Source organism: Rhinolophus sinicus, chromosome 17 (genome assembly GCF_057876585.1).
Source record: "Rhinolophus sinicus isolate RSI-liver-muscle chromosome 17, RSI-T2T, whole genome shotgun sequence".
NCBI classification, from domain to species: Eukaryota; Metazoa; Chordata; class Mammalia; order Chiroptera; family Rhinolophidae; genus Rhinolophus; species Rhinolophus sinicus.
The window spans coordinates 187,510,654-187,654,832 of NC_142517.1; the positions used below are offsets into that span (position 1 = coordinate 187,510,654).

At 38.7% G+C, this 144,179-nt stretch overlaps 3 protein-coding genes, 2 non-coding genes and 2 pseudogenes across 17 annotated transcripts; 5 read left to right on the forward strand and 2 right to left on the reverse strand.

The window, feature by feature from the left end:
- Positions 1-24,380: 24,380 nt before the first annotated feature.
- Positions 24,381-50,472, reverse strand: NDUFS1 (NADH:ubiquinone oxidoreductase core subunit S1). Its single transcript, XM_019726894.3, has 19 exons — positions 50,390-50,472; positions 46,497-46,561; positions 45,883-45,974; positions 43,757-43,864; positions 43,006-43,082; positions 42,331-42,412; positions 42,118-42,248; positions 41,328-41,513; positions 38,759-38,893; positions 37,767-37,881; positions 36,873-37,018; positions 36,390-36,518; positions 34,725-34,854; positions 32,213-32,373; positions 28,355-28,509; positions 26,698-26,873; positions 26,013-26,147; positions 25,838-25,910; positions 24,381-24,696 (listed from the first exon to the last, which is right to left on the reverse strand). The coding sequence occupies exons 2-19, from the start codon at positions 46,555-46,557 to the stop codon at positions 24,605-24,607; spliced, it is 2,184 nt and encodes a 727-aa protein (XP_019582453.2). The 5' UTR covers positions 46,558-46,561; positions 50,390-50,472; the 3' UTR covers positions 24,381-24,604.
- LOC141573214 (protein CEBPZOS pseudogene) lies at positions 48,583-48,788 on the forward strand (annotated as a pseudogene).
- Positions 50,473-50,679: 207 nt separating the features above from the next.
- EEF1B2 (eukaryotic translation elongation factor 1 beta 2) lies at positions 50,680-53,566 on the forward strand. Its single transcript, XM_019726895.3, has 6 exons — positions 50,680-51,134; positions 51,593-51,715; positions 52,312-52,438; positions 52,696-52,762; positions 53,129-53,254; positions 53,367-53,566. The coding sequence occupies exons 1-6, from the start codon at positions 51,055-51,057 to the stop codon at positions 53,519-53,521; spliced, it is 678 nt and encodes a 225-aa protein (XP_019582454.1). The 5' UTR covers positions 50,680-51,054; the 3' UTR covers positions 53,522-53,566.
- Positions 52,537-52,615, forward strand: LOC141568082 (small nucleolar RNA SNORD51). The gene has a single exon (XR_012491089.1). It is a non-coding gene; the product is annotated as a small nucleolar RNA SNORD51 (small nucleolar RNA).
- On the forward strand, positions 52,900-53,033 carry LOC141568095 (small nucleolar RNA SNORA41). The gene has a single exon (XR_012491104.1). It is a non-coding gene; the product is annotated as a small nucleolar RNA SNORA41 (small nucleolar RNA).
- Positions 53,567-56,329: 2,763 nt separating the features above from the next.
- Positions 56,330-102,420, reverse strand: CMKLR2 (chemerin chemokine-like receptor 2). 13 transcript variants are annotated; one of them, XM_019727072.3, is made up of 9 exons: positions 102,260-102,419; positions 100,911-101,106; positions 98,581-98,733; positions 97,048-97,088; positions 89,671-89,721; positions 86,079-86,234; positions 77,231-77,414; positions 71,951-72,021; positions 56,330-63,254 (listed from the first exon to the last, which is right to left on the reverse strand). In XM_019727072.3, the coding sequence occupies exon 9, from the start codon at positions 63,224-63,226 to the stop codon at positions 62,159-62,161; it is 1,068 nt and encodes a 355-aa protein (XP_019582631.2). In that variant the 5' UTR covers positions 63,227-63,254; positions 71,951-72,021; positions 77,231-77,414; positions 86,079-86,234; positions 89,671-89,721; positions 97,048-97,088; positions 98,581-98,733; positions 100,911-101,106; positions 102,260-102,419; the 3' UTR covers positions 56,330-62,158. The 13 variants fall into 13 exon arrangements, with proteins under 13 accessions (XP_019582631.2, XP_074196986.1, XP_074196991.1 ...); XM_074340885.2 differs by having other exon boundaries at positions 86,079-86,279; XM_074340890.2 differs by lacking the exon at positions 97,048-97,088.
- On the forward strand, positions 78,298-82,932 carry LOC109445089 (phosphatidylinositol N-acetylglucosaminyltransferase subunit P pseudogene; annotated as a pseudogene).
- Positions 102,421-144,179: the final 41,759 nt, after the last annotated feature.

Sequence of the window (144,179 nt, forward strand, 5' to 3'; positions counted from 1 at the left end):
GAACTGATTATTTTTCACAGTACAAATAAAGACAGAGATCAGTGGGGGTTAAATACAATTTAAGTATAACTAACCATGTTTCTGGAAATAATCCTAAATTCTGTTATGGTCGGCCCATGAAGAAAGGTTACTGTAGAACTGGAATTAGATTTTAAGTAGAATGGCTTATTAAGAATTCATTATATCCAGGCATTTAAATTTTATTTTTTTTTAAGATTTTTTTAAGGTTTAGATTTTTGGTGCATTACCCGTGTTGCTGTCCACTTTCTGCTGTGTCACAGAATTGAGAAATGTGGCTTTTTGTTAGAGTTGAAATGTTGTTGGTTCCAAACTTCCAGTGTGCTGCCAGCCTGTATAAATAACTTTTAATATATTGCAGTGGATGTCATCAGTCTTTTTTTTTTTTTTTTAATGAGGAAAGCTTAGATAAATGGAATCAAAGTTACACAGTGCTGAGGTAGGACAGAGGTGAGAGGAAGGTGCTGCCCATTTGCAACAATTCCCATGGAACTCTTACTGAAGGGGAATAAATTGCAGAGATATTTTCCTATTTTGTGATAAAGAGAACACTAGAACATGACCAGAGGATCTTTTTGTGTGTTCTCCAGGGAATGATGAGTTGAATCTTACAAAATTATTTTTCTAACACATGTTGGCTAACCTAGTGGGAATTAATTTGTAATATTGGTTCCTTGAATAAATAGAATATTTCATTTCTTTCATTTAAAATGTATTACAAAGCATCTTGAAAATAGCTGATGACTCTACTTCAAAATATTTATTTTTGAACTTCCAAATTTAGAAATTCCCATTAATTTAAAGTGAGTTCAGATATTATTTTCATGCTGACTCCCATTTTTTTTCTTTTAGATTTTTATTAAAAAATATAGCTAACAGACAACATATCAGTTTCAGGGTACAACATGGCTGTTCAACATCTCTATATCTAGAGAAGTAATTACCCTATGTCCAGCAACCATCTGACACTATACCATGCTATCACAATATTATTGAGTATATTCCCAATGTTGTACATTATATCCCCAAGACTTACTAGTGTTTTTATTTGAAGTTGGTTTTTTTAAAGATTTTTAATTAAAATACAGCTCACATACAATATTTTATTAGTTTCAGGTGTACATCATATTTATTCATCAGTACCCACCTAGCACTATACAATGTTATTACCATATTATTGATTTTATTCCCTATGCTGAAGAAGTGATCGTCTTAAGTCCATCAACCATCTGACACTACCATCTGACACAATGCTGACACATGCTATCACAATACTATTTTTCCCTCCTTTTTAAATTTTTCAATTAGAGTTGACATTCAATATTATTTTATATTAGTTTCAAATGTATAGTATAGTCTGACCCCATTTTTTTATCATCTAAATTTGAATACAGTACCTGAATAATCTAGGTTCTCTTTTTTTTTTTCTCTTTGGTAGAAAAATCTAAAGCAACTAAAGTAAAATTAATTGATTCTTACCATCTTGGAAATTTTACTTGTGAATTTGTGTTATATTTACAATTTTTTTAAAAACACTTGGAGGTCAAACACGTCATAACAAAGAAATTACTTCCCTCAAAGTAGTGGACTTGAAAAACGTGTTTTTGAACAACTGGCTCCTTAAATGACATTATACTATAAAGTATGACATTACTTTATAGATATGCTTTCAATTTTTCAAGAAATTAAGATGTGCTTCCTCACTGAACTCTTATGCAGCCCTCTTTTGTAACCAACAAACTTGTTTGCATGATGTGTATCTGGGCGGGAGGATATGGTGCATAATCTTAGCATTTGAATGTCTTTCTCTTTATAAAGCTTGACTTGTACATGGCTATAACCATGATGTTTATCCACCAGCTGAGCTAAATAGCCCAAACTCAGTGAGTTATAGCCTAACCAAGAAAGAAATTCCACTGTATTTGCAATGCTGGTGAATTTGATTGGTCAGTGTTTATTTCAGTTGATAATTGAATTTATTTCAGCTGCTATGTCTCTATAATTCCTTGAAGCTGCAAGTGCTAACAAAACTATTGGCATAACCTCAAATAATCCTACATGTTCCCATTAAAATTCCCAGTACTCAAATCTGGCTAACATTATTGAGTACCTAATGCATCTTGGTAACCAAACTGGACACTTATGTATGTGCTTTCATTTAATTCCCCCAAGAGCTCTAAAAAGTATTATTGTTCTTTCTTTTCTTTCCTCCTACTCCTCCTTTCTCTTTCTTTCTCCTTCTTTTAAACAGTTGGGATAACTGTCTTCACTTTCAAGGAGTGTAGGGCCACTACTCGGCCCTACAGCTTTCCAATAAGATTCCAAATTTTCCTGCTGTAGATTTTCTGAGGTACCTACCACAGCTCGATTCTCTGTATCTGGAAATGCTAAGTTCCTGCCATATGCTCTTTGCCAAAAACAAACTGAGTAGCCAGCAGTTTGGAGCCCTCTTCATTCAGTAGTGGTTATGTCACCTTTGTGAAGTCTACTGCCTAAGTCTATCCGTTGTTTTGAATACAAAAATAGAAATTATTTGTCAACTGAAATGCGCTGAGATTAAGAGAGACGTCCTGATCCTGAAAAGGAACAGTGTATGTTGGTAAGCACTAGAATAATTAGAAATGTTACCTACAATTATAAACTTATGCTGTTTTTTAAAAGATCTAGTCAGTGGTGACCTATAGCCATGAATGCCAAAGTTTTCCCTAGGTGATACTTGAAGCAATAGTGTCTTTCATCTATTGTTATTATGCCTTACTTTCACGAGTAGCTGGTTTGGCCTTTAGTTGAAATAGGAAACTCTTGCCTTAATATTTTTACTATTAGAATATTTAATTGATCTGCCTCTTGGTATTAATGCTTTTAATTTTGTAAAAATTAACTACCGTATTGTGAGTACTATAGTGAAGTTATTAAGAAAATATCACCTATATCCTTAAAAGGCCCCATTCTAGATTGTGTGGTCTTAAAGGGAAAGATTTATGCATGTCTTTAAGCAATAAAGCCATGCCTTTATTAGCAAATGTGTGCTGACAGAATCACCAAGTGTTTAAAAAGACACTGACAGCAGACATGGTTATACAAATTAATGGGTTGTTTGTTTTTTTGTTTGTTTGTTTGGAGGGATAGGAGTGTGAATATAAACCTTCCCTAATCTTACAGATGTTTTCTCTAACATTTCTAAAGTCATACCAAGAATCCTTAGCTGGTGTAAAAACTCCCAAGGAGGTGAAAAGGTAGAAGTGAGATGTGCGTGGCGGGCCAGATGGGTCAGTTAGTTACAGTGTGAGCTCTGGGCAGCAGGGTTGCCGGTTCGATTCCCACATGGGCCAGTGAGCTGTGCCCTCCCCAACTAGATTGAAGGACAACGACTTGCAGCTGATGATGGGCCCTGGACAAACACACTGTTCCCCAATATTGCCCAATAAAGTTTTTTGTTTTTTTTTAAAGTGAGGTGTGTACACAGCCTAAAAGTTTTTAAAACCATGCTATTATGATGGCCATAGACACAAATTTTTTTCACTTTAAGCATTTCTGTTTTGGAAACATTTATTGGTAATGTTTCTATCTAAAGCAAAGATTTTGGTTTTATTGTGGTTACTGGGCCCTGCAAGGAAATGTTTCTGAGACAAGTGTTGTCTTTGGCAGACATCCAAATCGTAGCTTTAGATTATTTAAGTATGAAATTTCTGTAATATAGATTCAACGGTAGTCAAAACACACGATCAGGTAAATCTCCCAAGTTCTAACACCTAACCGAGGGGCATTGAGATCTGGGAACTTCTCCCTGATGTCAAGCCAGAAACCACAGAAGTCTTTTTGTTTTGTTTTGTTTTGTTTTTTGTTTAATCCCCACAAGGGCCAAAAGATATCCTCTGGGAACCAGATGGTCACTGGCAACAGCAGGAGCAAGACGTGTCCCTCGTGCCATTTCACTGCCTTCTCATCATGCTACAGGCAGAGAATTGTGATGTCATAGCCTAGGCTATAAGCATTCTTGGGCCATTCTACAGACTCCCTTACCTTAGGCTAAGGAAAACCACTCTGCCACTGAAGTCATAGTTTAAGTAATGATTAGAAGAAAGAAACAGCCTAAAACAGTATTAAAGATTGGACTTGGGGGCTGGCCCGGTGGCTCAGGCGGTTGGAGCTCTGTGCTCCTAACTCCGAAGGCTGCCGGTTTGATTCCCACATGCGCCAGTGGGCTCTCAACCACAAGGTTGCCGGTTCAATTCCTTGAGTCCCGCAAGGGAGGGTGGGCTTCGCCCCCTGCAACTGGCAGTGGCGACTAGACCTGGAGCTGAGCTGCGCCCTCCACAACTAAGACTGAAAGGACAACAACTTGACTTGGAAAACAGTCCTGGAAGTACACACTGTTAAAAAAAAAAAAAAAAAAGATTGGACTTGGGTAGAATTATAAGTGATAGCCTTTTCTATAATTTATAATGAAAAAACTATGTCCCAAAAGTGGTGGTTACCTAAAACATTGTAGTAAGAAGAGAAATCCATAGAGTCCTCAGAGTAATAGGCAGAGGTCCACACAAAGGTGACTACTATTCAGTTCTGGAATACAGCCCATTGATAAGTTTGGACTTCCTGTACTATAACATCTTTGCCATATATCTGTTCTAGATTTTCAGGATTCAGTAGTAAGATTGGGAAATAGGGAGAAAATCTCTCATTTTTTAAATAAGGAGTAACTATTAACACAATTCAAACAGCTTGATTTAAATTCAGGTAAAGAAGGTTATCAGATATAATATGATGAGGCCAGTTGTACACAAGGAAGGAAAAAAAGACCTCAATAACTAAATATTGTACTATTTACCTTACCTGTATACATTGGTATTTCTGTTTTATGCATATCTGGGTGCTATATGCTCTTACAGTAGGTATTTGCATTTTGTTTTATTCTTAAGGAAAACCAGAAAAAAAGAACTGAGGGGATTGGAGTAGATAAGATTCTACTACAAGTTACCCAACCTCATCCTTCTTTTAGGCTGATTCTGTTTTTTTCCCCCCACAGCAAGCCATGGCCATTCTTGTCTTGATGCCTCCATTTTTCTCAGATCTACCAGATAAATCTCACAATGCTTTGATGCCTTATTCAAAGTCTTGTCTCTGAAACCTTCTGCTGCCAACCTGATTCTACAGTGACAGTATTTTAATGCCTTGAGTTGTTTTCTAGGTTTGGTTTGGTCTGGTTTCGTTTTTCCACATGTGTACCTCTTGTGCATGAGGGGCCATAGTGGTTAAGAGCTCAATCTCCAGTCAAGGTCATCTGGCTTAGAAACTTGGCTCCACCATTTTCCTTGGTAACACTACCCTGGGAAAGCTACTTACCCTCTCAGTTTCCTCATTTGTGAAAATAGGGATAATAATGGTATCTACATCACTGTGTTGTTGTGACATTTAAATGGCATAGTGCATGTAAGGCACAAGGCAGGGTCTCCAGCACATAGTATGTGCTACATAAAGGTCAGCTGCTCTTTTGGTTGCTTGCCAATAAACACCTTACAGGCAGTACGGCTCAAGGTCAGGGAGTATTTTGTTTTGTTTTTAAACACTACAAAGTCAGTGGATTTAGCACTAGTCACAAGTTGAATTCAACACAGAAAAAAGATGAAAGAAGGCTATGATTACAGCACACCAAATATCTGCATTAAAACAGAAACAGCCCATTGATTTTTTTTCCCCCATATATTTTTCAATATCCAGATAGCTGATAGTCTGCAACAAAGAATTGTGAGTTGAATTGAGCTTTTGGTGTACTTCACACTGAATCAAGGTCTTAAAAATTTTTAAATGGAGGCACAGGAAGAGTACATATAGAATACACAACAGGAAAATATTGTGACCAGTTCATGCCTCTTTCATTAGCCGTTCTAAAGAAAGAGAATTGCATTTAAATTCAATATGAGTTATTGATGAAAAAGACTTTTCTGAGACATAAAAAAGATTATTAAGCATCTCCAAAAAGAGTCATCACACAAAAGGAGTAGTAGATGTTTGACACATGTAGTATTTCCAACTAACGTTATATAGAACATTGTAACACAGGTACTAGTTTTTTGTTTTAAAATGCACATACAGTGTTAGGTAGCAGGCAAAGTGTGGGGTTTAGATCAGGAAACCATATGTATCTCCCAGAGCTAATATTTATTTACTAGCTGTACAAACTGGTGCAAGTTCCCTAGCTTGTCAAACTTCAGTGTCCTCATTCTTAACACATTGCTTGAATAACATGATTTATAGGACCATATGTAGTGCAATATCTGACACATAACAGCTACTCCATAACTATTAATTTCTATTTTCTTTCCTCTTCAGTGAATTCATAGAAAGTTAGACTTTAATTAGAAAACTGAAAAGAGGTCTTGCTCTAGAATCAATTTCTAAAGTATTAAAGAATATCAAATTAATTAGAACCCTATTTACATATTTACTATATTTTCTTGCATGATTTATGTGAGATTTCTTTTTTTGATTAAAGTTGTTAGTATTCTTGAGTACCGTTAAGTTTAATTTTAAAAAGCATGATTGAACTATATATTTTGACAGTAAAAACAGGATCAGCCAACACAAAACCACAAGCATTTATTCCCTCATCCATGTGCCAGATTGCTAGGCATTTCCCTAGCACTTGGCTCTTAACAGGAAATGATTACAGGGGTCTTCTTATTAGCACTAGTGATACCGTGGCAAGAAACCTCACCACAACTCTGGCATAGTGTATTTGAAACGGAACTTAAATCCATTTAGCAGATTCTGACCTACTACAAAGAATAGGATGATAGAAGATATCCCGTCATTTTGGTCACAGTATTATTTCATGAAATTGTTCTCTTCAGTTACATATGTATGTAGTATATTTTTTATGGTGGGTTGGGACAAAAAGTTGAAGAGCTACTGCTGTACATTAGAAGGCTGAAATCTGTAGCGTCCTGCAGTGGGTACGTAGTGAACAAGACAATCCTTGTGCTCACTGGCTTTACAGTCCAGGCATAGGATAAAGGTCTAACCTGGCCTGCTCGGCGGTGGGGACTGAGAGGAACTTGAGCCCACTGGACTTAAAAATGTTTTGTTTCGTTTTTTTCCAACTGCTGGCCAAGCTAAACCTGTCTGTGGCAAATTAGATAGGTTATCTCATCAAAAAGCAACTTGTCCATGCAATTCACCTCAAAGACAGGAAGGAGCCATTGTGTGATCAAAAAAATAAAAGAAAACCCAACAATGCTAGGGCTTCTGTGCTTGGAAAAATAAAATGAACAGAGTTGTAATTAAAGGCAGTGAAGGTAGTAGACCGACTGAACTTTACATTGTTTACCTGTAAATCAAAGATAATTTGAATCTCAAGTTACATATTTAAGACTAATAGGAATCATTTTTTCACATAGCAGGTTCTGACCTTATAGAACTTAATTCAAAAGACAGAACTTGTTGCAAAAGTTAACTTTGTAACAGTTGAAAATACGAGGAAATTCAGCCCAATGTGGTTAGCCTTCTCTTAGTGAGTGCTCGCTGGGCACAGTACTGAGTTAGGCTGTGGGGTAAGGAAGTGAAATAAAATATAATACCCAGTGACAGAGAGCTTACCATCTAGTTGCAAAGATAACATCCCGGAAGTCCTTGGAGAACAGGCAGGGGCTCAGCTCCCGGCGAGAGAGGAGAGAAGGCTGTTCAGGGTTGTCGCAGGAGGAGATGCAGGAACCCAACTCAGTAGCTGAGTGACCCTGGGCCGCTCTCTGAACTTGGAGCCTCTTTCACTCCTAAAAACCAAAAAAGAGTGCTTGTGTAGATTCGAGAAAAGGCGTGGAAATCTCTAGCACAGTCCTGGCACATAAAAGATACTCTATCACTGTTTGTTGAATCTAAACGGAGAGAATTTTTATTTCTCTGGGGCAGAGAAAATAACATAAGGTAAAGCAGGAGTGACTGACTTCTCTACAATATAACAGGAGTTACATGCTGAGAAATGGTAGAAAATGAGGAAACAGGGTAGGGCCCAATTAAGAGGATTTTGAAAGCTAAGCCGAAAAGTTCAAACAGCTATAACAGGCAATAAAAAACCATTATTTGTGCTTAAGCAAAAAGGATCTGCTATTTAATGATTCAAGGAGTACCTATGAATCATTTATAGTGTGCTAGGTAGGTACTATGGTCAGGATGTCGAGGAAATAATAGACCCTGCCCTCAAGTGGCTTACATCTGGCAAGAGAGAAGAATTATTGTTTGGGGGATGTTTTATTTTTATACAGATCCTACCTTTAAAAATATAAGCTCCATAAAGGCTAGGTAGGGTTTTTTCCCTTTTTTTTCTTAATCTGTTTTGTTCACTTAACATCTAGAACAGTGTGCCTGCCACAAAATATGCACCATAAATGTTGGTTGAATTAATATTTGAGATTTTGAATTCCTAAGAATGCAATCTCTTTGAGACTACTAGATAATTAAGATATGGCTTTTAAATAGGTTAAATGAGAAGGGTTCTGAGGAAGCAAGTATGGACTTTCTGTCAATTTCACTAATAGTCTAAGATGGTTAGTAAAATATCTGCACAGTTCTAATTATGTCAATAACTGGAGCGTTCTATTCCAATTACCCATATTATAGTCTAGCTTAAAAAAAATCTTGAAGTAGTGCTAAGTATCCTACTTTTTTCTATTACCATGTTTCTGTTATACATTCTTTAGTGCTAAAAACACTTACATGTATGCATACTCTATTTTTAAATGACTGTCACTTAATATTGAAAACTCTATAGGTTAAAAAATAAAAAACAGATATAAGAGAATCACCTGAAGTAAAAAGCAAACATACAAAAGGAAAAAAATATGGTTTTCATTATAGCCTTTTGTGTGGAAACTCTAGAAAATTTGAGCAAATATCTTTGAGGATTCCCTACCCCCCATTTTGTAAGACATGATCGATTATACCATCTGCTCCCTGGGTAATTTGGCAGCTGGTAATTGACTAACATGGTTCATGAGTTTTGTTGTCACCATAGATGGTTCTAGAACATAAGAACAAAAGATTTGTAAGAATAGCTTTCATAATAAAATGTTTCCTTTAAATTATAGAGGGGGGGAAGAACATTGAATTATTGGAAAGAACTAAATAAATATTTATATAGTCATAAATCATTTCAGTTTTCTCAGAGGTTACCACCATGATATTTCATATCATCTAAATGTTTAAGCGTTTAATCCCAACAAAATTTATACTTCAAATGGGGAACGAATGGATCATCTCAGCTTGTGGTAAAACACACAGATGCTTCCTGTTGCTCTGTCCAGAACGATGTTAACATTAACCTCAGAGGTGGCCGTTAAGCCATCCCTGGGCTGGATGGTAAGTACTATGTTTCTCTCCATGGAGGAAGGAGGGAAGAATGATCTTCCCTAAAATGTATGAGCAGCACAGTTAGAGTACTCCATACACTAATTGCTGATGATGTGATCAATTATTCTTCAGCCCCTACGGTATATATCCATCTCTCTGGAATGAAGCTAAGAAAAAAAATTACAGGGAAGGAGACTTATGATACCATTCTTAGAAAGCTGTTCTAAATACTCCTAGTATGCCATTTGTCCTTTTTTTTTTTTTCTATTAGAAGGGGGGAATTTCTATCTTGTCTGTATCAAATTGTTCAAATAGTGTATACTGAGTTCTTTCTTGCTTTCCCTCTCTTTAGTTCAGAAAACTTCTGAAATGTTCTTTCAAGCTGTTGAAAGATTTTGTGTATTTATGGTTTTACATGCTAACTCCTTAATTCGAAATAAAAGTAAAGAGCAAACATCAAAGCAACAACCACAGAAAGCCTCCCTAATGTACTAAGTTGTCCAAATTTTTGTTTTTGGATTCCATCCATTAATAGTATTTGTTTTCATTAATTTATAGTATTGCGTCAAAAGTATTACAATTTTGAAACCTAATTTTTCAAAAACACACCAACTCTTCCAAAATTAAGCTATCTTGACAAAAAAATAAAATTAGTTCTTAAAAGACAAACAGTAGCAACATAACTTACTATTTCAGCTAAGAATCTTAAAGCACATTACAAACATTTTTCATGTTGCCTAACAATTGGACAAACAAGTTCTAGCAAGTGAATTGCTTAAGATTACATAGACTAGCCCAATTTTAGAGAGAAGTAACTTTAAGTGTGTTTTGTTGTAATTTGTTGCTGATAACTAAACTACAGACTCTTGCAGATTTCACCAGTTTACCACTGCCGTCCTTTTTCTGCTCCACTCAGTCTTTCCCGTCTTTTGTGACCTTGGCCCTTTTGCAGATAACTGGTCAGTTATTGTGTAGAATGTCTCTCAATTTGGGTTTGGCTGATGTTTTCTCATGATTAGAATGAGGTAATGTATTTTGGGCAAGAAAATCTCAGAAGTGATGTGGGCATTTCAGAGCATCCTATCATGGAGGAGGACGTGATGTTGATGAGTTATGACGAATAATTTTCTACTGCTGCCTTAAGAAATCACCACAGACTAACAGTTTCTGGAGGTCAGAAGTGCAGACAAAGTATATGGCTGGGCTGTCTGCGCAGCGTCTCACAAGGCCAAAATCAAGGTCAACTGGGCTGCATTCCCATTTGGAGCTTGTGGTCCTCTTGGAGGTTGTTGGCAGAATTCAGTTTCTTGGCTGTAGGACCGAGCATTTTTCTTGCTGGCTGGCAGCTGGGCATCACTCCCAGTTCCTAGAGGCCACTCTCAAGTTCTTGCCTTGTGGCCCCTCCATCTATAAGGGCAGCAGGAGAATTTCCCTTCTGTACAATCCCTCTCACATGTTTAATCTCACTTCGAGACCCAGATTTAAAAGGCTCATATGATTAGGTCAGGCCCAAACTGATCATCTCCCTTTCTTAGTCAACTGGGTCACATAATATAACCTAAGAACAGGATTGAAATCCATCATATTCACTGGATGATTATGCAAGGTGCACACACACACACACACAGAGTGCCAAAAAAATGTGTACACATTTTAAGAAAGGAAAAAATTGTATTAAAATTATGCTGATAACCACTTTGAGCACCTCTTGTAATTGCAGAAGTCAAAACGTGACTTGTATTCTTATATTCATCCTTTGTTTTCTGTATATATTTAGTACAATTTTAATACAGTTTTTACCTTTCTTAAAATGTGTATACATTTTTTTGGCACCCGCTGTATATATTTCAAAGGTGGGGAGGACAGGGAGAGGGAGCATCTTAGAATTCTGCATACCGCACTAGTGATATTAACCTTTATTACTCGATTCTAGATGGTGTCTTCTGGGTTTATCCACTGTAAAGTTATCTGTTTTTCTATTTGCAATTAAAAATATATTTGGGGGAGACACTTTGAACTGTGCAAATATTCTGTTTCTCCTCAAATCTTCCTTCATTAATTTTAACATTCATCAATGGAACTGTCCATTCTCCATTTATTTACTCCTTTGTTTAATTCATTACAGACTCATGGATATATATTTTATTTAAGGAGTTATAATCCAATACTATCATTATTTTGTTGCTCAAATTGTTGCAGCTTTGGCCATTGGGAGCTCTTTCAGGTTAGCTTCTATACCCTTCGACACACCCCACAATTTTCTGAGCAATTCTTCACTTTCTGACACCATAAGAAGCTCTAGACTCATCTTGTATTTTCTTTTGCCTCAACCCCAGGATAAATCACTTTCCGAAGGATAATCCCATTTTAATCCAAGATAATTGTATTTCCGTTTCTATTGGGTACAAATTAGTGTCTCTCTAGGTTAGGTGGAGATTAATGAATGTTACTAGTTCCCCCTTGCTGTGCTAACAAAGTACCACAAATTCTGTGGCTTAAAACAACACAGATTTATTATTTCACAGTTCTGCAGGTCAGAAGTCTGAAATGGGTTTTGCTGAGCTAAAATTAAGGTATCAGCAGGACTGTATTCCTTCTGAAAGCTCCCAGGAACAATGTGTTTCCTTGCCTTTTCCAGATTCTAGAAGCTACCTGCATTTCTTGACCAACACCCCTTCCCACTCTACTGTCTCTAAAGCCAGCAGCATAGTGTCATCTAACCTCCTGACTTGTCCTCCTGCCTTGCTCTTATTAGGATCCTCTGATTACACTGTGCTACACAGATAATCCAGAATAATCTCCCTATCTCAAGATTATTAATTTAAGCATATCTACAAAATCCCTTTTGCTGTGTAAGGTAACATATTCATAGGTTTGGCGGATTAGGACATGGCTATATTTGGGGGCCATTATTCTGCCTACCATATGAATATATTTGGACTAATGGGACAACCAGTCCACATAAATCAGACAAAGGGAAAAATATTCCTTTAACAACAGGTCGCTTTTTACTTTTTCTGTTTAACCCAGTAAGTCACTTTTAAAAAAATTGCAGTGTATTTGCACATTTGTCTAAATCCTTCATAAAAGTAAATGTCATTAATTCTCCATTGGTAGGACATTCATTTTGATTTGTCCTTTAGCAGCAGTGAAAACCTTCTGTGGATCCGTCTGTCCTCCTCCTTCATTTGTTTGTCACCAACAGCACAGATTTTGTACAGGATCGTACCAAGTTGTAAAACCAATGATTATAATTTCCCATGATGCATTACTCTGTTGTCCACAGAGCTCAGTTCATATACCCTACATGCACATTGTTGGCTGGGAATTATATTGCCAGCGCTAAATGAAAAAAATTAAATGTTCTCTTCATACTCTTGGCTATAACTGTGCATTTACTTTGTATTCATTTATTTATTGAGCAAATGTTTATTGAATATCTGATTGTGTAAGACACTGCAATAGATATTGGTGATGACCAGTAAGATGTAATAAATCATGATTTAAATTACAGGGATATTGCTTTTAGTAGCTTAGCCTCGGGGAGTAATTCAAGTATCTGATATACTTATTTTCTGTCTGGAGGTTATTTCTAAAACCAACATTTTCCCATTCTTATTACTTTCAACTAACTAGAAATAAAATTTTTGATGTAAAATGTTATGTGTAAAAAAATTTAATGCTTTCTATTCTAGTACTAAACTATAGATTGGTTGCATACTAAATCACAGATTCCTGGGTATACCTTTTCATTCTTTCTTTTTGAAAGATGAAATATGAACAACTAACACTTAGTAAGCACTTACACCTGCCCAGTGCTTTACACAGATTATTTAGTCAACTCTATGATACAGGTATTATTATCATTATTAATAGCAGGTAACAGTAATAGCGATGACATTATTAAGGGTACAGCCAGGATTTAAATCTGGGGAACTGATTTCAGAGCTTTCTCACGTAACACACAAATCAGTGTGTACAAAGTCACGTGGTGTTGCCACTCAGTAAATAGTGTTAGATATAATGATTGCTCCAAATCCTGTTCATAATTTGATTACTTGTCCCAATTTTGGAATATAGCTAAAAAAGTATAATCTCAATGGATTGTGATACATACATACAGTGAAAAGAAATTTTAGAAATAGGCTAAATGCCGCACAGACCTAGTAAATCAAAGTCCTGTAAAATGCACATACAATAAATAGAGCCCAGGACATTGCAGACTCAAGTTTCTCATTGCTGCTGTTGAAATCATCTCTTTAATTTGATGGCATCACTAAAGGAGAATACAGCTACCAACAGCAATTCAGAACAAAGTAGAACTGTATACTAGTATATGTTTTGCCTCTGGCCATTATTTTCCCTTAATTGAGGACTGCCATCAATTTAAGTATTTGCTATGATTTGAATGTTTGTGTCCCATCAAAATTCATTATGTTGAAATCCTAATATCCAATGCAATTGTTATAGGAGGTGGGACTTTGGGAGATGCTTAAATCATGAGGGTGGAGCTGTCGTGAATGGGACTAGTGTTTTTCTGAAAGAGACCCTACAGAGCTCCCTAGTCCCGCCTACCAGGTGAAGACAGCAAGAGATGGCAGTTTTCGATCCAGAAGAGGGCCTTCACCAGAACCGGACTATGCTGGCACCCTATCTTGAACTTCCAGCCTCCAGAATTGTGAAAAATAAATTTATATTGTTTGTAGGGCACCCAGTCTGTGATATTCTGTTAGACTGTGTTTCCCCGAAAATAAGACCTAGCTGGACAATCAGCTCTAATTTGGAGCAAAAAAATATTATATTATAAAGATCCGGTATTATATTATACCTGGTATTATACATTATATTATATTATATTACATTATATTATATTATATTATATTATATTTATTATATTGTAAAATAAGACTGGGTTTTATATTAATTTTTGCTCCAAAATACGCATTAGAGCTGATTGCCCGGCTAGGTCTTATTTTCGGGGAAACACAGTAGCAGCCCAAACAAGACTATAACAGTATTATTTTCCCAGTTCTTTCTTGGAAAAATTTTGAAAGAAATTTTCAGAATTCAGAATTCAAAATACATTTTAGCTGCCTAGTGATAGATTCTTAAAAATATATTCTATTCATACCTAATCATAAAAAATGTTTTTCATGTTTGCTTTATTTCTACATTTGAGTACTTACACATTTCATTCATAGAAATGTGTAAGTTTTTCTATTCCTGGACACCCATATCTAAATCATTTTCACATTGAAGTTCATAGATACTTTCAAACCTAGTTTAAAAATATATATAGGGCCGGCCCAGTGGCTCAGGCAGTTAGAGCTCCATGCTCCTAACTCCGAAGGCTGCTGGTTCGATTCCCACATGGGCCAGTGGGCTCTCAACCACAAGGTTGCCAGTTCAATTCGAGTCCTGCAAGGGACGGTGGGCTCCACCCCCTGCAACTAAGATTGAACATGGCATCTTGAGCTGAGCTGCCTCCCGGATGGCTCAGTTGGTTGGAGCGCATCCTCTCAACCACAAGGTTAAGTTCAACTCCCGCAAGGGATGGTGGGCTGCGCCCCCTGCAACTAGAAATGGCAATTGGACCTGGAGCTGAGCTGCACCCTCCACAACTAAGACTGAAAGGACAACAACTTGACTTGGAAAAAAATCCTGGAAGTACACACCATTCCCAATAAAGTCCTGTTCCCCTTCCCCAATAAAATCTTTAAAAAAAAAAAAAAAATAAATAAATATATATATATATATATATATATATATATATATATGTATATGTATATGTATATATATAAATCTAGATAAGTTGGAAAGAGGAAAAATGAATTCAATTTATATCACCATTTGTACAAGTATTTGAAATATGGATGCACTCAACAAGAAGGAACATTATTCAAGATAATTGAAAGTTTGGGAATAAAATAGAAGATGAAATGTGTGAAATGTGGTTTATATAGTCCAATAAAATACACATAATTCAAAATAAGTTTATATTATAGTTAGAAAATAAGTTTTGTTGGCATATATATAACTACGAGTGACTAATTTCTACTAAATTGCTAATCACTTAGAAATGATTTTCATAAATAAGGTTATCAATAACTTTAAAGAAATTTAAATTATACAGCACAAGGAAAGGGTTACTAGTCAATAAAGAGCTTACTTTTCTACATTTCTGTATTTCCCAAATTTATAGAAGACAGTTACTCAACATTTAACAAACTAGATAACCTTAGACGCTTTGCTGTGGATGATTTGGTTATTAACTTATCCGAGATCAAATTTTAAGACCCTTAAAATATATTATGGGGGCGGCTGGATGGCTCAGTTGGTTAGAGTGCAAGCTCTTAACAAGGTTGCCGGTTCAATTCCCACGTGGGATGGTCGGCTGTGCCTCCTGCAACTAAGATTGAAAACGACTAGACTTGGATGAGCTGCACCCTCCACAACTAGATTGAAGGACAACGACTTGGAGCTGATGGGCCCTGCAGAAACACACTGTTCCTCAATATTCCCCAATCAAAAAAAAAAAAATCAAAAAAAAAACAAAAACATATATATAATGAACATGGTTCTCCTTAAGAAGATACAAGTATTTCTTATTTAGGAGGTAAGAAACAATGCTAAAAATTATTAGGTTTTATTTTAGAGGACATTCGTCTTAGCTTTGGAAAACTGATGAGTGGCCTTGAAAACTTTATTTGTTAATTTATTCATAAAGCATTTATACTGAGCCTTCCTGCTAAAAGTGTACTAAAAGTTATACTAAGGTCACAAAGAATAAGTGGTTAAGAAATTAAGTCTCTGCTAGAGTTTCTGATACAGTAAAGAACATATATGCCTTTAGTGACCAAAAAGGTACAAGATCTCAGTTTCCTGTTGGGCTCATAGTTCTTTCCCTGGTCTCTGGATGGGTATCCCTCCATTATAAGTGTTCTTAATGATACATATGAACAATGTATACACATTCATATTTGTGCTTCTAAAGCCATAGATGGTAGATAAAGTAGTAGTTAATATCCCCATTTTACAGATTAAAAAAATCTAAGTCCCAGTCGTTTAAATCAATCACTGAACACTCATGACCCAGGCGCTTTTGCTGTAGTTTACCTGTCTCTGTTCCTAATCAAATAACAGAAATAACATGAGAAAAGGACCACTTGGATAATTACTTCATCTGGTAAAGGACTAAAATGACTTTCTAGTACTCTTGCTAGTCAAATTTTAAATATATCAAGAGGACAATTTGTTGCCTCTGGTAAAATGCTCCCTCCTCAAAACAAAAGATGAACTTGTAGAACCTTTTTCTAGTCAAATAAAAATGTGCTGCTCTTTGACCTCATAATGTCATTTCAAGGAACCTGTCCTTACAGATATACTTAGAAAAGTATGCAAATATTTATTTACGAGATATCTATTACTGTATGATCTGTAATAGTAAAACAAACAAAAAATCCAGAGAGAGCCCTAAATAGCCCATTAATTGTGAAGCAGCCTAACAGAGTGGCTAAGAATTGCCTGAATTCAAATCCGATCGCCACAATTTTCTAGTGATCATGTACAAGTTATCTCACTGTGCTTTTAGTTTACCCATCTGTAAAATGGAGCCAATAACAGGGTCTACTTCATTGCACTGTGATGATATTTAGAATGGTGTCTAATCCAGAGTATAGACTCAATACATTTTAGTTACCATTATTGATAGGGAACTGGGTCACATTTTGGTAGTGGCACACAATGGAACAGTAGGCAACTATTTTAAAAAGAGAGCTGTGTACTCTATATAACCAGAAGGCAAGTCTTTGCCGACTCAGTTTGTCTCCCTTCCTCCAACGCCCAAGAAAAAGTTAGCTAGAGAGGATTAAATTTGGGACATATATATTGAAGAACAAAGAACAAATTTTTTGAGCTCTGGTGGAAAAAGCATTTTTGGTTTGTGGAGGGCAAGAAAGGTGAGAGGCTTTGGAGCAACATGGAGTGTCAGGAGAGAAAAGAGTAACCAACACTTGATGTATTAGTTTGGTGGGTGGGTTCAGGGGAGAAAAGGGACCAGGCAAAGAATTATGGATCCTATAGGGAGATCTGACATCTTTTTGGTCTCTAAATACGCTTTACTGCTTCAAAAACTCTAGCAGCTGGGGACAATAATTTCTCAATCGTTTATTGTGGGTAATCACACTGAGTCAGAGAGGGTGAGTCAACCCCGTTCTCTGGGAGGGAGGTGCTCACAAGGGAAAAAGAATGACCTCTTCTGGGCAGCAGGGCCATTTAGGAAAATTCCTTACCCAGTGCTCTAATCAGTATCTTGGTGCCTCAGAAAAATTAACTGTTATTCCCAGGGGTGATCAGTTGACTTGCTCTACTCAACCTTGAGGGTCAGGCATAATTTGAGTTAACATCAGAATGTTCAAATTCAAGAGAACGCTGGGTACTGCCCAAGTAATAAAATTGAGTAGGCACAGTCCTTGCCTGGTAGCCTTAATTGTATAACATTAAGGATAATAACAGGTCGCTGTATTAGAAGCATAGATATTCCTAATGGTCTCTGTGGTGGTTTGTTTAGCAGAAAGGTTATTGCTACCCTTTAGGGTGTTTTTCATTTTCCTTCTGAAAATTGCTTTTCTTGTACAGGGACTTGATGAATTAAACTACAAAATATGAATGAAGAACCAGTTGCCATCAAAATGTTCACAGTGGAATAAGATGTGGACTCTCAAGACTCAAACATATTATTATATTAAAAATGATTAGGTATCTCTTTTCTGGCAATCAATAGATTTAGGAAAGCGTACCACACTTTCCTAAAAACCATTCCCTTACAAGAAATTTGTCCCAAAATTCCAGTTTGGGATGAGAATCATTCCAGGTTTACCAAAGGGCAATATATTTTATATGCCGAGTCACAATGCAGAAAAGCTACAGAATAAATTAGGTGACAATGACAAATTTGAACCCGTTGAAAATGTACCTCATGTATAAGTGGGAATGATATGAAAGGAAAATATTAGGTAAGAACGTTATAGGCAAACCACTAGAGATACAGAGTGAAAGGAGTAAGGAACACATCCCATCTCTTAGGGAACAAAAGGTTTGAAGAAGGATGGACACACACAGGTGGCCAGTAAAGTGAAAGATAAATAAGGAGAGAGCATAGGTCACAGAGTGACGATACAGCCAGGAGTTCCTGCAGAATAACCCCAATTTCTTAAAGGAATACCACTGCCCAAGTATGATACACCTCATTCCCTCCAGGTTTGCAGGTGTAAAACAAGCCCCATTCCACGAAAGGGTGTGGCTGTTTATTTCCTGCTACTAAACAAACAATAAATTTCTACTTTATACTTTATAAAAATTGCAGTTTGGGTTTTGGGAGCTAGAGGAAGGCACATGTTCTATTACTATTTAACTTTATCCACGTAACACTATACCTCAGATAAAGACCAGGTTGCTTCCAGTCTTAAAAGAAACAGGCAAAAAGAATTTGGCCTTTATTCTTTTTGGCAGGGGAAATTGAGATTAATGAAATTTAGTCATGCTTTACTGCTCCTTTAGGCTTCCAACATTACCCTAGGACTTCCCAGTAACAAAGTAGATGCTTCTGTTCTAGAACAAAGGGCAAAGTCACCCTACCACTAGGTACGTGAGGAAAATCCCAAAGTCTTCAAGAGTTTAAAGATCTCAATAGGTTCAGTTTTCCCTCATGACTTGCCACTTAATTCAGAAAATAATTTATATTAATAATGTACAGTATATTATCTGGCAGGGAAGTTACTTGTCCTGCTGAAGAATATGGTAAATCCTGTAAAGTGGAATTGGAATAGAAGACACTGGCAAACTAGTTTGGGTTCCACTGTTGTACTCATACTGTGATACTAAATGTTACATGAAGACTGCTTCTTTTGGACCTGGTACTATCCAGTCTATAGCAACCCAGGCTAGACAATCTATCTGTAAGCAACCTAACAAACACAAAATTCCTCCTATATATCGCCTCAATTCCACAAAGAGCATTTCAGGTATATGTGCCAAGTTTCTTGAGCTATATTTAAAAGCTTAAAAGAATTTGAACCAATGGGAAGGACCTCATTTCTATCCTGTATGTGATAGGGGACTTATCAACTCTATAATAGATACAAAACCTGTAGAATTGGGTTATGTGGTAAGTAATCAGAAAATGTAGATTAATTGGTATATTATAGAAACTTCATTTCGTAGTTATTATGGTCTTTTTTTTATCTGTATCTCCTTCATTATTTCTGTACATATCACAGGGCCTATGGCAGGAACTAATTGTGGTGGTTTTAATTCTTTGACCCTCCTCCCATCAAGAGGTGGGATGTCTATTTCCTCCCCTTGAATATGGGTGGGCTCTGAGATTGGCTTGACCAATTAAGTACAGGAGGTGATGCTAATTAATTTCTGAGGTTAAGTCATAAAAAGCCTTTTGGCTTCCTCGTTTTCTAAGAATGCTCTTGCTCTTGAAGCCCTAAACCACCCTGTAAGGACAACTAACCTGACACTGTCATGCTGAATAGGCCACAAGGAGATGCTCTGGAAGACAATCCCATCTGAACCGTTCTTCACCATTCCAGCCCCGGAGCCAAACATGAATGAAGATGCTCTCTGGGCACTGAGTCCTCCAGCCAGAGCTGCTTCAGTACCTGCTACCTGAGTCATCCCCAAATATCTCTGCCCTTTCTGTATTTTGGACCCATGGACTCTCATGAGCGTAATAAAATGGCTGCTGTTTTATACCACCAGGTTTTGGGGTGGTTTGTTACATAGCAAAAGATAACCAACACACCTTCTCTTAGAATCTGTGTGGTTTAGTTGGGTATAAGGCTGTTCAGTTAGAGACTATATTTCCTCACCTCCTCTCTGCACGGGTATGTGGCTATAAGTCTTGCCTGTGGTATGTGAGTGGAAATGATGCAATTTCCAAGTCATGTCAATAAAGCATTAAGCGCTTTTTTTCCACTTCCTCTCCCTCACCCACTTCTTGCTGACTCAGTGATAATTAAAGCATCACCTAGGATCCATACATGTGCCAGTTGGCTGTCACACATTCGATTCCCCAGGTAGCAGACTCTGAGCAGAGTTTAGTGTGCAGAGTACTCGTTAAGGAGTTCCCTAGAGGTCAACACCTAAACAGAGGGGAAGAAAGCAGGAGAGGGAAAAGTTGAGCTGCAATGCAGACCCAATCCCAGTGACAGCCTCAGCTAACTCCAGAGAGCTCAGGTGCTAGAATAGCCCTTCAGAATCGTTCCCCCATTGGTTCTAGGTGGCCTTTATATTCCCACATGGATCAGTCATTAGATGTGGGTCACCTTGCCAGATGCTTTCACTAGGTTATAACACATTAGTTATCTATTATTGCATAACAAAATAATCCAAAACTTAGTGGCTAAAACCAACAAATATTCATTATCTTACAGTTTCTATGTATCAGGAGTTCAGAAATGTATGGGGTTGAAGTTAAGCTGTTGGCTGAGGCTGCAGTCATCTCGACTCAACTGGGGGCCAAAGGACTCAGTTCACTCACATGGTCATTGTTAGGGCTCTTCCTTACCACATGGAGCCTTCTCCATATGCTGCCTAAGCGTTCTTACATGGCAGGTGGCGATCTAAGAGGGAGAGAATCAGAGAGAGGCCAAGACAGAAGCTAGTCTTTTAAAAATCTAATCTCAGCAGAGACATCCCTAAATGAATCAGTCAAACCAGCCCGCTCTCAGAGAAGGGATTACAGAGGGTGTGAATCTCAGCCAGCAGGGATCACTGGGCCATCTTAGAGGCTGCCTACCATACACAGAATGCACAGCTTTGTATCCTTCTATTTAGTTTTCATCAGCTTAAGTGTTTTGCCACATTCTTCATTTAAACAAAGTTTTTAAAAATTATAACCACAATATATTCTTGTAAAAACTTTCAAATGTTCAAATGATACAGGTGTAAAATCCTTTTCATGCTGTGATTCATACTGGTTGAAGTACCCAAAGGTATCCACAATTAAACTTTTTTTTTAATCTGACAAGATACTTTTCACACATACATAAACATATATATAGATATTACCGTATACTTAATGTTCATAATGTATCTTGGAGCTCTTTCCACGTCAGCATGTAGAAATCTAGGTCATTCTTTTAAACATCTGCATCTATTTCATTTTATGATTATACTAAAAATATTTTAAGTAGTCCCCTACAGATAGACATTTAAATTTTTTATGTATCTGACCAAAGATACAAATGTACATTCTTACCAATTCCTACAAATGCAAATTAATGCTGGTATATCTTTAGGATAAATTACTGAGACATAGAGTTGCCGGGCCTGAAAAATGAGCATTTAAAATTGCAATGGATATTGTAGTGTATGAATATGTCAGTTTCCCTAGATAATGGCTAACACTGAGTATTAGTAAATTTTAAAATTTAGGTCAAGTCCAGCCATGGCCACCACTGTACTATGTATGTATCTGTATTAGAATGTTATAACATTACTGTAATTGATGTTTACATACCTTTTATTACACAGTTAGCTTCTTGAGGACACAAATTTAACTGCATTTCTCTTTGTAGTCTTAGTACTTAATATCGTACTTAACACACAGTAGATACTCTGCAAACATTTAATAAATGTCAGAGTTGAATTTAAGGCTTTGAGATGTCACTGAATCGTAAGTTAGAAAAGCTGGTTCAAACCACAAAACCTGCCCCTTATTTGTCCCTTATTCTCTCTGGCTTCCATTTCAACTCTTATAAAATGCATGTGTAATAATACTATTTTCTACAGTCCTTTTCAGATCCAAAATTATATGCTTCTAAAAAGGAAATTAATAAGTTAGTCATCTCAAGATCTCTTTATATACCAATTCAAATTAAATATTATAAACTGATCACTAGTCCTACACCATGCATTTGCCGTATTTTTCAATATCAATGTATTGCTTTTCAGTGTAAGTTATTTAAAAAAATATTAAGATGTCAAAGATTTTGAAAACCAGCCATAGGTAAGTCAGTCTTTAATTTAATCTAAAAATTTTCAGTGGTCAAAACTGCAAAAAAAACACACCCTGTAAGCAAAGGGTATTTGGCCCTGAGATCTTTGTTCTCTTAAAATCTAGACTTGAGGTTTAGTCATAGTTTTCTCATTAACATTCTTATCTCTTGGGCTAAATTAAATAAGCAAACTAATTAGAGTACTATGCAATTAAGATATTTAAAACTATTGGTTATTAAAAATTATTAGGGAATTATCAGCTATCTTTTTATAAAAGGTGATCATATATGTGTATACACAAATTTTTTTGTTCCAAAAGACCTTTATCAGATTTTTTTCATGTCTACTTGTTTCTAAAAGTTGAGTCAATCACAAACATAAGGTCTAGCTATGCTAAGACAGGTTCAGCCTTACAAAATGTCCTAAAAAGTAGCTTGCCATACTCGTGTATATCATTAATTTCTGCTTGAACCATAATTTTCTTAACCACACCCAGCCTTTGGTAAAAGAAGTTTGTAATGACTTTGCTAATGACATTTGAACAGCGGTTATGAATGACAATGTTAACATTTTAAAAAACCACCTTTACCACTGCTTTGGTTGCTAAGCTACTTTAGTTCCTCTCTTCTTGGGAGCTTGAATAGTGGTAGTGGAGTAATTTGTTTCGGCAGCAGGAAGGCTGACAGTTTATATTAGCCAAAGATTTATGTTTGCAAAAGACTCCATCTGTCCCCTTCTATGCACATCAACAGCTCTAACCCTCCCCTTCACTATCCTTTCTATCACTAGCATATAGTTTTTGATAGCACGGTTTTGTTTTTGCTATTAGAGGTAATCTTTTTTAAGGGTGAGAATCCAAAAGACTCAGTAAATCTTACTATAACCTGTACAAATTCCCTCAAAATAAGCAGACTTCTGCATCATAAAGTAATTTTCACAACCCTGGTAGATGGTCTGTAATAGCAGTTATTTTATTGATTGGGTTGACCTTGGACAAGTTATTTAATTACTTTGAGCCTTAGTGAAGGAATTCATTTCTTGGGGGGAAAAAAAAAAAGCTGGAGGTCTTATTAGGCATGCCTTTCCTTCACAATCGATGGAATTGAGTTTCTATCACGAAAGCAGAAAGGAAAAGCATTATACAACAAAAGGATTCTGACCATAGATTTTGAAGAAAATTTAATACAGCTTTAGATTATCTCTTAGATTAACTGTAAAATTTTCACTTCCTTTTTGTTTTAACAATAAAAATTGTGAAAGCTGTTAGTTTTGTCGTTACTGGAATAATTTACTTGACTTAATACTACAGATGGTGCTAATATAATGAATACGGAACCTCAACGAGGACCTCGATTATATCTCTTGAGACCTCACTCATTCCAAGGGTGTGTGTGTGTGTGTAATCTATTATAAAAAGAAAAATGTCACATTAATCACCATGACTTTATAGAAACAGGTTCAAGAGAAGAGAAAAATGTGTTATCCATTAAGCTTTTCAATAATGAGTCTTAGAAGTAACAACCTATAGAATACGTATTAATGGCAGGGAAGTATGTGGAGCAGGTAAGAACAATGGATTTTGGAGTCAGAGAGAACTTAGGCTTGAATCTGACTTTTTTGCTGTGTCCTTGGGCATGCTACCTAATATCCCTGGTCTTCAGTTTCATCTGTAAAATGAGATATTAGCTCATAGGGTTAGAGCAAGGACAAAACAAGATCATGCATGTAAAACCAGAGTGCTTAGCACATGGAAAAAGCTGCATAATCATTAGCTATCATTATTATAGTTGTTCAAGATACTTATCTGATATACGATTATATTTTCTATATACCCAGCCTGACAAAATGCTTAAATCTTTACTTTAGCACTAGAAATAAAGAGGGTCCAAATGGAAGCTCTTCTTATTTCATCCATTTACAAACATGAATGAGCTATAAAGATAAAAACTAATATTTTAAGGATTTTCTTTATATTTGTCACAAAATTATCAATGCTTTTACATGACAGAACACTCTGTATACATGTTTATTAAACTATTTAATGTTTACACAGAATACGTAAGTGTTTTTGCAGCCTCGAAGTTCTTTGATGATTCCAGTATCATTTTCAAATAAGCGTGGTAGAACCTTAAATATTACATCTTTCAGATTACTTGTTAAAAAGATAAACCTCTGAACAATCACTCCAACATAATTGTCCATTAACTGGAGCAAAACTTGGTTCCTAGTAGATGTTTCAGCATATGGATGGTTCCTCTACTGCCTGGGCACCCTCTGTGACAGCTTTGACACATTTGGCCATTGTCTGTGAAGCTCTGCTAATTGAATCTGAAAGATATTAAGAAAATGTGCATTTCGATAATTTTATAAAATACATAGTAAAACTTCACATATTCAGGAACAAAAAAAGGCTATAAAACTCTATGTAACTATATGTAAATTTTATGTAACCATATGTAAATTTTGTGAGATCAACCAACAAATTCAGAAGATAAGCCCCTTATTAGCTAGATGCTTTTAATTAAGTACGTGTTGGTATGATTAAATAATTAAATACAGCCATACAATGTGCCAGTATGCAACCACTAAAAATATTATGGAAAAGTATTAAAGACAGGAAAAAATGTGAATGTATACTGTTATTGAAAAAAGGTTGCAAAACAGTATGGGTACTAAAATAGATTGACTTGCATGTATACTTTATGAATGAATTTTATGGTATGTGAATTATATTTCAATAAGGCTGTCAAAAAAAAAACCCCACAGTAAATGAATAATTTCATTATGTGTATATCCCTGGATGATTAACCAAACTGTTGAAAATAAATATAATTACTTCTGGGTAGTGTGATCAGAGTGAGTTTTCTTTACTATTTTGTCTTAGGTATGTATTATACAATGAACATACCTTTTATAACATAACTAAAAAGCCTATTAAAAATAATCTTAGATATAAACTGCACCAAAAATATAAAAATATACTCTTACCCACTTTTAGATAGAAAAATTTTAAATCATCTATCAACTACCTCATAACCTAGATGTTATATCAAGAGTTGTAAGATCTGCAGTAAACAAGTTTCAGTTAGTCTGCATTCCTTAAAAACATTCCTAACAATTTACACCAGAAGCACCATTTAACATGCTTTACCATTGAAGTGTTTTGATTCTTCTACTATAATTCTCAAGAAAACCTTCACAGAGTATTTTCCCTAAAATACTACACAGTGACTTTTCATGTAATAGTAAAACACTACATTTAAAAATCTGTTAACTTTTCTTGGATTTTCAAACTCTACTTACATTTCAGAAACCAAAATTACAGTAAAATCAGAAAATATGAATTATATTAGCTTTGATGTTTTGAAAATCTTCAAAGATTAAAAATATCATATACTTCCACCAATAGGTTGGAATCATAATGAAATTAGGTGATCTTATTCCTTACCACCTTTCATGATTGGCATACCTGTCATGTAGAAATCTTTTATTGTTAGCTGAGGTGGAACAAGGGGATCAGCAAGAAGTTGCTGGTTCACTAGCTGCAAAAAAGGAGCAAGAGATGAAAAATAGTATTAAAAACTTGTAGTGTTACACCAGAGGATACACTATTACAAAAACTGCATATATAGGCAAGTTTTTACCTTGGAGAGCTCACTTGCTTGCTGGAAATAATTAGCTACTTCAACATCATCATATCGAACAAGATTAGGAGAGACTTCCTCCAGTCTGTTCCTTACTTGATCCAGAGTATCATATGGAAGAGTTATACCTGCTATCTAAACATAACAGGTCCCAAAAATTGACATGAATCTTTAATACTTAAACTTTAAAATTTCAAATAATATAACTGTGACTATGGTGAAATAATGCAGTACTACTGAAAAATCTAATGTCCATTAGTGTGTATATTAAACAAGTAGTTAAGCAGGGAACACAATTGTCAAAACTTCTAATTCATAAATAGCTGTCAGTACATTGGTAAAATTTGTATTTAGAAAACAGACTGATTATAAAATAAAGATTAAAGACACAATGCTATGCTAAATGCGAATGCTTCTGCTAACCTGTTATTGATCGTAGACAGTTTACAGACAACTGTCTATTATTTTAAATCTCATGATGCTTCTTTTTACAGTAAAAAGAGTTAAAAGAAGTACCAAAAGACAAGTCAAAAATAAAAATGCCAATTTCAAATCCCCATTTTTTGAACACATTTTTTCCTGCAGTGATTATTCAATCATCTCTGCATTTCAGACTTTCACCTTCCTTGACCTTGACAAGCTAAATGTCAAACCTCCCATTAGCAGTATCACCAAGAACAAATACCTCTGAGAGTGCTCTTATAATTTTCCAGTCTTCTCTTGCCAAACCAGGAGGTGTCACTGCTACTTTAGTCTGCTGAGCTCGGCCTTCAGTATTGACATAAGTAGCAGACTTTTCTGTGTAAGCAGCGCCTGGGAGAATAACATCAGCTATAGGAGCTCCAACGTCACCATGATGTCCTGTGAAAAGACGGCAAACGGCAAACCACAGTTTAGTAAAAAATTGATTAGGTACTATATATGTGAACATAAGTATCTATCTTTTTAAAATCCCATTTTAAAAATTACAAGTAGTTTAAGAATTAAAACAATGTAGTACTTAAGTATTTGGAATAAAAATTGAAGCCCACCTTGCCCACAATGTAACTCCCTTCCCAAAGAAAATTACTATTATTTGGTATGTATCTCCCAGATTATTATTTGCAAATACACAAATTTGTATATCATACACACATATATAATGGGCAACTACCGGTAGGTATATTATTTTTTCTTTTTTTTCTTTTTACTAAGGATGGTGCAGCTCACAGTGGCCCATGCAGGGATCGAACCCACAACCTTGGTGTTATTAGCATCACGCTCTAACCAACTGAGCTAACCAGTCACCCAATATGTTATTTTTCCTGATGTTTACAAAATAGAAATGCTCAGATGAACATTAGTGAAATTTGGTAAAGTAGACTAAAATGGTGGAGGTACGGAAAGTGTAGAACAGGAATAAGACAGTAATAATACTAAAAAGGGCACAAACAAAATTATAGAAAATAGTATACTGAAAGACTATCATTGGTTAATAGTTTAACAAAACTGTTTGAAGAAAAAAGAAACTTGAGTTAAATGAAAAAGTTACAGAACAATACATAAAGTTTGATCTCATTTGTGTACATGTTTGTATACATACAGGAAAATGTATGAAGCATGCACATCAAAAACACCACCAATGATTATCTCTGGATAGGACTAGGAACAGGATTTTAGTTTATGCATTTTGGTTTAACTTTAGCAAACTAAAGATGCAAAATATTACATAATGCTTTTTATGTGCCATGAAAAGCCTATTACAAATTTATGGTGTCTATGTATAAAATGAAGTGAAAAGTTATGTAACGTATTTTTTTCTCTGTAAAATATGCAGGGGTACTCTGGACTCCAATTATTCCAGGGAAACTTGATTACATTTGCAATGAAGAAGAGTTCAAGAAAATGAGTCAAACATAAAAAGTCCAAGGAGTATTGTTAAATATAATTCATTAATGTCCTGTAACAGGACTCACGATTTTTTAACTTTTATACACTTTTTATATAAAAGTGCTTTCTCCTGGTTACATAATGCTAAACATTCTCTGAAAAGCTGAATTTTAATGTTATATAATATTTCATTGTATAAATAAACCATAATTTAACAATTCCTGTTACTGGGAGCATTTAGGTCTCTTCTAATTCTGTTATTAAATCACATCAGGTAAAAATTCTTAATAGCAATATCAACTATGTACCTAATAAAACCAATGATACGATTATGTTTTAAAAAAATATTGGGGTACATGTGTGGGAAACTCCTGGATGGAAAATATTCAATCCACTAAATATATTGCTGTACAGTTTCTAATACACACAGTGGATTATTCTCTTGTTTCTGGTGTCACAGATGCTAAGTATACCTTGATAAATAATGAAACAATCCTTTGGCAAATCCTGTCGAGTGATACAACCTCCATCTGCTCCTAGGAGAAACAGCACTTTGGGAGGGTTCTTCCGAATTGCTTCTACCCCAGGTTTATAGCCAAGGTCTAAGGCAGCTACTTGGCTTGCAATCCTGTAAAACAATTAGGGATTTTTGAGCATTCTTGCAGTGTTTTCATTATAAAAAATTAAATGTGATATTTAGTTTATTTTCTACTCAAGGCTGTCAAAAACCTTCTCTCACCTTTTTCACCCATTTAAAACAGATGTCAAAATCAGAAACAGCAGTCTTTTACTGTTTTAAGAATGGTAAACAAAGAAACAAGGTGCTAAGGACAGTGTTTCTTCATTAGATAATATTTAATGGAATAATCCTGGAAAACATTCTGCCAACTGCAAATGTCTTACGTGGATTCTTATTCAATATGGTTAAGTCATCATACACATCATAGGCCAAATACAGTCATTACAGAAAAATCAGGTAAGTCTGAAAACCAAAGGGGAGAAATTGCAACACCACTCATAAAACTGTAATTCAGAGAAAACTATAATTAGCACATTGGTGTATGTCCTTATGGAAGTTTTTCTGTGAACATATATTAGTCGTATAAGCAGAAAATAATCTTTTAAATAGGTCAGAAATATCTACACTTTGAACAATTGGGAGTCTTTGGTCTAGTTTGCTATTGTTAACTTTCATTCTAGAAATAGTAGCCATTCTGAGGACTTACTGTGTATAAAGCTAGCTGGTCTTTTGCCTATTTGTTAAGTTAGGAGTGCAGGTCAAACCGACTCCCACTAGATGCTGCTGCTCTGTCCAACTCTCTGACGGAACAACATCAAAAGAATATGTAGGAAAAAATTTAACAAAAGCAATGTAAGATTTGTGTAACAAAAACTACAAAACAGTTTTGAAAAAAATTAAAGACATTAATAAACGACATCTTATGTTCATGGATTAGAAGATTAAATATTGTTAAGATGGCAATCCTCCCTAAACTGATCTCTAGATTCAATACAATTCCTATTAAAAATCATAGCTGAATCCTTTGCAAAAACTGACCAGCTGATCCTAAAATTCGTATGGAATGCTAAGGACACAGAATAGCCAAACTTACCTTAAAAATGAACAAAACTGAAAGACACATACTTCCCAATTTCAAAATTTAGCTCCTTCCCCCATCCCTGCTATATACACAGTATTTCTTATGTAATTTCCCTCATTCTAAGCCTTGAGGTCTCTCTCTCTCAAAGATCCATCCGGGCAGACACTCACACTAAATTAGGACAGAGCCCACCTCACCTTAGAAAATAAACTGAATAAGCCTAAATTTGCCTTTGCAATAATGATTAGTGATAAAACCTACAGGGCCAATTAAAAAGTCCTCCAAGAACTAGACATTGTGTTTTACCCTGAAATAGACTTACTATAAGAAATAAAAAGGTTTAAAATATGTTTCATGTTTTCAACAAACATTAAAAGATATGTCTCAATAAACTGGAGTAAACTTTCATAAAAAAGGGTATCTTGTGGTAAGAATGAAACAAAATTTTAAAAAGGTTAGTAAATTAAAAATTACAACAGTGTCAGTGCTCTCCAGAATGAAAATTCAAAAAATAATGGAATTTTTAAAATTATATCTAAACACAGAGAAAAAAGAAGTGAGAAAAATTATGAGAGAAAAGAGTCAAAAGTCTGAAGGGCCAACCAATGCATAACAAAATAGAAACTTCTGCGTGAGAGCAAATAACAATGTAAACCAATAAGCTTTTTTGAACTTAAAAGAAAAAAACAAATAAAAAAATGCTAATTTGAAAAAAGAGAGTGTCTATGATATTCCCAGGCAAAGGTAATGACACATGAGTATCACCCAGTTATATTCTGGTAGAATTTTTTAACATCAAAAATAAGAAACCCACGGGTGGACAGGAAGAGACACACACATATATATATAAAATCAGGTTATTATCAGAGACAAAACTCAGATTAGATGAGATCCTCTCTAAAATATTAAATGGAAGAACAGGTGAAAAAATTCTAGTCAAGTGGTCATTTGTGACACGGAACCAGAAACACACAGTTAGAAATTCGGGAATTAAAAAAAAAAATTATTAATTTAGTATTCATTCAGAAAAAAAAAACCAACTATGAATAAAGACATGGATGCAAAAGTAAATAAAAAATAAAGTAAAAATTGTGGCTAAAAACGATCTAGAGGTGGTCAATGTAAATAAACTCTTTTTAAAAATACAGTTTTAGAAAATGTTTATATGATGACTGACAATACCAAATTAGACCAATAAGGGAAATACAACATTGAAATGAATGTTTAAGAATGCATTTGAGGGGCCGGCCTGGTGGCTCAGGCGGTTAGAGCTCTGTGCTGCCAGTTCGATTCCCACATGGGCCAGTGGGCTCTCAACCACAAGGTTTGCCAGTTCAATTCCTCGAGTCCCGCAAGGGATGGTGGGCAGCGCCCCCTGCAACTAAGATTGAACAAGGCACCTTGAGCTGAGCTGCCACTGAGCTCCCGGATGGCTCAGTTGGTTGGAGCACGTCCTCTCAACCACAAGGTTGTCGGTTCGACTCCCACAAGGGATGGTGGGCTGTGCCCCCTGCAACTAGAAAACGGCAACTGGACCTGGAGCTGAGCTGCGCCCTCCACAACTAAGACTGAAAGGACAACAACTTGAAGCTGAACGGCACCCTCCACAACTAAGATGGAAAGGACAACAACTTGACTTGGAAAAAAGTCCTGGAAATACACACTGTTCCCCAATAAAGTCCTATTCCCCTTCCCCAATAAAATCTTTAAAAAAAAAAAAAGAATGCATTTGAACACTTTTAAATTTAAAAAATTTGCCTATCATACTTATTAGCCCCAATCTTTAAACAAATTTGAAGAATCTGAGAAATAATACTTAAGGATTAAGTAAAATGGGAACTCATTCACTGGTGTAAACATGTTAATAACAATGAAATGGCTAAAAATAATATTTATGATATTAAATAGCCATTAAAGTTTATATTTATGGAGAATTTCTAATCACGGGAGGAAATTCTTATTAGGGTAACGAATATCGATCAAAGTCAGGACACAAAATTGTATTTCAACTATATAACTAAAAAAAATTACAAAAGAAATAAAAGACCAAAAGAAAGTGCACCAAAATAGCAATAGTAATTATCTACAGATTGTGAAATAAGGATGATTTCTATTCTTTCTTCTCTTTCCAACTTTCTTAAAATAAATTTGCATTATCAATATAGCCAGCAAAAACTTTTACTTCAGATAAATTCTCATGTTAGCTTACATTTTTATCATTTACTCAAAGACTTGTTGCTATTTTTATTTTTTATTTTTCCCCCCTTTCTTCCGCTTCCCCGACCCCCACCTTCCTGTTCAAGCAGTTGTTTTGGTGGCCCTCAGCAGCACTCTGGCAGCCCAGCTCCAGGGAGAGCTGTTGTTCACAATCTTAGCTGTAGAGGGCGCAGCTCATTGGCCCATGTGGGAACCGAACTGGTGACCTTGGCGTTGGGAACACGGAGCTCTAACCTCCTGAACCACCCGGCCGGCCCCACCTGTTGCTATTTTTGAACCAACGTATACTGATACAGATTTTCAAGATTTTTTCAGCACTTACTGCTGAGGTAATTTTAATATTGTTTATTATCTTGGGTTCTTCTCACATAGAAAATAAAGGTTTCTATTTCACATCTGTCTACTGATATAATGCTGTTATACATTAAGTTGTTTGTAGATCTAAATGTGACAGCGTAATAGGAACACATATACACAGCATTACTTGAATTTTATAGTACATAAACCAATTACCTATGAAGGATATTCATAACTTTCCAGTCACCAGTAACACCACTACTCATCCGGATCTTTTGAGCAATGTTGGAAACAGCTGCAAGAATTGCTGCCCCATCATTTCTTTGGAGTGCAGAACTGCCTAAAACCACCATTGGTTTTTTAGCTTCCTTTAGGACCTATTAAAAAAAAAGTTGATTAAAAAATCATTTAAAAAAATCTAAACCTAACCAAAAACAGAGACATCTACACTATGCTATCCCCATGTTTTAGTTGTAACATGAAATGTCTCTGAATTGCTAGTCAACATACAACCAGATTTAATCAAAACATCTTTTCAATGTTACTGTAAAACGGTCAAACAAGTATCAAATAAAATAGATTTTCTAAAAGCAAGCACGGGTCATCAAAGACCTAGCCAAATATCCTTTGGTTAGAATGACTATGGGTAAGTCCCAGAAAAACGGGGGAATGTTCCCTATAGAGATTCTGGTAGTACTGTGTAAGAGGAGGGACCACGCTTAAGTACCACGTCTGCTGTCTTCCCTCTACTCATTATGTCCCAGACAGGGCAGAAGTGGTGAGGAAAGCAATGATCACTAGATCGCAATGTGGTTTGCTTTCAACCATAGTAACTTTCCAAATGCCAAAAGCTAAGGGGAGAGCGCATCCCAAGAGCAAAGAAAACTAGCGATTTGGTGGAGGACCAAAAAAAAAAAAAAAAAAAAAATCAGAAGCTGTAGACTGTACAGCTCACTCTCCTGCCCATCCTCTGTATCATTTTTCAATAAACAGCTGGCCTGAATCAAAGAATCAGCATGGAATTATGCCTAGAGAGGAGGACATTCATTGTAAGAGGAATATCCCAAGGAAATGTGAAAAGTTCAGAGAAATTGTTTTTCAATAGCTTCAAAGAAAATAAAAAACAACACACTTTTCTCTCACTTAAAAAAAGCTCAAATAAGTGACATAATAGAGAATATAACACAATAGATTTTCATCACAGAACTCAGGAAAGAACTGGAAGAGAAACAAATTAGAGATGAACACCATTCCAGAAACAATAAGACTGTTACAAGAACAAGAAAAGGCTGTATGAAATTATATAAAACAAACTGAAAAATAAAGGAAAAATGACAAAAGATAGAAAAGGGGATCTAATATCTTCAGCATTAAGAGGTCTTGATGAAGAGACTAGAATTAATCATGTAATTTAAATATACTATTACAGAAGCAAACTTTCCTAAAGAACACTAACCACTTTCTCGGGCACGGGGATGAAAACTAGAGATAAAAGAAGATCAACAAGTATTTTTAATCATTGTAATCACGATGTTTTTCCTATTCAAAACAAACAAAGGAGTTGGGCTTAGCTTTGCCCCTTTACACTTCACTTTCTTCTTTTCTACACCTGAGGTTATAAACAAAGCAACCATCTTGGAGCCAGGAGGAGAAGCTCACACACAAACACATGGGAGCGAGCAAATGTAGTGAAGACAACAAAGGAAGAAGGCAGGCTCCTTCCTTGATGACATCCTTGTAAACCCACATCATCTGTCAAACTGTTTATCTCCAGAACCGTTGTTATGTGAGAAACAGAAACCCCTTACTTTTCTAACAATTGCCACCCCCAGCACACACATGCGTGCACGTGTGCACACACACACATATACACACCCTAAAATAAAGAGAAACTTTAATCTTCAGACTGAAAGGCACACCATATCCAATAAAAAAGTGATAAGAACCACCACCATTAAGATATATTCTGGTGAAGTTATTAAATTTCAAGGATGGAGAATCAAATATAAAGTATCAAGGAAAAACTATCTAAATAGGAAAATAAAATTAGGACAGGGTTGGAGGAGAATACAGTTGATGTCAGGCTTCTCCACAGTAACAAAAGGGTATCTATAAAGTTTAGAGAAGAAAAAAAGTGTGACCCTAGAACTTCATATTCTGTCAAAGCTCTCTTAAGGATAATATACTAGATATTCTCAAGCAAGAACTCAAGGAATAGTGCACCTATAAGCCATTCTTGAAAAAATAAAAAACTATAATCTACAGACAGCAATGAAATGACTGTAAATAAAGAACTCAGTAATGAAAAAGTCATGTAATAACGTAGGACTGGTGAAATTTCTTTTAGGAAAAATAACTACTGTAGTAAAGAAAGATTTCACTGAAGGTTAAAGTTTAATCCTTTCAGTTTCACTTCAATTTATTTTCTGATAATTTCAAGTAAAATTAAACTTTGGTAAATAAAAATAGCATGTATAATATGATCTCATTTTTGTTTGTTTGCCCATCTATTCATCCATTTTACTCTATACAAGAGAGATAATTATGATAGCTCATCAGTATTTGTTCAGGTTGGTGGGATTTGGGATGTTTTACTTCCGTCCATGTTCTTGTCTATATTGCTATAATTTTTAATAGTAGGAACATATTGTTATTATAAAAACAAGAAATTTAAAAAATAGTTAATATTAAAAAATCAACAAGAGCAGATAATGTAATTTGAGAGCACCTGGCTGAATGGATGGCTGCCTGAAGCAATGTCTTGAAGAACTTTGGGGGACTCTCCCAGATGGTCGTATCTGTAAGTGAGATCCACTGCGCTGCCTATAAGGGCCACTTTTAAGTCATTATGAAGCCAGCTGAAATAAAAACAACGAAGTTTGCAGAGCTAAATTACTAAGTTGACACAGTAACTGGACTCATCAATGCTAAATAATTACATCTATTTACATTACAAAATGTTAAAAGCACAAAAACACTAAGAAAATTTAACCTTAACAGAGATAATTTATTCTGTACCTTTCAAAATAAAGTGTTGCAAAAATACACACAAAGGTAATCAATGATTTAATTTTCTGTGTAAGAATACTAACTCTACAAACTAGCTATAAATAAAGGCTTCTGCTTATTTATTTATTTTTTCAGGAGGGAGCAGCTCACAGTGTCCCATGCAAGGATCAAACTGGCAACCTTGGTGCTACCAGCACCACGCTCTAACCAACTGAGAAAAATAAAGTCTTTCACTTTAGAATAAATAATTCGTAGTTTTTATTTTGCCGTATTCACACAGCAGTTATTTATTTCCTAATTACTCACTAAAACCATTTAAATATACTGCATGAAAATAAACTGTATCATTCATATTTATTCTCTATGACAGGAAAGTATGGATCCAGCTCCTCCAAAGGTAATTATAAAATGCGGTGACAGTTCTGAGACAGTACTGCTTTTTACCTGTTATCCTGGAGTCATTAGCAACTCCCCGTCTCACTCTCAATAGTGTCCCAGTTTAGATAATAAATTATATGGTCAACCTAGTCATAAGTTTCTAAGATATAAAAAGATGGAGAGGCATTCTACAAAATAACTGGCCTGCGTTCTTCAAAAAAAAAGCCAATAAAAGGGACTGAGGAGTCATGACAGTATTTACAATGTATGACTCCAGACTAGATCCTGCAGGAAAAAAATTATTCTAAAAGAAATGAAAAAATTGGTAAATCTGAATATAAACTGTGCTTTAGATAATATTGTATGAATACTAAATTCTTTATTATTTAAGATAATGTCCCTTGTTTGAAGGAAATCCACGAAGGAGTATTTACAGATAAAAGGGCATCACATTTACAACTTACTTTCAAATAATTCAGAAAATTACATTCACACATACTGGGGTGCCAAAAAAAGTACACAGTTTAAGAGATGTTATCTATGTATTACTTTTCGATGTTGAATTGAATTACAACAGCAATGTGTAGTATGACATTCGCTCAAAAGATGGAATTGATCGACTGAACACTAACGTCATTCATTGTATTACAACTTCAAAATAATTTTTTCCTTTCTTAAAACGTGTACACATTTTTTTGGCACCCTCTGTATATATATGAACAAGAATAATAAAACAAATATGACACAATGTTAACACTGGTTCATCTGAGTGAACAGTGTTACAAAAAATGAGTATACAGAGACCATCTCAAGCACCTTGAATTATTTCAAAATAAGAAGATATAAAAATCAATAGGAGGTGAAGGGGGAATGGACCTGTTAGAAACTGCCCTCCAACTATCATTTGAAGTCTTACTCCCACTATTAGAAATCAGCTAAAATAATATTTTTTCATATATAAAAGTATTATATAAATGTTTTTAAAATCCTGAATATTATTACTAACCTCTTTCGAATTCTAGCATTAAAAAGTGGTGCCTCAAAACGTGGATTTGTACCAACCAGAAGGACGACATCTGCCTCTTCCACACCAGCGATTGTAGTATTAAGAAGATAATTAGAACGTAAATCTGTGCTAGAAATACAAAGTTTAAAAATATGTAAGTTTACTTTAAGACTAACATGCACTGACAATCCATGGAATAGTCTCATAGTCAACAAACCCATGGCACTCCTAGACCAAAAATTTTTATGAAGTATTCCTAAATTACATCACAGTGTCTTGATACTTACTCATAATTGGATTCTCCAATAGCTCCTGGTTTGACTTTGGTCTACATATGAAAATAAATTGGTGGGCATGTTGGAGAATCCAAGTTGTCACATTTCAGTCATTGATGCCACAGATGTTTTGGCTTATACATAACTTACAGGCAAAAAAAGAAAGAAAGCCAGCCAGCCAGCCTAGCCCCCGCCTCACACTTCTCACCCAGCTCCTGCGCTCGGGAAGACCTCCTCAGTGCACAGGACGTCCGAGTCCACTCTATTCAGCAAGTCCTTGAGTGCTACCAGGGCTTCAGCGTCCACCAGACCACCTGCAACTGCGGCCACATCTTTGCCTTGAAAACTCTGCAACTAGAAATGGATGCAAAGGATGTCACTAAGAAGCCTTTATTCAGCAAAGACCACAATGAACTGTTCAGAAAGCAAAACAATAAAGCAATCATTTTCAAGCAGAAAAAAGGCAAGGAACTTCTAATAAAGTTTTACATCAATTACTAAATAATCTAAAAATGAGAAGCAGAGGAGTATGTGGAGCCAAAGCTAGTAACACCAGCTTGGAGAGAAGCTGTTTTAAATTAGGAACAAAGGGGCCTCAAAATTAGGTCTGGAGGGTAAAGAATGCGGCGTTACAGTGAAATACAACTTCTTCTGAAGCTTAGCCATTCCCCCAAGCCCATTATACATGCTGCATTTCTCTGACCAGAAAGCCATTCCCTCCATTGTCGCTCTGGCAAGCTAGTATTCATTCTTAAAAGTTTGCTTCAGGAAAGCACCCTTGATATGGTAGCCCTGGTTAGGCACCCCTCCTATCTGCTCTCATATGTCATTTCCTGCACAAGTACCCATAGCAGCATATAATAATTGCCTAATTATGCATCTTTTCCTACCACAAGACTGTGGGAGGTAGGGACCATGTGTTGATGGCCCTCATATCCTTACATCTAGCCTGATATCGGGCATATGGTTCTCAATAAAAGTTTGTTAAATGAAAGATAATCTTGGTAAGAGTAAAGAGTGAACAGATACACATCCCCTCACCACTACAAAGATGTCCCTTGAAAATCACAAATACTATTTATTCTATATTTCAATGTTTTACCATTCCAGCTACACGAGAGAGTGCATCCTCCCAGGAGGTATAGGTTAAAAGCCCCTTTTCGTTTCTGACCATCGGTTCGGTAAGTCTTTGACGTTTTAGCCCATCATAGGCAAATCTAGGTAACAGAAATTACACCGTTTGTGGAATCTTGCTAAAGAGGCAACAACAATTTTCAAGTTTAAAATCTAAAAGAACTGTTATTTAAATAACAGTCTTGGTTAAAGTGTCAAATAAAATAATAACTATCTGGATAGAAATAATCATTACAGGTTTTTTGGTGATGAACTAATAAATATTTTATGAATATCAATTAAAAACTAAAACACCATCTAAAAAGCTTGAATTCTTATAATTTATTTTCAGCTACCTGAACAATCTTAAAATTACAACACAAACACATCTGATAGCTGGAAAAGCCAAATCATTTTTATTTATAAAACTTGAATACCTCTATTTTATCAAAATTATGTTGTGCAAACTCTAACTTACATTTAGCTTCTTTTCTCCATTTTTTTCTGTGTAAGAATGCAAACTCTACAAACTACCTATAAATAAAGGCTTTAGTTTATTTATTTATTTATTTATTTTATTTTTTCAGGAGGGAGCAGCTCAGTGTCCCATGCAGGGATCGAACCGGCAACCTTGGTGCTACCAGCACCATGCTCTAACCAACTGAGAAAAATAAAGTCTTTCACTTTAGACTAAATAATTTGTAATTTTTATTTTGCTTCAATTGACATATTTACTTCACTGACATATTTACTTCAATATCTCCATTTAGGAGGAAAAGAGATATTTTTCAAAGTTAATATGAAAACCGGTGATATACCTAGGACTTTTAATGTCAGTTTTGTCCAATTCTCTATATAAACTAAATCCAGATTATAATACACTATATTAACTAATTTTCAACTATAAAAGATAGTTCTTTAAAATTAAATTATAAAATGTTCTTTCAATCTACCGCAAAAGGAAAACAGTATAGCATATACCTGGTTTTATCAGAGATCCACTCTTCATTGATGTCCTCATGCATCCTTGGCAAAATCCTCATCACCTCTCCAGTTCTTGTGCTTACCACAATATTACTTCCAACTGCATCCATTACATCAATGGATTCTGTCTTTCTGAGAATAAACATATATTTCCTATGTTGATTTTGAGAATAAAGACAAAGTTTCTGCTACCTGGTTTACCAAAAACAAAAAACTTTACATCTCCTTTCTAAATTTCTAAAAATAACGGAACTCAGAGGAAATACTAAAAAAACAAAACAAAAAACAAAACAAAAAAAAAACCTCATTATTTGAACACATCACATAAACTCCTAATGCAAAAATGATGCCTTTAAAACTGTTATCTAATATAGAAGCCAACTGTAAGAGCTCCAAAGGACCAAATCTGGGACAATTTGAGTATCAAAATAAGTAACAAGAAGTGAGAGAGTTCTGAGTATCATTGATTAAGGATCTCGACAAATCCTTCCCTTCAAAAGCAAAAATAAACCTGAGCAAAATTAACAAAAACAACCAATTCAGCACAGTGGAAATCTACCAAAAGCACACATCATCGTGAGAAACTTTTATGCCTGGAAAACCAGCTGAACTTTGAGTAGGAACAATAGAAATCAGTGTTCTGGCTTGGGGCTGTTCTCATCCCCTATTCCACCACCCTGAACTGGAGGTTTTGCAAGTTAAGGCAGGCTGTAAAGATAGGAACCTACTTCCTGCAGATGAAGACTCACTCAATTTGGAGCTTTGGGCAAAGATGTCCTGGAGACCGTAGCAGAACAGAGCCCAAGGCACTAGCCTGAAGGTGTAGTCATTGCTGGGGGCAAGCATCCCAGTGGAGGCGTGCATATATGTGCAGCTGAGACCAGAGAGGGCCCAAGCTATTCACACCCTCTTGAACAACACTGAGATTCAAAGTGCCCAGTGGAATGCACTAGCCGGGCCAACTTGCAAACAGCTTGAACTTTGAATGCGCTCCTCTATCCACACACAGATCCGCTGGTATAGTATGGAAGCCTTATTGGCTCCAATTATTTGAACACAATCATTGTCGGACTACTAAGCTCTGCAGACACAGGGTCAACTCCTAATAAACTCTGCTTAAAAACAAAAACAAGAATACTAAAATATGTTCAAAGAACTAAGAAAAATCATGTTTAAAGAATTAAAGGGAACTAAGACAACCATGAATCAACAAGTAGAGTCTCAGCAAAGATACAGAAATTATAAAAAAAAAAACAAATTGAAATTCTGGAGTTGAAACCTGCAACTAATAAAAAATGTACTACAGGGGCTCAACAGCAGATTTGAGCGGGCAAAAGAATGAATGAACTTGATAATAGGTCAATAGAAATGATCTAATCTGAAGAACAAAGAGAAAAAAGATTTAAGAAAATAGTCTCAGAAACCTGTGAAACAACATCAAGCATAGCAACATATGTATTATTGGAATCTCAGAAGTTGAAGGGAACAAATTCTACTTTAACGTCTCAGTGATGTACTGTTGCCCCCACATCCCCAATACTTTTGTATAAGTACATGGTTTAACACCTAGAATTTTAAGATACTCTGGTAGAAGTTTGAAACTGAAGGGTAATTTGATGATATGTTTCTAGATCCTTAAAAGAATTCCAACTTGTTGTACCCACCTACTCTATTTCTTGGTTTAATCAGAAGAATCAGAGATATACAAGAACATTTATGAATAACAATGTTTACCATATATTTGCAACTTCAGAGAAGTAAAAACAAACTAAATGTCTAATAATAGGAATTGGTTAAATAAAGTATGATACATACACATAGTCAAAAACTTAATATACAATGAAAAGAAACTATAAATTTTTTTTTAAATGAAGACAATTTTACTCCTTGGAAGAACAAGTGAATAAAATAATTTTGTGGTTAAGGACTCTGGAATTAATTCCAAGAAAACTGCAATTAATTTGCAAAGGTTCATCCTACCCTTCAATCTAATTACCTATTGTCGTGAGGGGCGGCCTGCAGGGTCTCAGCTCCAGCTCCCCACATAAGAACGCAGGACATGGTGAGGCCAAAAAGGAACACCCACGGAGTCATAGATGGGGGAGTCATACCACTATACTCTCGCTGGCGGCTGGGTTGGAGACACAGGAAGCAGGAGCAACACTGTTCGCAACCCTCACTGCGCCGCCTGCAGGCTCAGCCACCATCTTCTTGCTAGCCCCCATTTTCTGCTAGCGTAGCCACAGCAGTTATATTAGTGGCCAATGGCTCACTGGTTACAGCTGACGGCCAGCTAGCCACAGCTGATGGCCATCCAATCACAGTTGATGGCCATTTACTACCTGAACCAGCACCTTTCCACGTGAGGCTGAGAGCCTGTAAACTGCACTCCTGGCTCTGTCCCCACACGTATCTTCCATTAAAAAGGTTTTACTTAAAGTAAACAAATAAAAACTTAGCAGACCAGAACAATTAGGACTCAGGAAGAAAAATGAATCTTAAAATAAATTTTTAATACTAACAAATTAAAGGACAAAAAAATTGTCAAAAATACAGTGATGAGTACCTTGTTTCCCAAGGCCGGGCAGTGAAGGCGTAGGGCTTAGAGGTCAGGGCACCGACAGGGCAGATATCAATGACATTCCCAGACAGTTCAGACATGAACATCTTTTCAATGTATGTGCCAACTTGCATATCATTTCCTCTGCCTGTTGTTCCCAAATCATCTACTCCTGCAATCTCACTTGCAAACCTTCAAGATAAAAATGTGGTCAAACAGAGCAGAATTACCTCGTTTCCTACTCATGATCATAAAGAGATAATGATTTTCAAAGCATTAAAACAAGATATGAGCAGAATTGTAACGGCTATATACAATGTCATGGGGGTAGTAGATTGGGGGGCGGGGGCTATCACTTTGTGAGGAGTGTAAATGTCTAACTATTACATTGCTTTGTACACCTGAAACTAAAAACAAAAAAGATATGAGTATATTTTCAATGGTGAGCATAGTCTCTGAATAAAAAAAATATTCAATAAATGCTTATATTTAATTTAATTGAGGTATCACAAATATACAGAAAACTGCACAAATCATATGTATATAGCTCAGCAAGTTATCACAGAGTTAATGCTTACAGATTTTGATTTTTAAATCCAATTGACTTTGACATTAACTGAAAATGATCAACTTATTCATTTTATTGGCCTATGCAAAAAACATTAAAAACAACATCAGTCTTCTCCCATCAAATAAAAGTTGCCATCCTTTCCAGTGTTGTTATTTCACCAAATTTCATGAATATTAAATAAGTATACAAGTGATACTACAGAAGAGAGAGGGGAAAGAGAATTACCTGATGCAGCGAGTGCACTGTATACATCTAGTCATGATGGTCTTTACCAGCGGCCCAATGTTCTTGTCCTCCACGGCACGTTTGCCCTCTAAAAATCGGCTCCTGTCACTTCCAAACATCATGGACTGGTCCTTAAATAGATTACAATAATCTAATGCTACTAACAAAATTAAAACTTGAAACCAAAAAGATTTACGAAATTAGACTACTTACCTGCAGATCACATTCACCTCCCTGGTCACAAATAGGACAGTCCAGCGGGTGATTTGCTAATAAGAACTCCATCACACCTTCTCTGTGTGGAGAAATGCAATATATAAAATGGTTTACATATACGGTATTTAAATAACCTTCACAGATGTATGTTATCATATATTCAGTATTAATTTTACATTTATTATCAGAAATTCCAACATAATTATCATCTGAGTACTACTGAACACATAATCTAAAAAAATGCTTATAGGAGCCTAGAATAAAATATCATTAGAGAACCTAGAAAACTATGACTTTTAATAATACAACATTACCAAAAGTTGCTGAATGGTCCTCAGAAATACTCATTAATGCAAAACAAAAACAAACATTCAGTGCTAGGACAATACAGTAATATGTCATGGCAATAATCTCAGTTCAATAAGCCCCAAACTCACTGTTTATCATAAACTGAGCAAGTGGCTAAACAAGAGTTTTAAATGTGGATCCCACATTAGGCTCAAAACCATGCACACCTGACTGATTTCATCTACTCTACAGCTTCTAGAAGCCAAACAGGCTAACTTCTTCAGAGTTTGATACTGAATTTATCCTTTATAGGAAGGTCTAAATACTGACATGTGCAATTTTCTGCACTAAGAAAAGTTGCTAAGCCAAGTAACAATACAGTACCTGGCTTTCTTAGATTTCTCTGAGTTTGTCAGGATATTCCAACCTTTCATTACTGGCATGGCACAAGCAGCTACAACCTGGAATTTCAATGAAAAAAATCTGTAAGTATTTGTATTTGTTTGTAATTATAATTAACCTGATTTATAAAAATATTAAATTATACATTTGAAAACAAGCAAAGAAAGGAGTATTCTTGAAGGCAGAATTTTTATAGTTTTCATATTCCATCATATGATAATCTGATACTTTACATTTCTCTTAGAAATAAGTAAGACATCCTACTTCTTAATTTTTTATGAGGCTCTGCAACAGAACATCAAATAACCATGTTTTGATCAGTAGGCACTACTCAATTAAAATGGTATAAGCCAAAATAAAATTAAACCTCTTCTCTGCAACCCTCTCCTCTAGTGAAAATGGCACAGCATGAGCACTTCCAATGTGCTGCTGGGCAACCCCACATCCTAGCTGTGTGTCATGTAGCCATTTGGAAATATGAACAGCTGTAAGAAGTCACCTTTAATTTTTAAATGTTACAATTATACAGCCTTTGTGTTTACAAAGCACTTTCATCAACGTGTTTCCAGCTTTGAAATGACGAGAATCAACCGCACAAAAAATAAACTTATAGATAGAAATAAACAGGGCTAGCTTCTCCACTATAATTATATTGATTCTAAATAAAGTTTGCTGCAAGATTTCAAGTTTTCTACCTTCTACAGCCTAGTGTGGAATTTTAGGTATCAAGTACCTTAGGAGCTTTCTCAATTTCAACAAGGCACATCCTGCAGTTTCCAGCAACAGACAACCTTTCATGGTAACAGAATCGAGGGATCTGCATGCCAACCTTCTCGCAAGCCTAGAAGACAAAGGAAAAAACTTTTGCCATTAGAATAAACTGACCTCATCCTTGTCTTGTCCAAAACACACACACACACACAAAATGAGGCCACCCCCTACCTATCTTATTAATCCTATTTATAAATATCTGTATCTTCATTCTTCATCCCTGAAGAGAGTTTCCTCCTTTGCTCTTGATTCCAACCCATCTGCTTTGAAGCTGCCTCTTTAAGGATCCTCAGCATGCCTATACCTCATGTGGAAGAAACTGGATAAAGTATCCTCAGGTATGCTAAAAGCTTGACTCCCATTTCCACTCTGCACCACTGTTCACAAAGATTCTCCCTTCAAACTCCGTCCCAGTGCTTTCACATCTGGACTTCTTTGTCTAGTTCTCCTCTTTTGGATTAGACTCCACTTCATACTGTCTAGCGGACTATGATCTGGTTCTATCTTTGGATCCATACACCCACCCAGGATTCATACTCCCACTGTGGCTCCTCCCAGTTCCCATCTGCCTAGTAAGGGGGACTATCGGTCTTGCTCTACCAATTACTACTCCTCCTTCTCTGAGCCTATAAATGTATTCAAATTTCCTCTAGTTAGTTCTTTCATCCTTAGCCCTCACTCTAAAGCAATCTCATCAATGTCCAATGTTTTAACTACCTAGCAAAAATGTATCAAGTCTTCCTGTATGCTAGATGCAGTGGATATAGTAGACAGATATTGTCCCAGCTTTCATACTAGCTCATATTTCATATTACATGCAAACCTTCATCTGCACCCAGATAGTCCTCCACTTCTCCAAGATTTAGACTTAAACAGGCATTTGCTCGCGTATGCTCCATAGTTAAAATTCAACCTATTTCTGCCCCCTACTACCGTATACATCCCCCAAATAAGCTAACAAGGCCAGAAACTACAAAAATCCGCCTGCCCTTCATTCCTAAAAGCCTATCTACATCTCAGTCTCCTTTGAATCTACCCTCATTTTCATTCCCACAGCCACCATCTATTTTAGGCCTCTTCATTTCCTGCTCCACTGATGCAAGATACTCTTTCCTTATCTCTCATTCCAGTCTTGTTATTCTCCAAACCATTACCCTGCTGTCACTGTCATACTGCTAACAGCCACGAAAATTTTTAATGGATCAAACTACAAGCTCTTTAGTATGGCATATATCTTCTTTCATGATTGGACTTCACCTTCCGGAATAACTTTTCTGTTATATCATCTTCTACATACCTTATGTTCCATCAATACCAAACTATTTGAAACTTCCTTGTCTACTTATAAACATCTATTGATCCTTTAAAATCTCAGGCATCACATGAGACGTCCCTAACTTCTCTTTCTACCACCTTCTATACCTGCCAAAATACTCTGCATAGTACTTTGAATACACTTTTATCATATATTTATTGTTTACAGCTCCATGCCTGGCAGATAGTATAGAAATGGAGGCTAAAACGAATAAAGAGCATTTAGCTCTGTGATAACTTGCAGATGGTATGAAGCATCACTTCTTCATGACCAACTTTGTTAATTCTGAAGGAATTTGGATAAATTAAAAATTTAGGGCATAAACTCAAGAACACACTACCCTTCATTCACCTGCTTTGTAGGATATATTCCTAGAAATATTACTGAAAATAGAAAGGTTACATAAAAGTGAAAAGCATCAAACAGGCTCACAACAAAGGTTACTTTTCTCCCAAACTTACATACAGTAACTAATAATTTATTTTAGGTAACTTCAAATTTCTTAATGAGTTATGTTTGGAAAGCAAAAGTGAAACAAAAGAATTGCCGTAGTTCACAAAGAAAGTCAGAAACAGATAAATGACAGCTAATTTTGAAATGCGAAGATTTCAAGTCAAACTTATTTTCATATAATTTTACTTCCTATAGTTCTTTTATGAGCATTTATTAAGGAATCTTGAAAATTTTAGAAGTAAACAGTATAAAGGAAATAAACTGGTATTCTTTCAATAGCAGAATATATACAGAAATAAAGAATTAGAACGTATGCCTACTTGGAGGACGGTAGTTCCCGGTTCCACCATGACAGACTGACCATCAACAAATACTTCAATCAAGTTGCGTGCTGCTGTGGCAGTTGTTCGAACTGACCATCAAAAATATTGAGGTGAAAAATAAATTAACAGAGTTGAATTTACTATAGCAGAGGATAATGGATTAACTTATAAGCCTAAAAATTTTCCTCATTTTATACCATTTCCCTCTATTTCCTTCGACTCAAATTTTTAAAATATTGAATTAGAAAAAAGCTTTTTCAATCCTGAATACCAAACAGAATATAGCAGTCTATTTTTAATAGAAGTTTAAGTTGAAACTTAATACCACTGAAAATGTGTTCATGGGAAGACCACATTTCAAAAGTAGTCTTTTTCTATTTTGGCAACAATAGATGGGCAGTTCCCATTACTTTCTATTCCATGATAATTTCTGTAACTGGTTAAGGTAAAGTTGTATTTTGAAAATTATTCCATTTGACTTGGGTCATTTGTTTCTATTTTTATTCAAAACAAATTAAGAGTTTAGAGTCTTTCAAGAAATCTTCCATAGACCTATGAATTTACAAAGATAAAGTATAGTACCCACAAATGTAAATTTAAAAACTACTCACCACATCCTGTTGGAGACTTAGAAAGGCCTACTAAGGCCCTTCTTACAGGTATCCTTAACATATTGCTAAGAATAAAACAAAGAAGAGTTATATTATTGTAGGACGAAAACCATATTTACAAACTTTTTGGTAATATTTCATGGTTTTAAAAGTACTCCACATACATCATTTCAGTGAGCATTGACAAGTCCTGATATTTTCCCTCAAATCCTACAGAAGCGAATACTCAGTCTCAGTGAGATCAGTGACTTGTACAATGTCAAGGAGCTAAGGAGCAGCTAGTGTATACCATATTTTGCCGTGTATAATGTGCACTTTTTTGCCAAATTTGTGAGGGAAAATAAGGATGCACATTATATATGGGTAGTGCTAATTTTATTTCCCTGAAAGTTTGGGCCAAAAACGTGGGTGCATATAATACACGGGAGCACATTACACAGCAAAATATGGTAAATTTGGGCCTTCTAATTCTATATAAATGGCAGTTTTTTAAACTATCAACAAATGATCAAACATAAAACATAAAACACTACTATGTAATACAATAAATTTCAAAAATAAGTTAGCTTATCATTAACAGATGTAAAATAAAGCCTATCTTTCTGCCTTCATTTCTTACCAATGCCTTCTAACATTCTGTTTTGAACAGTTATCTATTAAATGCTCCTGAGATATTCTGAGCTCTCTCACAAGCCCCAACCTTGGAGTGTCATTTTCAGCACTGAGTAGTTACATTTATCTTACACATTTGCAACTACCTGTTCATATGCCTGTTTTACTCCCATTGTATTATGAACTTCTTGAATCAATCTTCAGTGCCTACACCCAAGGCTGGCACACAGTAAGCTCTAAAATAGTGGTTCTCAACCAGAGACAATTTTGCTTTCTAGGAAACATTTGCCAATGTCTGGACACATTTCTTGTTACAACTGGAGGAAAGCTACTGGTGTCTAGTGGGCAGAGGCCAGGGTGCTGCTAAACATCCTACAACGCATAGGCCAGTCCCCCATAATAAAGAATTATCAAAAGTGTCAACGGTGCTGGAAGTTGAGAAACCCTGCTATAAAAGGTTTGCTGAATAATCACTGAAAAACATGGGAGTGGAGTACATAAACAACACCGATTAAAGATATATATAAGCAAACAGAAAGAAAAGTTATCTAAACTTTCAGTTTTTTGTTCATTCATTTGATCATATGGGCTAAGATCTAAATTATAATATTTTCATTTGTAACTTTTAAAAATGCAAGTTATGTGATCAGAATGTATCAACATAAAGAATTTCAAAGGTAAGAGGGAAAATAATACATATACATGTTTTAAGCATAAAGTTTTACATACCTATTATAAATGATGTATAAAAATTTTATGAATTCAGATTTCAATAATTCATAAAATTCATTAATTTTGAATTTGTGATATTGAATTTACAGACATCAGGTCTGTCACCTACTAGTGAGTGATTTTTAGTAAATAAGAGTTTCTGCTTCTTTATCTATAAAGCAGGAAGAAAGCAATACTTCCTAGGCTATGTGTTGTTATTAGTAGGAGCTCAATAAATGTCAGTTGAAGCTGAACTCAATTTGGGCAGCATTAGCCACTTAAGATCAGCTTTAAGGTGCTCTTCCTTTGTGCTCCTTCTCATTACTATCTGCACACACTGTGTATATATCTTCATTACTCCACCCGATAAACTGTTAGTAATCAATCTTAGTACCTACTAAACTGTAAGCTCCTTAACAAGGACTAATGCACTTTGGTCATTTCCCTTTTCTGAAGACCAGCACCACATATGCCTTTGGGAAAATAATCATCAAATAGTCTTATCACCAATTTCCAAGGTGAGTCACATCAGTCCTATTAAAATCTATTGATATAAAAGTCAACCTGAATTCACTGAATTAATGACAGATTCAAAATCAAGCAATATTTCACACAATGTAAAAACTTCACTACTATTATTCGTCTCAATACAATTTAAAGTAGTGCCCACTTTAGTTAGGAAATCAACCAGAACTAGGCTATCTGTTGAAAATCCATCATCAGGCGCAGCCCCGCACGAACAGGACTCAGGAAGGCGGGTACTATGGAACCACCGGCAAAGATCTTCAAAGGAGTTTTAGTAGCTGAATTTGTGGGCATTTTTTGGAGCATATGGTTTGTTCAATAAGATGAACACAATGAGCATGAAATTTCTTTACCTTGGAAGTTTATTACAAATCCACTGAATATTCTGGAATGTATGGAATCAGAGAGAAAGATCAAGAAAAATAGTTGAACAGCAGAAGTTAGGAATTTGGCCACTGATCAAGGTTTACCATATTTGATAGTACCAGGCAAGGTCAAAATTCCAAAGTTGACGTGAATAGATTTGGGATATCCATCAATATTCCTCAGCGTAAAAATCGGGGCAAAATATAAACTCTAATTAAGCCAGAGGTTCTGTTCTTTGGACTGTGAAGAAATTCATGGAAGGTATGTTTATTGTTAAAATAAAGTTTTGTTTGTGTACACTACTCAAAATGGTTCTCCTAAAAAGGAAAATCCAGCATTAAAGGAATACTGCGTAGCCCCCACATTAAGAAACACATATTTGCAAAACGTTGATGATATGTACTTCACACATATTAAGCCATCATGTGGGAACCACACTTTGTGGTTCAGGGACAATATTACTCCACCTCCTCCACGTGCCCTGCACCCATCCACTTCTATCCCTCCAAGGCGCTCAATTCCAAGCCACCATCATCCCTTGCCTGAACTATCCCACTAGGCTCCTAGCAAGTCTCTGGCTTCCACACTATTCTCAGTGTCTCCCTTCTTTCCACTAGGTGCAGCCTCAGGCTGAAATGCTCCTCCCTCACATCTTTCTGGCTCCTCCCCATCCTTCCAATTTTGGCTTAAAAGCCATTCCTCGGGGAGACTTTGCTTGACTAGCCTACCTAAAATTTCCTAACTACTCCCCGGTCCCATCACCCGTTTAATTCTTCTTCATGGACTCTGTTCTAGCTCAGAGTAGACGTTCAATAACTATTTGTTAAATGAATTCTATCTCCAATGTCCGAAAATAACCTAACTTCTACTTTCCTGAAATTAAAACAGCGCAGGTCCTTTGGCAGCCGTATAATAATACCCTGCTTAATGGTGCACACACAATTTGGTGGAAAACAAGGACATTCGGCAATTTAAAAAACACCTCGTTTATTCATGAGAACAGTTCACGTTACATTTTATACACCCTCAATACACTTTTGCGTAGAGTTGTGTCTGATCCACGTTACAATACTGTACATGCACTAGAGCCCAAGAACTTTTAGGTGTAGCTTTGTTATTCGTAGTGCGACCTTCGGCTACATTTTTAAATGTCTTTTCCTTCAGTTTCCCGACCAAGTGAAAGGAATAAAAAGTGCTACGCAACGCAGTCAATGGACAAAACAAAGAAACAAAAAAACCAATCAGAGGCGTGGACGGTTGCTAAGGCAATAGCAGCCAAACAATGATGCACTGTACCGGGTATGCGCTAATTTGGGGGGAAATAGTCTTTGGGCCTAAGTCACTTGACATAGGTCCTCTCCCAAGGAACAAAACGGCCTCCTCTCCAGAAAGGGGAAGGTCCTGCATTTCCCTTGCAGAGGGAAGGTCACCCACAAGCCCGCACTGGGGCCAGCGCTCCTCAGGGCTTCCTCCTCCTTTCTGCTCCAGCAGACCAGAAACCATGGCTAACAGGCCTCACCGGCCGGTTCTCGGGGGTTCCTGGGGAAGCCGGGTGGGAAGCGGCGCCCAGTCAAGGACAAGAGGAGAATGAGTCTCCTGGGCAAAAGTAAACACTCTTATCAAGAAATAAACTGCTGTGGCCAAAGAACCTCAGCCTTTTCACCCAAACACAACCTCACCTTCTCCCTGGAGCCGCCGAGGCTGCTGTGCAGAACAGCCAGCACCACACCGACCCCCTTAGAAGCCGGGACTCTTACTCAATATGGCGGCCTCGGCTCACTCCGTCACCCCGGCCTGGTAAACGGAAAGCCAGGAGGGACTAGCAACCTCGGATTCGACAATTTCCCTCCCAGATTGAGTTCGGCAATTTCCGTCAGTTCGACAGAAGGCGGGGCTGAGGGCGTAGCAGCCGGGAGGAGGAGGAGACTCGCGGAGAAGGGACGATCCGGACCAGCAGTTCCGCCGGAAGTGGCCGGGAGGCTACGGCCGATCTACTTCGGTCATCTCCGGACCTTCAAGGGGCGGTTCCTGTAATTTTCGGAAGCCGTGGAGGTACTTCTATAAGAAATGCCCCTTTTATTATTGTTTTTTTCAAACACAAAGAAAAGCCTAGGGATAATTTGTGGGCCGTTTAATTCAGAGACCCGATTTTTATGGTGAGGTATGAGATCGACGTACTTTGACCTTTAACCTTCGGCCGGGTGCGACGGAGGGAAACGCCTCCGTCTCTATATAAGGAATTTCGCGGCGTTTTGCGGCCTTTTTTTTCCCCTCAGTGCTCGGCGCCTACCGCTTGAGCTTCTTTTTCACCCGCTGCCGCCCAGCTTCAGGGTCAGCCGACGTCATGGGTTTCGGAGACCTGAAAAGCCCTGCCGGACTCCAGGTGCTCAACGACTACCTGGCGGACAAGAGCTACATCGAGGGGTGAGCGCGCAGTCTCGGGCTGGGGTCGGCGGGGTGCCGCCGATAGCACGTGGCGCGGCCTCCGCCGCCGCTGGAGGAGAGGAAGCCGGGCTCCAGGCCCCTCCTAGTGGAGGGGGCTGCGAAGAAAAAAGGATCAAAAATGTGCCTTCTTCTTCATTACTTCCTTGAACCAGGTTTTTCCTGGTCTTTACTCAGTTAATGAATGTAATCCTGTGTATCTACGTTAGAGATTGCAATCTTTGAGGTCTACTAAGTAACAGGCATTTCTCAGGTAGAACAGATGGTGTCTGACCTTAAAACAAAACTAAAGCAGCCTAGGTAGCCCGGTAACAAATGGGTGAGATCTCACTAAGTAATTTGACAGATGTAGCTTTTGTTACTTATTTGATGGTGTTTGTGGCTTTTAAAGGCGCGTGTGCTTTTTTTTTTTTTTTTTTTTTTTTTGGTATCAATTGCAGGTATGTGCCATCACAAGCAGACGTGGCAGTATTTGAAGCAGTCTCCGGCCCACCACCTGCCAACTTATATCATGCCCTGCGTTGGTATAATCACATCAAGTCTTTTGAAAAGGAAAAGGCCAGGTAAAACTACCTTTGTAGTTATCTGAAGAATAGACTGCTTTCTAAGCTTTAAGTCAGGGCTTTCACATGACAGAAGTAGACCCAGGCAGCATTAGCTTTGTTGGGATATTGTGAGATAAATTTCTGTCTGACTTTAGAAGGCCAAGAGACTGAAGTCCTCCATTTTTTCACAGAACAGGTAGAACATGGACAACAGCAATTCAACCTTTCCCCACACTGCCCTGCCAATGTGCCTGTTCCTGACCTGGGGGGCCCACCTCTGGGGTGAGAGGGTGGCTCATTCATTCAGTTCTTGGCCATTCTTCTGAAACTACCAACAAGGGTGGAAGTTTGGGGAGTGGACTCCAATTCACTAAGAATGGAATTGAGCATACTTAATGAGATCTCAAATATTCATTCTGAAAGAGTAAATCATAGTGAGTATTGAATACAATGTCACATACTACTACTATTTCTGGGGTGAGGAGTGAAAACGTAAAAGTGCTTATCTGGGAGTGTTAAAGGGGGTCTATTGATAGTAATGAAAATAAGTTCTCACATTTTCTAAAAAAGGACACTGTACCCGCCTAATAGTTAAATTTAAACTTTCTTTCAAGCCTGCCTGGAGTGAAGAAAGCTTTGGGCAAGTATGGTCCCGCTAATGTGGAAGACACCACAGGAAGTGGAGCTACAGATAATAAAGATGATGATGACATTGATCTCTTTGGATCTGATGATGAGGAGGTATGTAATAAGTGTATTGTGCTTACGCACCAACTAGAGTCAGATTACCTGGATTTGAATCCTGGCTTCATTTTATTTCCTACCTTTAAAAATTCTCACTGGTTACATGATGAGTAAAATCAAATCACCATCTTTCGGCTGAGCTCGTGATGGATTTGCTTTTTTCTGATAAAGCTGGTCTTTGTTGTGATGACCCCATGATCTTGAAGCTGAGGAGCAACCAGCTTTGTGAAATGTATTAAATTGTTTCTTTATAGGAAAGTGAAGAAGCGAAGAAGCTAAGAGAAGAGCGCCTTGCACAGTATGAGTCAAAGAAAGCCAAAAGTAAGTCAGTTTATGATTTGTGTTTATTTTCATTTCATAATGTGAGTAATCTTTTTCAAAGAATGATCCCCAAAGTGACTTCTCACGTTCTCTGACTAGGTCAGGATTTCAAAACCTATAGAAGTTGTTCTTAAAACTTCCACAGCTACTGGTCTGCAGCTGTTTTTAATGGTGGCAGTTGTGGCATTCCTCTGTGGGAAAGAAACTGTTACACCACTAAACACCTCTTTCTTAGCAAAACAGAAAGTGGGCATGTGTGTGACAAACAAGATGTATCCTATAGTTTTGTGTGGCTAAGGAGATAATCCATTTTGAAACAAATTAATTTTGAGTATTTGAATAATGCTGTTACTTGTACTTTTTTAGAACCTGCACTTGTTGCCAAGTCTTCCATCTTATTAGATGTCAAACCTTGGGATGACGAGACAGATATGGCAAAATTAGAGGAGTGCGTCAGGAGCATTCAAGCAGACGGCTTGGTCTGGGGCTCTTGTGAGTTCAGTCTTTGCTTTTCTTGAAATTGGCATCTGGAATTTGCATAGTTTCAACCTTCGCCAATCAATAGGACTTTTCTAACTAAGATTTTTGTTAATGTTCTTTTCAGCTAAACTAGTTCCTGTGGGGTATGGAATTAAAAAACTTCAAATACAGTGTGTAGTAGAAGACGATAAAGTTGGAACAGACATGCTGGAGGAGCAGATCACTGCTTTTGAGGACTATGTGCAGTCCATGGACGTGGCTGCTTTCAACAAGATCTAAAATCCATCACGGATCATTACCCTTAAATAAAAACTTGAATGACAACTCTTGGCTCTTCAGTCTTTTAATAGGAGGGTAGTATAGCTGGCCCTTGAACAACATGGGGGGTAGGGGGCTCAACCCTCCCACGTAGTCAGAAATCCACACTTACTGATTTCCCAGAAACAAGTCCCTAGGTATCCACAGGAGATTGGTCCCAGGACTCCATGGATGCTCAAGTTCCTTACATAAAATGGCATGAAACAATGCGTGCATTGAGCCCTCTACATCCACAGATGCAAAACCTGGGGATACAGAGGGCCAGCTATACATTTTTTAAAACCTGCGTATAAGTGGACCCACACAGTTGAAACCTATGTTCAAGGGTCAACTATATTCCTTCAATTTTGAGAAATTCGGTGAATATGTAATTCGTAATATAAATTTGGGTCAGCATTCTTAGTTACACGTTTAGCCAAAAAAAAAGGGAAAACTTAAAAACTATAGATCTCAAATAGATTTTATAAACTAATAGAAATGGACTTTGGTATAATTCTTGTATGTATTCCTCAGGAATGTATGGTGATACCACTTTTACCACAATATGTCAAATTTTCATATTTGTCCTGTATTTAAATCAAGGAGCTAAAGTTGGGAAGATTTTGGGTGAAGAAATTAGCCCTACAGGTTTATAATGGTTCAGACCTTGGGCTTTGCAAGGAAGTAACAGGGAGCTGATTTTCTTCAATGGGAATGTTGGAGTACTGTAAAGAGTCATGAGTACCTTAAAGTACCACTTTGAGCACCTCTTGTAATTGTAGAAGTCAAATGTGACTTGTATTCATCTTTTGTTACTGGTATATATTGAGTATTACAACTTTTATAGTTATTTCCTTAAAATGTGTACATTCTTTTTGGCACCCTCTGTATTTACCTTTGCAGAGATTCATCCCATTCCATTTCAGTGTCCAGCTGTCCTGGGAGTGAGCTTGTCACTGCAATTGTCTTAAAGGCTGAAGGTTTTCTTGCCAGCATTGTGCCTCTGTGTAGGGAAGGGAGAAATAACCTGTTTCCCATAATCTGTGAATACTTACATATACTTATAAATCAAGTATTTTGAGTTAACTTTTAACTTGAATTCCTCTCTGTAAAAAGATAACCTGTTTCTTGTGCTTTTTCTATATTTTATTTTCCCAGTCTATAGTTTTCCATTTATGTCTGTTGCTGAGGAAAACTGTTGCTGAGGAAAACTTTTCCTCTACCCTCTTAGATTCTGTACTTGGGGAGTGCAAATTAAATTGACAAGAGCTTAGCAAAAGAAAAGTCACATTTAATCATTTATGTAGGAGAGTTCACAGAAAAATGTGACAAAGATGAGGTTAGATTTTGGGGAGTACATACTACCTTAGTGGAAGGGGAGGACAACAGGGCACTTAGAGGAAAACGAAATGGCTTTTTGGAAAGATAATGAATGGTCCTGTAGGAGAAATGATAGGTGATAATACTTTTGTGATAATGTCTATTTAGGTGTGGGTGATGTGGAGACTTAATTTCCAGTGATAAAAGATTAAGAGTCAACCTCTGCTTCTGGGGAGGGGATTTATGGCAATTGAGTTATTTTGAGTTCCTTTAGGAGTTTACCTGCTTTTAGGCAGGTAAGAAAATTCTGGAACTCAAATGCCTCTGCTCAAAATAATTTGTATGCCATAATAGCATATTCTGGACCCTTTCACTTCTCTAGATTTCATGAAAAAAAACAAAACGAGTCAATACAGTGCTTAGGATACAGTGCCAAGCACATACTGAATAATATCAATTACAGTATTTGCTGGATAAACCAAATATTTGGAGATAAAAGGAATTAAAGTCTGCAAATGTTAAAATAATGCCTATTGTATGTAGGCTGTTAAGGGAAAACATTAGGAATGTGTTTTGAGTAGCATTATGTCCTGAAAGGAAGATTACATAGGTAATTGATTCCCAGGCTGTGTGGTTCACAAGCCTAACTTGGGTGTAGAGGTGGGTGGACGTAGGTGAGACATTGTACGCTTTAGGAAATCTGATTGAACATATCGCGGTAGGAGAACAGTAGGATTTCAATACTGAGGTAGTGCTACAGGTAAATGTACTCAGGTGAAGGCAGTATGTTAAATGATAAGTCCTGTTAACAGTTGCATATTAATTTGAGATATACATGTAACATTTGATTTTTTTAAACAGTTTTTATAAAAGCTTGGAAATTGTTGACCTCTAAAGTTCTCATTTTGTAGTCTCTAGACCAGAGGTTAAATGATTTAAGGTCAAAATTTTCCTAGCAGAACCAGACAGTTCTTTTTTCTCTCTCTCAATCTGATTTTCTTTATATGTGACTACCTTGAATGTGGGATATTGTTTAAATTCTAAAGAAAAATTATTCAATCGGGTATGTATGTATTGATGAATAAAATCATCCTCGCTAAGCAATTCAGTCCCACAGACCCCATTGGAAAAATCACTGGAGAAATTTTCAGGTTGTCATCATAAAAGCCAGCAGAGGGCAGCACTTCATTTTCTGGAGAACCAGAGAGCCTGTGGATTCTGGAAATGCTGCTAAGGAAAAAACTAGTGTGAATAGTAGCCCAAAATAATTCACAATCATTGACATGTTAAAGTGACTGCGTACTAAATCGTTTGACCAAAATGTTAAATATTAAATATTAATGACAAAGTAATTATTAAAAATTTAGTTAAAGAGTTGAAATATTGGAATAGTCAGTTCAAACCACAACTGTCTTGTAAATCTTAAAAAGATAAATGATGAAACATAACTTTAAAAATCTTGACTCCACGTCCTTGAATAAACGATATATTTAATGGTATCTTAATTTTATATTTTAAAAAATAGATATTACATTAACATAGTTCAAAATTCAAGAGGTTATACAGCGAAATCCCCTGTCCCCTAGGCCTCCCGTTCACCTCCATAAAAGCAACCAATATCATCAGATTCTTAGGTCTTTTCAGAGCTAGTCTAAGCATGTGCACAGACTAAGTGCAGCATGCAACACAAACTGAGCACCTTGCATTTTGTTCATAGAAATAAACTTGGATATCTTGAAGATGATCTATATTTTAGATGTTCCATATCAGTACATAAAAAAGCTTTCTCTTTTAGCAGTTACATAACCCATTGTCTCATATCTTATTTAACCAGGCTATTGGATTTTTAGGTTGCTTTCAATTTTTTGCTATTATGAGCAGTACTCATATCTGCGTGTGAGCCAGTATACTCAATGAACTGCTTTTGAGCCAGCAGACTAGGAAGGCATAGGTATACATAGAGAAAGACATTTTTTTCCCCCGTTTCTGGCTTTGGAGTGGAAAACAAATTCAGAGGCCACCTCTTTTTGCAAGCCCCCTAAGTGATTATAATCACTGAAACCTTGTTTTATTTTTCATATTCAGCATCCCCAGCAAAGGGCAGAGCACAGTGAGGGAATTCAAAATGATTCATTTTGTATCACTATGTTAGATGCTATAAAAATAGTTATGAAAATTACTATAGGGAGGTGGTTCAAACACACAAAACTGTGAAGTATGAGTCATTTTGTGATTGAGCAAGCGATCCAAATGTTCAGCGGGTCGGGAAGGCTAGAATTGAAGAAACATTTTTGAGAGAAATCGGGGCTTAAGCTGGATGGACCTTGGTCAGTTTGTTAAAAAAAAAAAATGTTCCAGAGAGAGAATGTTCCAGGACGGTGTTAAAGGCAGAATGATAAAGGCAAGAATGAGAATAGATATTTGGGAGGCAATTCAACCAGTTTGGCTGGATTCTGCAGTATCTGTGATTCGGTAGGATGGGGCCAGGGTGAATTTAATAGGCTGGCTTGTTCTGTGAGGGCAGTGTGGAACCTTGATGGTTTCCAAGCCAGAGATAAAGGCAGAGCTCTGATCTGGAGACAGTGTGGTTGGAAGCAGGTAAATAAAAGGATTTATAATCCTAACATAAATGGGAATGACTAAATTATGGTATATATACTCAATGAATATTTTATAAGCTTAATATAATCACTGAAAAAAATAATGGAAACGAGCAACATTGAACAATGCTTGATGTTTTCATTGACTATTACTATCAAAAGATAAGCTTATAAACAAAGACAAAAATACAAAAAGTTGTATTAGTGTTTTGGAACATATGTATAATTTTCTTTTTCCAAACAAATATAATTTGGTAATGGCAATTATTGCCCTTAGGATAAAAAAGTAAATAAAAAAAATACATACCTCACATACATTGTCTAATTTAAACTCCACTGTAAGTCTAGGAGATAAGGCAGACACTGTTATCACCATTTATAGATAAGGCAACCCTGAAAGATGACATGCCCGAGTATTCACCTAGTGAGATAGGAGGAACTCAAACCCAGGGGTTCGTGGGCCAGATGATGTGTTGGTAATAGAATGGGAAAAGTTCTTCATCCCTGAATTTAGACAGTCCTATTACATCAGGGTAACCCTCGCTTCATAGCTTCAGTTAGGAAGAGTGAGCAGATAATATCACATAAGGGTAAACTTAAAATGGAAATTTGAGACTGAGAAGCAGACATTCATTCATGACATACTCTCTGTATGATGATAATAGTTGTGTTCAGGAAATGTGCCAAATGAGAGTGTCGTTTGGAATGTCATTGGCCTGAAGAGCTTTCAGGAAAGTAAAATCAAAGGAAAGTATCCATAGACTTCTGAATACTCATCGTCTAAAGAACTACCATCCGTATGGAAGAATAGTGAAGAACTATGGATAACTCTTCAAGCCTGGCACACACTGAATCTTCTGTCCTCACTTTGTCCTTAAAAAATGGGATTATTCTCTTTTCTGTGCACAGCCCATGTTTTCCAACCTCTGTTCATTCGCTCTTGTTGCACCATCTACCTAAAGCAGCCTCTTTTCTCGCCTGCACTTTGTTAAAGTTGTAGTCTTTCTTCAAGATGCACTTCAAACACCTCTTTCAGGAAGTCTTTTATTCTACTCCTTCCTGTCCCTTGCAGCCTCCCAGCACATAACACTCTTATAGCACTTATAAACTATCTTGCTTTAAATTCTGTGTAGTTCCCTTATGCTTCCTATGAAATTTTTATGTTCATTTGAGGAGGAAGGGCTCTAACATTCACTAAGCAGTTGCTATGTCAGAACATGCCAGGAGTTTCATTAAGTATAACACCAGCTAATTTTGATCAGGTATTATGTGTAGGGCTAAGCACTGCTTTTTTAAGTGCCTTAGGTAAAACCCTATGAATACCTGCATCAACTTGTTTAATTTTCACAAGAGCCCCATGTGGCAGGTGCTACTATTGTAGATTATCCCCATTTTGCAGATGGGGAAAACTGAGGTCTTGACATTTGAATTAATTTAGCCAAGGTCACAGAACTATGATGTGTTGGAGTCATAATTTAAATCCAGGTATCCCGCCTCCAGAGGCCCTGGGTCCTAGTCCTAAGAGCTTCTTTTCATTGAGAAAGAGGCAAGTCAGTCTCACAAGGTTGATGCCCTCCTCCCTGAGCATCCTAGGATTCTTTCCTGCCAACTAGGAACTGAGCCCCCTCGCTTCCTCCCCAAATTGCTATACTGCCTGTCCTGCCTCCAGCCCCTCTTTTCAGTCATTCATCCTGCTTTTGGTCATTAGACCCCTGGAGAGCCCCACTACCCAGATTCCAACTGCCAGGGGAGGAGGCTTGGAGTCCCCAATCCTGGGTTCAAGTGTGTGTCCTATTTTACTGCTTGGATCTTCCCTCAAACCGAGAATAAAAAATTAACTCGTTTCTGCTGGGAGGTGCCTCTACTGGTTGCTACTACTATCTACTAGTGGATTCCTGTCACATCCCCACTATCAGCTATTTTAAAAGCCACTAAAACTGGAGTTCTTAGCCTGGGGGTCTAAGGACTCCCTGATATTTTATGTAAAAGCATTTTTCTGTAGAAAGGACCCATGACTTTCCTTAGATTCTCAAATGAATTCAAAGTTCCTCTAAGACCTTTGCAGACATTCCTCAAAGCATTTTTCTTTTTGGAAGATCCACGCCTCATATCAAACATAGGAACATAGTGAAAGCCCATATTAAATACGTTTCTATATAATTATTAAGTACTTCACTTGACTAATCGACATAAAAGCATATATTTTATAGACATGTAATTAAGTACTTATTCATTTTGACTTTTCAAGTTTCCTTTTTGTATTCTAGAGTCAATAATATTTTTTGAGATCTCAAATATTTTTATGGGCCCTTGGAAAGCTCACAGGCCCTAGATACTGTGCCCACTGAGCCTAATGGGATAAATGGCTCTGCATGGATTCTCAACTCACAAGGTTAGGAAGCACCACCCAGAAATGTAACTTCCAGAATACCACCTGCTCCTTTCATTTCCTTCTGCCCTTGGCTGTTTAATCTCCTTCCTGCTCCTCAGCTTTCCTCTTTCTCCCAGAGTCTTGAGAGTCTCCATTTGCTCAAACTAAGGTAAGCCTATGAAGTTCTCTTCTTTCTTGGATCCTTCAGCTTTTCTCCTGATTCTGGAAACCCAGGGCCTTTCCTCAAGGGTCAATGGGAACTCAGAGTAAAATATCTGAAAATCTGGTGGTGGAGGGGGCAAGGTGAAAGGCTGCACAAAGGGCCAAGCACTCACAATGAGCCTTCCTCACCCTGCCTTCCCTTAACCCACACTGGATATGGCAGAAACCTGGGAATCGAAGAACTCGGGATATGCTTAGCCGTGCCATCCATTGTTTTGGAATAATTGCCAAAACCAGATTTGATTGTTTGAGGGGGTTAACAGGAAAGGACATAGGCAATAAATGATCTGGTATTTATTGAGATGAACGAAGAGATGAACTAAAAAAGGGTACTAGTTCAAGAAATAACACATTACCCCTCACAACTTTCAAAATAAAATTGAGAAATTATGAAAAATTAAATGTTTTTAAAATTACCGCGAGTAGCAGTTCGTAGTCACAAAAGCTGGAGATGTCAGCAGAGACAAGGGATAGGGACAGGAACTCTAGGGAACCCCAAAGACAAGGACATAGATTTCCAGTGTTCCTTCTCTTCGACAGTGGATGCCATCTTGTTCCTCTCTGAACAATCGACACTTCTCTTGCCTCTTACGGCACTTATTACTGTCTGCCTTGTTTTAGGATTGTTTTGATGCAAGTTTAACCTCGTTTTCTAAACTGTAAGTAGAGGGATGCATTTTGGCATCCCTCACAGTATCTATCTACCTTGATTCGGAATGCCTCTTAGATACTCATCGATTTGCTAAAGGGATAAATGAATAGAGGTCAAAATATCATTACAGTCTAAAATGCAACACATTTGCCTTGACTTAAAGGTAGGCTTTATTTGGCCTTATTCTGGTGTCTATATATAGTTATAGGAATAAAAGGTGGAAATACATTAATATGTCATACATGCTTTCTTTTCCTGAAATCATTCTGAAATTGGGCTGGCCTATCTACTACTACTACCTGAATGTCAGTGTTTATATTTATAGCGATCTTATACATATTTGCACATGCCCAGAATTTTCCAAAAACTTTCATATTTCACTTGATATCATGAAGGAATAAAGATGAGAGCATATCCCCATTGAGAGGGAGGGTCTATGCCCTCTCCTCTTGAATCTGAACTGGCCTGTGACGGCTTTGACCAACAGACTACAATAGAAGTGATACTGAGTCAGTGTTGTGCATAGTTTTTAAGAGGACTAGAAATGTCCACCTTGGTCCCTTAGAGCCCTAAATTGCCCTATAAGAAGTCTCACTACCCTAAGACGACACGTTGCAACAGATATATGAAGAAAGGAGAAAAGAAGGGAGGAGAAGAAAGGACAAGAGGGGAGTGGGGGGAAGGGAACAGAGGAGAGAAGAAGGAAGGGGAGGGGCGGGGTAGGGAGAAGAAAGGAGGGAAGGGAAGGGAGTGGTCAGCCAGCCATCAGCTGTTGGAAACCTCAGCCGTTTGGGTCATCCCAGTCCACTGAGACTCTAGATATTGTGAAGCAGAGAGAGGAATCTCCCTTCTGTGCCTTGTTTGAATTCCTGACTCTCTGAATTATGAGCTATAATAGTAATAAATGGTTTTAAGCAACTAGATTTTGGGGCAGGTTACTAAGTATTAAAAACCACCGGAACAATGTTTTAAACTACTACAAGCAACTATTAGTTTAATTCGTAAATGTATATACAAAGATTACATGAAATAAAGAAATGAAGTGCACGTGTTGCATTTTAGACTTTGTCTAACAGGTGACTTGTGCAAAATTAAAGTGAGCTTACGCAAACATTTTACCATTTTTTGAAAGGAGTGAATCATATATTTAATATAAAGATTTAGGACTTTAAAAAGTTATTACAATTTTTAAAATATAAATGATATTGCCTCAATAGCGGTGATTAATTCACTATGGTGTAACTAGCAAGAATGACACAATTTAAGTTGCCGGGGGGAAAAATGAAGATCTTTCCTAACTTTTACATCCACACAAAAATGTGATGCCAATAAAACTGACCAAAAACAACAACAAAAAGATATGGTCAGCTCTGTATCTTGGAACCAATAATTTGAAAGCATCTGTCAGGGGACCCACACAAAAGCCTTATACTGATTTGTGGACAAGTAGTAATTCACTGGGCTGTTTCCAGGAGACACGGGTTCTTGGTTTCAGAGTTCCTGAGCTGTTCACTCACCGTGCCAGAACAGCTGACTTCCCACAATGTGTACTTAAGTATCTCAGCAACCGAGGCCTGAAAGCGTGCCTGGAACTTCTTACTAATTAGGACATAAAGGATGGGGTTCAAGCAACTATTGAGGAATGCTAAGGCAGTAGAGAGGGGGATTCCGGCCTCCAGTACCTGGTTGAAATGGCTACTGTGGTGAATCGTGAGCTCCCAAATGCTAAACAGGTGATAAGGAGTCCAGCAAATCAAAAAGGCCATGACTACAGCCAGGATGGTCCAAGAATACTTACTGGAGACCAGGATGCTTCGCTTCTTCACCTTGAAGATGAGACACAAATAGCAAATGCTCATTGTTAGTAAAGGGAAGAGATACCCAAAAATAAATTTCACCCAGGTCAGAACATGGTGCCTCATCAATGCGAGGTCACGGTCATGCTTATGGAAATTGTTATAGCAAACAGTGTGGTTATTGAACTCCAGAGTGTCCCGGAAGTATAGGGCAGGACCACCCAGGAGAGAAGCCAAGAGCCAAACAAGTATAATAACTATCCGGGAGCTCCTTAGGATTCGGTGCCGATGAGATACGACAGGATGGATCAATTGGATATAGCGGTCCAGGCTGATAACCATCAGGAAAAAAACACTGGCAAACATGTTCAACTGGGCAATGAAGGAATTGGCCTTGCACAACCAGAGGCCAAAGGACCAGTGGAAATTCATGGCCACATAGGAGATATGCAGGGGCAGGAAGAGGAGAAAAATGAAATCCGCAACAGCTAGATTTAGGAACCAGAGAGTGGTAACTGTCTTCTTCCACTTGAAACCCGTGAACCAAATGACAATGGCATTTCCAGGAATACCCAGAACAAATACCAAACAGTATAACACCAGGGAAATCCAGTGGACAGCTTCCAGGGGGACCTTCTCCTCCAAATCAGGCTCTGGGGAGTAATATTCCAGGGAATAGGAGTAGTTCTCAAAGTCTTCAAATAATGTTTCCTCTAGATCTTCCATGACCTTGCAAAGTGGAGAATGAGGAAATCTACAGAAGCAAATTTAAAAAGAAAACGTTTAAAAGAACAAAAAGTGTGCAGTGAATAAGAAACATAAAGATGAAAATATTGCATCTTATAAACTGAAAGAAGTATATTTCTTAGTAGCACGTGTGATTACTCTCTAGATGTCTGGGTCTTGGTGGACCTCATTTTGCACTGACTATTCTCAAAGCAGTGAGAGTTCATTTTTGTAAAGTACGTATTCAGTAAGTGCTAAATTAACATGATTGACTCTACAGGTGCATTTCCTCTGTCCCTAATGCTTGTAGGGCTGACCAGAGAGAATCTAACATTCAAACGGCATTAACTAGGTTCTTCCTATGCATTATTTTATGGAAGATGCAAAACAAAACAAAACATGAATGCTTATGTCACCACATGACTTCAAAATCCTTATTTGTATCCTGACTTCTTAAGCTCCAGACATAGATTTCCAACTGCTTTCTCAACCCATCCACCTGGATGACACAGGCAAGCACTGGAGATTTTTACCCACTATATTGGTCCCACAGGCATTTTTATTCTATGTTTACAAAGGCAAACACATTCACCAGTATTATACCAATATGGAAGGCTTTTCAACGAAACGGTATCTTTTGAAGTAAACTTGACTATGGCCTTTTAATCTCTCCATTAATTGCATATTGAGTGCAGTTAAGCTTTATTTAGACATTTATTTTACTGAAATTCCTTTGTTTTGAATTGATTTGAATTAATTCTTTTCTACATTGACAACAAAGAACTGACTTACTAATCAGTCTTATTTTATTTTTGTCCATACCAAATTTTATCTACTACAATTTCACCCAAAGTAAGTTTTCTTTTGTTGTCTTCTTCCCCCTTCTTTTGTCTTATCAAGGCCAGTTTTCCTGGGTTAAGACTTAAATGTCAATATTTCCATCAAAATAAAGTTTCCTGGGTGCAATGTTAGCTTTAGCAATTTTATTTTGTATTTCTTTTTGTTAGTATTCAAAATCAAGTAGAAAAAAAGATTAATAGTTGCATTCATTTCATGGAGCTACAATCATCAGTGGGGCAAATATGTAAGATTTGGGATTATAGTAGGGTCAGAATAAAGAGGTGAAAATATCTTGTGTTGTTCATAGGCATCTCACACTCAAATGACTAGCACGGAATTCATCATCCTATCTTAAATTGCTTGAGGAATCTGGCAAAGCACAGTTAAAAAAAAAAAAAATGCAATTCATTAGCATCCTCCTAATCCCAGACCCAGCCACCTTCTCTTTATGTTTCAAAATTCGACTCAGATGCCACCAGTTCTTGGTAACATTTTCTGACATTAGCTCAGCCCAGATAATCATAACTTTCATTATAAATAATGGTCAGTGTTATTGGGAATTCACTAGGTACCAGGCATGTGTGATCTAATTTGATGCTGGAAAGCATCTTACAAAGTAGGTAAGTACTATTATTCTTTGCATTTACAAGAAAGGCTACTGAAGCTTGGAGAAGCTTACTGACTTGCCCAGGATCACACAATCGATAACTGGAGAGTCGGGATCTAAACTTAGATCTGTTGGACCCAGAGCCTGAGCTCTTAACCAGTACAACATTCCCCTCTTCCGTCATGTGATTGTATTATTGTACTTCACACGCTATGTTGTCATCGTTTTATCTTTAATTTCTGCCCTACCAAACTGTGAACTCCTCGAGAACAAGGACCATCATTTCCATACCTCACAGTGCCTAGTACAAGTCTTAACACACATATCATAGCACTTATCAGGTGCTTAGCATGTGTTTAATAAATGATTAGCTCTGCCACGAATCCTGTTTAGGACTGAATGTAATTTGAAAGCCTCAGGTGAGAGTTGGTGAGTTCACCCCTATGTCAGTGTGGCTGCCAGAAGCTCTCTGACCTTGACTCTCAGCTCTGTCGCCAGGATCTTGGCTTGTTCCTTGACACCAAGTCCTTTCCTTCATGTGTCCTACTCAAGTGAACAAGAATTGGCTTCTTTCTTGCTTCTCTATTCTTTCAGGCCTGGGATCTTACTCTGCTTTCTTTGCTCCTTCTGATGGCTGCCCCTCCACAGGGTCAAATCCTTTCCAGCCTCGTCTCCAACTCTGTCTTGGTTTTCTGTCTGTAGTCTAGGTCACCCTTACCTTCCTGGTGCCTGTGACCTGTTCTTTTAGGCTATTAGCAATTCTGCAGCCAAATGTTAGTCTAGGCCCAGGTGTTAGTCTAAATCACCTTACCAAACTCTAGGCATTAGTAGAAGGAACCTCATTAGCCGAGCACAAAAACCCACAGAAGACCCCTAATGGCACAGAACCACTATCCTCACCAAAAGTCAGGAGCCTCCCACTTCCCAAGTCATTACTGACCCTGCTGAGCCAGAATGACCACAGTGCCTGTGAAAGGACACCAATCGCCCCATTGCCCAATTCTCTTGGGGTGAGGAGAGATACCTTAAGGATGAGTGATCTATCTGAACAGAATCTCTTCAAACAGAAAGCTGAACCAGAGAGATTCCTAATCTTCCCGAAAGCAGATGATAAGATGCAAAGACAAGTTCACGCTTGGAGAAGGATCTTCCAGAGGAGCTGAATGCTGCCCAGCTGAATCCTTCATGGGAAATAGAAGCTAGGAATCCCTCTATGGCTTAGAGCAGATGTTTTTGTGTGGTGTTGACGGTGAGGGGTGAGGGTGGGATGGAGAAGAGAAAGAAGTAAGGCACAATTCAGTGGCTGTCCTACCAAGTCCCTGGGGCAGACAGTTAACCCTTGAGGGCCTCACTATTTAGTGATTATACCTTGTTTGTATAATGCTTTATCGTTTACAGGCACCTCCAGATCTAATGAAGTCTCACTTAGTCTTACGCAAATATCTAGAGACTAACTGTATTAGTTTCCTAGGGCTGCTGTAACAAAGCACCCTAAACTGGGTGGCTTAACATAACAGAAATTTATTGTCTCAAAGTCTGAAGAAATCTGAAATCAAGGTCTAGGCATGGTTGTTTCTTTCTAAAGGCTGTGAGGAAGAATCTGTTCAATGCCTCTTGCCTAGATTCTGGCGGTTTCTTGGCAAACTTTGGCACTCCTTGGCTTGTATCACCCCGATATCTCCCTTCATCTTCACATGGTGATTTCCCTGTGTGCGTATTTGCGTCCAAATTTCCCCTATTTATAGGGGCACCAGTCATATTGGATTAGGACCCACCTTAGGGACCTCATTTTAACTTCATGACCTCTGCAATGACCTTATTTCCAAATAAGGTCACATTGTCAGATACTGGGGTTTAAGACTTCAACGTACATTTTTGGGGGCCACAATTCAATCCATAACATTAACCTGGAGTTGGCAACCACCATTCCTGTATCCTGGTCATTCATTCATTCAGCAAATATTATTAAGTGCCCACATTTTTCAGGCACTATTCTAGTTGGTTGGGATTCTTCACTAAACAAAACAACTATGTCTTCTCTCTTAGATTTTTAGAACTTAGATATTTTACGAGGAGCTACATAGTAAAAAATACACATTAAAAAGAAAAATTACGTACCATGTTAAAATGTGGTAAGTGTTGTAGAAAATCGGGGAAAAGAGAACAGGATAAAGGACATGCGAGAGGTGGTTTTGACTTTTAATAAGGTGGTCAGATGACAACTGCAAAAACTTGAAGGAGGTCAGAGAGTTAGACACGTGGACATGCTAGGCAAGTGTTCAAGGCAGAGGGAACAGCCAGTGCACTGAAGAAATACCCTTTTTAACTACGGTGACTGAATATGGGGGAGTTTTTGCAATTGACTCTGGTGCGATGATAAGGCTCCTGCTTTATAAGATAATGAGGGGTGGATCTGTTTTCACAGATTTAGATATCCTCTGCCCTTTATTTCATCATTTAAATGTCCCCAGGGCAGGTGGCTTTAATGGGTGTCATAGGAGCAGATCTTGAGTTGAGATGATATCAGACCTATACTGTTTTAGCAGAGTTAGATGTCCTCTGCCCTTTATTCCATAATTTAAATGTCCCCAGGGGCAGGTGGCTTTAATGGGTGCAGTAGTGCAGGTCAGGAGACTGGGATTTGGGGGGAACTGAAGAGCCGTGGCTTTGCCTTCAGTGCACAGCACCTACTCAGTTCTAGCCAATTGTTTCCATGTGGGAAATGAGCACTCGGGCTGCCAGAGTTTCTGAAGAATGGCTGGATATTTATATGGCTAAAGTGAAAGGTTTCCAACTTCTACATGACTGTTCTGAAACAAAATAGCTGCGGGTCATCCTCAGCCCCACTCCAAGTTTGTGACCCCTGGGGCAGGCAAGCTCTTGAAAACTTTGAGCTTTTCAATGGTGAAGAAGGAAACTATCCATTAACAGGAAACAGAAACACCAATTGGCCTCTGTTAATGATTATGCCCCTTGGTCCCGGAGAGACAGCCGTAAGATTTAAAGCTACTCAGAGACCTCTCCAGAAACCTTCACTTTAACCTTCTCCCAATGGATATAGGAGATTGGCTATAAGAGTTGGGACAACTCTTGTTTTCTCCAGGAAAAAAAGATTCCACGGACAAGTTCTTAACTTTATTGGGTTTCTATCAGAGTTATCAAGAAAGGCCCTGGTAAGAAAAGCAAAATAACAAATCAGCACCTAGGACCGGAGCTATTCTTCGCAGCTGTGGCAAAGCTCCTGGTCCTGAAGAGGGAGTGGTGAGTAAACTCACTGAGAAATCACCCTCATCCTGCTTTCCTGCCATCTCTGGTTAGAAGACCCCATGTCCCTGCCTCATCATTGCTCTAATTCCCACAGTTTGGGTCTTTCACCTCCTGCCTGTAAGCTGTGCTCTGCCATAAACTTGAATTCAACCACGTTCCTCGTTCAAAGCATAATTTGGCAATCTTCCTGATGCATGGCCCTACTTCTACCTCATTCTCTGATTTGGGTGGCTCGGTTCTTGCGTCGTCTCTAGTCCTTGGCCCCAGGGTTCTGGTTTTGAATTGCTGTACCTTTAGTTCTTTCCAGTCCCCTGGAACACCCTGACTCTGCTACCACATTTCTGTGACTCTGTTCCTTCACTCTCTTCTAGGCTCCATGCTTGTGCTTCCACCTTGGAGACACTACTCACCTATTACCCCAGGAGGCATTGCCCTGACACCAGTTTCATCCCTTCTTACCACCAAAATCTATACCAGTGGTTCTCAACCCAGGACAATTTTGCTTCTCAGTGGATATTTGGCGATGTCTAAAGATATTGTTGGTTGTCACAACAGGAGATGGGAGAGGAGGGATAAATGCTACTGGCATCTAGTGGGGAGAAGCCGAGGACGCTCCTCACCATCCTGAAATGGACAGCACCCCACAGGGAAGAATGATCTTGCCCCAAAGGTCAACGGTGCCAAAGTTAAACCTTAACCTACACACGCTGAGCCAAGTCTAAACTCCTTTCTTTTATCTCCTGCTGCTGAACCTGCCTTTTTCCTGTAAATACTCTCATCATGGAGCCCTGGCTCAGCCTGGTCTGGTCCATCCCACTACCACCCAACCATGCTTTAAAACTGTTACAAACTGTTGATCTGTGTGTTTAATTTGCAAAAGTATTTAACAATATTTGATGTGGATGCTAATATTTAAATATCGGGAGATTTCACAAAAAGATTTCAATGCTGAGCTTCTCTTGATAGTTTATATTACGTTAATAATGGACCTGCATTTCCTATAGCAGCATCTGCATCCCTCTGTAGACAAAGTATGTACTCCCTGATTTGCCATGGTCAACGTCACTTCCAAATCACTCATTTACGATACTCTTCAGGATGCTGTCAGCACTTGAATTTGCAATCTTTGCTAAAACTGTACCTTGTACATAGTAAGAAATAAAATAGTTGAAAAAATTAAAACTGTACACGAGAGTGCAAATGAAGTGTGTGATAATGCAATCTCAAAATAATATCTGCAATTTCAAAGAAAAATGTGGTCTACAAAGAAAGTTTACTATCTTCTGCATTTTTGCAATTTAAAGTTAAGGGCCTAAATTTAAGGAGATGTATTTATAAAATTATAAAAACTGATATTCTGCTGTATCATCAATAACGTTGTATTATACTTATCTATTAATTCTGGGTAAGATAAGAGAGAAAGGGCAAAAAGATATACAGGAAAAAAATATGGGGAAATTTGTCCCCAGTTTAACCATATATATGTGGTTATATATATGGTACATATGATATATATATATAGACTATATATATATAGACTATATATATAGACTATATATATATCATATGAATGAAAACTCAGAAGTGAAACTGGAGGGATTTCTGGGCAATAGAAAGGAGCCTTGTTGGGCAGTAACCAGAAATGAAGATGGATAGTGGGCAAAATTAGGTCTTTCAATCCAGGTTTAAAGGAAGCATGGTCATTTATTCCATAGGCAGAGTCAAACTGTCTTAGCTGGCAGTGACTTCCCATTGAGATGTCATATAGGTTTTTCAGTTTGGAAGGGCTTGGAGGAGCAGAGTAACAATGCCAGAATGAGGCTTTTAGACATGACTGAAAAGAGCAAATAGCTACTGTATTTGTCTTAAACCATATGTGGTGCTGAGAGGCAAATAAATAATTCTGACTGAAATGAAGGCTCGTAAAAGCCTACATGATCAGAAAGTCGTTTGAGTAGCCTCTTAAGTAAGTGGTAGGCTGCGTCGTACACATGAATACACGCAGGTCCACCCAAGTCGGTTGGAAATGTGTGAAAATGCTTGGTGTGGAGTGAAGTTCTGAGAACCATCCCTGAAGTCTGTGGTTTGGCTTCCAAAGAATGTGGAGAGGCATGTTTACTGCAGAGATTCAGCCGCTGTGAGGACGCACTATCCCTTTCCTGGGTTACATTTACCAGATACTCAAGTAGCAAGTGTCTAGTGCTGGAGCTCAGAACTATTTATTGAATTAAACAAATTGGTTTCTGATCTATTCCGATTTAATAGACGGGAAAGCTGAAACTCTTTTCTGAGTAAACAGATTTCACCGCAAGTGTTCTGGCAGAAAGTGTAGTGATAAATAGTCTAAAAAAAATCGAGATGATCTGGGGAAAGGACATCTGGTAAAAATGTGTGTCATTAAACTTTTCAGTGTGGCTTTAAACAAGGCTTGTCTTTAGAGGGAAACATTTTGTTTATCTACCTTGACAAAACACAAAGATTCCTTCTGGCAGAACATCTGGTGAATGCAGAGAGGTTTAATTTCATTCCACAGTGTTGAGTTAGATGGGTTTTCATTGACCACTGCAAAAATGTATACCTAACAGGATCTTAAGAAAATTTAGGCTCTAATCTACTTTGAACAGAGAGAAAGAGTCAATGTTGCTGACCTTTGTCAATGGGGATCGCCTGTGTAGTGTTCCCCATACACCCTGGTGAAAAAGAACTCAAGAGCTGCATGTCTCCTGTGAAAACCATAGGGCTCCTGAGGGAACATGCATTTTGCTTCTGATTGATGATAGGAATGAGTTGAATGAATCAATGAACATGAAAGAGAAACTTTCTGGTGAAAACCATAGATGGAAACTTATATAGTCAGCACACTTTATTTTGCAAGGGCTGTCTTAGGGAAGAGAGATTAAAAAAACACACACAAAAAAACATGTGTGCATGTGTGGATGGGTAGAGGAACATTTGGGGGGCACTGATCACTATTTTCCACTATCAAATATAAACTTACTACACCCCAGATTGTACTCAAGATGTTAGCACCCATAGACTATTTTGCTGCCCTTTGGATGAATGACCTGTGCTTGGAAGGTGTTGAGGCATAGCAGTGTTTCGTAAAGATTCCCCATTTATTCACCCAAGGGAAGCAAAGGAGCTCTAAAGGAAACTGAAGGTTAGGTGTGATATTGATGGCTACTGCTGATTGGGAGGTAGTAGAACCGTGATTGTAGATTGCACCCTTCCACCCCAAGCTTGGGCATAGCCTAACCTTTAATAAAGAAGTATGTTGCTTAGCTGTAGCTCCCATGTTGTTTACTGCTTAATGCTAGACATTAAGAAAAATGACAATATTCCTTGGCATATTTGAAGAATGGGAGTTTTTTGGTTTAACTAGAAAAGAGACAACAAAAAAGGGGAGTGTTCTGGCCTTTGAATGTCATGCTTCAGCATTAGGATTTTACTCCATTGCCAGTTGGGAGCAAATAAAAAGGTCTGTAGGAGGGAGTGACATCACCGAATCTTTGTTTTTGTAAATATCATCTGGTAGCAGTCTGGGAGAATATTGCCACGATTGAGGCCAAAGATGGAAGGGCCTTAGGCAGTGAGAGTGAGAATGGAGATGAGGGAGAGATATTTGAGACATTTAGGAAATTAATAGAATTTTTCAGGAAGCTTAGCTAAACAGTATAACCTTCACAATAACTTTTCTTATTGAGTTGGCATTGAAAATGAACCTCAGATTAAAAAGCTCACTAATTTCAGTTATACAAATGTTTTATTCACTTTTAAAGGCAGTGGGGTTGGGCTAGAGAGTTTTTCTTTCATGAAAAAAAAAAAGAAAGAAAAAACAACTGAATCAAGTGGAAATGAAATGAGACCTATCGTCACTCTGCTGGGATCAAGGTCTTTTCATAAAAGGCACTTGCAGGCTGACCAGCACGTCTAACCCCCCACCCCATGCTTCACTTGGACAGTTTAAGAAGAAGGCACAGCATGTATTTGAAAAATCAACGCCTACTTACACACCAGTTGTTCTAATGCTCCACCCAGAAGACAGTGTCCCCACTTGTACAATCTGTGTGGCTGTTAATTGCTGGGAGAGAAGAGTGAAAGATTAACCTTGTGACAGATAAACTTAGGCTTAATTCCTTTGCAAGACCTTAAGATAACTAACACAGGTATTATTTCAGTATCAGGCAATAAAGTGGTCTCTGGACTCTGGAACCAGAATGGCTCCCTTCAAATGCCAGGCCCCCTTCTTTCTGGTTGTGAAATCTTAGACAGATCAACTACTACCTCAAAATCTCAGTTCCCCCCTCACTTGTAAAATGGGAATAGGGACAGTACTAAGTCATGGGGTTGCTGTGATGGTCACGCAGAAATCCTCAAAAGGTGGTCAGCTCAGTACCTGGCGTATAAAGCGTGCTCAATAATTGCAGGTTGTTATAACTTGTTTAAGACTAAAAGCAGTCCACAACAAAGGGGAAGGTAAAAGGAGAGTGGGATTTCTTTGTGTTACTTCATGAGAAGGGTAAGAAGTTTTCAGTAGAGATTTTAAAGCTCATTTTGTTGGGTGGCTGGTTGGCTCAGTTGGTTAGAGTGCAGTCCTCATAACACCAAGGTCACCAGTTCGATGCCCACATGGGCCAGTGAGCTGCGCCCTCCACAACTAGATCAAGAACAATCAATGACTTGACTTGGAGCTGATGGGTCCTGGAAAAACACACTGTTCCCCAATTAAAAAAGAAACAAAACTCATTTCATTTTGCAAGCTCCATATTTTTAAAAACATTGAATGTGTATGGAGTTCAAATCGTTAGATGCCTTCTGAAGCATTTGAGCAGGGGGAGTCTCTGTGTCTAGCCTCCAAATGCCATTATTATCCCCATATCTGGACAAGGGTGGTATGAAAATAGAATACTGTAAAGCATTATATTCTCTTACTTCTCTCTTTTAAGAGACCTATTTGTTCACCTTTGATTAAAGGATATAGTCCAGGTCTTTATCTCACTTCTCTCCAAATATTATCTAGAGTCTGAGGAAGAATCACCATCATGGACAATAGAATGTTTCAAAGCCTTGGTTATAGCAGAGAGAAAGCCCCCAACCAGTATTTCCTTGAAAAGGGATGTCTATGTGTACAAGTCATGTTTTAGCAGGAAGGATGTGGACACTGAATTTGAAACCCTTGATGGCACAGGACCTCTATTACTTTATTCATGTGCAGCCTAGGACTAGATAGCGACTGGAGATTTGAATGGTCCCAATTTGTTTTAGGTATTTTCATTCATATAAACAGCCAAAACCAAAACTTTACTCCTTTTTAAAGTCTTCTGGGCAGTGTTACATCTCCTAAAGAACTGATTGTGGAAGCAGCAGTCACCACAGTGTATAGATTACAAAACATCTCATAAGATACCACCCATGGTTTAAAAAAACTGTTTAAAGGTTGACTATGACTGAGTTTGTCTGAGTCTAGAATCTTGAACATGACCTGAAATCCCTGAAGAAATATGCTTCAGAAAAGTCATGGACACGCAGCGGAAAGTTTATACTGCTACCACAACATACCGCTTTCTTTTGTTTCATCATTACTTGGCACTAAAGATATTTTGGGTCTCAGTCACTTATTGTCAAGGACATTTACAGACGTCTAGGGGCAATACCCAGTTTAGGATGGAAAGCAAATTGGCAGCCATTATTTTCTTATTTTAATTTATATTAAGATATTTCCTTTCTTAAAGAAAGAGAAGGCTTTTCTCCTAAAGGAGAGGAATGAGTAGTCAGGAAACGTGCAGAATATACTGAAATTGTAGCCACTTCACTAAACAATACTGTTCATTATGCAGAGAGGTAGTAAGGGAACTTGGTGAGGGGGGTGGATGGGAAACTTGTTTTGGTAATAGTAATGTTTTTTTCAACGCAGCCACAAAAAAGGGGGGACAACATTTCTAGAACTTCCTCCCATTCATACAAGATTATGCCTGAAAATATTTTTACCTTCTATTTCCCTTTGGAGGACAGAGAAGGGAGTATAGGATAAAATGTAGTCGTGGAAAATTATGCACAAGTTGCCTGTTGATCCTCACCAAACAATGGGGGGGCCAGAATTATTATTGTGATGGTTTAAAGACATTCATCATGAACCCTTTTAATTGTTTTATGGTAATGAAAACAAAGCTGGCAACCACGTCATTCAACTTTGTCATGGTCGGTCTGTATTAAGAGTAGTTTGCTGAAGTCTGTGAAACAGATCTTGGGAAGACCACTGGAACACTACGCAGTGCAAAAGAAAGGGCTCAGGAGACTGTGGGAACTTCAGATGATGTCTTTGCTGGAAGGGTTGAAGGAATCGCTGAGAAAGAAAGACTTAAGGAGTCTGATAGCCGTTTTCAGATACTTGAAGAGGAGGAAAAAGCAAGTCATTTATTCTGTGTGTTTCTAATGTTGGAGCTAGGGCAAAAAATGTTGGCGTAATTGCCAGGAAAATTTTGGCTTAGAAGCAAAAAGTTATAGATGTTTAAACTGGAGAATTTTAAAAACCGACCAAATAACAAACCAAACAGATACATCACATTGGGTGGGCCCTAAGGGGTTTCAGGCACAGCCTGAATGACTGCTGGGTGGGGATATTCTAGAAAGTATTGATGCATGTGTAAAGGGGCCTTTATCATCATCCTTTAAGGGCAAGAATTTATGAAAATAGATAATATGTTTTGAACCGTTATTCTCTACTGATTAGGAAACTGAAGATAAGGAAAATTAAACACCTTGCAAAAACCATTCAGTTGGCAAGTTGGCATGGTTAGAATTCTTACCCAAATGCCCATATTCTTAACCTTTAGACACCCGAAGTACAAGAATCCTTTCTCAAAAGTGTTTAAAGCAGGAATGACACTGAATTCAGAGAATAATTCTACTTTTTTTTCCCCTTAGAGTTGTACCTGTGGCTGAATGAAAAAAACAAAACAAACAAAAAAATTAACTACTCTTCCCTACAAATGAGGATGACTAAATAGGAGGAAGCTCAGAATCACAGAAGAAAAAGAAAGCTACTTTGGTTCTTTCTCAGACACTTCCTCACCTCTCCCCACCTCCTACCCCTCCCTCCAGGCCCAGTGGAGCCCGCTTGTGAGAACAGTTTTTACCTTGGCGCTCCTTCCTGTCATAGCTACATGTTAGTACTGTGTGAGAGGCCCACGCTTACCCAAAATCTATTCTACCCCTGGGGCTGGTTCTGACTCTACTGTTAAAGTCACTGCAAAATGTGGAAAAGTAAAGAATCAAATTACCAGACCAGGAACCTAAACCAACTCCCATCTAGCCCATGGCAGCTGGATTCTGAGGACATTCAGGCAAATGCATATTCTTTAGTGTTTCATAGCAGGTTGAGTCCCCTTTTGGTCTCTCTTGGTGAACTGGACCACACATGAACCTAGACACCTGCATTTGCCCAAGAACTTCTCCTTTCCTCCTGGAACCCACTGTGAATTCTTCTTGGCCTTCTAAGGGCAAGGGTCCTTTCAAATAGTGAATATCCAGATCCTGGCTGAGTATTTCAGGACATGGGCGAGAAAGAAAAAAAAAAATCAAAAAGGAGAAGAATCCTTTTAAGCCAGTTTCTACTTCCAAGCAAAGCCCTCCAGCGACTCAACGCCACTGTGAGACTATCAGGGCTCCATTTTGTCCTCTGCCTAGCAGAGCCCTTGAAGGAAACCGGGTTCTTTATGGGAGGGAGCAGCATCTCTTGAAGGTTAGCATGACTCACTGTCACATCTCGACTTTTCCCCCATGCTCTTCAGTCTCAGTTTCTTGTTAAAACAAAGGAGAGCTATTTTATCTCAGTTCACTACTATGGGTAGTTTGTGATCTATGTCTAACATTCATTCTATACTCAGGGATTTCTTTACAATTATCCCAGCCATGGGAATATTTTCTTGTTGGTTTTCCCACTGATCCACCCAAAAGTTCAGATTGCATGACGTAGGGCCAAGATTAGGGTGAGGCAAGTGAGGTTGGGTCACGCAAGTGCACTGTCAGGTTCTCACTTTGCTTAAAATTGTGATATACTGTTCAGCATGGATTTTTTTGCATTAATTTTGATTACTAAGTTTTTTTGCACCTGTTATAATTTTGCCTCAATTGCCTCACCCTAGTTCCTGCCCTGCCATGACACTTGACCCATTTAAGTCCGCGAGTACTAGGTAGCCTGGTGTGTTGAAAGAACATTGAAACCCAGGAGAGATGGTTCTAAGTTTTAATTCTGCATGTCACTAGCTGCATGGCTTTGGATGAGTCACCTTCCCACTTGGGACCCCAGGCGCCTCCTCTGAAACATTTAGTTTTAAACATTTATGAGAAGCTCAAAGATGGCAGGACAATGTGTCCCAGCCCTTTTACTACTCTCCATGTCTCCAAATAGCACCAAATCCAGTGCTTTGCACAGAGTGGGCATTCAAAAAATGTCTTCTAGCAAATGTTTGGTTTTGGTTTTTGTTGTTTTGTTTTTTTTAGCATATTGGAACAAAAATATGGACCAAGGTCCAAAACAAAAAGCTTACAGAAATTAAAAACATTCTGCAAATGAAAACAAAACCTCCCCAAATAAGAATGTTGCCCCTCCCTCATTCTTCCCAGAGAAAAAAATGAATCTGAAATCATTGCCCTTTCTGATTCATTTACATATGGCAAAGACTTACTGTCTTTTTTCCCCTGCCTTTTTAAATATTCTATTCAAATATTTCAGGTTATGAGTGAACCAGGCTTGTGTAATCATCAGCCCTCAGGGATTTTTTCCATCTAAAGATACCAGTACCACCCTAATGAGTCACATTTGGTAAAATGTAACGTCTGTGAGAAAAGGTTATAAACATGCAGCAATGCCCAAAGCAGCTGTAGAAATGCAAAGGAAACAGAATCTCCACTTCTTAACTAGTTCTTCATATTTAAATCTGCATAACTAGAAAGTAGGGGGAGAGAACATTTGTGCATATAGCTTAAACCCCTTTGCCTTCTTTACCTGACTAACAAAGGGAGGGAGAGAGGGAAGGAGAAGGGAAGGAAGAAGATACTGGTTCAGTGGTAAAACAAATTACTCTGCTTTAAGAGCTCCTTTCTTTATTCTTAACTCATTTTATATTATGCCATCTTTCCCATTTATTTACTCTCTGACCAGTGGTAGAAAATCGCGAGAAGAACCACTTCTGAGATCTCTTAACCGTGTTATTTTGCAAATTGGCTCTGGACATAGTAAGTACACAATAAGTTTTTGATATCTTACTTTCATATTTGATAATACTTACCTTGTCTCAGAAGCAAAGGTCTGGTACAGGGGGTCTTCTAAAGGTAATTAAGGATGGTGGCTCATGAGAAAGAATGGACATATATCTGCAATGTCCCTGTCCTCGCCGTGTTTTGGATAACTCTAAGCCAAGTGCTTCTCCAAGTACTCAAGTCTAAGACAGTAGTCAGAAAATATCTTGGCACCTATACAAGTAATACAAAAGAACCTTCATTGAAATATAATGCAAGCAGTTTACTTCCTGATAAGGAAATTAGAACTCAGTAACAAACCACTTAATACAATAAAATTTCTTTTTAAAAATTCTGATTTGAGAGCAGGTTCCTATATCCTTTCTGCTCATCACAGACTTTCCCTAACAAGGCAGTCAGACAAACCACTTCAACCTAAAATCTGAGTCCCTGAAACTATATTTAATAACTTGTGTGACTAGTTATTGAAAGCAAAAGGCTCGGCAATTCTAAGCTCACCTTTAAAACCACCTCAGAATAGTCATATTAACAGTAACCACAGATACCTTGAGCTGAAAACAGTTTAGCTTGCATTCAAAATAACGTTTTGAAGGTTCTGAAAAAGAGAAATTCATAATGTCCATTCTATTACTTCTTTAAAAATTGAATTCTACTATAATGACCTGGAAAATGGGAGTGAACAGCACCATCCAGCTTGTTCTTTAGAAATGACCTGTCTTCTTTAACTTCACTTATGAAGCAACACTTGCACTGAACTTTATGCCAGTGATAGTACAAAGCAAATCATCTTCTCTAACAGGTTTTCCTAGCTGCTAACATGCTTAAGCAGCAGTTGTAGACGCTGAACTATTTTGCTAAGATGCATCTAGTAATCCTACATTAAAGTGATATGTACTATGGACCAATGGCTTGTTCAGTGCCTTTATCACCATCCATGAGAAGAAAGTCAATGTCATGTACCCAGGAGGAGTCCCAATCCAGCACCTTCACTGGTATTTCCATGAGAAATGCACCATTCACCAAAGGTACTAAGACTAGTGACCTTGACGTTTAGACCTGCGAAATTTCTGCCCAAATGTAAGCTTTCGCCTTGACCATGAGCTCAATGTGAGCCAAGGAAGAGATGTGACAGCTTAAAAAAAAAAAAAAAAAAGAAAGGTGAATTTGCCCTTGGGCTTAATATAATTGGGGGAGTGTTTCTCCAGCTCTACTTGAACTGGTCAGACTGCACCTGGGCGTACTGTATTCTTTCCTGGGAACTATCATTTAAGAGGAACAATGATAAACTGGAGCATGTCTGGAAGAGAGAGAACAGGATAGAAAGAAAGCTGAAAACTACAACGTGTGAGGAGCATTGAATGAACTGGTGGAAGCCGTTTATACTGGAAAAGAAAACTTTTTTCAAATGCTTCAAGGGCTGGCATACAGAAGAGGGAACTGTTTTATTTGGCCAGAGAGTAGAACTAAGACTATGAGAGAAAAAGACATCAATGTGAGGCAAAACTTTCTGAAGATTATAGTTGTTTAAAATTGGCATTTATTCATTTAATAAATATGGAGCTTCTACTCTGTGTTCTAGGCCCTGGAGAAACAGTGGTGAATAGCAGGGAACCCACGGAGCTTTCATTCTAGGACCAAGCTGTGTCAGATGATGGCACATTTCTCATACTTCAATATTTTAATGAGGTAACCATAAATTGAGGGTTTTGGAGCAGGAAGTCAAGGATTTGATGTCCAAAGCTCTGTCAACCCTGAAACTCTATGTTGTGGTTACTCGAATGTTAAACTAGATGCAGCTTGATGGTCTCCTAGCCATTGGTCAGGATGCAGTTCTGATTCTGTGGCTTCGCCAAGTCTTCTGTCAATCAATGCATGCATTGCTGCCTCTGCTAAGGGTTTTTAGAGGGACTGAGTGGCATGGAGGGTAAAGAGAGAGGACACTATAAAATTTCTTCCATATGTAATCTACCATGGAGGAAAAATAATTTTTCTTATGCTCCATATTTACCCACAAAGATCTGATTGCCATTTCTATTACTTTTATTCTTTTTCAACTTGTCATTATTAGTTGGGGAAGGGGCGTTCTACCTTTACAAATCAATTTCCACTAGTTAATCTCTTTGACTAACTATCATAGAATCATAGCCTGTTACGGTGGGATGAAATGTTATAGAAAATTTAATGAAGCCCCTTCATTTTATATATGAGAAAACAAATTTAGCAGAATACTTTAAAAGAAGCCCTGAGTACTAAAGACAGAAACACTAGTAACTACTAGAATTTTAGGCAGAATACCTATTTTGGGCCTGGAAAATTTTATGAAGAATCAAGTAGAACATCCAGAAATTACAAAGTTAATATTGAAATTTAATTTAATGAACGCATAAAGTAGCAGTTTAGACCCAGTCGAAGAGAGAATGTAAACTAGCAGATCTACCTGAAGTTATCCAAAATGTAGCACAAAGAGGTAGTGAGATGGAAAATACGAAAGAAGCTGAAAAATGAGTAGAGAGCAAATGTCTACCATAGATCAAACCAAATCCAAGTTTCAGAAGGGGATAAAGCTTTGTGTTAACCAGGTGGTTAAAAGTGGGTCCACAATCAGAAGCTAGTTTATATTTGGGTATTTTGATCATATAATAGTATAGGATTATAAAATAATGCCCATAATATTCCTGATCAGGACAGAGGCTGACTGAGTCGGGTAGCATTCAATATGGTAATTTTCAGAGGTGTCAAATGTTCTCTGGAGTGCTGAGGGACACCTATTGTTCTATCTCAATAGCATCCACAGGCTTGGTCACCGCTTTGGCTTGGGAAGAAGGGTCACCTTTGAAAACAGAGCCCCTCTGTTCTTCACCTGAATATGGAGCAACTCATTCCATAAAAGAATAAAACTGGATGATGAGAACTCATCCTCGAATGAAATTAGGACCACAATTAACAGGCCCGTCGTAAAATTATGAAACGGTGGTACATGTTTCATATTGATCATGTTTCTAGGACCGACTTTTCTCTAGTGATTAATAGTAACAGATATCTTAAGAGAATAATACATTTTGTAGAGCAAAGAACACGGAAGTTGCAGAGATCTGTGACGAGAGAAGTGGGTAGTAGTCAGCTTCGGAGGGATAGGGAAATGTCTGAGTTCCTGGGGCCCCTCTAAGATAAGAAGAGAAAATGGGAGCTGGTCAAAGCCTGGCCCTGAGGCTGAATAGGAGAAAAAGGCAGGTGGGATTCCCCAGCAAGGAGTAACTGCAGTCTACATAACTCCTTGCTCCTTACTATATTCAGATATGGAACAACAGTACAGGTAGAGCCTTCCTAAAGACCACGGCAAAGTAATAGCTCAAAGTAATAGTTGGGTAGTTTCTGGCAGTATGGTTCTCTAGATATTCATGTTTCTGGCAATATGGTTATCTAGATATTCTTTAAAAACTTTTCACTCGGAAAACTCTAAAAACACTGGACTAAAACTGGACTAAAAATCATCTTTTTAAACATATGGCTGAGCTGATAAGAAAGGAAAGCAAACCCTAGCAGCCTGGACTGAAATGGGAGCCAGAATCTAGAGACACATTAAAGCTGTTGCTTGTCTTGTGGCCCATGTGGTCTTTCCTTTGTGGTTACCACCATGCAAAGCTGCAAAGAAGGTAAAATGCAGGACCTGGAAATTTCCTTAAATGCCTGGAACTCATAAGTCTCCCCGTTTGGGGTGAAGGGCTCACATGCATGTTGGGGGCACAATTTCAGCTCTGCCTTGGACGTCACTTTCCACGTGCACAATGCCTCAAATCATCCAGATGAGAGCTGAGGGACTTTTCAGGTCTCGGCAATGCAGAGCCTGGCATGAGCACAGTCCTATACATGCATGTGGCCTTCTTTATTCCCAGGCATGCATCAGAGCTTTCCAAAGCCCCTCTGTAGGTCTCATGCTCCAGTTTTTATTTTTAAGCTTTTGGTTAGTCTAATGCCTTCCTCCAACTGGTGTCCATCCCCTCAGGCAACTATGAAATTAAATAATTGCCTGTAATTATTTTTCACAAATGCTTATGGGTGAAAAGCTTTTCACACTGGGTGAGCTCTGAGTTAGGTCAAATATCCAGTCTTGCAAGTGAGGTTTTCCAGGGAGCCACCAGACCGGTCATGTAATTCTTTGGGACTGAAGCTTTGAAGGCGCTCCAGCCCCTTTCCACTCCTTCCAGGGGCTGCCAGGCTGCTGGTTTTCACCTAGAATGCAGGTTGTTAGTTTTTAAGAATATCGCAAAGCAGAAATGTCCAGGATGGACTAGGGCAAGTTAAAAATGCCACAAAGCTCATTTCTTTTACTGAGATTGAGCTTTCTTTCTTCCTTTTCCCTTTTTTTTTTTTAAACAAACACTCCCCAGATTGTTGCTAGCCTTTGGGAGTTCTGAAAAAGTGGATTCTGACTGTTCTGCCAGTTTCTTGCTGCTTTTGTGGAGGAAAGAATTTTCTGAGGTCCTTCCTTTGCTATTTACACTGATGTCACCTCGATAGGGAGTTTGAATAGACATACTTTGTGCATCTGGAAACCCGTTGGCCCAAATAGCACAGTGTTCCTTTTTTAAAAAATTAAGCTTGCGACATCTAAGAAGAGAAATCTAGCCCACCTCATAATTAAACTCTTATGGAAAAAAATGTACATTTCCCCACCATCTCCTTTTCCTTCCTAAACTTGCTTTAGCACTAGAGACTACAAAAGTGAATGAATGACTAAATGAATGAATGTATCAATAAATCAACTACATTTGTGGCTCATCAAAGGGTTAGTAGGTACAGAGACTTAAACACAAAAGGCACTCAAAGATTGGTGTTGAATCAAAATAGATTGGCTCAAAACAGGCAAAATTTCCTGTTCTCTGTTATATCTTACACTACTCATAACATTAAATCTTGAGTTTTATATTTATCCCATATAAAATTGTGTAATCTTTTATAATGAAGATTTCCCACTTCATTTTTATGGAATATATCTTAATTTGGTTAGAAAACAAGTCCTATAATATAGTTAAAATAAATTCTTTCCATAAAAGAAAGGAACAAAGGAGAAAGGAGGAGCAGAAGAAAGGAGGAAGGAGAGAGGAAGATACTTTTGCCAGTTGTCAAGGTGGTGGCCGCCGCCAATTTTTAAAAGTATTTTGGGAGGGTCACAGTGCACCCTGGCCTCTCAGCCATTGACTCAGTTTTTCCTCTCCCCGGCGCTGCGGTGCCTGGGTCAGCGAGCTGGGGGACTCCGGGCTGAAGTGGCCAAGCTGTTGGGAGGGGCCCAAGTGAACTCTTGAAGGACTCAAGATTGTCTAAAGCCATAGGGAAAATGTGGGAAATCCATCATCGCCATTGCCAGAAAGAGCAATTTATGGCTTTGTTCTTTTTTAAGTTCCCAGTTTGGCTTCATACTATATCTCGTGTGTGCTTGTATTCCTGAGTCTTGGCTAAACTCCTTAGGCTTAACCGACTGACCTCAAAAGTATTGGGCAGTTGCATTGCCTGTCTACCTCCTCATTACTATAGTAATCGGCTATGTACTCTTATTTGGAATAAACATGGTATCTCTCCACTCAACTCTGTTCATACAATCACAGATAACTATGCTCAAAGTCAACAGCATAAGCAATACCAAGAGGCCATCCCAGCTTTAAGAGATATTCTTATTTGTGAAGTAAACCAAATGTTCTTTTTTGCAGCCAAATAACTTTATACCAAACACTAAATTATACGTAGAGTAACATCAAACATTTATCATAAATTTTTGACATAATAATTTTGATCATAATTATCTCTTATTAATACCTCGTATTGAAATATTTTTTAAAATGTAAGTTAAATTACTCTTAAATTAAGTTCTATTAATATTGTAAATGTTCTCAAATATTGGTTATTAATAGACAGAATACATAAAATACTTCATTACCATATAACAGACTTTTTAACAAATATTGAATAAAAACTAACACTTAACACAGATATAATTATTTTCCATCAGAAAATTTATAATTAGCTCCGTTGAAGGACATTAGTTAAAAAAGCCTATTTGGAAACAACCCAAAGGGATTCCTGTGTCTCATATCTTTCTTTCTTAATTTGTTATAATAAATGAGTCATAATATTTTAAGAGGATTAAAGCAGCTTATAATGAAAGTGTGACATTTAAAGGACTTACAAAAGCTTTAGTAACAATATAATAGGATTGTAATAAAATATAATATGATGGGATAAGATAACATGATTCTTTCATTTCCTGTTCTTACTAGCAAATTACAAAAGAAAAAAAAAAAAACAATAAGGAAGTAGCTTTTAATTTTGTTTCATTCTTTGTTAGAGAAAATGTGAAGGTTAAATAGAACCTGGCTATGTATAAACACACATACACACACAAATATTGAGTTAACTCAATTTTATAAATGTGTAATGAAAATGCTATAATAAATCATTTTATGTCCTTACTTCTCTAATGATTCCATTTAATTAATAATGACTATAAAAGCAGGTCTTCAATTGCTATTCTAACAAACACAGCCTATATCTTTCAAAACTGTTTTATCTTCAATAAATACTTAAAATCATCTAAGGAAAAGCAAATAGTATTTTTCTCAGTTCTTATGACATTAAGTCTTAGAACTTTCACATGTGAAAAGTACTCTGAGAAGTAGGAAGGTTCTTAAAGACATCAGGCATGGACTCTTCAAAAACAAATAGGGGGATTATTCCAGATTAAAAGAGAAAAAAATCCAAAAACTGAATGTAATATGTGGCCATTGATTTGATACTAATTTTAGAAAGTTATAAAAGATATTTTGAGAATAACTGGGGAAATTTGAAGTGGATTGGCTATTATCAATAAATTACTTTTCATTTTCTTAGGTGTGTTAATGATATTGTTTTGTAGGAGAATGTTCTTTTTGGAGGGATGTATGCTCAAGTTTTTAGAGCTGAAGTCTACAACTTACTTTCAAAAGATTCAGAAGAAAATATATACATCATAGTTGTCAGGCTGGGAATGTATAACCTGATTCTAATCATGAAATGTGGTGAACAGAAATGCATTTTCTCCTTCAAGGAAAAACTTGTTGCCCTTGTTCCTGGGAGAGCAGTCAAGAGACAGCCTCCAGCTAGCAGCCATTAAGGGACTGCTGTTACTACACAGAGACCCCTTGCCCAAGGTCATGCCCTTCAGTGATCATTGAAATGGATCAAAGGCATGTCCGTTTTGGACCAATGGGAGACAATTCAGAGAGGTCCATTTTAGCTTCAGAGGTCCTCGTAGAGTCACTACTGCTGTCAGTCCTACCTTGTAGCTCAATTTCTCCCCCTGCCCAGTTATCTCCTACGCACCCACCTTCCACACACAGGGCACAACCTAATAAACATGTGATCATTAAACTCTATTCCAAAGTCTTCTTGGATAACTCCACCTGTAACACAAGATGGACATCAGATAACCTCCAAATGAGGAACATTTTTATTTTAAGTTCTGTTTTCTTGAAAAAACGCCAATGTCATCAAAGACAAAGAAAGGCTGTGGAAATGTTTCATATTAAAAGAAACTAAAAAGACATGACAACTAAATGTCACATATGATGCTGGACGACTGCATCTTGTACTGGAAACAAATGCCCAAAAGTGCATTATTGGATTAGTTGACAAAATACGGATTGTAGATTAGCTATATTGAATCAATTTTAAATTTCCTGTGATTGATAAGTATACAGTGGTTATGTAAGAGAATGTCCTAGTTCTTAGAAAACAGACACTGAAATATATGGGGAAAGGGGACACAATATAATCAACTTCCTCTTAAATGGTTTAAAAAAACTACATACATACATACACAGAGAGAATATAAAAGCAAATGGGGCAAATATTTAACAATTGGTGAATCTAGGTAAAGGGGATATGAGAGGATTCTTTGTATTTTTCTTGCAACTTTTCCGTAAGCTTGAAATTATTTTCAAATAAGAAATATATATGTGTGTTTATGTTATTATGCTATTTACATATATAGATACATATGTATATAACATATAAATGACTACAAATCAACCAGATATAGCAAAATGTTAACAATTGACCTAGATTATAGATATGTTTTTTTTCTGTACTATTCTTTCAACTGCTCTGAATGTGTGAAATTTTTCATTAAAAAGTTGGAAAAAAAATAGGAGCCAGGATGTTTGCTATTGCTTAACTCTTTAAGGTTGGAAGACTGTACCTTCTGAAGCACTGTGCCTTTATTTTCAGGTTGCTGCCCAAATTTAAAGGTTACTCTGTCTGCGATTAACTGAGAACATCGATTAGCATACCAATTAGATTCTTAAAGTTTTCCCCTCTATAAGGTAGAACTCTTTAATCATTAATTATTTACCTCCTTACTGTAAGAAACCCCATAAGATATAAATTCTAAGTTCCAAATCTTTGTCTCTTTTCATTCTCTGCTGTATCTGTACTTGCTAGAACAATTCCTAGAACACAGAATATGCTCAATAAATATCTGTTAAAAGAACAAGTGAGAAAGACCGAAAATAAATGTAATCTTGGTATAGGTTAATAAGTTGACCTACTAAACATCAACTCCTACCATTATGGTGAAACATTAAGTTTGGTTTTACTTTTTGTTTGTTTCCTCTTTCTTAATGCAAGTTGGGAGAATCTAAATTCTAGATTTTAGCAATCAAGTCGCTCATCTGGATGAACCTGGGAGAGAAAGTAGTGAAGGTAGTGCTGCTGGGTTCCTTGAGGGAGAGGCAGAGAGCTGTTTGAATGCAGGCCCTTCCTTCCGGGCAGTTAGGTATAAAGTGACCTGTGACCTTGAGCAAAGGGGTGTAGCCACCGCTGAAGGCCTAGGAAGAGAGGACTCACCACATAGCATCGAGCTGCCTTGAGATCAGGGGAACCAACGCTCCACCACACTTGAAGGAGAGATCTAAAGCCTCTATGAAGCGACACATCAGAAAATATAGTTTCTTTATGAGCCAAGTGTCAGTGTTCACTCAAAGAGGCCGGAAATGAGTAAAGCTGCAGGAGATAGATCAGCCAGGAGTCAGAATGCAAAAATCAGAGCTGGAACAAGAACCAAGAGGAATCTACATAGTTGCGGAAATAGGGTGCATCAGTTTACCAATAAGGGGCTTGTGTTAACCACAAAACAACAGCCTTCCCATGATCATGACTTCCTGGCAAACCACTGGGGTCTTGCTGATGGTGCTGGTGGTGAACCGGACTCAGTCTTCCATGGCAAGTGTCACCCTGAGACACAGGCGACTGTTGTTTCAGGGATCCCTTTATAGTCTTGTCATGCAGGGTCTCAGCTCCCGGTCCCCGCATAAGAACACAAGACATGGTGAGGCCAAAAAGGAACACCCACAGAGCCATAGATACGGGAGTCATACCACTATGTTCTTGCTGGTGGCTGAGTTGGGGACACAGGAAGCAGGAACCACACGATCTGCAATCTGCCGCCCGCTTCTCTGCCAACCAACACATCTACCCCTTGTTAACTGCAATCTGCGCTTGTTAGTGCAGCTACGGCAGTTATATCAGTGGCTAACAGCTAACTGGTTACAGCTGAAGGCCAATTAATCACAGCTGATGGCCATCTACTACCCGAGCCAGCACCTTTCCATGTGAGGTCAAGAGCCTGGAAATGGCTCTCTGGGACTCTGCCCCCATAAGTCTACTTTACTACACTCACTATTTCTACTTCCAGCTCAGAATCAGAGAAAGTTGATCGAAGTCTAACCACGAGCCTTCAATTTTTCATCTTTATCCTCCTGTCCAGCCCTCACCTTCTCATTTTCAAATCTAGGGAGCTGCTTGCTTTATTTAAAATAATTGTTTAAATTTGTAATTAGTTATTTTGCATTGAATAATAATAATTATCTTTTTCACTAACACACCCAGCAAATATCCGAAGTGTTTTCAAGGTGGCATCTTATACTGCTTAAAAAGGACCCCACTTCCCAACCTCTTGACATATTGTATTGTAATGTTAGAATTAAAATCAGTAGAGTAGTCTTAATACAGAGGTACATTGTAAGACATGATTTATGATATGTACGTGTCCTGAGAAACATGATTAATGGTTGGGTTTAATTTTTGATAGTTTACCCATCTACAGTGAGAGCGTTATATAATGTGTCTCCATCTTTGTCTTGGAATTATTTCATTGAGAAATACTCAGCCATTGGCCTATCCCAAGGTTTGGCCTGGAAGAGGACTTTACTACGGATATCACCAGTGTGGCCAAGAGCTGAGTTAACGGGAGGGGAGTATTACTTCAAAAGCAGAGTAAGTTAGTACAGCAAAGTAGAGGCAGTAAAACATTAACGAGGTTTAATTAACTTCCATGGATTTAGCTATAATTTTGCAATAAATTCTAGAAAGAAGCTATTTTACTTTCATTATGAAATTTGGGAGTGTGGGTTTAATATTTTCTCTATTGAATTCCATATGAAGAAGGGTAACATAATTCTTTCAGTATATTTAGGGCTGGCCAGGAAAAACTGTGAAAGATTCTGAAATGGGCAAAAAGATTCCTAGAAATCCTACCCCGAGTGTCTCTTCAGGTTCTAAATGCCTTGGAGGTATTTTACAGTTGTGTAAGTTGTAGACAACTTATATTGTTGCAAATGATCCTTGTCCAGAGAAATGCAAATGAATTGTGTCTAGTGGAGTGTAACTGATTATTGCCCTGTGAGGATTGGCCGGTTTTGCAACTGTTGATAAATTCATTTCAACATTCTTGATGGCTCACATATTTGTGATTCTTGGACTTCTGCTTTTAACCCATGTAACATTTTACTGATTCTCTCATTAACTAATGAGTTAAATAAAACCTTTGAAACATGTTAATTTTATGTATGCTTACATTAACTTACACAGTGGGAAGTTCGCAAACTTAATTGTCCGACCTTGTATTTGTGAGTTATGATTTACCTGTTTAAAAATTATCTTTTTGAAGTTTGTTTTCTACCTTATTGAGATTAATTGACATATAATATGTTAGTTTCAGGTATACAACATCATGATTTGATATTGGTATGAATTACAAAATGATCACAACGAGTCCAGTTAATATCTGTCCCCATAACATAGTCACAAATTTTTTTCTTGTGATGAGAACTTTTAAGATTTACTCTCTTAGCAACTTCAAATATGCAATACAGTATTATTAACTACAGTCGCCATGCTGTACATTACATCCTCATGACATATTTATTTTATAACTGGAAATTTGTACCTTTTGACCCCTTCACCCATTTCATCCATTGCCCACCCTCTGGTAACCACCAATCTGTTCTCTATATCTTTGACCTTGGTTTTTTAAAAAATTATCTTTTAGTAAGTCTTTAGTCAAAAGTGTTGGTCTGACTTTGGGAGGAGAATTGACAGCAGGGAGAGAAGGGTGGGGATGTGGTAAAGTTTTTTTAAAAATGTGTATGAAGTTTCTTTCTGGTCCATTCAATTTCCAAAACCAAATTTACCTTCCACTCCTAGGATAATGATGGAACTGAACATCAGGATGGGGAAGCACTCACTTAGACAAATGTGGCGCTTGGGGGTGGGTGTTTAAGAATAATACCAGGCAAGTAGGGAAGGCTTTAAAGGAAGAGAATTCTGATTCTACCTCAAATCTGATATTCCCAAGTGAAATTCTTTCTTTAGGGATCCCAGACTCTCTTTCTCTCACCCCTACCTGTTCTCTTTTAAGACTGTGTGTTTGAAGCCAGGTACTTGATGAGACTGTTGGAAACGGAATTTGGGGGGAAGGGGGAGTGAAGGGGAGGACCAATAAGCAAGATTAATGTAATTGTTTTGCACAGCTAGGATGTTTAACACAGTATTCAAATACGTGCAGCTTTCCTTTTCTCTCTTGCTTGCTCTTTTTTTTTTTTTTCCTTTTTCTCTTTTTTTTTTGCAGTTAGACTGAAACCACGTTAATCCCTGAAAGGGACAGAGGAAGCAATCTAAGCCAATGTTCCAGCCCTCCCAAAACTACAACGTAATTGGTTAAATGTGGCTCTTTGCCTGATCAGCACAATAGTTTGCGAACACAAAATGCCTTCTTTGTCCTGAGGATACTGTCTGCCTCACCAAACTGGGATGAAGAGAGGTCACAGCAGCCCCAAAGAAGTTCCAGTTATATTTAATCGGTAACTGTCCTTGCCTCAACTCTCCCTTGGGATATCTAAATATTTCTAGGGTGTTTACATGGAGTTGAGTGTTATTTCTACATTCCCCTCTCCAGTCTGTTTTCTTTCTCTTCTGTCACCCTGGTCTCTCCAGTTGTTAAACTTCCTTCTTTCCTCCCAGTTCCTCCTCACCAAGTACTTCCATGTAATCTAGAAACAATCACAAACATTTCTGAGCAGTATTTTATGGCTGTTAAGATCTAGAGCCCTGGAGTCAGACAGACCTTGGTATCTAATTGCAGTGCCCTTTTTTTACCTACCTGTGTGGACTTGGGAAATTAGTCAAAAGCTCGAAGCTTCAGTTTCCCCATCTATAAAAGAAGGATAATAATACCTAGTTTATTGGGCAGCTGTGAGGATGAAATAAGGCAATTAAGTGCAGCTTAGTGTCTGACAGTCATCTATCATTATTACAATTTCCTTCTCTATCTCCAGTCTCCTATTTCCTATTTTCCCTCTCTCTGTAGTGCGCTCCTATTTCCGATTTTCTTATTTGTAGAGATACTACTTCACATCTTCCCCCTCAATCCAACATAGATACTGACAGGGTTCAGGACATGCTACCCCAAAATATGCCAACTTGGCATATTGACTATTTTAAGCTGAAGGAATTTGAGAAACAGCAGGAACAGGAAGGCTTTTCTGACCTTCCTCTGAAGCAGTTCATGAGACCCACATGTGAGAGGTGCCTCCCTATACCCAGGGGAAAGGAGTATCTTTATCTCCGAAGGTGGAGGGATGGACGTGGAGAGGAATCTGACAAAACAGGACTTGCTAGATTCTCCCCCACCCCCTTTACTACCCTTAGCTCATATCTCTTTGTCCCATCACATATGACTCCACTTTGCGTCAAACACTCAGGTTTAACTGTTTCTTCAGGTCTTCATTAGGAAGCCTTCTTTATGAAGGCTCCCACATCATATAACACTTGTATTAAATAAATTTGTATGCTTTTCTGTCTCTTAAATTAATATAAGTTTTATATATAATTGCACTTATATTAAATTTATATTTAATTATTTATAATTAATATAAATCAATTAAAATTAATTTGTTCATCTGCCTTTTGTTATAAGGGCTCTAGCTGAGAATTTAGAAAGGTAGGAGGCAAAGATATTCTTTTCCTCCCTCTAATGCTAAATCAAAGACAGTGTTCTCACGTACTATATCATTTTCTTTTTATTACAATCAATTCCACTTTATTCACCTATGTTCTGGGGAGAAAAACCCATCAGTCAACAATGGACAGTGTCTGACTCATAGTAAGACCTGAAGAAGTGTGAGATATCCTTGTTCTTATATTTATTAGTCGTTTTATTAGGATGCATTATGAAATAATTCACAGAACTAACATGACTTGGTTGAAAAGTAGCAAATTCTTGGGTATCCAGCTTATTTAATGATCAATGGTTCTAATCAGAGAGCTTGCTTGATTATATTATTTGTAATTAGACAACATTTTGGATTTATGTTTCATCCTAAGAGAAACCATCAGCTGAAAGATACCACTGTGAGCAACAAAATAGTGGTTTCCCCCTGTTAGAGTAAAGCTGCACTGGGCTCATTCTTTCCTTTCCAAAACGAGGACATTCCAATCCTGTGATAATGTTCTACTAAAAGAGTTTATTTATTTTACATCAAATGATGTGTGTTGATGAGTTCATTTTTTGTGAGGAAGATTGCTACAACATAGCTGGGCTTCTTGCTATCATCTCACTGAGTTGCTATAATCCAGCTGGCCAGAGAACACATCAGCTGTCTGCCTCAGCAAGAAAAACACCAGCTCTTCCAAAGAATTTCTGTTGGGGCATTCTTTTAAATGTGATGAATGAGTTATTTACTGATCGCTTGAGAAAAATGTAAAAAGGGGGAAAATGGTCATTCTTTAGGAAATTCCTGAAGGGCAGGCAGTGCATTCAAGCAGGTTCCATTTGCCATGGCTAGAAAAGAGATCTAATTTTTTTTTTTTTTAAATCAAGCTTTTACTTATTTTAGGTTGAATAAATAAGTGAATGTTCTTGTAAATATTTTAATAAAAAGTTTAAATGGAGAGACACTCTCTACAATCGTTTTTTTTCCCCTCCCTGTGTTCTAGGAGATGGTATACATTTCTGAGATCTGAAAATACCACTTTTATGGAGGTTTGGTGCAATATGATCCTTCCGCCTAGATAAGCAGTTTCAAGTGTGTGGTGAAATTCCCTTTCCCCATTTAATCTCTCAGAAAAAAGGCAAACGATGGAGAAATGCCATGTTATACGTGAACTATCATTCCCGAGCCAGGCATCCCTCCCAGACAAAGGAGGACAAGCTTAGTCATTTTACTATCTTCTACATTTCCCCCCATCTTCTTGGTCAGTGCACGTAGAGAACAGTAATTAAGTATACATTTTGTGTGTATGTTGATTATGCTAAAATGAATCCAGAGGTGAATGGGTTCATTTGGAATAGAGTTAATGAAATGAAAGCCCATCTGGAGCAGAATGACAATCAAACAGAAAAGTCATGTTTAATATTATCTAAAGCACCTGGGCAATAGAATAAATAATTTATATCAACTTAGTATTTTTCCATAAGGTAACCAAACAACTGATTTGACTAAGCTTTTATTTCCTGAATTTGCTGGTGGTTTTGGAATTAAGGAGAAAATCGCCAACAGTTTTAAAGGGCAAGCAGTATTTTTAGATTTCCCGAATGAACTCATTCCTGACCTCCACAAGCCTATCCCACATTTTAAATTAGGATCTCTGCTCTACACACTTGACTTACAATTTTACTTATATACTTGAATGCTTATTTGATAAATGTCTCTCTCCCACCAGACTGTAGTTTTGCTTACCTTTATACTCACAGAGCCTACTACAGAGCCTGGCAAATAGTAGACCTCACTATTTATTGACTGGTAGAAAGACAGCTCAGTGGGTTTTGATAACAGGAATTCATGCTCATAGGCAGCTCAACAATCATTTTATTTTTGTCTAAGAAGGCAAAGGTGAGTTTGAGAAGGGAATTTAAGTTATTCATTATCATCAAATCCACTCATTCCTGTGTTCAGAACCTCAATCTATTAAAGGTGCTAAAGGAATGTTGATTACCTAGGAAAGCTAGCCTCCTTTCTGAGAGGTGTTAAATCTGTCCAGCCACTTAATTAGAGCAGGTCGTTTGATGGACAACAGGTCCCACTTCCATGGAAAGATGATGGAGAATGTTCTCCAAAGTATTAAGAGCAAACTAGTTTCCTATAGACCATATGGTTGTCTAATCATTTATTGCTTATAATTAAAACCAGTTCACCTAGCTACATTCAAAAGGAAGAAAATACTAAGCACATCTAATTATATAAAGCATTTCACACATTATGGTAATAGCTAACGTTCCCTGAGGATTTGTTAAGTGGCTAAGCAACTTTCCATGCATTTTCACATTGAATTCTCACAACAATCCTGTGAAGTACTATTATTATTCTATTATTTCTATGAGGCTAAGGAGAGGTTGGGCAATTAGCAAAAGTGGTGAAGCCCAGAGGAGACTTCTGGGATTGTCTGGCTTCAGGGACTTTCTTCGTAACCCTTGTCTCCTCTCTGTAATAATGATCTGTTAATGTGTTTATCTTCCTTACTAAACTGTGAGAGCCTCAAGGGCAGGGACTATGTTTTACTCATCCTATATCTCAAGTACAGAGCAGAGTGCAGGAAACATAATAGGTACTCAATGAAAGTTTAGTGGATGAAGGAGGAAGTGCCTTCTTAATCATCAAAGCCATAGTATGGTTAATATGGTTTTAGTGTTAAATATATAACTATATAATATGCATAAACAAAATACACAAGTCAACAAATTTTTATATAATAAAATAAGTATATATAAATGTATCTAACTATTTTTATTAAATTAGTAATCCATATTTTTTTATGTTGAAGCATAAGGAATTGTCATTTTGTTAGGTCAAAAATGGTCAAGGTCAAATAATCACTTTTATATGGTACAACCTAGTGAAAAAACATCTATGTCAACTTTTAGTTATATAATTAAGCAGAATGCTTCACTACCAGATTTCTCCTACTCAGATAGAGGCTTATTATTATAAACCACCAAAGAGAAAGTTTTATGAAAAATTAAGGATATCTGTAAGCACTTTCTTCTGGTTCCAATATCTAACTTAATATACAAATTTACATGCCAGGTAAAGATAATTTGGTCCCGCACATATTTATTAGACTTGGCTTGGAGTCTCTACCTTTTCCAAGCTACCAGGTTGCATACCTCCTTTCAAAGTTCTGCTGCATGAACTCCTCCCTTTTTTATATTAACTCTGCCTTTATCCCAAGCCCTGATGCACCCTCTAGTGTTCCTCAAACAGTTTTGTAATGACTATACTACCTGTGTCTATAATAATCACTTTTTGTTGAATGTGACGTCTATTGTATTTAATTATGTAAAGCATTGGCAATGGACTGACTAAACCCAACTGATTCAGTTATTATGCTAGATGACTGACTGGTTGACCATGGACAGTTCTTTAATAACTTTTTTTTCCTTGCACAAAAGAAACGCAACATTAGAACTTCAGAGAGTAGCCCTGGACGCCATTTTAAGCACACATGAAATCTGCTTTGCTTCTATATAATTGCTGAGACAAAAGTATGACCTCTCCCTATTGAATTCTTTGTATGTTAAATGTTATGAATTACTTTCTTGGCTTCACCTTACTTGGAACTTAGTCATCTAGGGATTGCCTCTTTGCCAGTGGTACCAACAAGGCCTTCTGTTTTTGGTGTTTTAATAATGTCCACCTAACCCGCTGCTGGGCCTGAATTCTTTTTCTACTTTGCTTTGGTCTTTGGTTTAAAAACCACACTCTAAGTCCACTTGGGAATTTCCCCATCCTAGTTGGGTCAGCCTGGCTTTGAGCGCAGCTTTATTATTGGGGTTGGTGAAATTCTGAAATATGTAATCAGCAACACTGGTATTACAGGTTTTCAGGACTTAAATGAGAGCCTTCATTACAGAACTGAGTTAGATATGGATTCCCTAGCAGAGAGTAGTCGGCGGGGTTGTCAAAAATAGCACCGCAAGAAACGTAAAGTGCTATATACATATATTTCTATTGTAACCTGAAAATTTCCCCAGTTGACCATGAGGACAAATGGGAGAGCATTTGTAGTTTTAACTCAGGATTCAATGGGGTGTCCCCAGTGGTACCCACTGTGTTTGCCCAATAAATATACTACACTTGACAAGAGTTCACTAAAAAGTATTTCCAGGGTCTCCATAAGGTGAATTCCATGTTTGTATACAAGTGTGCTCCTCTTGGGTGCCAAGACTCTGTCAGGTGTACTGACACAGCACCGGGCTACTGGCCTCGTCAGAGCTGGGTAGAGCTTGGGGAGGAAGTGAGGGTTGTGAGCTAGGGAATTCTCTTATGCTCTGACATTTTTTGTTGTTACAGGAGACCCAAAATAGGCCTTTTGTGCCCTGATGTTTTAGTGGCAACAACGCCTCCTATTTTCACTCGTATGCTGTTCTCACACCCCCTCTCCTCTCAGAAGTCAAAGTCTGTTCTGGGCTCCTCCCTCCCGGCAAGGTCTTCCACGTGGGGCTCCCCAGACCAAGGACTTCTGGTGCGTGCCCTCATCGGGTGCTCAGGCAAGTCCAGATCTTTTCATCTCACTTTGACTCCTGATGGGACGCCCATACCAGCCTCACCTCCTCCATGACCTGTTAATGTCCATGTTCCTGTCCACGTCCATCTGTCCCTTTTCTGAACTCCATTTCCTGTAGGTACTACACACTTTGAAAACGTTTTTATTTAATAACTTAATGCTGTCTCCCAGACAACACAACTTGAAGCTTACGTAAGGCAAGAACCTTCCATTCAAATTCCTGTGTCTTCTTCCACCACACTAGCGGAGGGTTCGGTCAATATTTGCTTGACACATAATGATGGCTTCTGTTTATTCATGAGAAAGAAACAACCTCCCTTCCCTCCAAAAATGGAAAACAGCAGACTTCCAAATAAGGAGCCATATTTTCCAACTTTCCTCTCCCTTTGCTTGAACATGGAGATAAAAACTGAGATTTGTAAAACAAAATGTCAACCATTCAAAAGCTCTCACATGCCTTATTTACTTGTTTTCAGGAATTCCTTTATCACAACCAAGTCTTTTATTTGCATTTATCCTGTAGAAAATTGCTGGATGCAGTGTTTCACACACTCAAATGTACATGGGCTAGTTCATTGTGTGTGCTGAATAAGGCCAATGAGACCAAGGTCAAATGGTTGCCTCTACCATGGGTCAGTTTGCTTCACACAGCCAGAAACTTTTCTACAGGCAAAGCCAGACCCCATTTAACTACTCCCCTGCCACCCTTTAATTAATCATTGACAAATATATTCACTTGATTGAAGGGAAGGCTGCATAATTTCTAGCAAAATGTTGTGCCTGAATCATGTATAGTTTTCTTACCATTTTTCTTTATTTATTACCATTTCCTATTAATAGGAACAGTAACAACGAAGAGCATTTTTCATCTCGTTTGAGTATCAATGGAATAATCAGAACGTACTATGATAACTGAAGAATATGAAAAAAATAGTCTGAATAAAAGATGTGTCTCAAAAAAAAAAAAAAGATGTGTCTCACCAAGTATTTATTAGGTATCCACTGTGCTAAGTACCCACTACATATATCGCATTGAGCATTGACTTAAATGGTTAAAAAGGTGGTGGGAGGATTGGAGAACTGCAGGGAATTTAGCCTCAGATTTCTTTTAGAGGAAAGGAAATTGAGGTCCAGAGACTTTGTTCTGCCTCAAGCCATGAAATAAGTTAGAGGCAGAGTTGGGATTAGAGTTCTGGGGAGATAGGCAAAATCAAAATAACAAGTGTAAAGATACTGTGCAACCATTGATTTGAAGCATATTTAGAAATTGTCCAATTTAAAAGAATTCTATGTTAGTAATCTTCATTTAAGTAGGTATGTTACTTTTTATCTTTTAAAATGTTATACTATCAGTTTTTCTTGTCTAAAGTTAATGTCACCAAAGAAACCAGGTGAATTAGCACTGGAGTCCCTACCAGGTTGAAGGGTTTAACTTTCTGTGGTAAATACAAAAATTGAGATCAGAAGAAAAAAATAGATAGGAATTTTCAAAATTATAAAGTTTTTAAATTATAAAAGTAATGGGGTATTAGAGAAAATTTGGGGGAAAAGAAAGGAAGTATCACCTGAAAGGGTCCAGAATATGCCACTGTGGCATAAAAATTATTTTGAAAAGGTAATTAAGGTATCAAAGGAATTCAGTTGTCACAAATCCCCTCCCTACGAGCAACCAGAGTAAAGACACACCACACCTAAACAGACACATCATAAAAACAATAATATTGCCCACCTATTCTCCTAAGGGCTCATTTATCTTACTAAAAAGTCATTTATTTTCCCATAAATGCCCTTTTTCCTCCTCCCTTCCTTCTTAAAAAATCCCTTGTTTTCGGACTGTTAAGTGCCCTTCTCTGCTATTAAAAGGGTTTATATGCCCCAGATTCTAACCATCCCTTTGAGTCACATTTTTCTATGAACTCCTCTATGCACACTAATAAAAATGTGTGATTACAGTTTTGTTTTTTCTCTTACTAACCTGTCTTGTCAGTTTAATTCACAGGACCTCAGGAACTGCACCTAAGAGGGTAGAAGAAAATATTGTCCTCCGACACACACACCATTAGCATATCATCAGCTCAACACAACTATTTTCAATTTTGCGTATTTTCTTCAATTTTTTTCAGCTGCATTTATTCTTTACATAATTATAATCATTAACATTATAAGTAATGACTGCAAAATATTTCATTGAGATGATAAATAAGTTTCTTTAAAAGCCTCCTGTTGGATATGTAGATTGCTTCTGATTTTTTAAAGTTATAAATAATTTGGAAAAATTTGAACATAAAGTTTTTCTCCTTTTAAAATTACTTCCGTAAGTTGGCTCCAAAGTGCTGTGGCTTTGAAAAGGAAATGTTGTGTTAAATACCTATCTCAGGGAGATGATAATTAGTGGTAAAGTAACAAGAAAATGTTGACAGTCTTTTATTAAGTAAATAACTTAAGGTCCAGGTAAAATCATAAAGGCCATGAAAAAACTTAAAAGCCATTTAGTAATTTAGTATCTGGAAGACAAGTAAACATGATGAGAATTATCCAGTAAGAAGAATTACTTGAACTAGGTAATTTGAAACCCAGAGAAAGATCCCTTGGCTTTTTCCCCCCCATAAAACAAACAAAAAAAAATAGTGAATTACTTTAGCAACAAGTTTGTGGAAGCTTGGGTGAATGCGTTTGTTTTAAGTGAAAAGAGCCAATTTAAGAGAGTAATTGCAGATGAAAGCTCTGATATCAAACCTTGATTTGATTTTCATTAGCTTTCACTTGGAGGAAATGATAAACTATTAGAAACAAGCAATTCGTGCTTACAGTTATCTGACTACTAAAGGAACAATCGAGTTACTTGAACCTTTCCTCCCAGCTACTTCGCTGCATTTAGCCATTTGTCCTTCATTAGAGGGCCCAAGACCAACTATTCTAACAGGCAATTGATTAGGAGATTTCAAATAGCAACAACAAAGAAATGTTTGATTTGAAGAACCACAAGCCTATTCATCTTAAAAAGAGAAGGGGAAAAAACAACCAAACCACATTACAACACAATTTAGAACTTTTTTCCCACCTTGTAATCTAAGAAGGGCAAAATCAATTTTCATCTCCGAGTACCATTTTCTCCTATTAGATTTCTCTACAGTGAGCTTTCCACAAATGATGCTTGATCATTTCTGAGTCACAACTACTTAAAACCCACATTTATGAGCAGTCATTTTCTAGGTAAAAGCTGAGGAAATTGCAGAAAGTTTTTTGTGCCCTCATGTTCTCTCTGTCAGTGTTTTAGATTTAATCAGCAGCTGTAGCAAACCCTGTTATGATTCTTCCCTCAACACTTTTGACAGGACCAAAAATATGAACCTGCACATACAGCTTTTCATAAACTATCAGGAGTCCTTTTTCTTTTTTGCCAGCTGGTAATTAGTCAAAATACTGTTTTGGAAATAAATCATGTGCAGGAATCCTCATCAGGTCACTTGCAAATGTGTCAGTTTGAGAAAAACAAAGAAGCACTTACCAGTTAATTTTCTGTGAGGAGAGAAGCTATTGTGATGCCTGGGTGTAACCTCCCGGCTGCAGTATGAAATGGAGGGTGGTTTTCAGAACGGCTACGTTGTACACTCTTTTCCCTGCCTCCTCATTTGGCTTTTATCTGGCTTTTGAAATGACACTGTAGAGGAGAATGATGTTGGGTTTCACTTGAATGTGGTTCTTCCCTTCCACCACCCTCCATAAAAAATTCATCACGTATTCCAGGAGAAAAGTAAGCAATGCACATACTGCACAAATTAATTCTTTTGCTCAGCATGTATGTGTGTGTAATGGAGATTTGTTGTTTTGTTTTTTTTAATGGAAATCATTACTATTGGCTGCAGTGCCGCAGGCTGAAAAACAGTGATGGGGGAGGCAGCGATTACTCCTTTGTTTGGGTGGGCTTTTGCTTATGAAAAATCAAGTTAAATTGCATTCCAAGGACGATATGAAAAGAGCCTTAGAAATGTCAAAAGAGAGCTTTTCAAATGCACTGGGTTTCAGCGTATTTCTGATAGTAAAGAATTGGAATCACATTATTAGTGAAGTATGTATTTTTATTTTTATTTCTTTATTTAGATAGGTTGAGAGAGAACTTTCCAGACTGAGGAAATTAAAGATTTGATTTTTATCCCTCATCTCATATCTGTGGGCTCCATCTGTGTATCTGAAGCAGGACTCAGAATTCAGAAATTCACGGGGTGAGAATTCTGGAGGCTAAGGGTAAACAAGCCTTGATGTGGTTAGCTTCCCTCTGCAGGGCTAACTTGATTATTTTTGTGAGATCTAACATCAGCTTCACCACGTGATATTGGAAATCGAACATTATTAGCTCCTAAAACAGTGTTAGGCCAGCTAATTGAACATTGTTTGAGGAGCACACGATTTTGTATCTGACTGCCATGAAACACTGAAAGGGGAGCAGAATGTGCCACCTCAAAATATGCCTCTTTGACACAAGGATTAGCTTGAGCTGATTATTTTTAAGAAACTGCAGACACAGAAGAAGCTTTGAAAACAGTAAAAGTTACCTTTTTGTAAAAGGGAAATCTACATTTATAAAGGAAATTTGCATTAGAAAGGGGGCCTGTACCGGGAAGAGAGCTACTGCTAGAGATAAGTTTTTCCTCTGAGCCACTCATTTACCAGTCAGGCCAACCTTTGTTTACCAAACATTTCCTCTTCTCACCTTCCTGTGAATTGCCTTCCCCCCTTTCAACCAAGACCCCATCCCTCCCTTTTCTTAGCTGAGGAGCCTTTATAGTCCTCAGTCTTCTGGTGGCCATTCCAGCCTCACCAGGTGGGCCTCCTGAATGTATGTAATTAAAATTGTTGTGTGTTTTTTTTACCCCCTCCTGTTAGTCTTTTTTACACGGGGTCTTAGCCAAGAACAATGAAAGGTAGAGGGAAAATGCTTTTTCCTCTTTTCCAAGACCAAGTCTAGAAAATGTGAAGCAGTAATCCGCACGGTGGTGGGTACGGGTGGGCAGGGACCAACCTGGGCGATGGGGGGTGGGGGTACGCGTTTACAAACTACAAATATCCCCGGGCCCCTAAGGATGTACACTCTCCCACATTTGCTCCCAATCCATTGATTCCACAGAAGTAACCACTACTCATAAGCTTGGCCCATTTCCTTTCAGTATGATCCTAGCCTAGAAGTGCTCGTTGAAGGAGGTGGCGGCAGAGCTCTCGGCTGGAGACTCCTAGCCAGTCACCAGGTCCCATTCCTTTGGGTCAGGGATTTTCAGCTTTACCAGTAGTGAAAGGCTACCTTCCGTCATCACACAAGCATAATTTCACCCACAAAAGACATCTGGAGGATTTCAAGAAGTTTTGGTTACTCGGCATGGTTTCTGAGTTTAGTTTTTGGTGGTACACGGGGAGGCCCCGAGTAGCAACAGAGAAAGTCGAGAAATGACATGCAGCCGAAATTTACTACGCGACAAGCATTGTTTAAGCACAGTACCCACTGAAACTCAGGAAAGTGGACACATTTTCATGTTTTAGTTACCACCTAAAACAATAGAGTTGAAAGGTATGATTACTTAGCTTTGAAATTGGTCTCCAAAAATCAGGAACAGTAATAAATCTCTCGGCTGTTATTTTGAGAAGCTCCCCTAAGACATGTAACCATATATATATATATATATATATATATATATATATATATATATATATATACATACATATATATATATGTATATATATATATAGTTACAAGCCATGCCACATACATATAGTTAGTTAGACAATTGCTCTGTTATTCAAAAGTAGTTGAAGCTGAAATGCTCGGATGTGCTAGAGATAACTTACCTGCGGGGGAGGGGAGGGGTATGTAATGGGAGCAATGGATGCTGGGTGCATTGGTAAAGCTGGTCAATCAGTTCATTGGAGGTGTATTAAGAGAGTCTCTACTGCAAGTTGCAGGGTAGGGTGGGAGTTCAGTCCCAGGCATCTGACTCCAAATGCCATCTCCTAAAATACATGTCGACGTAAGAAATGTCCAAACCTGTAGAGAGAGAATTTTTTATGAGTTTATTCGAGCCAAACGGACAATTGCCAGGAAGCAAAATCTCAACGGATTGAGAAAATGCTCTGGAGAATGGCAGTTTTTTAGCTTATTATATACATTAGCTTCAAAGGAGGAGACAAAGTTTCCTCCTTTCAAGGCAATTTACCTGATATCCGTTGGTGGTAGATTAAGGCAGCAAGAGAATGCAAAGTGGGAGGGGGGAAACTCTGGGATTGGATAAAAGTAAGATGGGGAGACACAGATTTCTGTTACACTGGTGGGTACAGGACAGATAATAATTCACATTGACAGCACACAGAGATGGTATGTGGGGGAACTAGATAACATGAGGGGTTCTGTGGTCTCCTGCTCTGGTGCAGTGGGCTGTGCCCTGAGGGGTCTGGAGAAGGAGATTACTCGGACATTTCAAAGGTATGTTATCTTAGATGCAAAAAGACAACAGACAGGCTCACTTAAGGTAAAGACTGACCTTTGTCAGGGAAGCTACAGGCCTAGGACAGGACTACCTGCCAAGACTCACTTTTAGTTAGGAATTTGTACGTTCAGACCAATTTGTGAAAAATGGGAAACTTCACTGCTTTTTGGTTTTTCCCTCTTGTCATACAAGAAGGTGACTGTCTCCTTGGGTAGGCAGGGTTGGAACTTAGACTTTGGGGCTTTGATTGGCTTGAACAGTGAGGCTGGAACCATGCAAAGCTTTTTCTAGACATTAAAATGGACTCACAGCCGCAGACTCAGTGGCTCTGGGAGGTCACATCAAGGAGCCATGCCAACCTGGCCATATAAGACAGCTTCCATAAAGGACAGATTCTTAAAAGCCACTGAGGACAAAGCTTTCTCCACATTCTTGCTTTGAATTCTCTATGGCCCCTGCAGGAACTGAGCCTTCAGGATGCTCAGTAAATCTGTTAGAGGATTTAGCGCTACATCTTTTTAATTAAGATACACACGCTCTAATTACCTGCGGAAATGTGGGGAACAGCTTCTATTGTTATCTCTAATTTGAATAAACCTTCTCTTTTAATATGTCAAATGCTAAATCAAATGAGAGCCACATATGAGGATTTAGATTGGTTTTCTTAACAAATCTCAGGGCCGGAAGCTTTTGGAAGGCAAAGCAAACACTCACCTCTCAGAAGGTGCCTCTGCCAGGCAGCTGCAGGGAGAGACGTGGGCAGAGGCTTCAGGTTCTGGGTTCTGAATCTTTATGGTGAGTAATTTCTCTGGGAGAACTGGTCGCAGCTACCCCAAGTCTTGGAAGAAGTACTTCCTCTTTTTGTAACCAAGGGAAGCAAATAATCTTTTAACTTACTGCCCTAGAAAAAGAAATGTGGTTTGCCACTGGTTAAATCTGGTGTATATCACTTAGTCAACAGACATCTGGGTGACACCATCCTTGGCCCTGATTCAAGAGAAAAGGACTGCTCTGGGAGTTCAGGCTGGTTCCAGCCCTTTAATTATGCTACTTTTCTTGTTAAACTGCAGATTATGGATATGATGTAAGTGTATCTGGATTTTTCTAAAATGTCACATTTTGGGAAAGGACAAGGAACAGAGAATAAAGCATATTTTCCTGACTTCTTTAAGTGGTTCAATCACTACTTGCATTTTTCATTAGGAAATTGGTAGCCTGGGGCATAGTGCAGCTGCTCAAGTGTTTTGTTTGCGCTGCACGGTGTTTTCTAGAGTTTGAATCATTTAAAAATCCGGAGATCTCACATAGCCATCTAGGTTATCAGCTCCTCGTGAAAAAATTGCCAGATGGGTAACAGTGGGCCTGTATCCCACAAGGGTATACAGTTGGAGGAAGCTGAGTACTGCCTACTCCCAGTACCTGACCACTTTGGGCAGGCATTACCTTACGCCCTGACCCCCTTCACTCACCACGACATCCATCTGGGCCCTCCAGAATTCTGCACTTTCAACCCTCACGTTCCTTTTGAATTCTTTTTCCTGTTGAGTTTCTTCAGTTTAGGAAAATGGAATACACAGAAAGCTAGGTCATCAAGCAATCATTTTTATTGCATAAGGAATTTTAAGTTCGTTCATTGAAAAAGTATAAATCCCCTACGTTTCTCTAATACAACTTGAATGCATTATCAAATATAATTCAATTAACAAAACCAACTTAACCAGCTTAACTATAGAATGGGGAGCAATCTGCCCAGTGCAGGCAATAAGGGAGTAAATTCCCTGTCTGCAAGGAATTTAAAAACAATAATAAAACCAAGTAAGCCCTTCTGCTTCTTGTGATCACCATGTGTCAGCAATTGTAAATAAGGTCAGTGATGAAATACTCCTCTCCTCAAAAAACCTTTTACTGGCTTAAGTTCTAAAAAAATTGCTTCAATTACGATGAGTTTCAAGTATATATACTTATATATGTACAAAATTTATTTTTAGTAGACAATGTGTGTTACATAAAAGGTAATTCCATATTTTACTTTTGTTACTTATTCTTTAATACTCAATGTATTTCACATGGAAATTCATTGAAAAAACTCCCATTTATAATCACCCCCGTATCACGCGTGGACTCAGTTAATCTTTCTTTTGAGATTAGGTTGGTAATGGTTCTAAATTTTTAGTGCAGTTTGTGTTTCCCTACATTTAAACAATAGATTTGAAACACATAGTAACAGCACAATCATGGTAAAGATGAAGAAACAGAATTTAAGGCCTTTCAACTTCTTTATTCCATTTCACCACTTGGGGTTTTTAGTTATATTTAAAACGTAAAACTGTGAAACCAAGAGGGAGCTGCAAGGTGTACTATCTTTTTTGTTTGGCAAATGTGAATTTTAGTCTACAGATGAACTTTTTAAACCTAAATTTGGATAATGTTTTTTAAATTAAAATTCACTATAAAAAATTGTCTTAAAATGAAAGATTGATTTAAGAAGTAAAAGCATTACAGCAATGACGTGATGTAATAGTTGCCTAAAGTGTATCTTCTGCAGGCATATCAGTTTTATTAAAATTAAGTTATTAATTGCTGATGTAGGGGAGGAAAAAGATCTTTCCCCCATCCACCTAAGGGGGACCCTGTGACAAAAAACAGGTTAACAAGAGCAAAGCATACAAATTTATTTAATGTACAGGTTACATGGCACATGAGAGTCTTCTTAAGGAAATGAAGACCAGACGAAATAGTTAAAACTGAGTGTTTTTATGCTAGGTTTGTTGAAGAGTGGAAAGTCATGAAAAAAATGTGATAGAACAAAAAAGGGTATGAGCTAAGTATAGTGAATTGGGGGAAACAGCAAGGCCTGTTTGTTCAAATTCCTCTTGGTATCTGGAAGATAGGCGTGGTCTTCTCCTCAGGTGTAGGGAGGGCATCTCTCACACGAGGGTTTTATGACTTGCTTCAGGAGAAGGTCAGAAAGTTCTTCCTACATATGCTCTTCTCAAATTCCTTCAGCTTAAAAATACTCAATATGCCAAAGTGTGTATTTTGGGGTAGCATGTTCTGAACCTTGTCACTGGACAGTTATTTGCACAAAATATTATTATAGCAGAATGTAACCAAGGGATCTACAGTCAAATTGGCAGTTAGATATAAAAAATGTTGAAGAAATAGTTGTTCATTTTCCCTCTTCTTGTACTGCGCTATTTATTTATTTTTCATTTTTTCCCAGGCATAATTATATAGACAAAGTTTCAGTAAATGAAAATTCTCACCATCTGTGTTTCTTTTGTTTCAGTTCATGATAAAACTGAAAATAATTTGGTCATATTAAGGAGGGGGAGCTACTAAAAATTGATATGTTCCAGGTGTCAGTGTTTAAGTACACCACTGCCATGGCACACAGGGACCGTCAAGGTAACGTAAGAGAGGAAAAACTTTTCCTCTACCCTCTTAGGTTCTGTATCTGAGGCCTGTGAATTAAACTGCCAAAAGAGAGAGGAACAGGAAAAAAAGTTTATTTCTCATGTACACAGGGACTTCACAAAAAAGAAGTTAAAACTCAAAGAAACAGTTAAGTCTGAGAGCTCATAAACCATTTTAACAAAAGGTAATAAATTGTGGAGAAATGACTAGATAAAATAAAGGGGATGGTTGTGCTTCTAGGGATGGTATATGAGTATTATGGGAAGATAACTACCAGGAAATGTATGGTAAATAAAAGTTTTTAGTAAGTGCTATGATCTGAATGTTTGTGTTCCCCCCAAATTCCTGTGTTAAATCCTAATCCCCAAAGAGGGAAGACAAAGAGTTCTTCCTATGTCTGCCTTTTTTCTTTTTTTTTTTTTTTTGGGGGGGGGGATATTGGGGAACAGTGTGTTTCTCCAGGGCCCAACAGCTCCAATATGTCTAGTTGTGGAGGGTGCAGCTCAGCTCCAAGTCCAGTCGCCGTTGGGGGCACAGCCCACCATCCCATGCGGGAATTGAACCTGCAACCTTGTTGTTGAGAGCTCGCACTCTAACAAACTGAGCTATCCGGCTGCCCCTCCAGCAGCTTGTTGTCTTCAATCTAGTTGTGGAGGGCACAGCTCACTGGCCTATGTGGGAATCAAACCACCATCCCTATTATTCAGAGCTCACGCTCTAACCAACTGAGCCATCCGGCTGCCCCCTATGTCTGCCTTTTCTTAAATTACCTTCAGCTCAAAATAATCCTCATGCCAAAATGGCATGTTTGGGGTGACGTGGTGATTGCTTTGAGTATCCTCTTGAATTCAGCAAGATATGTTTATGCCCACCGGATTTATTCTGTTGGGTTGGAGTGCTCTGTATTGAATATTTCAATTTTTTTTTCTTTTTTTAAATTGTGGTTAAAAAAACCCCACTTGACATAAAATTTATCGTACTAACCATTTTTGAGTATGTTTCAGTCATTCAGTATTCACCTTGTGGAACAGATCTTCAGAACTGTTTAATCGTCCAAATGTGCAACTGTATACCCATGAAACAAGATCTCCTGTTTTTGTACTAAATTTTAAAAAGAAACTGCAACTGACAATTTCTTTAGGCAAGGAAGGACACTTGAGCTACGTATCCAACATGAAGAAAGGCAGTGTGAGAAGTGAGGGAGCCCACCTCGCAGTGGCACTGTGGGAAGAAAGGAAAGTATGAGCCGGTCCCGACAGGGACAGCCTTATTTGCCAGAAGTGGCAGAGAGGTCCAGGTGGTCCCGGGAGAGGCTGAAAGGGGCCATTATTTTTACTAGGACTTGAAGGGGCTTGGTGTCCTTGCACTGAAACTGACCATGGAATGAGATGTCACCTGCTTGCTTAGGTTTTCTTGCTCTGCAGTCAAGGTCATGCCATAACACCTTCCACCCACCCCTTCAAAGTAACTTTTAAAATAATAACTTTTTTCAATTAAAAAAATGAGTATGTTTACCATAGAATATCCAGAAAATACAAAAGAGCATAAAATGACAACTCAAATCACCCTTAGCTCCACCATTTTGCGAAACCAAACCCTTGGCATTTGGGCATATTTCTATATTTTAAAAATATTTATGCAAGATTAGGTTGTACTCGCAATTTTATAACCTACCCATTCTGCTTACACCACGAACAATTTTCCATGTCATTATATATTATTCAAAAACATGTTTTTAATGACTATAATATCACATTCTACAGATGTTCTTTAAGGCATTATTTTTTAAGGCATTTTAAAATGTGGCAACTTTATAACTATCCTAGAACACAAAAGGACAGTGCTGTCACACCTGTCTTCAAAGCAATTCCTGATAAATCTTATGCTGAAATAAAGCATTATCAAGTTGGATCCCAAAGATAAGCACATTTTAAGAAATGTTAAAGAGAAATATAAAACCCTAGCACAGGCTGCAATTTAGGCAAATAGAACCAAAACGTGGTATTATCTGTCAACAAACAACTTAGAAAGCTTTTCCATAAAATTAAATAATGATGTGATGTGTTATCCGGTACATTTGTAGCAGTGTAATTACAATAATGAGACATATTTAATATAATGAGACTCTATATTTTAAAAATGTTAAGTCATGCCAAGCATGCTATTTGGTGTTGCTCAGCTATTAAGCCATTTTATATTTTCCATTTCAATTTTATGAGGCCCAGGAAGCAAAGTGAGGAGAAATTTTTGTTGAATGATAAACATATTGAAATGGAAAAATGAAAGCTTCTCTTGCATCCTCCAGGTCAGTTAGCAACAGAGTTGCAAATTTGTAGCTCCAGTTATAGTCCACCAGACCTTTCCAATGAACACAAATTTAAGGCATTTTAAAGCATAATAAAAAGAGCATACTTAATATTTTATTCCCCCCCCCCCATCATTTCAGCTATCAAAACATTACAATAAATGTCACACTTGGAAATTAACCTAGAAAAAATCCCCAAACCATTATGGTACCAATGCACATAAGGATGATTATGGCCGAAACAGCAAATGGAAATGGCACCGAAGGAATTACTTATTGGAAGAAAAGGCAGTCAGATTGATTAAGTAACATTGTACTTTGACATAAAGGGCTCAATTCTGAGAGAGGCTCTGACCACCCATTTTCCAGGAGAGGTCTTTCCTCTCTAGAACAGAGACCCTCCATTTTGTGATTAGGCAGTTGTTTCAGAGAGAGAGGGGAAACCACCACTCACTGACTGCAAAACCTTGGGCTTTAGGAGAACCTCGATTTTAATTCCAACTGCTCCCTCACTGACCGGCTGAATGACGTGTGACTTTCAACAAGTTTCTGAAATTCTCCAAGCCCTTGTTTTCTTAGCTGGAGAGTGGAGATAATGCTATTACCTACACCATAGTGTTGTGAGGTTTCAATAAGACAGTATACATGAAGCACATAAAAGAATAAGGTCTCAATAAATGTTTATGTTATTATCACTTGCCATGAATCATCCGTGGTGCTTTCCAGTTGCACTATTAATGAAGAGCTACTATTTCTGTTCACTTTATGGCAGGGACAAAATTGCCTCCTCAAAATCCATTCCTTCCTTCTTTCTTGTCATCAGAACCACCATTTTATTTAGGACGGCAATGTATCCAGATAAAACACTACATGTCCCATCTGCCCCTGATGCTGAGAATGGCCACTAAGATTTACATAGAAAACATTGGCTAGGGCTTCAAAGGAAGTTGGCCCTGCCTTGGAGGTATGCCTGAGAGAGTTGATAAGATAGTGAAGCTTCAGCAGCTCTTGTGGAACTATAGGGAGCAGAAGTGCAGGAGAGAAGTTATAAAATGTAGAATCCTAGCGATCTCAGCCTTGAAATTCTTGAGGCATTGAAGGAATGCCAGCAACCTTCTACCTCCAAACCTGCTGTTTCTTCAGAGAGAGAAGCTTTTCTATGTTTAGGTCACTATTACTTTGAGTTTGTTTTTATTATATGTCGCCAAACCAAATTGTAACTCACACGCACCACACCATGTTAAAATCCTTAAAGAATAATGACAACTTCATTGTTCAAGATATCCTTATAAAACTGTCTCCCTGTGTGAGGTAACCTGGGTACGTTTGTTTTTGAAACAAACAAATAGCTTAACTGACTAAGAATCTACCTCACAGTGTTATTATTAAGGACAAATGAAAAGCAAGCAAGCACATAAATTGACTTGCCTAAAACAGTCCTTAGGATATAGGGATTATTTGGTTTATAGTGGCTGCCATTACAAGGTTATCACAAAGGGAAACAAGTTAGAGAAAACCGTGTCTAATCCTTGGGGTAGAAACCAGGGACAACCATGTTTATAGCTCATCAATGGACATTCTGTATTATTATTATTTTCCTAAATTCATTGTCTGATGAATTCATTATTCGGGAGGATTTCAGCTCAAAAGTGATTGAGAAGACAAGGCATGAAGGAAAGTCAATAAACCTCATGAAACTGGAAACACAAAAGGAGTGGTCTTCTACTCAAAGAGAGTGCCAGGCCACAATTTGTAATCGGATGTTACGTTTCTGGGATATGAGAGAAATCAGACAATTGTATCTGGTATCTAAGTTCTGAACTAATTATATCATTGTTCGATGTACAGGTAAGATGTACAGCCAGAAAAATGCAGCTGTGCCTGGTCCTGAGAACTTGGCTCATCATTTCCTGACTCTCTACTCCTAATTGCTGGTGATACAGGCAGCGTACAACAACATGAAATAGGAATGAACTCAGTGGCTCTGTGTGAAGTTTTTCAATGGTGGAAACATCTACATGAACCTGTATCCCAACCTATGATGGTCAATGTAATTAATGGGTGACTCGGAAACTTTCACATGGACGTCATTGCCAAAGTCCTGAGTGAAGTCATAATTCACAGGCAGAGGAGAATTGTTTTATTGGCTCAGTCTGTTTTAGCATCACACTGTTGTGTTTTGTTTTTGATGTTTTATAACAATTTATTAACATTAAAAAGTTGTTTGATCTTCTATCCCATAAGCCTCCATCCAGCTGCCTTTCAAGTGCTAAGCTGCATGACTGCTACTGTCATAAATGTCCTTGAAATCTTCAGGGTAACAGAAGGTCTTTGCTTAAAACTCCTTGATCCAGGCCTGCAGCCAACCCAACTATTCACACCTTTATATAAAAGCTCTCCAAAATCTATCCCCCAAGCATGCCATCCAAGCACCACAGTGTTTTTAATTAAGCTGTAAAAGAGCAATAAAATATCAAAGACAGCTCTCAAGCAACGCATAGTTATCTCGTCTTAGATTTATTTTCACTGGATTTAGCAGAGAAGCTAATCTCAAAATTGTTGGCAGTATCCTGAGACATCTTATTGTGCAGCCACAGTGTCCAAGATGATGTGCAAAACACATAAAAGATAAGATTACTGCTTTCCCAACATTCATCCCTGCTTATCCAAACTATGACCTAATTTGATTGGAAGGAAACATTTTTCCATGGCAGCCATTCATAGATATGTCATACATACATAGTATAGAATTGGTAACCACACTCTAAAATTATAAATCATTTTATGACATTAAAAAACAAGCTAACAATTCTATGCTCTATATGAGACACACCTAAATCAAAGAGATTATGCTGCCTCCATACAATGGAGGCTTCTGCAGGTGAATAAGGAATAAAGAATATATCTATATACTGATGTGGAGTGTTCAGCAAGATATATTTTAGTATAAAAAGATGGGTCCAGAACTATATTATAGTATACTACCTTTTGAGTGGTGTGTGTGTGTGTGTGTGTGTGTGTGTGTTGACAAAGATTCTTTGCTGGACCAAATTTTACTCAAGCTCCCCTGAACCCTCTCCTCAACAAGAATTCTTCCATGTAGAATTCAGTTTTAGCAAGAATCCTGCTAAGTCAGTTTTGGAGCACTCCCCACAGTGATAACTAGGTTATAAATATGCTAAAGTATCAGGCTCTTTCCCAAACACTCAAGAAAACCAAGCAGCTTCCTTGGGACTATGCCCCTAGGTTCCATTTCAAGGCCTTGGACCCTTGTTGGGATTATTCACCCTCCCTTGAGGAAGAGAATTTCTTTAGGATACTGCCTCAGAAAATCATAAAAGAGATCTGCGTTGTCCAAATAACAGCATCAGACTCAGAAAGAATTGGATAGTAAAAGCTGGAAGGGAAGTTTAATCCACGTAGATGAACTCTGGAAACACCAAGAAGTCTGCTTGGTGGCACCCAGGTCTATTTCTCAAGTCTCTGTGTGTGGTTCACACATCATGACTTACCATGGAAAGGAGGAATTGCAGGATATTAGACAAACAGAGCTTGGGACCCTTCCCATGGAGAATGGGGGATTCTTGCTAAATGGTCTTAGCAACATTCTTGCTAATACCAGATTTTTAAGGAAATGCACAGATGGGCCTAGGATAAGGTTCAGGAGCCAGACTAAAGTAGTCAAAGACTCTTTGTCAGGAACATTTGTTTTAAATAACTAAAAGAGCAAAACTGAATCAAACAAAGAGAATACAGGGGAAGAAAAATTCTCCTCTACTCTTTTTGGGTCTCCAGCGGGACCTAAGAATGAAACTGATGTAATCCTGACAGATTAACAAGAAAAAAACATAAAATTTTATTACACTTTATGTACATTTACATGTACATGGGAGCTTTCGCAAGAAAATGAAGATTCAAAGAGCCGGAAGCCTTTATATCCTTTACACAAAGTAACAAGAAATTTGTGAAACACTGGCAAGACAAAGTGGTTTGGGCTGGGGGTAGTAAAGGATGAAGTGACTAGGAAGATAAGGGATAGTTTAACAAAATTTGTTTGGACAGATTTCTTGGCTTCAGATTCCTTGTCTCTGGTGATAAGCGTGTCTTCCCTTCTCCTGGCACAGGGAGGGAACTTTTTACATGGGCGACTTACCTCTTGCTTTCAGGACAAAGGAGGGTCAGACTGTCCTTCCTGCACCAGCTGTTTCTTAAGTGTCTTTAATTCAAAGTAATCAACATGTCGAAGTGGCATATTTGGGGCTGGCACATTCTGGTTTCCTTCAAGAACAACCCTTAAAAATTGAAAGTGAACTGGAGCTAATGAACCAGCTATACATCAAGTTGGTGGCAGATCCATACAAAGAAAAGAATTGCTTCAAGAGACTTTAAAACACGATATTTCCCCCACACACATCCTTGTGGGATATAATTTAAGGACAAAAGAACTGCAAAGCAAATACATGGTGATGGAAGGAGAACTGACTCTGGGTGGTAAACACACAATGTGATATATAGATGATGTATTACAGAATTGTACACCTGAAACCTATGTAATTTTACTAATCATTGTCACCCCAATACATTTTAATAACAATAATAAAAAGAACTGCAAAGAAGTTTTATATTGCAGTTGGGACTATTAGTAGAGACATTGGCATAGCATCAACTATGGAATATCCTTGCTTGAAATAAGTTGAACCAAACCTATTAGCATCTCTAGATCTAACAACCATTTTGCTGGAAATGCAGGGGATGGAGGAAAAGTTAAATGGCATTAAGAAAAAGCAATCAGCCACATCCAAAATATAGAACATTCTAAAGGATAAATGATTGTCCGACAAACCTGTGGTATAGGAAGAAAGGGGTATTATAAAGTACAAGAGATTTAAAGGACATCATAACCAACTAAAATCTTATTGGATCTTATTTGAATTCTGATTGCCTTTGTGACAATCAGATAAATTTTAATATGCACTGAGTAGTAGAACAGACAAATCAAGGAATCATTAATTTTATCAGGTATGACAATGGAAAGGCGGTCACGTTAAAAAGAAATCCTTATTAGTTAGCAATGCATGGTGAAGTATTTATTAGTTCAATGAAATGATATCTGAGTTTTTAAAATACTCCAGGATCCTGATGCTGAGCAAAAGGATTTAAGGAAGAGTATGGTCGTTAGATGGAACTGTTTCAGCGATTACTAGTAGGGCAGAATGGGAAAAGTATTCTTTGGTTTAAGCAGCAAGGATGTCACTGGCAACCTTAAGAAGAGCCAGGCCAAACGATTTGGTGTTTAATTAGTGAGGAAGGGGTTTGCCAATGGAGACAGTAAGATTTTACTTTTAAAAGGCTAGAAAGATACTAACAGAAAATAATAATAGTAATTGTAATAGTAACTACTGGGGTTTAAGAAAGATTGGTTTGCTGACTTCCCTCTCCCCCTTTTTTTGTGAAGAGATTCTATAAGGAGGAAAAGGAGATCTCTCTTTCTTTTATTCCCAGTTCAGTCACTAACAATGCTCTCTTTCCCTCTGCCAGTGAGACAGGCAATTTTTCAGTGTATGTCCCTTCCCCCTGGGTCCTGGAGTAAACTTGGAGCATAACTTCCAGCCAAGGTATAATGGATGTGTATAGTGAGAGCAAGACATAAATCTTTGTTATTTTAAGCCACTGACATTTTGGGGTTGTTTGTTATTATAGTATAACTTAGCCCATCAGACTTAGGGATACTTTTTAAAAAAATTATTTATTTATTTACGAGGCTGGACAATTAAGTTTGCGAACTCATCCTAGAAAAAGTGCTACATGCCTCATTGCTGAATATCACTATGGTCACCTTCAAAGTGCTCCCCTTGGGAACCTATGCACTGATGTCAGTGCCTAGTCCACACTTCAAAGCAATTTTGGAACTCTTTTTCTGGAATGGCCATCGGAACTGTCGTCATATTACCCTTGATGTGCTGAATATCATCAAAATGTCTTCCTTTCAGTATTTACTTTATCATCGGGTAAAGAAAGAAGTCACTGAGGGGCCAGATCAGGTGAGTAGGGAGGGTGTTCCAATACAGTTGTTTACTGGCTAAAAACTCCCTCACAGACAGTGCCCTGTGAGCTGGTGCATTGTCCTGATGCAAGAGCCGTGAATTGTTGGCAAAAATTTCAGGTCGTCTAACATTTTCATGCAGCCTTTTCAGCACTTCCATATAGTAAACTTGGTTAACTGTTTGTCCAGTTTTTACAGACTCATAATGAATAATCCCTCTGATATCAAAAAAAGGTTAGTAATACCGGTGCAACAAGTTTGTGAACTTAGTTGTCAGAACTCTTATTCATTTATTTAGTTTTCTTTTTCCCCCATCACCTTACCCCCCTCCCTTTTGGCAACCATCAGTTTGTTCTCTGTATCTAATGGTCTGTTTCTGTTTTGTTTTATTTCTTTTGTTTTTTCAGTTTCCACATATAAGTGAAATATGGTATTTGTCTTTCTCTGTCTGACTTATTTCACATAACATAATGCCACCTAGGTCCATTCACATTGCCACCGATGGCAAGATATCATTCTTTTTTATTGTTGAGTAATATTCCATTGTGTATATATATGTCACATCTTCTTTATCCATATCAATGGACCGCTAAGTTGCTTCCATATCTTGGCTATTGTAAATAAAGCTGCAACGAACATAGGGGTGCATATATCCTTTTGAATTAGTGTTTTTGTTTTCTTTGACTAAATACCCAGAAGTGGAATTGCTGGGTTGTACGGCAGCTCTATTTTTAATTTTTCAAGGAATCTCCATACTGTTTTCCATAGTGGCTGCACCAATTTGCAATCCCATCAACAGTGCATGAGGGTTCCCTTTTCTCCACATCCTCATTAGCACTTGTTATTTGATTTTTTTATGACAGCCAAGGGATACTTTTTAACATAATAAAATATAAAAGATGTTGAATGGATTCTGATAGTAGCTTCCACTTAATGAGACATCGGTGATAACACCTTCCCAATGTGATTAAGGGAGAAATTGATGTCATCCTGTGTGTGATCTCCATCTTAGTGCCCCATACATAGTTCTCTGTGTCTCCTCTGGAGGGAAAGATTGCAGGTAATGGTTGACTCAGTGAACAGCTAGCTGTATTTGTTCCTTGAGCACCTGCACCACTGTTCTGTGTTTGCAGGGAAGATCTTTGCGTGTCTTTTCACAGGGATAGATGCAATTGCAGGAGGAGACACACTGCAACTTTTAGGAAGTCTTGTAGAGGACTTGGTAAATGTTCAAAGAACATGATTAAGGAAAGTAAAATGGTTCGAAAATTTGACCCAGTCCAGGCCTGGAAACTTTGAGAACAACGCATGATGGAACATTAGGAACTCCTTCCCCATCTTCAGGCAATTTCTGGAATGTGTTACCTGCCTTAATCTTGATGCCATCATTCACGCACTGCAGTGGTAACTTAGCAACTCGCCCCGTTTTCCTTCTGTGGAGCCCCACTGAGCAGGAATGTGATTAATTTGCTTATGGCATCAAATCCTAGCTAATGCTTCAGAGGACCAGGCTTTGTCTTAGAAATATTTTCCAGTGGATAGAAAAACAGCTCTTTCTGGCTCACAGCATGGTCTGTCTCTAAGAGTGCTGATGGAACTGCTGACATAGCGGTTTATTTCAGCGAGGCAGCATCAGCCCGCGGCTGTGAGGGCTGAACCCATTTACCCTTCAGGCAGGTTTGCTAATGTAGCAGAGATCCTTCCTTGACAGCCTCAATTGGGTTCATCCAAGATTCAGACTGGCTGTAGCACGATCTGGAAGTCTGATGTGGGCCAGGTGGTTGATCCTTTTGCAGACAGAGACTCATGGAAAAGAAATCATCCTAAGGGAAGAAAGAGTTGAAATGCGCTCTGTCTGATTTGGTTCAAAGACAGTGAGAGAGGAAGTGGAGGGGGGGCAGGGGATTCTGAAGACAGCCTGGTGGGTGTCTGTCACTCAGATTGCTCTCTGTGTGCCTGCTCCCTGGGCTGTACTCCCGAGTCCTGGGAGGAGAGGAGCTGTAATAAACAGCAAGTGAAAATGGAAAGAGCTGTTCCACTTACAACTTCTCTAAGACATGAAAAGGACCAGGAGACCTTACTCTGTAGCCTCATCTGACAGCACCGTGCTCTTTCAATGTCCTGTGGGCTATTCCTATGGTCACCTCTGGCTCCTGCTCCCATTGCAGTCTCCACCTTTCTCTTCTAAATGGACTCAGATTTGGAACTCAGGCACTTTCCCAGGATGTTTCCAAAGATGCCCTCACGTAAGGTGTTTATATATGTGACAGATTTGATTGAATGATTTATGTTCAGAAATTACATCAATATATTGCTTAATTACCCCTGAAGAGAGTCTTCCTACCTCACTGCAGAATATGCAAAATAATCTGCCCTCTCTGGGGCTCCCATCACTTTGGTGGCTAGTAATGGAGCATGCCGACACTCCTCAAGGCCCTAAGTGCTTCATTGCCTGAGGGCTTTCTTGGGCACCAGGGAGCCTCCTCAGGCCCAGGATGGTAGGGGGTGTGTGTGGGTGTGTGTGTGTGTACTGAGGGACATAAGCAGGTAGATAAATACCCCAGTTTTCCAATCCTGCAGTGGGACAGTTCTGTGGCATGTTCTGCACAGGTCCTCAGAGAGTCCCCAGCAGGACGGAGACAAACTTGCCCACACCAGTAATCCCCTCATTAACATATCTCACAGGCTTCTCTCTCTTCCCTGTGTCTCACCATACTCACCCCTGTACTTCAGTTTCCTGGTAACATCTCCCAAACACACTGCCTGCACCCATGCCCCTACTCAGGGGCTGTTTTTGGGGAAAATATAAATCAAGACACCTAGTTTCTGTATTTCCTGCCTTGCCACCAATTTAAATTCTCTACCTTCTCTTCATTCTTCAGGTCTTTCTTCTTACAGCTGACATCTCATTACTACCTCTGCTAAAACAATGGGCCATCTACTTTTCAATACACAGCTTAGCAACGTAGAAGAGCTATGTCTTTGACATTTCCATCTTCCTTTTCTTGTCGCCTCCACCAGCATCTGTATGTAGAAAGAGGCAGTGAAGACTCTCTCAGTCCTTGGTTCTGGTAACCATCATTCCATCTTCTATTTCTAAGGGTTTGCCTTTTGTGGGGGAGTGGAGTACACATTTAAGTGAGATCAGACAGTCTGATCTCGCAGTCTGACTTATTTCACTTAGTGCAATGCCCTCAATATCCATGCATATTGTTACACATGGCACGATTTCTGGTTGTTTTACTTATTATTTATTTATTTATCTATCTATCTATCTATCTATCTATCTATCTATCTATCTATCTATCTATTTATTTATTCATTCTGGTTGTATTATATCCCACATTTTCTTTATCCATTTATCCATTCATGGATACTTAGACTGTTTCATGTTACCGCTACTGTGAGTAAAGCTGCAATGAACATGAGGGTACAGACATCTCTTCAAGATACTGATTTCATATTCTTCGTTTATATATCCAGAAGTGGGATTGCTAGATTATACAGTAGCTCTATTTTTAAATTTTTTGGGGAACCTCCATACTGTTTTCTGTAGTGGTTGTATCAACTTATCTTCTTACCAAGAGTGCATTCCTAGGACGCTTTCCTTTTCTCTACATCCTCGCCAACACTTACCTCTTGTCTTTTTTTTAATATCCATTCTAATAGGTATGAGGTAATATCTCACTGTGGTTTTGATTTTCATTTCCCTGATGATTAGTGATGTCAAGCTTCTTTTTCATGTATCTGTTGGCCGTTTGTATGCCTGCTTTGGAAAAATGTCTATTTGAAATCTGTGTCCATTTTTTAATTGGATTTACCTGGGTGTTTTTGCACTTAAGTTGTACAAGTTCCTTATCTATTTTGGATAGCAACTCCTCATCTGATACACACTTTGCAAATATTTTCTCCCATTCCATGGGTTGCCTTTTACTTCTGTTGACTGTTTCTTTTGCTGTGCAGAAGCTTTTAGTTTGATGTAGTCCCACTTGTTTATTTTTCCTTTTGTTGCTCGTGCTTTTGGTATCATATCTAAAAAATTGTTGCCAAGATCAGCATCAAAGAGTTTTTTCCCTGTTTTCTTCTAGGAGTTTATGGTTTCCAGTTATATGTTTAAGTCTCTAATCCATTTTGAGTTAATTTTTGCAAATGGTGTAAGATAGGGGTGCAATTTTATTTTTTTGCATGTGAATATCCAGTTTTCCAACATCATTTATTGAAAAGACTATCTTTTCCTCATCGGTATTCTTGGCTCCATTATCAAATATTAGTTGACAGTATGTGTCTGGGTTTATTTCAGGGCTCATGAATCTATTCTATTAGTCAATGTATCTATTTTTATACCAGTACCATACTGTTTTGATCACTATAGATTCATGGTATAGTTTGAAATCAGGAAATATGATGCTCTAGCTTTGTTTATCTTTGTCAAGATTGTTGTAGCTCTTCAGGTTCTTTTGTGGTTCCATATACCTTTTAGGATTGCTTTTCTATTCGGTGAAAAATGACATAGGAATTTCATTGAATCTATAAATGATTTTCAGTGGTATGGACATTTTAACAATGCTTCTTCCCATACATGAACATGGGATATCTTTCCATTTAGTTGCATCTTTTTCAATTTCTTTCATCAATATCTCACTATTTTCAATGTACAGAACTTTCACTTCCTTGGTTAAATTTGTTAGTGTTTTATTCTTTTTTGATTCTATTTCAAATGGAATTAAAAAAAAATTCTCATTCATATGTTTCATTGTCGGTGTATAGAAATGCAACTAATTTTTGTACATCATTTTTATCCTGCAATTTTACTCAATTCGTTAATTAGTTCTGTTTTTTTTGGTAGTGTCTTTAGGGTTTTCTATATAAGATCATGGCTGCAAAGAGTCAATTTTGTCTTTGCTTCCGATTTGAATGCCTTTTCTTTCTTTCTTTTTTTTTTTTTTTGTCTAATTGCTCTGGCTAGGACTTCCAGTAATGTGTTGAATAGGACAAAGCTCATCAGCACTGCTCCTTTCTCCAGTATGATCAATTTTCTCCCAGGTGGCTCTTCATTGACTCATGCATACATTTTCTGGCAAGAACTGCCCCATGGTTTCCCAGATGTGCACAGGCATGTATGAATTAGGGCGGAAATGCACAGAAGGTGGGTTCTGCTGTGTAACTAAAGCATCAAAATTGGTGACTACCACTAGTCCTGAGCTTGACTCAAATCATCTTTAATTGAGGCACACAGAGAAGGGCAGTTTTGAAGTCATTGACACCTGTATTTGGACTCCAGCTCTATCGATTACTTGCTTACAGTTTCATTGGTTTTGCTCTAATTCTTATGATTTCTTTTTTTCTGCTTACTTTGGATTTAGTTTGCTCCTTTTTTCTAGTTTCCTAGGGTGGAAACCTAGATTGTAGGTTTTAGTCCCACTTGTTTATTTTTGCTTTTGTTGCTTTTGCTTTTCTGGTGTCAAATGTAAAAAAATCACTGCCAAGACCAATGTCAAGGAACTTACTGCTTATATTTTCTTCTAGGATTTTTTTTTAAATATAAATTTTATTGGGGAATATTGGGGAACAGTGTGTTTCTCCATCAGCTCGCAGTTGTTGTACTTCAATCTAATTGTGGAGGGCACAACCCAGCTCCAAATCCAGTTGCCTGTTTTTCAATCCTAGTTGCAGGGGGCGCAGCCCACCATCCCATGTGGGAATTGAACCGGCAACCTTGTTGTTGAGAGCTCACACTTTAACCAACTGAGCCATCTGGCCACCCCTCTTCTAGGAATTTTATAGTTCCAGGTTTTACATTTAAGTCTTTAATCCATTTTGAGCTAATTTTGTGAATAGTACAAGACAATGGTTTAGTTTCATTCTTTTGCATGTGGCTGCCCAGTTTTTCCAACACCATTTGTTGAAGAGACTCTCTTTTCCCTGTTGTATATTCTTGGCTCCTTTTTCATAAATTGTATAAATGTGGGTTCATTTATGCGTTCTCTATTCTGTTCCATTAATCTATGAATCTGTTTTCATGCTGAAACCATACTATTTTGATTACTATAGCTGTGTAATATAGTTTGAAATCAGGGAGTGTGACGCCGACAGCTTTGTTTTTCTTTTGCAAAATTGCTTTGGCTATTTGAGTTCTTTTCTGGTTCCATCCAAATTTTAGGATTATTTATTCTATTTCTATGAAAAATGCCATTGGAATTTTGATAGGGATTGCACTGAATCTGTAGATTTCTTTGTTAACAGTATTTAACAATGTTAATTTTTTCAGTCATGAGCATGATATATACTTCCACTTATTTGTGTCTTCTTCAATTTATTTAATCATTGTCCTACAGTTTTCAGTGTACATGTTTTTCGTCTCCTTGGTCAAATTTATTCCTAGGTATTTTATTCTTTTTTGGTGCAATTGTAAATGGAATTGTTTTCTTAATTTCTCTTCCTGAAAATTTGTTATTAGTGTATAGAAATGCAACAGATTTCTGTATATAGATTTTTTTAAAAAAAAGATTTTATTGGGGAAGGGGAACAGGACTTTATTGGGGAAGAGTGTGTACTTCCAGGACTTTTTTTTTTTCCAAGTTAAGTTGTTCTTTCAATCTTAGTTATGAAGGGTGCCGTTCAGTTTCAAGTTGTTGTCCTTTCAGTCTTAGTTGTGGAGGGCGCAGCTCAGCTCCAGGTCCAGTTGCCGTTGTTAGTTGCAAGGGGCGCAGCCCACCATCCCTTGCGGGATTCGAGGAGTTGAACCAGCAACCTTGTGGTTGAGAGCCCACTGGCCCATGTGGGAATTGAACCGGCAGCTTTCAGCGTTAGGAGCACGGAGCTCCAACTGCCTTAGTCACTGGGCCGGCCCCTGATTTTTTATCCTGAAACTTGACTGAAGTCACTTATTAATTCTAATAGTTTTTTGTGGAGTCTTTAGGGTTTTCCATATATAATGTCATGTTATATCCTTTCATAATAAACTGGTAATCTAGTTGGCTGTCAGAAAAACGTGGAACAGAAGATGCAGCAGAAACAGTCAAAACGAGGGAGAAGAAGTCATCTGTCATCCTGACAAGACTGTACAGTTGCTCACTCTCTCCACGTCTTCATTATCAGGAAGGTTGCCTTTGGCATGCGTGGTTCCTTCAACCTCTTGGTGAAAATTACAGACTTAAATTTGCTTTGCTTTAGCTTGATAACAGTGGTGAATAGACTGTAGTGTAAGTGGAGATCCAGGATACCTGAGATGAGCTTTAAAAACTTGGAACTATACCTGGTGCACTTATAAATATATATACTTATGTTACCTATCCATCAGGTTTTTCTTTGGTGTCTGTAAATGGAGAGGGCAGCTCTTGGTCCAATAAAACTATGTAGGTTATATGTAATGAATTTTGCAAGCAAAGGTTATTTCCATCAAATGTATTCTTTATTTTTTTTAATATGTTGGAAGTGGTCTCTAGCAGATCTGTTTCACATGTAAATACAAAAACAAAATGAAAAGTTTGCTTAAGACTCAAGTCTAGTGTTTTTCATTTTCTCTTGGGCTGACTATTCAAATTGACAAACCAGAAGGAGATATGAAAAAATACTTAAGTTGTGTGTTTCATTATAGGATATGTACACAAAAATTTTCTCAAAAAATATTGCATGAGTGCATAGTGAAATAGCAAAATTTGTCAATATGCTATTCTACGTGTATCCCTAGAGTAAGTTATTGGGGTAGGGAATAGGCCATTTACATTAGTGCAAGGTAAATAGAAAGTGAATCCAAATAAATGTAAGTGCTATTGTTTTTCATCAAATACAATGTTATTTAGGTGTAAATACAGTAAATGTGTATTTTTAATAACAAAAGATAGTTTAAAGTCACACAAAAATATGATCACTAAAAATTGCAGACACTGACATTCTGCCAAGGATGCTAACTTGAAAATGAAATAAATATGGGAACAGCTTTCCCATTTCCCCACCTATTGCCAAAACAGATATTGAATTAGGTCCAAGGTTTTCCTCTAATTGCAAATAATTTTAAGGAAAATGAAAATTTGTTGTGCAAATAATTATGCATAACATACAGTCTGGATTTAAATGGGTCAAGAATAAGAAATAAATTTTAATTTTTTTCAACAGTGCCATGTATCACATACCACTTATAAGATCTTACCAGCTATTAAAATAAAGAGGACCTCTTGGATAATTTGATTTTTAAAAAATTAGGCTGGGGGGGTGGCCCCCCAGTTAGCTCAGCTGGCTCAGTTGGTTAGAGCATGGTGGTAATAACATCAAGGTTGCCAGTTCGATCCCAGCATGGGCCACTGTGAGCCCTCCTTAAAAAAAAAAGTAAAATTAGGCTGTGGAAGCATAGCCTTCATAAAGGGGTTGAGCTAGTCTAACCAGCCATGCACTGCTTGAAATGTGATTCACATTTGTTATTTTGAGGGGTCAAGTTAAACGTAGATGATCCTAGATAGTTGTTGGAAAATGAGGTGAAAGTTTTCCACTTGGTGATATCTTACAGAAATGCTAACGGATATAAGCAGTGCCAGAGTTTTGCATTACACCCAAGAAGATGCCTGAAGGAATAGTTACTGAAAAGTCATGTGCCAAATAGAGCCTGGAGAAACTATAGTTTTACAGGTAATGCTAATATGAGAACAAAAAGTAGCTCCTTTTCTTTCCTTTTCTAAAATCTAAACCTGTTAATTCTGCTCACATGTTTAACAGCAAGCAAAATGAAGCAATATTGAGCTCAAACTGTTGGCTCTATATCCTTATAGAATTGGAGGGGATTGGGGTTTCTGTTCTGAACATCCTAAAAGATTGGTGTCATGCGGGGTCTCTGGTCCCGTTCCCTACATAAGAACGCAAGATATGGTGAGTGTCGTGCAGGGTGTCAGGCAGGGTCTCAGCTCCCGCTCCCCACACAAGAACGCAGGATGTGGTTAGGCCCAAAAGGAACACCCACGGAGCCATAGGTAGGGAAGTCATACCACTGTGGTCTCACTGGAGGCTGGGTTCACAGTACCTGCGACCTGCTGTCCGCTTTTCTGCCAACTGACCGACTCCACTCGCTAGCTGCAATCCGCCATGCTAACTGCAATCCGTGCTTGCCAGCCACCAACTTCTTGCTAGCCCCCATTTCCTGCTAGCGTAGCCACAGCAGTTATATTAATGGCCAATGGCTCACTGGTTACAGCTGACGGCCAACTAGCCACAGCTGATGGCCATCCAATCACAGTTCATGGTCATTTACTACCTGAGCCAACACCTTTCTATGTGAGGCTGAGAGCCTGGAAACTGCTTTCTGGGGCTTTGTCCCCACAGTGAGGCCAAAAAGGAACACCCACGGAGCCATAGATAGGGGAGCTTTACCACTATAGTCTAACTGGCGGCTGGGTTGGAGAAACAGGAAACAGGAGCCACACGATCCATATCTTGCCCTTCGCTTCTCTGCCAACCAACCTCCCTTTCTAGCTGCAATCTGCCGTGTTAACTGCAATCCGCGCTTGCTAACTCAGCCACCATCCTCTTGCTAACACCCATTTATTGCTAGCGTAGCCACAGCAGTTATATTAGTGGCCAATGGTTCAGTGGTTACAGCTGACGGCCAACCAGCCACAGCTGATGGCCATCCAATCACAGTTGATGGCCATTTACTACCCAAGTGAGCACCTTCCCACATGAGGGCGAGAGCCTGGAAACTGCGCTCCTGGCTCTGTCCCCACAATTGGTTTCAGAGCCACTATGTAAAACTATTTATGTTGGTTTTTTAATTCTCTTTGGAGGGAATTATGTCCTAGACATCCCTAAACAAGATGTGATTTAAAAGATTATTTTATTAATAGTTAACAGATTATTATAGTAAATTATTACAGTGGTGACTATTGAAGCCTGTGAATAATAACAACCAAATGGCCTTCCTTCAGCACGTCCTTTGGAATGGGAGAAGCTGGACTTTGCAGATAACGGGATGCTAACTGTTCAGTGGGCAAAATACGAGCTCTCCTGAGTATGATGTGGCTTGAAGGAGCAAATTGTGCATCTGGAAAATATGTAGCAAAAATATTAAAGAATGGCCAATAATTTTTATTTCACAATTGATGAATCAAACCATTTCCTTAATTTTCCATGGTGTTTTATATTAGACTTAGTAAAGGATATCGTGCGGTGAGTCATGCGGGGTCTCTGCTCCCGCTCCCCACATAAGAACGCAGGATGTGGCCAGGCCCAAAAGTGACACCCATGGAGCCATAGGTAGGGAAGTCATACCACTATGGTCTCACTGGAGGCTGGGTTCACAGGACGTGCGACCTGCTGTCCGCTTTTCTACCAACCGACCGATGACTCTCCTCCACTCTCCTCTACTCTGCTCCTCTACTCTCCTCGACTCTCTTCTGTAGCCGCAGCAGTTATATTAGTGGCCAATGGCTCAATGGTTACAGCTGACAGCCAACCAGCCACAGCTGACGGCCATCTACCACTTGAGCCAGCACCCCTCCATATGAGACTGAGAGCCTGGAAACTGCTCTTTGGGGCTCTGTCCCCACAAAGGACTTTAAGAATCAAGCTATTACAGACACTCATAAAACAAGGCCTAATAAAATATATTATCAATATACAGCAAATTCAAATTAACCAATATTTCCAACTAGCTGATGGATGGTACATATCTGACAGAATATTTACATGTAGACTGTCTGATGTTATATTCTTAATAGGAATCAGAGATATGGTATGTTTTTAGTCAACATGCACAGAATATGTATTTTGTATCATAAACCTATTTAAATAAAGCTGGTTAAATGCTTATGTACTTATGTATTATAGACTTGTTACTTTGTAGAAAGCAGAACTGTATTCCTTATCAGAGTACAATATTTTTCAGCTGCAGTACTGAGATTTATCTTGGATGAGATAGTAACTCTACAGTCTTAAATCACTAAAGATACTGTGTTTTTGTATAATGTCAATTGAACTATGAAGAAAAAACACTCCTCATAATTAAAAATTTCGAGAAAGTGAATATTTTGCCTACCCAAATGAAGCTACTGTGGATCCCATGTCAAACTGGGTAAATAAAGTATATACAGTCTGGATATATGTTATACATAATGGAGTATACCATATGGAAGGCACAGTCAGATAATAGTTCTGTGTGCTTGTCATGCAGGGTCTCAGCTCCCGCTCCGCGCATGAATATGCAGGACATGGTGAAGCCAAAAAGGAACACCCACGGAGCCATGGATGGGGGAGTTATACCACTATACTCTCGCTGGCAGCTGGCCGAGACACAAAAGCAAACATTTGCCAGTACCCCAACGAAGGGGTCTTCCTGCACCCTAGTCTCACTTGTGGCCGGGTGAGATACAGGAAGTAGGATCCACATGATCCGCAATCCTCCGTCCGTTTCTCTGCCAGCCAACCAGTCAATCAACCAACCAACCAACCAACCAACCAACCAACCAACCAACCAACCAACCAACCAACCAACCAACCAACCCTCACTTGCTAACTGCAATCCGCGCTTGCTAGCTCAGCCACGGCAGTTATCAATGACCAATGGCTAACTAGTTACAGCTGATGGCTAACTAGTTGCAGCTGATGGCCATCTACTACCTGAGCTAGCACTCTTCCACGTGAGGCCAAGAGCCTGGAAACTGTACTCTGGGACTCTGTCCCCACAGTGCTGCTCTTGTAACATTAGATATTTTAAATAAATAATTCTCTTTTTATTGATTTTAAAATATTAAAAAAATAAAGTGAGTTTCTTGTAGGCAATATTTAGTTGGGTCTTGTTTTTAGATCCAGTCTGACAATCTGTCTTTTAGTTTCTGTATTTAAATCATTGATATTCAAAGTGATTATTGATGTAGTGGATTAATATCTACCATATTTATTTCTGTTTCTATTTGTTGTTGTTATTTGTTCCTATTTTTGTCTTCTACTTTTTTTCTTCCTTTTGTGGTTTTAATTGCGATTTTACATGTTTCCATTTCCTTCCTTTCTTGGCATATCAGCTATACTTATTTTATTTTTTTAATTACAATTAATTAATTAATTATAGATTTTTCTGGTGAGAAGTTTATTGATTGTATTGGTCCTTTCATAGAACCAAGTTTTGGTTCTAGGTTACTATATGTACATATAATTGTTCAGATATAAGCAAGAAAAGCTACCAGGTACTGAATTAACAATAGAAACTGGTTGACTAAGGTGGGAAGGCAGGAAAGAGAATTAAAATTATCATACCTTTTAGAATGTCAAACAATCACATGAATTTTTATTCATGCAGGTGATATACCTCAGGCTGGGTTTTTATTTATTCATTCAGAAAGTATTTAGGTTCTACTATGTACTGACACACATTTCTATTTTCAATGAGACTTCCAAAGACAGACAGACGCTCTATAGCTTTCCTTGCAAACTCAAGTCAATATTAACATCTAATTTGATATATTTAAAAAAAAATTTTAATGGTTGTCCTAGGCTTTGCAATATACATTTACAACGAATCCAAGGACACTTTTCAATAACAGTATACAATTTCATTGGTAGTGTGAGTACCTTATAATAACAAAATATTCCTAAATACTCCCTCCTATCCCATGTATCATTGCTGTCATTTATTTCATATATATACATATACATACATATATATGCATACAAAGCATTTATATATGTATATATATATACACGATGTATACATAAGTATACATAATTGAATACATTCTTGGTATCAATATTTCGAACAAACTATTAGTTCAATTAAGAATAAGAAAAACAAAAGTATTAATTTTACCTTCACTTACTCCTTTGATGCTCTTCTTTTAGGTTGATCTGAGTTTCTGATGTAAATTATTATTTTTTCTCTCTAAAGAATATTTTGGAACAATTCTCACAGGCAGGTCTGGTGGCAACAAATTCTCTCAATTTTTGTTTGTTGTAGAGAGTTTTTATTTCTCCGTGGACAGGATCCCCTATATATCACTGGGTAAGGGTACAAATTGTAACAGCAGCAAGGCCTGATCCCCTGAGGAAGGGGCTTGACAACTATCACAGCAATCGTCCCACATAATCGAAGGAGTGTCACAACAGAGCACTCTCCCACCACTCAGCAGAGGCTTATATTTGATGAGAAAAAGGAAAGTGAGTTATCAAGGACTTATGTAGCATATAACTTGGAGAAAAGGTTGAGAGCGCCTTGCGCTGAAGTCCCATACTTTTTTTTTTTTTTTTTTTTTTCAGATTTTTTTTATTGGGGAAGGGGAACAGGACTTTATTGGGGAACTGCATACTTCCAGGATTTTTTCCAAGTCAAGTTGTTGTCCTTTCAATCATAGTTGTGGAGGGCGCAGTTCAGCTCCAGGTCCAGTTGCCATTGTTAGTCCACTATCCCTTGCGGGAGTCGATGGAACCGGCAACCTTGTGGTTGAGAGCCCACTGGCCCATGTGGGAATCGAACTGGCAGCCTTCGGTGTTAGGAGCACGAAGCTCCAACCACCTGAGCCACCGGGCCGGCCCTGAAATCCCAGACTCTTGATACGCTAACCTATACACCAGGCTGGCAATGTTCCGGGCACCTCATGCAGGACTTTACACAGATCCATGTGCAGCATTGCGTGTGGCACGAAAGCGGCTTTCTACATGGAGGCTCAAGGAAGAGTTAACTTTCTGAGCTCCCCAATATTAGACTAAGGAGTCATGGCAATACATGACTGAAAACGAACACACTGTAGTAGCCGTACAGCAGCACCCTACCTCGGTACCATAGCGCACCACAAGAGGGAGGTACCACATCTCAGCACTGTGCTGAGGCACTCTTTGGTGACAGAGATTTGTTGTTTCACCATAGCTTAGGCTGCTGAAACTTCTCCTTGACTCATCTGTGCACTTCCTTGTAAAGTCCAGTTTTAGCAAGAACTCTGCTAAGTCAGTTTTAGCAGAACCTCCATACTGAAGTATGGGTGCACCTCGGCATTGTGCGGGGTGTACCCTAGCGCAATAGCTCAGATGTACCTCACTACTATACTGCAGATGCACCCCGGCACTGTACCTCCATTGTATCTCAGCACCGTGTGGCGAATATACCTCGGAACCTTACTGCGAGTGTATCTCGGCACTCACTTCCAGTCTTAGAGAGGCACTCTTTGTGGTGAAGATTCTTTGCTTCATTATACTTTTCAGTCAGGCTCACTCCCTAACCTCCTAGGCTCATCTGTGCACCTCCTTGTAAAATCCAGTTTTAGCAAGAACTCTGCTAAGCCAGTTTCACCAGAACCTCCATACCGAACTGAGGGAGGACGTCAGCACTCTACCAGGTGTGCCCTGGAGCCGCATCACCGCTGTACCCCAGTGCCGTTTCTCGAATGACCTCGCCACGGTACCACAGATGCGCCTCCGCATTGTATGGCAGACACCCCTCAGCGGACGTACCTCGCAACCTTCCCGGGGTTGTAGCTCCACCACTTAGGGCAGATGTACCTCGGCATCATATTGTGGGCGTACCTCGGCACTTAACTCTTTTGTGATGAAGATTCTTTGCTTCGTTATACTTTTCAGTCAGGCTCGCTCCCTAACCTTCTCCTAGGCTCTCTGTGCACTTCCTTGTAGAATCCAGTTTTTGCAAGAACTCTGCTAAGTCCATTTCCTCAGAACCTCAATACAACATGGAGGGTGGACCTCGGCACTGTACTGGGTGTACCCTGATGCCGCATCGCCGCTGTACCCAGTGCCATATCTCGGATGACCTCGGCACGGTACCACAGACGTACCTCAGCACCGTAATGCTGTTGGACCTCAGCACTGCACGGCAGAGGCACCTCAGTTCTATCCCGCGGTTGTATCTCTGCATCTTAGGGCGGATGCGTCTCGGCATCATACTGTGTATATACCTGGGCACTGATGTCCAGCACTGTGTATATAGCATGGTGCTTTTTTGTAATGAAGGTCTTAGCATGGCACTTTTTTGTAATGAAGAGTCTTTGCTTCATTATACTTTTCAGTCAGGCTCACTTCCTAACCTTCTCCGAGGTTCACCTGTGCACTTCCTTGTAAAATCCAGTTTTAGCAAGAACTCTGCTAAGCCATTTCACCAGAACCTCCATACCGAACTGAGGGAGGACGTCAGAACTGTACCAGGTGTGCCCTGGTGCCACATCACCGCTGTACCCCAGTGCTGTTTCTCGAATGACCTCGCCACGGTACCACAGATGCACCTCTGCATTGTATGGCGGACGCCCCTCAGCGGACGCACCTTGCAACCTTACCGGGGTTGTAGCTCCACCACTTAGGGCAGATGTACCTCGGCACCGTATTGTGGGCGTACCTCGGCACTTAACTCTTTTGTGATGAAGATTCTTTGCTTCGTTATACTTTTTAGTCAGGCTCGCTCCCTAACCTTTCCCTAGGCTCATCTGTGCACTTCCTTGTAAAATCCAGTTTTAATACGAACTCTGCTAAGTCGGTTTCACCAGAAACTCTTTATGAACTGTGAGTGGACCTCGGCACCGTACCAGCTGTACTCTGGCCCCGGACCGTGGGTGTACCCCAGTGCCGTATCTCGGATGTACCTGGTAACGGTCCGCAGACTCACCTTATCTTACCGTGGCACTCTTTTCTGACAAAGATTCTTCGCTTTACCGTCTCAAAGCTCATCTGTGCACCTCCTTGTAAAATCCAGTTTTAGCAAGAACTCTGTTAGGTTGTAGCTACAACCTTACCGGGTTGTAGCTCCACAACTTAGGGCAGATGTACCTCGGCACCGTATTGTGGGCGTACCTCGGCACTTAACTCTTTTGTGATGAAGATTCTTTGCTTCGTTATACTTTTCAGTCAGGCTCGCTTCCCAACCTTTTCCTAGGCTCATCTGTGCACCTCCTTGTAACATCCAGTGCTAGCAAGAACCCTGCTAAGTCAGTTTCACCAGAACTTCCATACTGAACTGAGAGTGTAAGTTGGCACCATACCAGGTGTATCCTGGCACCACATCGCCACTGGACTCCAGCGCCATTTCTCGAATGATTTGGGCACCTTACTGCAGATGTACCTCCGCATTGTAAGGCAGACGCACCTCGGCGGACTCACCTCGGCGGACGCGACTCGGCACCTTACTGTGATTGTAGCTCCACCACTTAGGGCAGATGCCCTCGGCACCTTACCGTGGGCGAACCTCGGCACTTAACTCTTTTGTGATGAAGATTCTTTGCTTCGTTATACTTTTTAGTCAGGCTCGCTCCCTAACCTTTTTCTAGGCTCATCTGTGCACTTCCTTGTAAAATCCAGTTTTAATACGAACTCTGCTAAGTCGGTTTCACCAGAAACTCTATATGAACTGTGAATGGACCTCGGCACCGTACCAGCTGTACTCTGGCCCCGGACCGTGGGTGTACCCCAGTGCCGTATCTCGGGTGTACCTGGTAACGGTCCGCAGACTCACCTCAGCACTTACTTCTTATCTTACCGTGGCACTCTTTTCTGACAAACATTCTTCGCTTTACCATCTCAAGCTCATCTGTGCACCTCCTTGTAAAATCCAGTTTTAGCAAGAACTCTGCTAAGCCAGTTTCACCAGAAGCTCCACACCGAACTGAGGGTGGACATCAGCACTGTACCAGGTGTGCCCTAGTCCCGCATTGCTGCTGTACCCCAGTGCCATTTCTCGAATGACCTCGGCATGGTCATTCAGATGCACCTCTGCACTGTACGGCGGACGCCCCTCAGTGGATGCACCTTGCAACCTTTCCGGGGTTGTAGCTCTACCACTTAGGGCAGATGTACCTCGGCATCGTATTGTGGGCGTACCTCGGCACTTAACTCTTTTGTGATGAAGATTCTTTGCTTCGTTATACTTTTCAGTCAGGCTCGCTCCCTAACCTTCTCCTAGGCTCTCTGTGCACTTCTTTGTAGAATCCACTTTTTGCAAGAACTCTGCTAAGTCCATTTCCTCAGAACCTCAATACAATATGGAGGGTGGACCTCGGCACTGTACTGGGTGTACCCTGATGCCGCATCGCCGCTGTACCCAGTGCCATATCTCGGATGACCTCGGCACGGTACCGCAGACGCACCTCAGCACCGTAATGCTGTTGGACCTCAGCACTGCCCGGCAGAGGCACCTCAGTTCTATCCCGCGGTTGTATCTCTGCATCTTAGGGTGGATGCGTCTCGGCATCATACTGTGTATATACCTGGGCACTGATGTCCAGGTCTTAGCATGGCACTTTTTTGTAATGAAGAGTCTTTGCTTCATTATACTTTTCAGTCAGGCTCACTTCCTAAACTTCTCCGAGGTTCACCTGTGCACCTCCTTGTAAAATCCAGTTTTAGCAAGAACTCTGCTAAGCCAGTTTCACCAGAACCTCCATACCGAACTGAGGGAGGACGTCAGCACTGTACCAGGTGTGCCCTGGTGCCACATCACCGCTGTACCGCAGTGCTGTTTCTCGAATGACCTCGCCACGGTACCACAGATGCACCTCCGCATTGTACGGCGGACGCCCCTCAGCGGACGCACCTTGCAACCTTCCCGGGGTTGTAGCTCCACCACTTAGGGCAGATGTACCTCGGCATCGTATTGTGGGCGTACCTCGGCACTTAACTCTTTTGTGATGAAGATTCTGTGCTTCGTTATACTTTTCAGTCAGGCTCGCTCCCTAACCTTCTCCTAGGCTCATTTGTGCACTTCCTTGTAAAATCCAGTGCTAGCAAGACCCCTGCTAAGTCAGTTTCACCAGAACTTCCATACTGAACTGAGAGTGTAAGTTGGCACCATACCAGGTGTATCCTGGCACCGCATCGCCACTGGACTCCAGCGCCATTTCTCGAATGATTTGGGCACCTTACTGCAGATGTACCTCCGCATTGTAAGGCAGACGCACCTCGGCGGACTCACCTCGGCGGAAGCGCCTCGGCACCTTACTGTGATTGTAGCTCCACCACTTAGGGCAGATGCCCTCGGCACCTTACCGTGGGCGAACCTCGGCACTTAACTCTTTTGTGATGAAGATTCTTTGCTTCGTTATACTTTTTAGTCAGGCTCGCTCCCTAACCTTTTTCTAGGCTCATCTATGCACTTCCTTGTAAAATCCAGTTTTAATACGAACTCTGCTAAGTCGGTTTCACCAGAAACTCTATATGAACTGTGAGTGGACCTCGGCACCGTACCAGCTGTACTCTGGCCCCGGACCGTGGGTGTACCCCAGTGCCGTATCTCGGGTGTACCTGGTAACGGTCCGCAGACTCACCTCAGCACTTACTTCTTATCTTACCGTGGCACTCTTTTCTGACAAACATTCTTCGCTTTACCGTCTCAAGGCTCATCTGTGCACCTCCTTGTAAAATCCAGTTTTAGCAAGAACTCTGCTAAGCCAGTTTCACCAGAAGCTCCACAACGAACTGAGGGTGGACATCAGCACTGTACCTGGTGTTCCCTAGTCCCGCATTGCTGCTGTACCCCAGTGCTGTTTCTCGAATGACCTCGGCATGGTCATTCAGATGCACCTCTGCACTGTACGGAAGACGCACCTCAGCGGACACGCCTTGGCACCTTACTGTGGTTGTAGTTCCACAACTTAGGGCAGATGCACCTCGGCGCCTTACCGTGTGCGTACCTCGGCACTTAACTCTTTTGTGATGAAGATTTTTTGCTTCGTTATACTTTTCAGTCAGGCTCGCTCCCTAACCTTCTCCTAGGCTATCGGTGCACTTCCCTGTAGAATCCAGTTTTTGCAAGAACTCTGCTAAGTCCATTTCCTCAGAACCTCAATACAACATGGAGGGTGGACCTCGGCACTGTACTGGGTGTACCCTGATGCCGCATCGCCGCTGTACCCAGTGCCATATCTCGGATGACCTCGGCACGGTACCGCAGACGCACCTCAGCACCGTAATGCTGTTGGACCTCAGCACTGCCCGGCAGAGGCACCTCAGTTCTATCCCGCGGTTGTATCTCTGCATCTTAGGGTGGATGCGTCTCGGCATCATACTGTATATATACCTGGGCACTGATGTCCAGGTCTTAGCATGGCACTTTTTTGTAATGAAGAGTCTTTGCTTCATTATACTTTTCAGTCAGGCTCACTTCCTAACCTTCTCCAAGGTTCATCTGTGCACCTCCTCGTAAAATCCAGTTTTAGTCAGAACTTTGCTAAGTCAGTTTCACCAGAAGCTCCACAACGAAATGAGGGTGGACATCAGAACTGTACCAGGTGTGCCCTGGTGCCGCATTTCCGCTGTACCCCAGTGCCGTTTCTCGAATGACCTCGTCACCTTACCATACATGCACCTCTGCACTGTATGGCAGGCGCACCCCGGCACTTTACTGCAGTTGTAGCTCCACAACTTAGAGCAAATGCACCTGGGCTCCTTACCGCGGGCGTACCTCGGCACTTAACTCTCTTGTGATGAAGATTCTTTGCTTCATTATATTTTTTTAATCAGGCTCGCTCCCTAATCTTTTCCTTGGCTCATCTGTGCACCTCCTTGTAAAATCCAGTTTTAATAACAACTCTGCTAAGTCAGTTTCACCTCTATACAAACTGTGAATGGACCTCAGCACCATATCAGCTGTACTCTGGCCCCGGACCATGGGGGCACCCCAGTGCCATATCTTGGATATACTTGATCATGGTCCACAGAGGCACCACAGCACTTACTTCTTATCTTACCGTGCACTCTGTTGTGACAAAGATTCTTTGCTTTACCATCTCAAGGCTCAAATGTGCACTTCCTTGTAAAATCTAGTTTCAGTAAGAACTTTGATAAGGAAGTTTCAGGAGAACCCCCCCCACCCTCCATTTCAGATCACCCTGAATATCTGATTAGGTTCATCCAGGTGATGTCTGATCATCCTGACTTATCTTCAGCAAGAATCCTGTTAGATTGGTTTGGCCAGAACTCCATCTTATCCTGCTGTTTTCTCATCATAATTTTCCATCTACTCTTACGCACCATGCTCCTTGCACATGCTGCCTTCGGAGTCGAGCTCAGACACACCTCCACTGTAAAGTACCAATTGGGGAGGTCCCTGTACCTATTGCTATATCCTGAATAAAGTCTGTCTTACCATGTTAACAATAGTATTGAATGTCTTCTTTCTTAAACAGTGGTACTATGATGAACTACATGTCATCACCACAGGCGGCAACATACCATACCTCAGCACTATATGCAACTCAATATACAACATCCTACGTGGGACTGTCCTTTGGCTGCTCCTATGTTGTACCATAGGTGGTACAGTCCCTGGGCACCATACTGCAGATGTTCCTCAGCAGTGTACAGAGGTTGTATCTGAGCACAATACAGCGAACGCACCTGGGCTCGGCAACGCAGATGCACCTCAGCACCATAGGGTGAACGATCCTCAGCACTAACTTCTGGTTCCTACCCTGGCACTGTTTTATGAAGAAGATTCTTTGCTTCATAACACCTTTAGTCAGGCTCACTCCCTAACCTTCTAGGCTCATCAATGCACTTCCTTATAAAATCCAGGTTTAGCAAGAATGCTGCTAAGTCAGTTTCGTCAGAACCCCACCCATATCTGGTCACTCCATATCTGGTCACTCTGGATATCTGATCAGGATCCTCATCCGTCACCATCCCCCAGGTGATATGTGATCACCCTGTCCTGTCTTCAGCAAGAATCGTGTTAGGTTCGTTTAGCCACAACCCCCCTTTTACCTGATGTTTTTGTTAATAATTTTCCATCCACTGTCCCACACACTGCTCCTTGGTTATATATTCTCACCTGCTCAGGCTGTATTCAGAGTAGAATCCAGTCTCTCCCTCACTGTGAGGCCCCAGTTGCAATGGTTCCTATACCTATGCTATAGTCCTGAATAGTCTGTCTCATCGTCTTTAACAAGTGTCGTAGAATAGCTTTTTCTTTAACAGTGGCACTGCGAGGCACCACACCTCAACACCGTAATTGGCTACCAACTCCACCCTCCAGTGCACTCCATAAGCACCACTGTATGTGGCACGGTCCTTTGGCTGCCCCTAGTGGTACCATAAGGGGTACTGCAGCATGTACCTCTCAGTACCAGAGGACAGATGTACCTCCGCACTGTACTCGTGGATCACCCTCGATACCGTAGCATGGAGGTACCAGCACCGTACTACAAGGCCTTACCATGACACCCTTTTATGACAAGGATCCTTTGCTTCACCATACAAGGTCTAACAATTAAATTCACGACTTTTTTTGCTATCAGAGGAATTATTCATTATGAATTTGTACCAACCGGAAAAACAGTTAACCAAGTTTACTATTTGGAAGTGCTGAAAAGGCTGCGTGAAAAAGTTAGGTGAAAATGACCTGAACTTTTCGCCAACAATTCATGGCATCACCACAATGCACCACCTCACACGGCACTATCTGTGAGGGAGTTTGTAGCCAGTAAACAAATGACTGTATTGGAACACCCTCCTTACTCACCTGATCTGGCCCCCAATGACTTCTTTGTTTACCCAAAGATAAAGGAAATACTGAAAGGAAGACATTTTGATGACATTCAGGACATTAAGGGTAATACGATGACAGCTCTGATGGCCATTCCAGAAAAAAGAGTTCCAAAATTGCTTAGAAGGGTGGACTAGGCACTGGTGTCTGTGCATGGCTTCCCCAGGGGAGCACTTTGAAGGTGACCGTAGTGATATTGAGCAATGAGGTATGTAGACTTTTTCTAGGATGAGTTCTCCAACTTAATTGTTAGACCTTGTACTTCAGGCTTCCGTCCGTTCTCCTAGGCTCCTCTGTGATCTTCCTTGTAAAATTTAGTTGTAACAGGAGTGCATTTTCTCCAAACCCACCACACAGTCCATTTTTGTAGGTCCTCGCACCCTACATAGCACTCTTCGAGTGCTAAATAATACCCACCTTACCATTAACCAGCGTCATCTCGCGCTGCGAAAGGGTACAAGCTGCGCTGTACTGTGGCTCGGGACCTCAGCACCGTGAGCGACATCACTCAGGTCTCCTTGCACTGTTCTGCGGGGTTTGGTAGTCTTCACCCACTCTTCCAGGCATCGAGAGGAGGACTCGAGTATAGGAGCTCCCCCATTTAGTCTGGGAAATCACGGCGACGTCCAACAACAACAACAAAAAAAACACAACGCAGCATCCATCAAGCAGTAACTGTGCTACAACCAGCGGTGCCCTTTAGGTGTGGCCGCTGCTGTTGGGTCCACTTGGTGAGCGCAAGCAGTCTAAGGACGTATACTCTCTGCTTGGTGTGATCCGCTGGGCTCAGCAGCGCCAATTGTTCTACAAACATGCCCTGGACTCGTTTGAGAAGAACTAGTAAGACACAAAAATGATTGCCATGAAGGAAGAAGTTTGTATTATACTTACGGTCCCACAGAAACAGGAGGCACGATAGGCCATGCAGGGCCACCTGGGGAGGTGGCCTTCAAGATGAGCAGTTTGCCAGGAAGAGGGGAACTGCGGGCGGGAGCCCTAACGGAGGTTTTCTTGGGAAAGAATGAGCAAAGCAAAGTAAGCCTGGTGGATAAACTTATATTTGGATGGTTTAAATAGTTTTGGTGGACTCTGACTCATATATAGCGATATCCCTCGCTGTCTAAAATCTAGTCTCAGAGAGCCTATGGACCTCTTAGAAAATCCTGAATCTCGGAATCTCATGCTGTGACAGCTAATTGCTGCTTTCTGTGATAGAGACCCTTTGAAGTTAATCTCCCCTCCTCTGTAGTTTTTTGTTTTTCCTTCTCTGGTTGTTTAAAAAAATAGATAACATTAAATGTACCATCTTAAGTATTCTTAAGTGTATAGTCAATTGGTGTTATGTATATTCACATTGTTGTTTAACAGATCTCTACAACTTTTTCTCTTGCAGTCCTGAAACTCTTAGTACAAACACTAATATTCCTCTCCCACCTCCCCAGGTCCTTGGCAGTTTCCATTCTAGTCTTTCTTTGATTTGACTACTTTAGATACTTCTTATGAGTGGAATCATATTTGTCTTTATTGTGACTGTCTTATTTCACTTGGCATAATATCCTTGATGTCTGTGCATGCAATAGCATGTGACAGGATTTTTTTTTTTTTTAGAGACTGCATAATTGTGCTATGTATACACCCCATGTTTTCTCTCCATTCATCCGTGCATGGATATTTAGGTTGGTTGTACCTCTTCAATATGGTGAATAATGTGATGAACATAGTGGTCTAAATATCTCCTTGAGATTCTAATTTGAGAAGTTTTGGATAAATACCCAGAAGTGGGATTGCTGGATCATATGTTATTCTCTCTTTTTATATTTTTAAGGACTCTCCATACTGTTTTCTATAATGGGTATGATATTTTACATTCACTGCAAGTGCTCTTAGATTCCAACTTCTTCCTTTTCCCAGCAACAATTATTTTCTGTTTTTTGATACTGGCCACCCTGATACATGTCAGGTGTTACATTATTGTGGTTTTGATTTGTATTTTCCTGATGATTAGTGGTGCTGAACATCTTTTCATATATTAGTTGGCTACTTATAAACATTTTATGGAGAAATGTCTAGTCAAACCTCTGCCTATATTTTAATTGGTTTTTGTTTTGTTCTTGTTGAGTAATAAAAGTTCCTTAAACACGCGCGATAAGAGAATTAAATTTGCGAACTCATCCTAGAAAAAGTGCTACATATCTCATTGCTGAATATCACTATGGTCACTTTCAAAGTACTTCCCTTGGGAAGCTATGCACTGATGCCAGCGCCTAGTCCACACTTCAAAGCAATTTTGGAACTCTTTCCGGGAATGGCCATGAGATCTGCTTTCGTATTACCCTTGATGTGCTGAATGTCATCAAAATGTCTTCCTTTCAATATTTCCTTTATCTTCGGGTAAAGAAAGAAGTCACTGGGGCCAGACCAGGTGAGTAGGGAGGGTGTTCCAATACAGTTATTTGTTTACTGGCTACAAACTCCCTCACAGACAGTGCCGTGTGAGCTGGTGCATTGTCCTGATGCAAGAGCCATGAATTGTTGGCGAAAAGCTCAGGTCATCTAACATTTTCATGCAGCCTTTTCAGCACTTCCAAATAGTCCAGTTGGTACAAATACATCATGAATAATCCCTCTCATATCAAAAAAGTTTAGCAGCATCGTTGCAACAAGTTTATGAACTTAATTGTCAGATCTCGTATGCTGAATAGGAAATCCTTTATCAGATACATAATTTGAAGTTATTTTCTTTCATTGTGTAAGTTGCCTTTTACTCTGTCGATAGTTTCTTGTGATGTGCAGAAATTTTAAAGTTTGATGTAGTCCCATTTGTCTATTTTTCAAAAATTTATAAGGACGATATGTTTGTGTATTTCTTGTGTAATAAGTATAATAATTGGATTCACATTGACTATTATAATAGTTTTCTGTTGCTGTGTATCAAATTGCCACAAGCTTAGTAGCTTAACCTAAATCCATTTATTAGTTCACAGAATTAATCAGAATTGCCTATGCTGTATTTGGAGCTGCGCCTAGTCTCTCCTCTACTTTAAAATCCCAATTGCGGAGGTTTCTATACCTATTGTATGGTCCTGAATAAAGTCTCTTACCATTTTAACAAGTGTCATTAAATATGTCTTTTTCCTTTCTGTTGGTACCATACCCCATATGGTACCACTGCACTGTTCTGATGCTCTCTACCTGGGCACCTTATGCAGTATTATTCGTCGCACCTTACCTGGCTCCACACCTCAGAACAGTACGGTGATCTATGCAACACTGAACCTCAGCCCCGTAGGTGGAACTACAGGCGGTACTGTCTGCTGGCACCATACGGAAACACTGTGCCGAGGCACTCATCAGTGACAAGTAATCTGTTTCAACATACTTGAGTCAGGCTACTGAACCTTCTCTTAGACTCATATGTGCACTTCTTTTAAAAATCAGTTTTAGCAAGAATCCTGCAAAGTCACTTTCACCGGAACCCCCACCCTCCATATCTGATCACCCTGGATATCTGATCAGGATTTTCATTTTTCACCATCTCCCAGCTGATGTTTGATCATCCTCACTCATCTTCAGTAAGAATCATGTCATATATATATATATATATATATATATATATATATATATATATATATTACACATATATACACACACATATATATATAGCAAAACAGTCAATTAAAAATGTTCAGAGGACATGAATAGACATTTCTCTAAAGATTACCAAGAGATATATGAAAAGATGCTCTACATCACTAATCATCAGGGAAATGCAAATCTAAACCATAACGCGATATCACCTCACATGTGTCAAAATGGATATCATCAATAAGACAACAAAGAGTGAGTGTTGGTGAGGCTGTGGAGAAAAAGGTACCCTCACGCACTGTTGGTTAAATTGTAAGCTGGTGCAGCCACTTTGGAAAACAGTATGGAGATTTCTTAAAAAATTAAAAATAAAAGTGTCATATACCAATCCCACTTCCGTGTGTTTATCTGAAGGATTCAAAAATACTAATTTAAAAACATATACGAACCCCTATGTTCATTGCTGCATTATTTACAATAACCAAGATACGGAAACAACTTAGGTGTCCATTCATAGATGAATGGGTAAGGAAGATGTGGTATATACAAAGGGTGCCAAAAATGTGTATACACATTTTAAGAAAGGAGAAAACTATGTTTAAATTACGCTGATGGTAACCACTTTGAGCACCTCTTGTAGTTGCAGACGTCAAACGAGAATTGTATTATCTTTTGTCATCAGTATGTATTAAGTATTACGATTTTAACACAGTTTTTTCCTTTCTTAAAAAGTGTATACATTTTTGGCACCCTCTGTGTATATACATATACAATTAATATTACTCAGCGATAAAAAAAAAAGAGTGAAATCTTGCCATTTGCAACAACATAGATTTACCTACAGGGCATTATGGTAAATGAAATAAGTCAGACAGAGAAAAAGACAAATGTCCTATGATTTCACTTATATGTGAAATTGAAAATTAAAACAATCAAACAAACAAAACAAAACGAAAACAACTCATAGATACAGAGAACAGGTAATTGTCAGCGGGGAGGCGAGTGAGGGAATACACAAAAAAAGGTGAAGGGGACTAAGAAGTTCACGCTGCCACTTATAAAATAAATATCACGGGGATGTAATGTACCGAATAGGGAATAGAATCATTATAATAACTATGTATGGTGACAGATGGTTACTAGACTTATGGTGATCACATTGTAAGGTACAACAATGAATAATCATTGTTATAAACCTGAAACTAATATAACACTGTAAGTCAACTATAATTAAAAAATTAATTAAAAAGACCTGCAACCTCTGTTGAAAGGAATAAAGCAAAGTGCAATTAAGTGAGGGGTGCCTGTATATTTCCGCTTGCTCATACTGTATTCAGAGTTGAGCTCAGGCCCCCTCCCACTGTGGAGTCCCAATTGCAATGGTCCTATACCTATGCTATAGTTCTGAAAAAATCCCTCTTACCATCTTTAACAAATGTCGTTGAATGTTCCCTAACAGTGGCACTGCGAGGACCTGCATCTCAACACCCTGGGTGGCATCTTAGGTCAGCACCGTATACCCACGACTGGGTAGGCAGCGTCGGACGCCGTTAAGGTCCTTTGGCTGCTTCTCCGTGGTGGCATAGGCGGTACTGTACCTGGGCAGAGTGCTGTGGACGTACCTCCATACCAACGCGCAGGTGACCCTCAGCACCCAGCGGTGGTTGCATCTTAGCGCTGTTGGGAGGACGCCGCTCAGAAACGTACTGTGGTGGTAGCTCCACATCTCAGGGAAATGCTCCCCCGCACTTACTGCTAAGCAGGTCTTGCTGTGGCACTCTTTTGTGACCTGAAGATTCTATGCTTTGTTATATCTTTTAGTCGCTCCCTAACCTTCTAGGCTCATCTGTGCACTTTCTTGTAAAATCCAGTGTTAGCAAGAACTCTGCTAAGTCAGGTTCGTCAGAACCCCACCCACCGCCCTCCATATTCGGTCACCCCGGATATCTGGTCAGGATCCTCATCCATCACCTTCCCCCAGGTGATATGTGCTCACCCTGTTCCGTCTTCAGCAAGCATCATGTTAGGTTCGTGTAGCCAGAACCTCCCTTGATTTTTCCCCTGATGCTTTTGTTAATAATTTTCCATCCACTGTCCACACGCTGCTCCTTGGCTGTATATCCTCACCTGCTCAGCGCTGTATTTGTGGTTGAGTCCAGGCTCCCTCATACTGTGAGGTCCTAATTGCAGTGGTCCCTATACTTACGCTCCTGTGCTGAATAGCCTGTCTTATCGTCTTTAACAAGTGTCATAGAACAGCTTTTTCTTTAACAGTGGTACTGCAGAGCCCCACACCTCAACGCCGTAATTGGCAACGAACCCCACCCTCGTGTACGGTTCATTACACAGCATCTTACGTGGCACTGTCCTTTGACTGCTCCTCCCGGTAACGTAGGCGGTGCCACAATAGGTGCCTTAGTATTGTAGCACACATGTACGTCAGCACTGTACCTGGTGGATTACCGTAGCACTTTTTGTGACGATTCTTTGCTTCACTATACTTTAGTCAGGCTCCTGACTCTTCTCCTTGGCTCCTCTGTTATCTTCATCGTAAAATCCAGTTTTAACAAGAGTCCTGTTAAGTCAGTCTCATCACCTCCCCCTCTCCCTTTTTTGGTATGGGTTGGCACTCTTCACAGTACTCTTTGAGGCAGTTCTAGAACTTTATTTTTGAGCTCCCCAAGTTTAGTCTGGGAAATGATGACATTACTTGACCAACAACAATATAAGGCAGCAGCCACCAGGCAGCACCTTCTCGTATGCTGATAACCAGAGGTGCCTTTAGTTAGTGGCTGCTGCTACTGGGTCCAGTTGGTGAGGGTTGAAGGGTACGTCATTCCCATTGGGTGTCAATACCCTGCTTGCTGCGTCAATTGTTCTAAAAGGTGCTCTGGACTTTTGAGTAGAAATAGACAGAGACACACACAAATAATTGCCATGAAAGAAGATGATTAAAAAAATTTTTTTTTATTGGGTAACTGTGTGTTTTTCCAGGACTCATCAGCATCAAGTTAAGCCGTTGTTTTCAATGTAGCTGTGGAGGGCGCAGCTCACTGGCCCATGTGGGAATCGAACCGGCAACCTTGGTGTTATGAGGACTGTGCTCTAACCAACTGAGCCAACCAGCCACCCTGAAAGATTATTTTTATTAGAATGAAATCATTCAGAACTGGAAGCACGGCAGGTTATGGAAGGCCAGAAGGTAAATGTCCTGCAAAGTCAGGACAGAGAGAAAGAGAAAGAAGAAAATGTGGGCGGGATCCTTTATGGAGGTTTTCTTGGAAAAGAATGAGTGAAGCAAATAAATATGATGTATGAACTTATGATTGGAGAGTTTGAATAGTTTCGTTGAACTCCGGGTTATAATGTTGATCAGCTGCTGTGTAAAACCTGGTCATGGAGAGTCTAAGGATTTCGAAGTAAATCCAGGATCTTAGGATTCATCTATGGCGTCTAATTACTATTTATCCTGGGCAGTGAGCCTTACATCGGAGCCATGATACAAACCCGTCCCAGTTCAACTTCCCCCTGTCTCTGTCCTTTATTTCCCCCCAACTATTGTTCATTATGTAAAAGACAATATTAAATCTATCATCTTCACCATTTTAAGTGTATAGCTTACTAGTGTTAACTATATTAATATTGTCATTCACTAGATCTCTAAAACTTTTTCATTCTGCAATCCTGAAACTGTATATAATCAATAAACACTAACCTCACTCCCCTACTCCCCTAGCATTTGATAATCTCCATTCTACTTTCCTTTCTGTGATTTTGACTACTTTAGATACTTTATATGAATGTGATCATACAGTATTTTCCTTTCTTATGACCAGCATATTTTGTTTAATACAATGTCCTTGATGTCCATTCATGTGACAGGATTTTTCTTAAGACTTCATCACGTTCCATGGTATGCGTTGGGATCATTTTCTTGCTCCAGTCACCCCTGAATGAACATTTTGATTGGTCCTACCTCTTGGCTATTGTGAATATTGTTGCGATGTATATGGGGTCCAAATATCTGTTTGAGATCCTACTTTGCGTAGTTTTGGATATATCCATTACAGGGATTGGTAGAGCACATAGTATTCTCTCTTTTTATAGTTTTGGGGGAATCTCCATACTGTTTTCTATAATGGCTGCACTATTTTACTTTCTCACCATCAGTGCTCTTGGGTTTCAACTTTTCTATTTCCCCAGCAACAATTGTTATTTTTCTGTTCTTTTGATAGTTATCATCCTGATGCATGTGAGGTGATATATCATTGTGGTTTTGATATGTACTTCCCTAATGATTTCTGATGATGTGCGTCTTTTCATATGCTTGCTGGCCATTTGTATATCTTCTTTGGAGATATGTCTATTCAATCACGGTTGCTCTTTTAAATTTTCTTATTTCTTTTCTGTTGTTTTGCATAAACCCTTATATATGCTGGATAGGAAAGTTCTTATCAGATATATGATTTGCAATTATTTTAATTCATTCCATAGGCTTTTACTCTGTTATTTCCTTTGACTTGCAGAAGTTTTAAAGTTTGATGTAGTGCTATTTGTCAATTTTCCAAAAATTTATAAGGACAATGTATTTGTGAATTTCTTGTGTAATAAATATAACCGAATTCACATTGATTACTGTAATATTTTCTATTGCTGTGTAACAAATTGCCAGAAACTTAGTGGCTTAAATTAAACCCATTTATTCGTTCACGGTTCTGTAGTTAGACATGCTCAAGCTGTATTTGGAGCTGAGCCTAGTCTCTCCCCCACGCTAAAATGCCGGTTGCAGAGGTCCCTATATCTATTGCTGTAGTCCAGCATAAAGCCTGTCTTACCATTTTAACAAGTCATTGAATATCATTTTTCATCACATTGGCAGTGTACTGCCACTCTGTAAGAAGTGCCTTACCTCTGCATTGTACGGGGCATCAAATTCGGCACCATCGGTGGTACCATGTCTCAATCCAGTGGCTCTGTACTATGGCACTCTTCGGTAAGAGAGATTCTTTGCTTCATCATACTTTAGTCAGGGTTCCGGACCTTCTCCTAGGCTCATCTGTGTAATTCCTTGTAAAATCCAGTTTTAGCAAGAACGCTGCTAAATCATTGTCACCAGAATCCCCAGCCTCCAGTGCTGATCACCCTTGATATCTGATCAAAATCCTCACCCTTCACCATTCCCAGGTGATAACTGATCACCCTTGCCTCAGCAAGAATTGTGTTGGGTTGGTTTAGTCAGAACCCATCTTATCCCTGATGTTTCCTCTTAGTCATTTTTCATGCACTGTTTCCCACCCTGATCCTTGGCTATAAATTCCCACTTACTCATGTTGTGTTAGGAGTTAAGCCAATCTCTCTCCTTCTATGAGGTTTCAGTTGGAGAGGTCCCTGTACCTACCGTGTTTCCCCGAAAATAAGACCTAACCGGAAAATAAGCCCTAGCATGATTTTTCAGGATGACATCCCCTGAACATAAGCCCTAATGCGTCTTTTGGAGCATAAATTAACATAAGACCTGGTCTTATTTTCGGGGAAACACGGTATTGCTATGGTATTGAATAATACTTGTTTTACCATCTTAACAAGTGTCATTGCATGCCGCGACACCATGCAGCCTCATTATACTGTGGCTCCAGGTCTGAGCACGTGAGCGGTGTCACAAGCCGCACGCCTGGGCTGCACTGCTCACGACAGTTTGGGCTCCTTGCGTCCCCTTACGCGGCTCTGCGGGGTTTGGTGGTCTTCCCCCACTCTTCTAGGCATGGAGAGGAGGACTCAACTATAGGAGCTTCCCCCGTTTAGTCTGGGAAATCACGGCGACATCTGACAAAAACACAAC

Excerpts from the sequence above, each read along its gene's own strand:
- NDUFS1 (XM_019726894.3), bottom strand. The coding sequence starts at position 46,557 with ATGTTAAGGATACCTGTAAGAAGGGCCTTAGTAGGCCTTTCTAAGTCT. Across the intron at positions 41,514-42,117 it reads CAGTGCACTCGCTGCATCAG|GTTTGCAAGTGAGATTGCAG; the intron begins GTAATTCTCTTT and ends TTTATCTTGAAG. Across the intron at positions 26,148-26,697 it reads TTATAAGAGCACTCTCAGAG|ATAGCAGGTATAACTCTTCC; the intron begins GTATTTGTTCTT and ends TGTTATGTTTAG.
- EEF1B2 (XM_019726895.3), top strand. The coding sequence starts at position 51,055 with ATGGGTTTCGGAGACCTGAAAAGCCCTGCCGGACTCCAGGTGCTCAAC. Across the intron at positions 51,716-52,311 it reads TTTGAAAAGGAAAAGGCCAG|CCTGCCTGGAGTGAAGAAAG; the intron begins GTAAAACTACCT and ends CTTTCTTTCAAG. Across the intron at positions 52,439-52,695 it reads TTGGATCTGATGATGAGGAG|GAAAGTGAAGAAGCGAAGAA; the intron begins GTATGTAATAAG and ends GTTTCTTTATAG.
- CMKLR2 (XM_074340925.2), bottom strand. The coding sequence starts at position 63,226 with ATGGAAGATCTAGAGGAAACATTATTTGAAGACTTTGAGAACTACTCC.